Genomic DNA, 132,738 nt, shown 5'->3' with positions numbered 1-132,738 from the left:
GGAAAAAGTAAGTCAGCCCTTGGATTTAATAACAGGTCAGACCTCCTTTGGCAGATATGACCTCAAACTAGGGCTTCCAGTAACTGAAGATCAAACCTGCACAACGTTCAGAAGGAATGTTGGACCATTCTTCCTAACAGAGCTGCTTCAGCTCAGCCATAATGATAGGATGTCTGGTGTGAACAGCTCTCTTTAGGTCATTCCACAGCATATTTGTGGGTTAAAGTCTGGGGTCTGACTGGACCACTCCAAAAGGTGGATGTTCTTAAGTTGGAAGTCAATGTTTAGTATACTTACTTCCATGTTTAGGGACGTTGTTCTGCTGCATCACCCAACCTCCATGGAGCTTCAGCCGACAGCCAGCCACCCTGACATTATCCTGCCAGATAGCTTGATAAACCTGGGAATTCATTTTCCCCTCAATGATTGCAAACTTTCCAGGCCCAGAGGCAGCAAAGCAGCTCCAAATCATGACACTCCCTACACCTTACTTCACTGTTGGGATGATGTCATCTTAGCTGAGCGCCCACTTCCTGGGAGAGTAGCCACAGCAATAAATTGTCTCCATTTATAGACAGTTTGTCTAACTGTGAACTGATGAACATCTAAACTCTTTGACATAACTTTGTAACCCTTTCCAGCCTGATGCAAATCAATAATTCTGGATTCTAAGTCTTCTGAGATCTCTTTTGCGAGGCATGGTTCATATCAAAAGATGCTTCTTGCGAATAGTAAAATCAAAATGTTTGAGTGTTTTTAATAAGTCAAAGTAGTTATACCCACACCTCCAATCAGGTATTACTGACTGGACTCCAGTTTTACTAACTCTTGGCTCTAAATAGCTTTTGTTAATGTCATTAGCCGAGGCGTTCACATATTTATTCCAACCTACACTGCAAATATTTGAATAATGTGTTCAATATGGACAATAACAACTGAATGATTTGTGTGATAGTAGTTAAAGTAGATTGTGTTTGCTCATAATTGTAGAGTAGATGAAGATCTGAACATATTTTAAGAAAAATGTATACATAAATGCAGGTATTCCAAAGGGTTCATTTACTTTTTCTTGCCACTGTATTTATGTACATATACCGGAAACATAACTATACACTTGCACATCATTTAAATCTGAAGACAATTGTGCATCCAAGTGCTTAAAAGGCTTCAAATTGATAAATAAATGCCAGAAAACCGATTGGTGACATACTACAGAATCTTCAGCTTTAAGACTTATGTGAGGCATAAGGCTGAAAGAGACACATCCCAAACCCTCAGTGTTCAAGTAAGCAGGGATAATCCAGTATGTAAAACTACAGTCCACATACTGCTGCCAAGGTGTATTTGCACATAACCACATAATCAGTATGTCCCATTACTGTCACTCATATAAAAAACATCTGGCCTGCAACCATCTCATCTCCTCTGGCTTCTCTTCCAGGAAATAAGAATTATAAAAAAAGTCTTTCTCTCCCATAATAGCTGTTAACTTTCTTCCACAAAATTTTGAAATCGTCTTTACCACAATGGAATCACAATGTACATCATGTACATTTCTTCAAAATTGTGCAAGGTCCTGCTGAACTGAAGTGGAACAGAAGACACTCTTTCTCTCAAAACTGATCGGTACTGTACTTGGTACGCCTATAGCATTAGATGTCATGTCGCAGAAACAGAGATTTCATAGGGGCACGTTAATCTAGCCCAAAGGCCAACAAATCTTTAATTCTTGCCATTCAATTCTTTGAGGTATCCTCATACATAATTACATCTACTTGCAGCAGGTGTGGTGCTACAACATGCACTGGTACGCTACTTCTCAATTCCCTGTGGGCATCTCATCAAATAAGGCAGACAGGCCTACTCAGATAAATGAGAATGTAATCATCATCCAAAACAGCCTGATTTTTACAAGTACAAACATTTAACCTTTTTACTGAAGATAAGAAAAATGTTTTCACTTTTTATATGCTTATTTCAAAACTCGTGTCCTATGTTTTGCTCAATTTCCTCTGCTGTGTAACCCACTTTTTGGAAAGAATTTAGGTACATGGAAGTGTCGAGGTTTTCAAGCGAACAAATTAATTTGCTTCATTCATAAGCAAAGAACTAAATGAGAAAGAGACAAAATAGGCATATTATTCTTTTCCTATTTTTTTTGTATGTACTTCCAAAATGCTGTAAATTTGTGAATTGACCCTGCGTGTTTAAAGCACCATGTAAAAAAAAAAAAAAAAAAAAAGGGTTTTAATTCTTTGTGTACTAATTTCCTTAATGGAGAGGGTTAAACAAACAAACAAATGAAACCAGGAAGAGATAAATTATCACGCGTGTTGCTTTTGTTGGGGGTCATTTCTCTCCTACAGTATAACTCTCTTTCTCAAGCTGTGGTCTTCCACATGAAAGTAGTTTATGTTTTTCTTCTATACTTATTAACTTAACATATGGAAACAAATGCATCCAACACCTGCCTTCAAACCAGCACGCAATCTTCTTTGAAAACAACTGGAAACTTGACCTGAATGGGTAACTACACCCTGTGCTGTACACATGATCACATAGAGTTTTTTTGGCATATGTTGGTGATACAGGCAATTTTCCAACAAAAGTCATATTATGTGCAAAAGTGTTTTTTTCCTCTAACTGTCAAATAAAAGGCAAGAAATCAGAAAAATCTGTTTTGTAAATAAACCCCCCGATTGTGCGCTAAGTATAAAAAACAGACAGCTGGCTAACATCAAGAGCCTCAGTTTGTGCCTCTCACACAGAGCTGCTGGTTATATTGCATATGAATAAGATGTATTTCTCTGCAGTAGCATTAAATGCATAGGCCCACCGATAACTGTCCTATATTCAGATCGTAACCAGATGTTTAGGGTTGATGAATGGTAATGATGACCGTGATAAACAGCGGGGCTGTGGTTATGTACTGACACTTCCCCACGGAAACAAACACCAGAGCCTCACATAGCAGAGCCGCTAGCTCAGCTGCAATACAGTTACCCGCACAACTACTCACTCAAAGGGCCATAAAATATGCTTTTAGTGTCAAAGCTCCGCCAGACTCCCTGTCTTTCCATCAGAGAAAAGGAAAGCCTGAAAGAGGCAAGATTTTAAGAGCGTAGTTGCACTTTAAGAGTAGTACTTTTTAAATTGTTTCTTTAACATTAAATATTCATGACTAAATAAGCAGCAAGCGACGCTTAGAAAATACCTTTAAGTGTTATTTATTATTTTTAGATTTGATTAACATTCAAAGTAACAACCAATCAATCGTCAACAGATTCTGATTCGAATAATGCTTTGCAAGTGTCCCTCCAATTTGATGTCAAAGAGTTTTCTCCATTTTTAAAGCATATAGATACAAGATACAATTAGCTCATAAGGTATATATTGAAACACATGACGCTTTGTTTGTTAACGATAATCTTGATAAACTACTAGTTGACTGTTGAGGTCACTGAGTGTGAACAACAGTTTGAAAAGGAAAATACCTCACATTCCACACTTGAATGAACCAGTGTTTGCATGTTACTCTGTTCCTTGATGTGAGTTTCAACTCTCAGTTGCCTAAGAAATTAAATGTTACAAAAGACTGTTCACTGTATGATTTACCTTTGTGGTAAAGAATTCTACAGATACATGCCTCGGGGCAGCAACATATCTTTCATCAACTCTCAGAAACTAACTTCCTCATTCTGAAAGGCCAGGAATTTTGCGCTCGAGTACGTGTCCTGTGGATGCAGTATTGGTTCTTTATAAGTAGATATTGTGTTGCAAATGCCCAGTGCAGGTTGTTGTTACTTACCTGTAGTCACAGGCCTTTAATTTTCTCAGTCACGTCTAGATCTGCATCTGTCCCATCTCTACTTAGATCTAGTAGCTTTGACAGCTGGTAATCATCAACCCTCGGTGTTGGAGTCCTGCAATAAGAAAACAAGATCTGTGCTGCTGCTCTTAAACCAAAGAGGCCAGAACTAACATTTTCAACACCTGTATAGTTGTTAAGTTTCAGACTACAAGACAACTCTAAGAATTAATGGTGGGGTCGTCCTTTTTATGAGCTGCCCTTGTAGAACAAAAGTGAAGACCTTTCTTTTTTTCCTCAATGGTCATCGTTAGTCAGGCGGGAGAGACACGATATGACATTTGTTCACCCAGGGAAAGCAAGAGACAGAAGATTTTTTTATGGACATGTCAATTTTATGTGAATAATTTGTGCCCTTGTATTAACTCTGTAGTGTCTGCAACAGTCTCACCCATCTTCAAATCTATGAAACAGTGAAAAACAAACAGGCAGACAGAGAAAATGAGCTGTGAACAATGAGACAGTCTCTATAAAGCTCCTTACAAGTAGTCCGGTGATAGCTCTCTGTTGATTCATCACTATTAGTCACCCCTTTCAAATACAAGTAGTCATGTGATCCATGTTAATGTAAATATATTAATAATATCTGCTTTAAAGGCACTGTGTGTACATTTTTTATGGGATTAAAGCAACTCTTAAAGTATATTGATGGTATAAGTTTTGTTTGTAGTTCTTTGCCGAACCTGGTTTAAGTCCATGTGTTGTGTTACACCGGAAAAGCAACTCCAAATGAATGCTATATTGCTGTGTCCCGATGTGTAAATAGGCAATTTTTTTGCTAAAATGTTCCGCATAAAAATTTTATCATGTGATAATATGTGAAAAATGTGGGTCTATTGCCTGTTTTGGAGTTGCTCTGCCTCGAACTGGTCATAAATTGATTAATGTTGCTTTAAATCAAAGAAAGATAATTTTGGGCTATTCTTGTAGCGAATGTGAAGGAAGTATTTTAAGTGCTTTTAGATCCTAATTTTGTCTGATTTTGCCAGTTACACAGGTAATGAATGACATAAGATGGCTGTCAGTGGAGTGTTCCCTAGACAGATATCCAGCTGTTTTGTATATCTATGCATTATTTCAAGTCCTAATATAAACCTTTGTTGAAAGGCCCTCTATGTAAATAACATTTAACCTAAACCATTTAGGGGCAGAACATTTCTTAGGTAGTTGAATTGTTTCACTGTTTCACAATGCTTTTTTCTGAGATTTTTTTCCCCTTTTATTAAGAACTCAAAAGGAACCCAAATGGAGACACAGAGAGGTTGGTTAGAAACAGGTTTATTGAATGGGAGTTCACTGGTCTTGGAGTTAATGGCATGGAATGGGGATCCGGTGGAAGCAGGGGCGAGGATGGGTAATGGAGAAGCGTGGCTGGCATGAGCCGGGAGTGAGGGGGAAACATACCTGGCAGGGGAGGTTTGGATCTTTGAGGCAGCTGGCAGGCAGGCAGGCAGAGAAGCAGGCTGGGAGACAGGCAGGTGATTGATGGTCCTAGACACAAGAGAGACAGGTTAGTAAATGAAACAGTGAAGCAAAATAGTTCACTCGGAGCAACAAAGTTGGCCTGGAATGTCATATACCACTATGCTTGAAACAACAATCTGGCAAAAAATGGATGGAGAGCCGGGGCAGTTGTACTGCAGGCGATGAATTGATTAAAGCAGATGTGAAGATGATCAATGAGCCAGGAGCCAGGGGGCGTCCAAACACACAGACACAGAGACAGACAGGGGAACACAGGAAAGGGAAAAACACCAGGACACACCGGGAATCTGTGAGGGGTACAGCCACAGCTGTAAAAGCTTTTATTGTGTGTGTTTTTTTTTTTTTTTTATATATATACATAGTGTGTATAGTATACATTAGAGAATGGCATGTTATGCAACAACAAGTGTTGGATGAGTCAGGCATCCAACACCTGTATCTGCAGATCAAATGGCTGTTTCAACATACAACAATTACATAGATTAAATATTTTCTCCAAATTCAGGGTACAGAAAAATTGTCTTGTGTGTCTTGAAAGAGAATTCAAGACACATTTCAACCTTTTAAAGGGACTAGACAAAATAATGTTAACACTTCATGATAAAGGTTTTAAACTTCACTTATAAAGTGGTGCAAAACGGGTGGGTCATATTAGCATACCATGGCATACCATAGCTAGTGGTTCGGCTTTTTCAAAGCATGTGTTTGGCATATGTCCATCTGATTTTTGACTTTTTCAAATGATTCACCTGCATTTTACAAACTGAAGATCTGCTCATTTGAAAACTGTCTAATCTGAGTCCCACATATCAAAGTGCTAATTGCTAAATCTGTTTGTAGCTGAAAAATACTGCTAGGTGGTTTTCAATGCACTATACCTCAACTTTGGAGCACTTAACAATGGTGATTTATATACTTTACTTTAACAGTTTCCCTGTGGAGCAATATATTACAAACATCACTCAAAACATTTTTGAGGTTGTTTGAAAAACAATTCAGCAGGCGTTTTTAATTATCCATATCAGCCACAATTCAGAAGCCCAGCATGTCATAAATTACAGTTGACAGGTTTTATTACCACTGGGCTATACTTGGGTGCAAACTTGCCGTCTCTTTGAGGTTGGTTAAGCATGTGGCGCAGGCTTTTTCTGTTTACCAACATGAGGTTGGAGTTTGAGTGGCCAACTAAGGTATTTATTACAAAATTAGAAAAAGAAAACTGTTAAAGGAAAAATACCACCTTAATGGTAAATCATAGGAAAGGATGTAGTTTTACACTTGTTCTAGAAAAGCAAAGAAACAGGACTCCAAGGTAGATATTAAGGGTTGCACACTGCATATATTATCAATATGCAAACTCAACATAATTGTTTCTTATGCGTATAGTTGTTTTTTTTTAAAGAAAAGCTCAGATACTGGTTATGTTCTAACCAAATGATAAGAAACTTTAATGATCTTCACATCCTCATTACATTTATCTCTGTATGCATTGTTAACAAAAACATTACTGCAAAATTATTACAAAAATTATGATGAAAGCTGAATCAATATTCGAATCAGAGACAATTATCAGGTGTTTGAGCATCATAACTTTATATTTAGCATTGATTTTTTTTTATTTTCAAATAATTGGCATCTCTTTTATGTACCAAATAGAGATATAATGTACTACAAGCCAAGCATAATACAATACCTTTAGAATGGATTAGTGTAAATGTTATATGTTTAATATCCCAAATCAAAAGCAGAATACACAGTATACAAAACTTCAACATGTTATCATTGTGTCCGGTAATGCTTGTTTGGTCAGAGTAGTCATTATTGTCAGTAACCAGCAAAAGTTCACTGCATGGGACAAAAGGTCTATTCATTATATGAACCTGAACACAAACAACATACTATAAGCTATGGTAGGGGCCCTGAGCCTACTGTTGCATGGTCAGGCTGTCTGCACAGGAATATTTCCCAGGGTACGCTGTGGGAATAAGGCCTTGCTAACTGAGTGATATTGTTGGTGCTCAGTGCAGAAAGTTTATACTTAGACTCCAGGGTAGGTTTATTTGGGGTAGACTTAGCATGACATTCCAGGATGATAGGTGGTATTGGGGCTACAAAGGGTCCAGTTGGTCTAATGAGGGGAAAGATATTCATATGACAGATATTTATTCTCTGATTACCAACAAAATAACTTGTGTATAATTTATAAAGAACAACAATAAAGAAAAAAAAAGTTAGTTACAGTTGCAATTTTTAAAAATCTTGTTATCTCCAGTTAAATTATCTCATGATCTCAGGATAAGTCCGTTTCTTGTTGTAATGGGATAATGTCCTCCTTATCTTGAGAAAACAAAAACAAATTTTCTCCATTTAATGAGAAAATTAATCCATTAGCACAAGAAATTATATTTTGTTTTCTATACATGACGAGAAAATGATCTTATCAAGAAAAAACTTTAAAACTTTATCTCAAGATAACAAGATAATTAACATGTGATATCATGATAACAAGAAAATCATCATCCACAGCCATGGCTGCTCTCAGTTTCTATAAATATCTGTTGTATACTTTTGTACAGAGTTATGCCAGTTTCTGGCAGTTACTTTGAGTAATCCTCACCTGTAGCAAGATTTTAAAAAAATCATCATCATGGTAATTATTTAGCAACAGCAGAATATGCAAGTACTGTTGCTCATTTTAATTTTGGTGTACAATTTACAAGATAACATCCAAAATTTATTAGAAACTGTACAATGCACTGTCCTACTTTGAGAGATAACATATGAAATAACACCAGAGGTAGCCTTGAGAATTGAAAGCAAGCTTATAACTGGATATGGTGGCATTTCATAGTTCAGTAGAGGAATGTGGGGTACTGTTCTGAACCGTTGACGTTCATAAATTTAACTCGACACACATGAATGCTACTCAGATGGCCGTGAGCAAACAATTTAGGGAAAATTAGGGTTAAAGCACTGCAGTTGACCTTGTACACGCAGACTGACTATAAAACCCAAGGCTACCCGGCTGGGCAGTACACACTATATCCCCACATTAGACCACTTTTTTTTCCCCAGATCAAGGAAGCTCAAATATCTCCATGAAAGAATTTTACTCCACATGGTCTAGGTGCTTATTTTCATGGTATGTAGTCTGGTGGAGATTACTTTGCATCAGAGGGCTGTAAATTGTAGCCAAATATGTTCTACACAAAAGGAAAGAATAAATATTTTCATATTATCAATGTAAAGAGCATTGTACAAATACAGAGTGACAATTGGCATTGAAAAGTAAGATTCAATTTATGTTTAGAAAACAGAAAAGTAACCACTTGTGGTGCCTGAAACCCCAGTGATTGGTGTAGAGTGGCCGTTATTTCCAGGTTATGGAATAGAGCTCATGTATAAGAGTGAAATTATTTGTATTTACATGTAGGAGATGTAGACTGGTTAATGCTCCCCAGGAAGAATCAATCTAGTCACAACCTTTGTCATGAAACAAAATCAGTGCCTGATAGTGACAAAAAAGGTTCCAATCGTAAACATAAAATTACAAGTTAAAGGCAGAGAAGTTATCTCTCTTAAAACTAGAATCCATAGCAACAGTAAAACCACTATTACTAGATGGTAACGGGCAGGAAAGTGACTATTAACAAATTATAAATACTAGTGGTTAATACTGACCGATTAGAGCTTTACAGTGTATTTTCTGACGGCATGTTTTTTCATACAGTTAAAAAATTGTGTTCTCCACTCCCAATTCCGTATCTATTATTTTATATTATCCCATTATATGTGTTGATGTAAAGATATAGCTATGTGACATGTATAAATGTACATATATACATACAGTACATACTACATACTGTACAAAATGAGGATGCAACTATTTGTTGAAATGGTATATGTCATTTGTAACCATACTTTTTTTCCCATGTATCCTATATGTCCGATCATAGTTATGATCATTGTCCTATTTGAGCTTGTGGAGAAGGGCTTTGCTACTGTAACAAAACTATGAATATAGTGAATATTCAGTAAATCAGAAACTTCAACAACATAGATTTTGTTGAGAAATAGATTTTAGAAAGTATATGAGATTCCTGTCCATCTATTCTAATGCAACATTAGAATCAATGCAAAGTAACACATTCTTTACTTGTCAGAGTGGAAATACATTTTTGATGTCCAATTTTTGATCCAAGCTGTAGCATGCAAAAAAAGGCAACAACAGCCAGCTAAATTTCTCTTTGCGGTACTTTTGTTTAACTGTTGAATGCTTTTACTAAACAAGTGGTGATGCATTCTTGGCAAGACATTGGGCAAATTATTATAAGTACAGAAAAAAAAACTGAAGTTCTAGCACAAGCTTCAGGGCCCAATGAAAAGGTTGTGCAAATCTCAGTGTTTTGTCTTGTAATGCCATCTCATATTAAGCTCACATTTCATGAAATGCTATCAGTGTACTGTCACCACATGAAACACAAACCAACAGGCAATAACAAATACTTATCTACTTAAGTCATTGTCCCTTTTTCAGTTTTAGAGTAGACCACATAATTTGATCATTTTGGTAACAATTTGGTTTGATGGGACACACTACAGCCCGACAAAAAAAGAGAGACAATACAAAATACAAAAGCTTGGCTGTATTATACACCAATCAGCATCCATATTAAAACCAGTTACCGGTTGTTATGTTGTGGCATTTGTGCTATTAATGGAAAAGAATACAAGGAGCAAATATTTTAATAGGATAAATAAGTAAATATTGTTTTCTCTGCATCAGTCAAAAGAAATATTTAATAATGTGGATGGAGACAAAGCAGTGGAGGCAAAGGAGAGAGAAACTGGAAGGACTCAGTTATTGGTCATTGGGAGGGCACGTGGCCTCGGAAGCAAGGAACAAAATTACGAGACTATGGAGGAGAACTGCATGTTATTTTATCATATTCAGCTAAGTACTTTCCTGAAACAGCCGGGCACTACTCAAAGATGAGTAAATAGCACATTTGTTAGGGACTCATTTCAGTTGCGGATTAACATATATTAGCATTCATTAGTATTATTTCTGGCAGTGGGACAACGTATGTAGGAATGACCCAAAATTAACTATGGTTAACATGTTCATTGTGATGGAGGAACATATCACCCAGTGCAGGGATATGGCTAATTAATTTGTTTGTGCTATATGTGGGTTTTTGCTATCACTACATAGGCAACGTTAGCATTTTCAGCTGTTTACTTACCAGTCCAGAAGAAATTTTGCGAGTTCAGCATCAAACTTCATTCCTTTACTCGCCAAGAGCTGTGTCCAGCGGTGAAAAGCAACGCCAAAGTAACTCTTGTTTTGCTTCTATTTCTATCACTTGCCTTGTAAATGCAACAATGGCTAAGGGTCTTGGTAAGTAAACAGTTAACATTAATGCTAACATTGGCTATGTGGTGATAGCAAGAACTTACATGTAGCACCTTTTAATAGATGCTAGACTTAGCAGTAGATGGTTAAATATAAATTTCACCCCAGCTAAATGTTGTCAGCTGAATGTCAGTGTTAGCCAGGGGATGGTAAAAGCACCACGAATATCCCTGATATTACAGCTGCACAGAACAAAGATGATATATTATTGCTGAAAAAACTGATATGAACAAAACATGCATATCATAAACCAAAACTCAATAGTACACGCCTGAACGCAGGTGGTCTAAAGCTGTTCCCTTTTTTTGTACGCATGTTTTTATATTTTTAAAGACAAGATATCACAAAAGCATGCCCTGTCTCTACTTTCCTTGGCTTCTCATGGCACTTTTTGCTTTCAAACATTTTTGCAGAAGTAGTACGTGTCTCTTATAGGTTGATACAAGCTTATCTCATTGTTTTGAAACAGATTTATAGAGTCAAGTGTAGTCCACAACAGGTGTGAATACAAAGGGTTTGTCTGATCAAACTTGACAGAAGCCGGATCATTGGCTTTTGTATTATGTTGCGTTATGATGCAAGTAATCCTCATACTGCTCTCGGGAGGGAACAAAAAGGGGATAGCCATCAGGGATCTCTACTGAATATGCTGAAGAGTTCTTGAAACCACTCGGTCTAATGGAAATTGCCCCAAACTTCTTTCCTTGACTGTCAGTGTACATGTGGCGGCAAAAGTGTCAAATGGAGAGTGAAGTGGCCGAACAGGAGTCAAGGGTCCATTCTACCAAGAAGAAGAGCAGAAGATGGAGAGGCGTCAAACTGTCATCCAGGGCCAGGGATTCTGTGGAGACTCTTGGAAGGCACTGTCTGCAGAGGGCTTTGAAGAGAAAATTTCACATTAAATTAGTCATATTAAAGGGCTAATCCAGTGATTTAGGATGAACGTCCATAATGTTTAGAGAATCACAAGAGACAGGTTAAAAATGGTCAAAATGAAAGCAGCAGAGACCAAAATATCCTGATTTCTTAGTGCCTAGTATGGGTCAAGCTCCAAAAACACTGGATCCTACATTTCCCATAATGCAACAATAGCACCTCCTTGTTAGCCTCTACCTGCCTGATAGATACTCACAACTTTCAAAATTAACAGGCCCAGTTTGTAACAAAGGCATTCTGTTATAAATTTGTAGTCTCAAGCCCCAAGCAGAAATAATCCTAATGACATCACTATAGCTTAATAGTACCCCCCATGACAAGTAAATTGAACTCCATGTGTAAAATTGCTGGAACGCCCCTTTAAACATCATCTTCCCCACCTTTTGTCTGTAGATTAATACCATGCAGACAAAATGATGTCATGTGTGACATTTTTAATGAATATGTCACAAGCAAGCAAGATGTTGAGAAGTTCAAATACATTTTTGATTAAATTCTTCTAAATTGTCTTTGAATGGAAGACCGTGGAGATGATTCACTCACACCTCAATACATCTTGTTGTTTTTAATACCCTCTTTTGACTCCTAAGATTAAGACTGCTTAAAAATATTGCTTTTCCATGAAAGTGGATGCAACAAATTTGGAATTTAATCGAATATAAACTGCAATATTCGTCTATATTCATACCTGATATTAAACAAAAAGAAAATATTTTCTATTGTTTGATACAAGAGCATCCAAATTCCCACTAGTAAAATTTGATAGAGCAGAGCAGTCCAAAACTGGTCATGCTTGGTGTTTAGTTACTATCAGAAGCCTTTCAATCAGCTTCAGTCAAACCAATTCATTGCACTCTTCACTTACTCTATATGGCTTGACGAGTTGATGTAAATATAACTAATGAGAACCGAGACTGAAAAGGTGCGATGTCACTTTTACAGAAAGAATCAGACTGACCTTGACAGACAAAAAACATGGCACTCAGGGTCTGTGTCAAGCACAGCACAGATGCAGCGCTGAGTCTTTGCCTCCTCAGGGTCAGTTGGTTGTCCAACAACAGCACGTCTGATTCGCTGAGGGCCTCGGTAGCTCGACATTCCATAGGGCACAGTGCGTCTAAGACCAGATACACAGACAGAGGCAATTTTTTTCAGTAACAGTAAAACTGTGTGTTAAATCATATTCTTGAAGACACAGAGAAAAATAACATAACAATAAATACCATATATTTTTATATTTAGCATGGACATATTTTCTAATAGCCCTCAAGCAAGCTGTAGTACTGTGTATATACTCCTTTTTGACACCATAGAGTGAGAGATCTGACTGGATCACACGTCCTAGAAGTTTAGATTTGAATGAAGAGCATGCACATGAATGCAAAGTGACACATACTTCACAATCTGTGCAAAAGGTGAAATAAAGTTTCTGAAAAGCTGCATATTCGGCGCAATTTTAACTTTAACTGAGTCTGCCTCGTGTTTTACATGTTGTTGTAGATAAAACGTTTTGCCTGTGAACATTTGTTTTTAGTTAAATTATAACTGGAACTGGTAATGAAAAAACAAAGGCGGCCAGAAAGATCTGTGAAATTGAATAATAAACTTGAAATATAACTTCCATAGATCAAAGTTACAAAGTCAGACAGTCAATCACTGTATGCTTGACTGTTCTAACCCTAATCCTCCCATCTGGATGGCACTGTTTATGCTTCTCAGGTTGGCATCACTTGTGCTCTCTCCATTTTTCCCTCTTTCCACTCATCTATTTTTGAAAATTTGAGATGGATTTAAAAAAAAAAAAAATTACAAAGGCGTTTGAGGCTTTCGGAGCTGTAAGGTCATAAGGGACAAAGAGGAATGAGAATCTTTTCTCAAACTAATTTGAGCACCCTTATGGGATTTGTACACAGCTTGAGAGGAAGGTCTGCCTACATTTATACACATATATATATATATATACACACACACACACACACACACACACACACACACACACACACACACACACACACACACACACACACACACACACACACACACACACACATATATAGTGTGGACCAAAAGTCTGAGACCACTGGTCAAGATACTTCTATTTTGCATTTTTTTTCAAATGTAATACTCTTTTTTTTCATTGCACATGATAATATCAGATTAATAATTTGAGTGAGAAGTTGAATCTTTGAAAAATCAGAGTATCTTAGTATTTGGTGTATCCCAGTCTTGCTTTAATGACAGCATGTAATTTGAGCTGGCATTGACTCAACAAGTTTGTACAAAATTTGATGACCCACGTTATACCAGCCTATTTGACCATGTTCCAGAGAGCTTTTTACAGAATGCTTGTCTTTCTCAGTCTTCAATTGCCCCCTACATGTTTATTGGGGTTGAGTACAGGTGACTGTGGAGGAAAGTGTTCTTTAATTAGTTTAAGTAGGTCTTTAAGTAGTTCTTGCAAAGCTTTGACGTGTGTCTGGGCTCATTATCCTTCTGCAGTATGAATCCATCTCCACAAACATACAAACCAGAGGGTATAGCATGTCTGTGATGAATGGAGTTGTACTTTTCCTTGGTGTAGTCAGTTTGATGCAGGTGTCCCGGTAGGTAGGATATACACACCCAGACTTGAATATTTCCAACCCCATGTTTCACTGTCGGTTTGATACACTGGTGTATCTTTCTCCCACCTGTTTGTCTCCTGACATACACCCTTCTGTTACAGCCATAAATCTCAAACTTGGATTCAGCAGTAAATAGGACTTTAATTTAGTCATCCACTGTGAAATGCTGATATTCCGTAGCCCACCAAAAAGCATTTGGCATCGTTTCCTCGCCTGAGAAGTGATTTAAAAACTGCAGCTCATCCTCTGAGACCATTACAGGAGACCAGTTACACAGTTTCGTTTGAAAGTACTTTTGACAATTAGTCTTGCGTTCTTTATTTAGCAAATTCTGTTTTTAAGTTGCTAGTCTTGCTTAAGTTGCTTTATTTCCGGGTTTACGTCAGAATGAATCATTAGCCTGTTGTAGAAGCCATCCTCTTTTCATCTTCAGCTTTTTTACAGATGATGTGATGACTCTGCTGGTATTTAATTGAGCCCATGCTTCCCTATATCAGTAAAATGCTCCCCGTGCCACTGGCTGTAACACAAGCCCAAAGCATGATCGATCCACCCCCTTCTGTTCCTTCTGTTCTACTGTGCAGGTGTCGCTGCACAGTAGATTGATGGGACAAGGTTATAAGAGTCAGAGTATTTATGGAACTTTGAAATTTACATCACTTGGCCTTTTCTAACATTGACTGTGAAGAACCCATAGCCCTAACAAGCTAATTAAGGTCTGAGACCTCGGTAAAAAGTTATCTGAGAGCTCAAATCTCTTGGGATGCCCAAATTTTTGTATGGTGCTCCTTTCTTTTTTCTCTCTAAAATTATACAATACAAAATAATACACCAATCTTGCTTAAAATGTTGAAAAGAATGTTTCGCCTTTAACTTTATGCCTTTTGGAGATCAGTTCATCTAATACTCTGTTAACTATTCACAGTAACAGAAATTTTGACCATGGTTGCTCAAACTTTTACATTCCACTGTACATACAAAAACCGATAACTGGTATTTCACTTTAATGCTGTTGTTGTTTTTTGTCAGATTATGTCAGACTGCCTGCTGTCTGTATCTGACTGAATAGCTGTAGTCTTGCTGACATCCTGGCTGCCAATTCCACTATGTTGGCCTGATCCTGCAGCCTGTTTGAGACTGTAAACCTGATTTTCCTAAGGGTAAATAAAAGACCTTCTACCCTTTTACCTGTTCAGTGTAAGGTGGCTGCTGTGTCTAAATGTATCAGAAAATGGTCTGAGACTGCTGATGTCAGCTGGAGGCTATTATCTAATGGTAGAAGAAGGGATTTGAAGAATCCTGCCTTTTAAACAATATGGCAAGCTGAGTAAAAGCACTTTAATCATAATTGTAGTGTAGGGGAGAATTCACAATAGAAGAAGTGAAGAAGAAGAAGTGTCATACATACACACACTGACACTTGAAAGCTACCTATAGCCACAGTCTTGTAAGCAAGAGGCAGTGAGTGACTGGTTAGGGTAAGGGTGTTTTCAGTATGGGAGGGGGGTGCTCCCCTCTTGTTTACTTACTATACTGACATTATGTGAACCTTTCGCTTGAAGCAACCAAATCATTCTTTTGGATTTTATCTTCTATCAGAGTGCAATGCTCCCCACAATGTGAGCGCACGTATTTGAAAAAAAAACTTGCTGCTTTTATATTAATTTTGTGGTATATGTCAACATTCCACTACATCAATTTGTCCCAACTTGCTAAGCAGTAATTAAGTGAGCTCTTTACCTGAAATGCCACAAGCAGTCTTGGCACAAGAAGAAAGAGGAAGAAAGAATGCTTTTCCACTGTCCTGCCAAGGCTGTTAATATGCAACCTGGAGGTGGTAGAACAAAGCACCATTCCTCACAACCCGATGGCGTTGGAAATTAAATTTTAAGGTATTGTTACTAATCTGCATTATTGGTAGGACATGTTTAACATACATTGTGTAAGCGCAAACTGTGAGAAACTGCCACTAACTGTGAATATGCCAGATGTTAATGTTCACTTTTCATGGTTCCTGCAGAGCCAACATAACTCCTAAGGTGCACTTAGCAGAACACGAGTGTGTTGGTGGTCCCAGGACCAATCTGCCAAATTACTTCCACCATTCATTTGAAGGCAATAATGCCTTCATTGCGGTGCCTTCCCGAGTGTTTGTCCATACATGAGAGCATAAGATGTTTATGCCACAGGCCAGGTCTGCATCCACTAAAGGAAATGTTAATGAAACTAAATTGTGGGAAATTTAGACTCATTTTTTTTATGAATTAATTTGCTTCTGATTGAAAGCAGACCAAAGGCTACAAAAACAACTCTCTGGGGACACATTGTGACCTTCCAGAGCGAGTTACTCTCTGTTGGACTTGCCGTCACTTGATCCACGATTGCCTCTGGCGCCTCTCGGGAGAAGTTTCCGGGCGTGACTTGCTACAGTATCTTGGCTTCAGCGTTCCCACTGAGTTTCAAAAACCACATGCCAATCTGATTTTTGAAAAGCCTAGTCTTAATTGCCGCCTATCCCCGCTGACAAAAGAGGAGATATTGTGCAAGCCCGGAGATGTTTGCACAAGAGAAGCACGTCCGGGTGGATTAAAGGAAAGTTATAGAAAATGTCATAGTATTCAATCAAGCAGCTCTTACTCGGGAGTATTGATCCAGATGATATCCAGGTGGCAGTAGTAGACGCACTCTTTATCCTTGTAGGTGTAACAGGTGCAGCGCTTGGGTCTGGACTTTGACTTCGCTGCCTCAGACGAGCGTACACCCCCGGATCTCCCAGGACCAAAGACCCGGCTGGAGCCCGAGAGACTTCCAGGGCCGCCCTCTGATTTGACCAAGGCATCGGACGTCAAGACACCTTGTATTGTAACAGAAATATGTTGGAAATAAACTAGAGTAAATAAACACATAAATGAGCGAATAAATAAATAAGTAAGCAAATACTGAAGAAGAAAAAAAAAAGATTTTTGTGTAAGTCTGTTGCAGCTTGCAAACTTACCTTGTAAGAGAATTAATACCAGTATTGTAAGAAGCATGATTTTCGCGAGGATGAATAGTATCCTTGCCATGTCAGATATTCCCAAAAATAATCATAGCCTGACGAGGATGGTACGCATTTGTCAAATTAATCTCCCACCGGCATTGAGTTAAAATCCAATAACTTTAGTGTAGATCCACGTGCGTTTCATCTCATATGGTCCAGACGTCAAATAACGGATCGGAGGATGTGTGTCGCGCGGTTCCTTTCATATTTATGGCTTCATGTCATAAATCCTACCTGTAACTTGCGCGTCAAAGTGAGAGGGAAGTGCGGTTTCCTTCATACAAATTTCTCTCCTAGTCGCAAAGCAAAGGTGATCTCTGGGAGCAAAGAGGACTATGCTCCTTGAAGTCAAAGATACAGGTCTTTGGAGAGTATCCGGTACACGCCCACACCTCCTCCAACACCCCCTCTGTGTGTCAGATTCAGCAACACTAGGCTACAGTGTGTGTGTGTGTGTGTGTGTGTGTGTGTGTGTGTGTGTGTGTGTGTGTGCACCTACTCGACTTGTGTTCCTGTTGATGCATGACAAGAACACATCATTCAGCAACACTGAACAGCATGGGCTCTTGAAACTTTAATTAACGGATTCAAACACCTGCATGTCAGTCCAACTTTATGATGAGGGTGTTTTCCTTCTTGCTGTTGTAATTTACTCACAAAAAAAGAACCACACACAAACACAACTCACAATACTGTCATGGCACGTCTTCTTTTTCGTCTTCTTTCGGCACCTCCTCTTTGCTTGCTCCCTACCTGCTTATCCATCAGTCTGTCTGTCTGTAAGCCCGGTCCTCTTCACTTGATCTGTTAAAGTTCCTTCACTGCACCTGCCTGCCTGTGTGTCTGCGCTCGGGTCCTTCCTGCCTGGGCTGCTACCACCAGCTCTGTAACAGTACGGTCTGACAAGCCAGTGACCCACCAGATGTTTTATTCAGAGATGAACTGTATGAGTTGTACACTCTCCTGTGCATCCAAGGTTGTTGGAAAACCTAGCCTTCAGCCTGTTAGCCTCCAGTATGCTGGCCACCGGCATGCTAGCCTTCAGCCTGCATCCCAGCCGCCGCTCCAGTCGATTAGGCTCGGGTTTGTGAGCCGGCAGTCCTGGCCTTTTCATGGGGTTCCGCGGAGGCCACAGAAGAAGCCGTGGTCGTCATGACTCTCAATGCCACAGGACTTCAGCTGCCCAGTGCCATAGAGCCTCAGCTGCACAGCAACCCCGAATCTCAGCTTCCCTGTGACCCAGAGCCTCAGTTGCCCAGCGACCAAGAGCTCCAGCTGCCCAGCTACCCAGGGAAAAGTCTCCGTTGCCCAGCACCACGACTGACGAACCAGACAGACCGTGTGGGTCCTGGCCGAGGTCTAACCTATTCCTTAGTTGGGGGTCCCTGCTTACATCTGTTCCTGAGTCAGCCCTCCTGTTTGTTTCTGAGGCTGTTCCTGAGTCGGCCCCCATCAAGCCTGTTCCTTAGTCTGTTCCTGTGGGGGCTTAAGTCAAGCCTTTTCCTGTGTCTTTTTTTGAGCTGGCTGTCAAGCCTACTCCTGGTCCCTGGTCGGCCATCCCTGCAGACGCCTGACCTGAAACCCTGTTGACCGCTCCAGCCGACCCCATGCCCAAACCCCAGTTGGCAGCCCCTGCCAATGCCCAGCCAGACCTCCCAGATCATCAGTCTGCTGTCTTCGCCGACACCCAGGCTAAACTCCAGCTGCCCACCATCTGAGGCCTGTACTACTTAGTTCAACATACCGGCTTCACTGAGCCTAACACTGGTCATCCTGGATAACCCGTCTCACGAAGCTGGTTATAAACTGGCTCAGTTAACTCTGGGTTTTCCTATCCAGTTACGAGCACGTTCGTGTGAAAGAGGTTGAGTTTTTAACTACAAGCAATATCGTCAGAACTAGGAATAAAGTATTTAATATGATATGTGAAGAAGCGGTAACACCTGTACATAAATTCAGTTGAAGTGACAGCCAAAAGTGACAGTCAGCCAAGTGAAATGTAAACAATATGACCACATAACTAGAATAGAAGAGACACGCTAGAAAAAAATGTCCAATTATTAGAGTCAGGCTAATGATATACTGTAAATAAGTACAGGAATTATTATTATTAAGTTTCTCAATGAGTCAGTATTTCTGGTCTTTTGTCTGGTGACGAACAAACTATTAAAGTGTTAAAAGTAGATGTTAAAGTAATGTCAGAATGTTTCTGATGCCAAAGCAAGAAGCAAGAGAGGAGAAGAGAGAAAAGAACAAAAATGTCTGACGAGGTCAATCTGACTGGCATGTTCGTTTATAATTATGGAAAATATTTAACAGTGTGTGGATAATTTTCTAATAAAAGACATCAGAGGGTTTAGTTTTTATTTCCAATTATCCTCACAGAGTCTCCTCATATTATTCTGAGCTGCAGTGATAGAATAAATCATTGATACTGTCTGGAATCCTATCGGAAATGAAAGAATCTTTGTGAAATTAAAATGAAGCTGTAATAGTTTTTTCTTTAGTCATGTAGTTTGATCGCCTTCCTTTTTTTAGAAACTCGCATGATTCATGTAACTGTTTCCAGGCCCAGAGGACCAATCCAATCCATTATTCCTCTTGGGCTTGAGAGTAACCATTTTAAAGTTCATAATCCAACTCACCTTGGAAAACCTCACCTTGGGGCCGTCTACACACAGTGCTGCTGCCACGAACAAGTTTTGTTTCCCCTCTAGAATCCATCTGCAGCATAACTTTATCTGTTTTGGGGTAAGCAATGTCAAGTGCCAGAGTTTTCATAAATATGTTTCAAGTCAGTGCTTTGATTTTTGCATGTTAGACTAATTGTAAGCAATTACAGCTAATTATTTTAGTTATTATGTGTAGTTTTAGTAATTGTGTGCATTATTGCGGATATATTTCTGCCCATACTATTTTGGTTTCAAAAGGTACCATAAACAGACACAAAATAAATGTGGCAGAAAAAGCTATAGTTTTTAGTATTTTGCAATTTGAGGTATATTTTGTCATTTTTGTGAACTGTATATAAAGTCTTCCCAGTTTATTGATAGTTATAGTTATTAAGTAGCATTTTGATGAAGAACTATATTCAATATCACCACATTTACTCTTCAGTCTAAATGTGGGTTGTAACGTTATATTAGCAAACTAATGTTACTTTTCTCAGCTACTGTAGTTACATAAAAATTACGGCTGCAGTTCTGGCCTGGCAGGGCATCACCAAAACAAGTGTCTAGTGATGTTAGTGACTGATCTGCAACCAGGTATAAAATGCTGATGCCAATCAGATTTCATCGAGGAGGACCATGCCCTGCCCTGCTCCTCGCGCTGAAGCCACTGTAAGTTAAATTCTCAAGGGGTATTTACAGTACAGTGCCATGAAAACTGAGAGGATCAGATACGATCGGATTATTGGTCAAATTAAACTGAATCTTGCTAAAAATTCAATGTAATTTCATTCAGCAGAGTTTAATTAATCTATTCTGTCTGTCAATCAAACCACCGTAGGGCGTGGGACTGCATGAAGTAGTCATGGAAGTGAAATAGGATCACCTTCAGGAATTTTCCCTCTCACCTTCAGGAGTTGTGTGCACATGAGAAAAATGAAAAAACAGAGCCAGCAGGAGATTTTATCAGGGTGCACCTACAGTTCTGCCCAGATCACTGTTATGAAAACAAACTCAAATCACTGAGCCTCCAACTCCAACTTCCTTTCACTTTCGTGTTGCCTCCTAGGGCGATCATTACTCTCAAATACCAGAATACCATAAAAAAAACATAGAGGAACACAGAGGAAACCTGTTAATAACTGTCCAAAGATGAACCACTAGATTTATACTGAACAGCAATTCACCATAAGTATTTGAAATGAAGGATTAAGTCTCTCCCTCTGCGCATGAGGCATGGACACTCGCACATGTGCAGAGAAACTAACATACAGTATTTAAACTTAGAAAAAGAAAATGCACTTACATGAAACAAATATGTACCTTCAGCTTAGGACTTTTATTTAGATGCTTTGGGATGATGATCCGAAGTCTCCCATACTACTTACCTTTTCCCTGCCTGGGTTACATACAGTAAGTGTGCTAGATTTTTGCTTTCCTACAAAGGCATCCAGTAAACCTAAATCTGTCTGACTCATGACTGCCCTCTGGTTCCTTCCCAAATTCCCTTGGGCTTGGGTTCTATGTTGGACCCCACTTCTCTGGCACAATTCCCGAGATGGGAAACAGAGAATTCCAGATAAATGAAGACCATATTCTGTTCTTTTTTCTCCAAACCAGAGTTATGCTATCAGAAAGTAGACTGCATGTGGTTTTAGCAGTCACATGATGCATCCATGTTTTCAAGGTATCGTTTTGGGTTTTTCTGTGAAGACCTTCAGACAACCTGGTCTGTGAGTTCATATGATCATGGATGGTTATTTACACTTAAATGTGGTTAGAACTATAAATGCACAGTAACATTTGCTTGGATACCTTGGTTTGTCATAGCTCATCAAGGTAATTAAAATGGAGTGAGGGTATGAAACCTAATAGTAGGCCTCATTTGATTAGATCTCTCTCACTTACAATAATTTTCATTGCATAATGCAACACATTTCAGTACTTAAATTATTTACCCCCTGTTCAGTATAATTGTCGTTGTAAAAATCCATCTTGGATCTACCAAGTATTCCCAACAGGAAATGTCGATCAGGAAATAATTCTTAGATCGCTGTGATAATTCTACAAAATCCTAGTTTGGTTTCAAAGTATAACATTTGTGTTGTATGTTCATCTTCTGCCTGCCAGATCTGCTGATGAAATGTTGTTTACAGCTGCCCCTTGATCTATTCAGCAGAGGGAAACTCATTGTAAAGCATTCTAGGCTTAACTGGTAGGCATATGGGAATGTAATACATTTCAAGAGGATTCCAGCTGCCACTTTGTCGTGTTTTTGTTGGCCTCCTCTTGTGTTTTGCTAGAAAACATATTGGGTTTGCAAAGCCTGGGATTTGCAGACTCATTACCCTGGAGTGCTTTGGAGCTACTGAGGCAGGGAGTGGAGAAACACTAAATAGACAGCATTAACATCTCAGAGGCTGCAGATATGTAAGTCGTGTTGAAATGAATGTGAGGACTGGTGATGAAAAATGGTTCTGCACATCTGATAAGGGTAAGAAAATTGAACCCAGAATGGGTGTGGATTTCTACTGTGATGTAGAGCCACTGATAACAGAGAATTTTTTTTTCAGTATAGACAAAAGCCACACTACCGGCTCTTCATTACTCTATATATCAGTAGAACCATTCTAATTAGATACAGCAATAAACCTTTGCACACAGACACTTATAGAAGCCTGCCATGAAGACAATCATTTCCTGGCTGTTCATCAGTTACATTTATACTCTAAATCCTGGCAGCATTGGTGTAATATTCTTTGTAGTTACGTACATAGAGTGATGATATACAGAACAGAGAAAGTGTGTCACGTCACAATAGCAAATTCGACCTCAAACTATGTCACTTCCTGGCACATTTCAGAGCACAGACCGCACATATTGCCTGAGTCCCATTGCCTATTTTAACTTGTCATGCTTCAAAGCTTTATGCTTTCTTGTCTTTGCTTGCTTGGCCTGAATCAGTAACATACTAGATGTTTTTCCTCTGCATGTGGTGAAAGGCTGGAAGAGGGTACTAAGGCTCTCCAGAAAGAATAATTCCAACGTGAGTATTATAAAAATAAGGTCAGCAAGATGCCTCCCTTATAGGTAACAGCTGATGCACCTGGATCCCACAGATTTCCTTGCTTTGTGGTTGCTGTTGAGGGGAATACAGTTTGCCAGGACTGATGACTATCAGGCACTGGAAATTGTATGACCTGCGGGATGCTTCACAGCAAGTGGTACTACGAGATATATGCGAAACCCACACCGTGGTAAAATCTATAGTCAATTTAAGACAGTCAAAGGGGGTCTTTCAAATAAAAAAACTATAATCAAGATGGAAATCTAAATTGGAGAATTAAGTTGTAATTCAACTTAAGATCAACAGGAAATATGGGCTATATGTTTGGATGACACAAACCCACGGGTTGATCCTCAAAAATAATTTCCATTTCCATTCCAATGGTAATGGAAATGGAACTCCTGGCAAAGGGCTAACTTCGATTTTGGAAGACACAGCAACTTATGTAGGAATAATGCAATAATTTGACTACATTGTGTTTGAATATAAGGGCATTTGTGGTTGGGTGTTAGGTTCCTTTGCATCTCCGAGCTCAAATTTGATCCGTTTTATATGTACATCTACTCCGCAGCAAAAAAGAAAGTTTTCTTGTCTGAAGCTTGCCCAAGCAGATGAAAGAAAACTGATGCCATCTAATAGCCAGGTGTTTTGCATATGTAATATGATATAAACACTGCCACACTGGATTTTCTTGTCTGTTCTTTGTATCCGCTCTTGTTTAAAATAACACCTTTATGGAATCACTTAGAAGAAAATCAGTTTTTCTAACTACACATTAAGTTACATTACAAGTTATAGCTGTAATTCCCATGAAATGACATACAAATAAAGCACTCAACTGTAGAGATATTCTGCGTGGTAGGAGGTTTCGAAACTGGGTTTTGGCTCAACTGAGTGATCTTATTACACACCGCTGAGAGGCCCGGACTATGTTCTCTACTACTGTAAACATTTTGGTAGCTGTCCAAATCATATATCCATCTAGCCCGTTATGGTTATTTATGTCAGAGTCTAAAGAATAGTTGATTGTTTGATTAGTGGTGGGTGGCTGAGAAAGAAAAAGGCACAGCGAGCGGCGTAGGAGATCTATTTATGTAGCCTTTCACAGGACTCTGACTCAGGTGAGTGGTCCGTTTACAGTGCTGACAGGAGGGAGTTTAAAAAAATAAATGCAAATGTTTTTATGAATTAGATGAAGATTGAGCTGTTGTGTAATGCTATATCTATCAGAAATAGGGAATACCACGTATCCCATTCCCTGTACCACAGTCCATCATGGTTTTATCATAACAACCTTAATTGTTTAAGATATGTACCAGCTAATTTCTTTTAGGAAAGTAATGCACACTGAAACCTATACAGGTTAGATACAATCCATTAACTATTAGCTGATTTGTTAGGAGGTGAAAATGCAGGGTCTGTGTTTTGTCAGTGAGCCATATAGGATCCATCTTAAACTTGATAGCAATGGACCAAAGGTTAGGCTTTAGAAGGAGTTTAACATGTTTTATTCGAGATTTATTGTGCATGATTTTAGCAACAAAACTCCTGTTTTAAAACACAACCTACTGAACTCTAGTGAGTCTGTCTCCTCTCTTTCTGTACGCAGTGTTGCCATGGCCCCAATAACACTGGTAGACATGTGCTGTACTGCTGTGCTGATCAAATAGGCACTGTTTTTAATTATTATTTTTAATGTCATTCTGTCAGCAAAGGTTCCCCAACTATGAAAACAATCTACAATAGTTCACATTGCAAACAATAGCGATCCTAAGACTATGAATGACTACAGGCCAGTAGCACTGACCTCACTAGTTATGAAGTCTTTTGAAAAGTTGATGAAAAAAGGAAATTGTGGACAGAACGTTTGGATATCAAACCAGCAGGGGGTTCATTTATAAGCGCTTAGATGGTAGTAACATCCATGCCAGACTGTTGTTTGTGGACTTCTTATTAGCTTTTAACACCATACAGACTCACCTGCTGGTGCGTTTTGGATTGGAGACTTACACTGTTGGTTCGATCTTGGAATTCCTCACCAAGAGAGCTCAGAGAGTGACAGTGAATGGACATTTCTTTGTACTAACTTCAACATCAACCAGCTTTCACCAGGGCTGTGTTGTGTCTCTTCTCCTGTATATCCTATACAGTAACGAATGCCGTTGGAAACCGTCACATTGTGTGGTTTGCAGATGATATGAATACAGTGAGCCTACTGAAGGAGAGGGAAATGTCCCATGGTCCTTACATAGATTTTTCAGGATGGTATCAAGAAGCATTTTTGGAATTAAATGTGACAAAAACCAGGGATATGTGCATTTATTTTCGTTGTCATGACTCCAACGCTGTGAACGTTTTCTTTTATCTGTTGGTATGCAAACGAAAACAAAACTAATCAAGGCGTGTAGCAGAATCACAGGTACTCAACACAAAAGTCTGTCTAAGTTGTATAAAAAAACAGTTTTTAAAGTAAGCCATTCTGTCTGATAGCACCCATCCACGGCACCTGGAGTTTCAGACCTTGCCTTTGGGTTCCCGCTGCAAATACCCACTAACCAAAACTAACAGATACAAACACAGAAACAAACCCTCCTTTATACCCTTAACCCCATTTCACCACACTCCCATAGAAAAATCTAATATCGGCTTGATCACTCAGTCAGTCAGGCTTGGTAAACATTACTTTTAATTATAGTATTTCTTAAATATAGAGTACTTATGTTCTTTATGTTTATCAATTTATTTACCTTTTATCATTTGGTATTGATTTGCCTTCTGTGTTTTTTGACATCGTATTATTACTGCTGCACAGCCAATTGCCCCTCTGGGGACAAATAAAGTTCTACTTGACTTGACTTGATTTGAAGTATGATCCAGCTCTCTCCACTGCAGACTATTTTCTTTCATAATCTTCTTGTCATGGTAAATCACTGTGTGCAATCACTGGGCCATTTGTCCCGCGGGCATGTTTTGTCATTAAAGCAAGACACTACAGGTGAATAGGCAAACAATTTTATCTTATAAATATCACCATAAAACTTCCCCAGTTGAATACTCACATTAAGACACTTATTTTTTGTATTACAAGTTTTCTGAAATTGTATTTGTCTGCCAAGGAGGTTATGTAATCACCCGTGTCTGTTGGTTTGTGTGTTTGTTTTTGATTGATTGTCAACAGGGACGAATCCATTCAGTTTTGGGACAGAATTTGATATTTTTCCTCTGAAGTCTGGTGTATGTTGTTTGATATTGGCTTTGGCGGAAATCTGCGCTCTACTGAGCGCATTTTCTGGTTTGTTCGTTTGTTTATTTGTCAGCAAGATTTCGCAAAAAGTACAGAACCGATTTGCACCAAACTTGGTGGAGGGATGGGGCATGGGCCAGAGAAGAACCCCTTAAATTTCGGTGTGGATCCAGAAATTTTTATAGAACTTTCCTTAACATTATGTGCTTTACTGAGTGCCAATCTGGTTAAATATGTGCCAATTTGCATAAATTACAACATAAATTCGAACAGAAATCTCAGCATTGCATAAAGCCAGGTTCAAGATCCCTGTTTCAATTTGTTTTCATGTCAGAGCCAAAGTTTTTTACACAGGGAATTCGGATATCTCCTTTTATCACTCCATAAATCAGAAAATACTGTTAACAGCCATAAAAATTAAATATATACATTTTTGTCATTTAGGAATTAAATGTTATATAAATCAGGCTATGAATGATATATGAACACATCTGTCTATAAAATCCTTCATAACACAGACAGGAATGAAACTGTAAAGTTTTGTGTATGTAAGTGCTACTGAAGTGGAGATTTCTGGTATGAGAAAAAACTCATTTTGAGAAAGATATGTATTGTAATTGAAATCCACAGACGTACATAGACAAAGTGTAATAAGATGAAATGTGTATTTTTCGACGTTTTCTTTTCACTAGTCTGAAAGAAGACATGTTATCGAAGCAAAATAGTCCAAAATGTCAAAATTGACCAGTGAGTGAAAAAAAATGATGTTTTTGCCTGTAGGCTAGTGTCTCGCCTTAAAATCGTACAGAAAAGCTACCAACATCAATCCGTTAACGTTGTTGTTTTCAGAAATATGCTAATAGTGTGCATGATTTTATCAGTGGGTCACATTTGACATTTGAAATAATAATGCAAAAAAAAAAAAATTATTATTATTTTACCATAATTTGGATAATTTGCTTATGTCAGTATATCACACTGTCTATTAGATGGAGGAATAAAAAATTCCCAGAAGTGATTAAGTTGTAAATCAACCTTATCTTTACGTTTAAAAGTGAAACCTATTTTTGGCCTACCTCAAGCCTACTGAATTTAGCTTCCGTACATATATCTACTGACAGATATGTTATTAAAGATTATAGGTCTACATACAGGAAAATAATTTGACAGGTTACTTGCAGGGAATACTTAATGCTGAAAGAAAAATGTATTCCCAATAAAGGGAATGAATAAACATTTGCTGCGAGCAGAGGCATCATTCTACTCAAAGTTTTGGCGCCACCTAGTGGTGATTTGATCGAATAGTTGAGGGTCAGTGATGGACGTGAGCAAAACAGCAAAGAAAAAGAAAAGCTGAGCCCGAAATGGACTTGCAGGAAGGGTAATTTTTTAAAAACTGATATATTTATATTTTTGCGATCCATTTTTAGCCTAATAATAAACGTATATATTTTATATATTTAAAATGATGTAATTTCCCTGTAATTCCTTTGTAGCTTTCTCCGTTATCCTCATTATTTTGTCCACCCAATTAATATCAATGAGGGTAGGCCAAATAACAGAAGGAGCTCTCTGTGTAATGCAATAGAGTTCAACAGGACCAAAAACTACATCCTCCAAAATGACCAGACACGATCAACTTCTCTCTAAATCAGTTTAAACAAAAACTTAAAAAACGACAATAACCTCGCGAAAGTAGGCCGGTATTGCGGGAGTCTTTTCTGAGACCGCGTTACGTTTAGTTAGGTGCGGCCACACCCGTGGTAAAGGTTTCTAACTGCTACGGGAAAAACACGGGGACAATCTTCCCCCGTCAGTCGGTACTGCGGTTACCATAGCAGCGGCTATGTGTTGTCAAACCACCACGAAGCATCGCAGGTTCCGTCTGAACCAGCAGACTGTTGACAACGGCATTTACCCACTCATATTTTTTAATATTGCTGCAGTGACCACCATAATTTGCTACCAGTTCAAGGTGTGTGCACCCATGTCAAAGTATAAGGTAAAGAGAAAGCGTACTTTTTTTGTTGTCTTGTCGGCATCGTGTTGATGTGATAATAGATGTGGATGTGATATAGCTTAGCTTAGCTCGTGCTAGCCAAGTTCTACTTTATGAGTACATGTAAGGTAATGAAAAAGAAGACCTCTGTTCGTGGTTTCATTAAACTCTCCCCAGTAGCTGGTTGGAAGAATTAGCAAATAAGTAGGTCGTAGGGTTAGGGTTTATCCCCAGTTTGAATGTAAAGGTAAATTCATACATGAGAGGCACAAACTGAGGCTAGGTTAGAGTTAGGTTGTAAACTTAGCTAGTAATAAAGAAGCCAGAGGAGTTGCCAACTACTGCGTAGTTTTCAGTTGTAAAGTGCAAAAAGTTTTACTTTGTACATCAGGTCACTGGGATTTAGGTCTTGGTTTGCTTTCTTCGCCCTTGCAGACATCTGGATACAAAGGTTCATGTGACTGTGGCAAAAATGAGGAACGGTGGGTGTTTTTTTAAGTTGGCTGTAAACAGTTATTCACAAGTACTGGTAACATTGACTATGGTGCAATGTCTGCTCAGGGAGGGAAGAAGCTGTGTGCGTTACAAATGTGGCCTACTCAACACCATACAGGATGTCCTGCGCCAAAGACCAGGCTGGGTTGAAGCCAAAGAGTGAGTAGGACTGTCTTTTTGTCATCACACCAGCATCTTAGTTGAATTTACTGGCTTGTGTATGAAAGCTATTCTATTTCCCACAGTGATGGAGAGTGGGATTTCAACTGGTGTGATGTTGGCTGGGTCAGGGAGAATTTCGATCATACGTACATGGAGGAACATGTAAGGATAAACCACTTTCGCAACCATTATGAGGTGAGGTAGCATCAGTCTAGCATGCTATGATACTGTAAATTGGAGATTTTAGCAGTAATAAGCATATGTCATTAAAAACAAAAGTCATCTAGTATTTTTTCTGTGTTTCTTTATTTTATGTTACAGCTGACTCGCAAAAACCTCATGGTGAAAAACCTCAAAAGATACAGGAAAAACCTTGAAAGGGATATTGGTCACATTGAGGCGTCGAAATGTGATTTTTTCCCCTGCACATTTGCACTTCCCAGCGAGTATCATCTATTTGTAGAGGAGTTCAAAAGAAGCCCTGGCACCACCTGGATCATGAAGCCGGTAAGCTAAAGTGCACTACAGATGTAATCCAGTGATATAAATTGATCTTTCATTCAGTATTTAGATGATCTCAGGTATCCGAGTTACTAAGATTAAGTACAAAATTGAATTTAAGCCATGAGAATTAACTGGTATGTTTTAGGTAGCAAAATCCCAAGGGAAGGGCATTTTCCTGTTCAGGAAACTGAAAGACATCATGGATTGGAAGAAGGTAATGTGTTCTGATTTCACGAAGGATTTGGGTGTAAATGAAATGACTCAAAACAGGCATACTACATTACACACACACACACACACACACACACACACACACACACACACCTATTCAGATTGATAATACTGTTCTCGCACAGGATGGCACCCGCTCAGAGGAACATAGGGATGCAGCTCAAGTGGAAAGCTATGTGGCACAACGCTACATTGAGAATCCCTACCTAATTAATGGTAATAAAATGAATGAAAATACATTTTACTGTAAATCGGTTTTGGACAATCATCAAATGTTCTAAAAAATAATTTTACAAGACTAAAAAAGGACAAATTGGGAAAAGGAGAATTCATGACCAAATAGAAGATTTACTATTCTTGCTTCAGCTCTTTTTATGTTTGTTGTCTCCACAGGCAGGAAATTTGATCTGAGGGTCTATGTGCTGGTCACATCAGTACGTACTGAACCTTGTATAGCACAATATTTAATCCAAGATGTACATTTTGCTTTAATCAGTGCGTGTTTATGTGTGTTTCAGTATGTTCCCTTGAAGGCCTGGCTGTATCGAGATGGCTTTGCCCGCTTCTCAAGCACCCGCTTCTCCCTTAGCAGTATTGATGACAAGTGTATCCATTTTCTTTTCTTTTTTTGGTGTCATGACATTTTGTCACCATTCATCTGAAAGTCGTTCCACTTATGTGATAGTTAGTGTCTGAGTTTTTAGTACCAACAATTCCCTTAACAAGTTGATGCTTTGTGGGATGAAATATTCTAGCAAAGTCAGTTTGAAATAGCCGTTTGACCCAATTTTTGAGTCTGTTGTTCCCAATTTTGCCGCTTTCATCCACATCCCTATGGGAGGCATGATTACATCATTAAAGTTCCCAAATTCTCCTTAGTGCCTCTTTTCAGATATGCATCTCACCAATGTGGCTGTTCAAAAAACAGCACCTGACTATGATCCTGAAAAGGTGTGTAATTCAAGAACCCCAAAGAATAGGTAATAGATTGTGTTATACTTTTGTCAGTTTTTCTGAAATTTCTCCCCTTTGACTAATTCTACCTCTTCTTTTTGCTGCATTGTTCTATCCATCTCTAAATAGGGATGTAAATGGCAGATGCAGCAGCTTCGAAGATACCTGACTGCAAAACACGGTAGAGAGATGGTAGAAACCCTGTTTAAGCAGATGGATAACATCTTTGTCCGCAGTCTACTGAGTGTACAAAAGGTCATTATAAATGACAAACACTGCTTTGAGCTCTATGGTTACGACATTCTACTGGATCAGAACATCAAACCGTAAGTGCTCACACACATAGTGTGCGCACGTCATCACAGTGCATCACCAGATACACACTTTCACTTGCAAACAAGCACCACTAAGGCATGCATGCTCACAAATAAGCACAAAAAAACCCCACATGCACAGACAAGCAAAAATGGCAAACAGTTGTTATGCCACTGTGGATACTCCAAAACAAAGCAGTAAATCTGCCAGCGCTAGGCACCTGGATAGAACCGTGTAGGAATTACCTCATAATTCTCCACAGCATATCTAAAATGCTGACAGGTGTGCAATCCTGCTGTAAATAATAACACACACACACTAATAACAGTGTCTCTCCCCAGTACCATTCATTCACTTGCATATGTTTACTTAACGATCTTTATTTAACTGTTTGCTACTTCTCATCGATTGGCCTAATCAAAAGCCTATGTAAATGTTTGGTGAATGTCATCACCCTCCATCTTGTTGCAGGTGGTTAATTGAGGTGAATGCCTCTCCGTCACACACGCCTAGTAGTCAAGAGGATTACGAGATGAAGTGCAGACTGCTGGGAGACACTTTGAATGTTGTTGATATGGAGGCAAGGTGAAGGCCTCTTTCTCATCATGTGTTCAACTTATATTCAGCAAGGAACTAGGTCTTTCTGTCTCTCTATACACTATAGACATCACATTTTTTATTGATATTCATTAATCTATCAAAATTTGGAAGTATAATCTTTTGAGCATATTTTAGCACATTTGAAAGTTGAGAACATGGGTGGAAAGATACACCTTTGAAAAAAAAGGAACAGACTGTATGAGCAACAATTTTCCACGGATCACAAGGTGAATCCTTTACAACAGGCAAAAAGATGAGTTCCTTTTTCTCTTTCTGTTTTTTCTTATTAGGCTGACGGGCAAGGAAAAAAGGGTGGGTGGCTATGATCTCATGTGGAATGATGGGCCTGTCTATAGAGAAGACGTAAACCTGGAAACATTTGGCAGTTCATGTTTAACTGCCAACACACACTTAGGTAACTGAACTGTGCTGCTAATGCAAACTTGTTGAGGCAACAAGAGCCCCCATTTGCCCCAAAAAGTGCAAGTAAAGGCTCTAATAAACATGCTGAAGTTATACATGCAATGAAGACAATGGTATTGGATCACGTGGATATATGGATAAGCCCTTATCATTACTATTATTACTAATTACTGCAAATATACACTCATTCTTTGTTGCAGGGTGTGTGAATGACAGAGAGAAGCAGCTTTGCCGGCTACTAAAACCATTTCCAGGCCAGAAGAGGATGTAATCACATCATAACGTCTACATCCTAATACCATAGTAGTTGGTATGCAAGACTATCTTGTCGTGGTGGGTTCTAGGTGTGTGTGTTTGGGCATAGACATGCTAAGCAATACTTAGTTAGTTCCGTGATGATCTGTTCAGATTCCAACCTTGTTTAAAATCTGAATATGCTAACTAATGAAAAGGACATTTTCTTAAAACTACTGCAAACCTTATAAAGATTTAAATTGCAGGGTTTGAAGAGAAGTATACTGGTATAAAAATGTTCTGCTAGTGAATGCAGTAAATAGCATGATTTAATGACCATGAGCAGAGTGTGGTTATGTTTGGGATTTTAGCAGTATGTCGGTAATAAAGACAGTTGTGGATTGTGTAAAATTTATTTTGGTGCTCTTAAGAATGGCCAACAGATAATGCCCCTTGTGTGCAAAACATTTATTTCTATGTCTTACAAATACTTGCATTCAACATTGAGAAAATACATACCACAATCTTTCCGCGTGCGTGTCAACACAGTGTACACATAAATAATAACATCGCCACTCCTGGCCCCTTATCTATGGCTTTGATATTTTACATGAATATTAAGTAAAGAGGTGCAATCGGAATACATATCACATCATTTACACTGATGAAATGTTCCCATGAGTCATTTGCACATGGTAAATCACAAGTAATACGTAAGACACTCTAATGTAAAAACATAGTGTTTAAAGACTTCAAGTGTTCCTACAGCCTAACAGCTATGATGTGTTGAAATTTCACTGAATCCTCAGAATGACCAGAGGTACAGCATCAGTAGACATAAAGTTACATTCAGCTCTTTTGCTAACTAATTTTCTTTCTGTGCATGATAATGTAAACATGACAATGAGAATGATGAATACAAGTCAACCACAACACTTTTCATAAATATAACTATGGTATATAAAATTTGGAAAAATATGCATTTACATTCGTAGCAAACAATACACCATCTCCAATGATATAAAGAGCTCAGCTCTATGCAAAATACAGTTTATTATCATAGACTACAATTCAAGCTGTTCAAACATGAAAAGCCCTTGTAACCAAAATGTTAAACCATTGCACAAATATATCTGAAACAAATTACATTGCTGTAGTACACCACCACTTATTTCGCCTCCCTCTTTTCAGGCAAAGATGTTTCAACTGAACGTATGTCTTAAAATATGAGGCACCAAAAAAAAAAAAGATAAAGCAACATCATGTCAAGTAAGAGTATTGAAAATAAATACATTCCAACATCAAAAACTCCACTAGTAACGGCTACGGTTGTATTCAATGACTAAAATGTAATGATCTGTGTTAAACTTCACTATGGATTACTTATGCTGAAAGCGGTCCAACAGTACAGTAGATGCTAATTTTATGCCTATTTCAACATTAGTAGCACACTAAGAGATGACTGCAGTGCAACAGAGTTCCATTTACATAAAAGCTGTTTTTAGAATCCCAGTAGCGTTTAAGGTCATATTGAGCTTTCTGTCGAAAACACAGTCTGACTATACAATTACTGTACATTTTAAATGAAATACAGTGTTCATAATTCTGTTCTGTTTAAGTGTCATACACGTAATTTTATCTCTATTCTAGCTGCTCAATCTCTGATAGTTTTGACCTTTTGAAGGCTGTACACCACTGACTGATTTAGACTGCTGTACAACAGTTAGAACATGTTAGTATTACACAGATTACACAGAAAGCAAGCATGGGTTCAAGATCCTGTAGCAAGTAACCACTAAGTAAAGCGCTATACTGAAGATCTATAAGGGCTACTTTGCAACAAAGTGCACATTTTTTGTTTTGCCATTCTGCTTACTACTAAGCGGTGCTTTGGAGAGGGACTGTGACTCTTTAGCAGCTCTTTTCATGGCAGTTTTAGAGGTCTGACCTCCTGCCTCTGTGCTCTGCCAGTCTTTCTCCACTCTCTTTGAGGTGATGACCTCTCTCTTGCTTGCACCAAAAACACGTTTCTCTGCACCGGCTGCTTTAATGCCAACAGGCTCCTTTTTGACATCTGTCTCAGAGTTAGCTCTGACGCGGCTTTTCCTCACCTGACCTTTACAGTTTGGGTTAGTCCCAGATTCCTGGGGTTGCTTTCGGGCATTGCCTGCAGCCTGCATGTGCCTCAGATGACTCCTTCCTGCTGAGGGGCTAACCGGGGTCTGGGCTCCTCCTCCACCCCCGCCTTGTCCACCCGGGCTCCTCCCTTCCGTGGAGGGTGCTCGGGTCTCGCTGCTGCTCCGCTTCGCCGGCGCCCCAGGTCTGGCTTTGCGCTCCAGCAGTGGGCTAAGCCGCGAGTGGCGCTGGTAGGCATAGGCAGAGCAGCTTCCATTGCACATCGGATAGCGAATGTGACAGTGGGGGCAAACTGGAAAGCGGGAGAGCTGGTGCTGGGTTGAAGCAGGTGATGGGGGGTTGTTGACAGGTGCAAATGGGAAGGCTCGCTGTGTGTGCCGCAGTCCTTTAGGGGAGTTGAGTCGGGACGGTGGAGCTGTGTGAGGCCTGGGTGGGTGAGCCGTAGTGGCAGCGGGGAAGGCCTGTGGCCTTTGACGACCCCCAGGCGGACGGCTGCTCTCCGCTTGCACTGTTTGGATCTGGAGCCACTCCAGCTGCAGCAGTCTCTCTAGGTACTTCTCTAAGGGCCCTACAGGCTTGGGCCGGGGGGCACCACGGCCCTCTGTATGAAGAAACACCGCCAGCTGTCTCAGGCTCCAGCTGTTGAAGGGAGGAGGCAGAAAGTCTTGGTAACTGTAGCTGGGTTTTTCACTCTCGTCTTCGTCACCCACAGTCCCACGGGGTCCTGGGAAGTCCGGGGGAAAGTCATTAGTGTTGATGACCTCGGCCCGGAGGTTGAGGTGAGGAGGGGTGCAGGGGGTACAGGGAGAGGGCAGTACAGGAAGCCTCTCAGAGTCTGACAGATCACTGGCACTGTCAGTGTCATCATCCTTCTGGTTGTAGTGCTGCTGCAGTGCCTCTGAGGTGGGGGCTGGGGAGTGGGTTAGGGGGTGTGCTGGCATGTGTCGTAGCCCTGATATTGGGGAGAGAGGCAGGGAGAGGGCTCGCCGATTTTTCCCCATCCCCCCAGGATTCGGCCGTAGCTCATTGCTGCATTGTGACATCCGTTGATTTTCTCGTTTTTCCTCCTTCCTGTGCACAGATGATTGTTTGCGGATTTGAGGTCTCGAATCTCCTTCTTCTTCCGGGCTGTTAAGAGACAGACAAGTGGAAGGACAAGCTGTTGGGGATTTAGGGATTTACTGAAGAAGCAGAACGTGCAGTAAGACTGCACACCCTTCTCCACACATACCTGGAGAGTTTGCTTGTATTCCGTGTGGTGCCAGATTTCACCCTACCACCTTTTGACTGTGCACCCTGTATAACAATAATTGCAGAAATTGTTAGATTGTTTCAGAGTTTTATCAATAATATAGCCCAGAACACATGTTGCAACATTATCTTCCCTTAAATATTTCATATCCAAGGACAATAATGCTCGATTATCACCTCTCTGTAAATATACTAGATTGCCAACCACTCACCTTCTGCACTGTTGTCACTGTGTCCTTATCCTGACCTGGTCCTGGAAGACCATTTTTCATTTGGCCCACTGGTTTCTTCATCTTATTACCCTTCTTTGAACTGTGGAAACATGACAGGGGTTTGTCAAACTCGCCTCTAACTTACGTCCGAGACAAAACATGACAAGTATCCTTTTGTCTCAAATGTATCACTGTAAAACTCGGCCTACCTGGTTACTGGTCCGCTGTTTTCGGTATTTTTTACGCGAATCTTCTCTTTGGAGACGACACGCTTCATTGTCGTGGATGCCGTGCGTTCCTGCATGATGGGCCCCATGATGCAGGTCGCCAGGGGGGATGTTGTTCTGAGTGCAGCGCAGTTAAATGGTACAGTGGCTAAAGAACCCAACCGACATCTCGGATCAGATACTCTATTCTGAGAATGAGGCTAAAAACACCCATTTTCTCAAAAGTGCTGCAATGCATCATGCGCAGATGTCGACAGTCGGCTCTCCGCTGCAGGTGAAACTCGTCCTATTATTTGTCGTCGACACGCCTCGGTGGTCGAATGACAATTCAGCGGTTATTTTTTTAACGAATTGCTTACAGCGGACGTATCGCTTTCTCGACAGACATCTTTCTCGCCATTAAAAATGCAAGACGGTCGCATACCGCATACGCTTTGTTCGGCTCGCCGTCCCAGTCAAGATGGGTTTGTTTACCTGCCGCTGACTGGCTCGCAGCTTGTGTCGAAGTGAGCAATCAGAGATGCATCATGGGACTTGAAGTACAGGCATACCAGTCGCTCTTTCAGACGAGATATGCTAACTCCTCTCCGGGGAGTCCACTTACAGCCGATAAACAATGGACGCAACTGGGGAAAAGGCTGGCTCTGTTTTTAAAGAAATAAGTTCAAAACAATGCACACAATTGTAACTGTTAATATTACGTTACTCTATCTCCCATGTCACGTCAGTGCTATTCTGGGCCATTTGCAGCTTCCTATTAGCTGCGCGCATTCTAGCAGATCTCGATCGCGATCGCGTTAGCAACATGTACGTGTGTTGGAGCGCTGTGAAGGAGGTCACTGACTACAAATCAGATCGTGTGTCGGCGGGCCAACGGCGGAGACTCCATAACGCACGGAAACGCGCAGCTCCAGTAAATACTACTTTAAATGGAGGACCAAGCAGGCTACATCCTGCAGCTTAGACGTAGCTAACGCTTCGTAACTTTATATGGCGAGGTGATGTCAACGTCTAATTTTATTGAGGCGTATTTCAGTAATGCTACAACTCTTCAGAGAGCGAGAGAGAGAGCGAGAGAAATAAGCTGTATGCATTTATGCACTTACTCCCAGGGTGCACGCCCACTCTTTCCTGCAGTGACTGTTCCTGTCTTGTCAAACTTTCAACAGCCAAATCGCTGCTCTTTCACATTTGCAGCACACCATGCACTTTTAGGTAAAAAGAGTACACTAATGTTACAGCTGGGTCATTATGCTCTTGATTAGAGAACATTTTGGGGATGAATGCGACATAATACTGATAAATTATGCTTCACAACTCTCTTTACAGGTGAGCGGGGCACCAGTTCTTACAGAACATGGATTCAGGGTGGTTTATCGGACACGAGAGGATTGCCCCGACAAAATCTGGAGAGCAGATGTCCAGCTCTTACAGAGGGGCCGCACGGCCCTGCCTGACTATCAACTTGACTGAAATGCTTCAAGCAGACAAACCCAATGCAGTGAGAAAGCAAATTCTAATCCGCCCCCCAAGCCCCAGAGTCTCTCTGCTAAAGGACCACGAGTTCCGCCGCAGTCTCTCTTGTGAACCCACACCTAAACCTATCATCCGACCAAGGTCACTATCTCTGCCTTCCACCACGGAGAGGAAGAAAAAATGCAGAAATGCTGGTGTACGGTTTGTTGACTCTTTGGGGCTCGACCTGGAAGACGTCAGGCTTTTCAAATCTGGAGAGGATCCATTTGTACCACATCATGTTACCTTTAGATTGTTGATGGGTGCAGAGTTGGCAGATGGAAGGCATCTGGAGATTTCCTTGCCATACATGAAGCCGTTTTTTTCCCAACAACCTGGCGACCAGCCAGGATTCCTGCATCGTCTCCGTGAGCAGAAAGTGTGTCTGGAGAGAGTCTTGTGTTTTGAACTGGGTGTCATCGGAATCACCCAGGTAATCAATTTGGACTTTGAGAAAGATGTCACAGCCCGCTATTCATTTACAGAGTGGAGGAGCTGCACAGAAACTAAGGCCTCATGGGTGTCCTCCATCACCAAGAACTGGGAAGAAGGAGGGGGCCAACTCAGCTGTGATACATTTCGTTTCCACCTGCCTGTTCCTCCATTCTTGCAACCAGGAGCAGTGTTAGAGTTTGCTATTCAATACAAAGTCTGTGGGGCTGACTACTGGGACAACAATAATGGCGAAAATTATAAGTTAGTTTGCACCAACTACAAGCTCACTGTGCCCAAAGAATGTGAGGATAGCATGGTGCACTTCATTTAGGAGGCTGGATAAAGGTAGAAGAAACCTATTAGAAGCACTTTATAATGTTGTCAGCAGGACCTATTAAAAATGTATAACTGCATTGTCACATAATGTCCATTGTGTTAGACTATTGCCAACAGAGGATTTCTTTGAATCTAGTTAGATTGAAGATGAACTGTTAAAAGACTTAGGCCGAGTGAAATTAAAAAACACTAGTGCACTTACACCCGAAGCGAACTTTAGTGTTGTTTTACAGTGTTTTGCACTGTTTTACTTTTGTGATTTCTTCGATTATTTGATTTTCCTGGCTATTTAAATAAAAATTGCACTTTAATGTAGGAACATCCCAAGGAGATTACACTCACTAAGTGTTGCACAAATGTTCAGTGAAACTGAAATGAATGCACTTGACTTCACTGTTTTCTTCCAGTTAGGTGTTTGACATAGAATATAGTTTTCTACAATGCAGGAATTTGGCCTGCTGAACCTTTTGCTTGGTAATCAGAGTTTATTTTTTGGGTCAAACATTGTCAAAACAAATTTCCAAACCCAATTAATAGATACAATTTTGTCTTTTAATGAATGAGAAATGAATGCTTATTTTGTTTAACAATAAAGCACCATCACACATAATGTTCAGCTTGTATTATTAATATTTATTTGTAGTAGTACTATTCATATTCTTACAGAAAGCTGAAGTCCCACCTCCTCTTCTAGCTATCCTCTACTATCTTGCTTTCATTAGCCCTTCTGAAAAACTAACTAGTGACAACATTTAAAACATAGTTTTTTGTGTATGTTTTCAGCTAAATTGTAATACTGGGGGATTGGAGGCAAAGTGGGCCAATGTTTGGCAAATCTCTCTTTAGACTATAAAAGTTTGTCCAGTCCGACTAAATTGAAGGTATTTTCATTTAAACAGGTCCTCATAACCATGCCTACAGTGAAACCACTCCATCACAAACTCCATCTGCCATCCTCTTTTGCAGAAGTGTCTTTCTGGTCGAGTGGGCGCTTTTGTCGGTAAAGTGGGAAACTTACTTTAGCATTAAAATGTATCACATATGTGAGCGAACAGTGCAGAAATATTTATTCAGATATCTGTGTTAAATCCAATTTTATCCGTACATTTATTTAGCTGATTCGTAATATTCAGTAGGGAAGTACACTGCTGCTGAATACAAGAGAACAGGAGTCAACGTGACAGTTGGATGGAAATGGATGGTAAACCGTAAAAAGTGATTAAATTTCAGTGAATTAAAAGTGGGAATGTTGTTTGATTAAGAATAATTGATCAAACAATAACTTCAGAGCTTGTTTAAAAGGATCTTGCCTTGATAATATATCTTTGGACAGCGGATTTGGACAGTTCTTCTCTGTTTGCCTTCGTACTCTTGCAGCTTCCGTTATTGTCTTTCGTCCATGTCTTTTCCCCTCTTGCCTTCATTCTACAGTGATCAACATTTTATTTTTATTTCACCTCCCCTCTCTCCGTACCACGGTGCTTGTGATTTCCTGTAGGCTAATTAATATACAAAATGAACTGCCACGGCATTTTTTTACGTATTTGTACACAATTATATATTTACCTAACGTTTATTGTCCAGTGGATATTTAGCAACAAGAACACTTGCAGGGCTATCAACACTCACACAGTAAACAATACTTTAGCCTAAGTGTCCAACTAAACCTAAACCCACTCCAATTACAGCATGTAGCTACTGTGACCAGGACAGCTCCCAGGGCTGTCAATGCTCGTGCGAAATGAAGTAGTTTAGTACTAACAAAGTAATTGTTGTTTCATTTTGCCCTCAATGTACTATTCAGTACAGAAGCAAAAGTCTACTTAGGATAAAATACGGGCAGAACACCTGGAAAACATGTTTCACTTTCCCCCGGAAAAAGTGATGAATAAATCCTCTTTGGGGAACCCCCGGCGATTTTTAGAAAGTGGTGGGACGGAGAGGAGACTGTGGTACGTTAGGGACCCGCTCTGCGCCTGCGTGATGAACGTAGAGACTTCGCGCGTTTCGAGCTAGACCAGTTGAAAAACTGTCAGAGGAATAAGTATCATGTCGCGTTTTTGTGCGAAAATTGAATACACGGTACGTAACGGTAGAATACTAATAAAATCTGACACTGTATCCTCAAACGCTTTTGGTAAAGCGACCGCCGACCGTTATGGTCGGATATTAGTGTTAGCCAGATGAAGTAACTTTAGCTAGCATTAGCAGCGGGTATCTCAAGCTAACCCCTCCCGGATCAGCGTTAAACCACTTAGTGATGAGCTTATAAACGGAGCAAGATGTTGGACATCAGTCAGCTGGAAATCCTTTAGCTTATGTCAAACTTTACATATAACTACAGTTACATAAAAAATCTAAGGAAGGTTTGTGTTACAAATGTTGACATAATTATGATAACCTTAGCTTATCAGGGGTTAGCTAGTTAATGTACATATATCCTCTCACTAACGTTTCGAAAATCACTCCTACTCCGCCAGTCATGTAATGTAAGGCCAGCAGCTCGTGTGGTTTGATAGATCCGCCAATTAGGTTAACCAGCAATGTTATGTTGACCATCACCTACACACGAAGTTAGTAACTGTTCGACTGGCTTTAAGATTGGCAGTTTGATTGCAATTTTCCTTTACAGTCACTCTGAGGACAGCAGAGGCCAAGTGGCACTAAAGCCGTCAGAAGAATGGCACCAGGTCAAAACACACAGGTGGGAATGCAAGCCTTAACATTATTGTCATGTAATAACGTAACGTTTCTTAAGTTTCATCAACACTTTTCACGCGCAGTTGGAGAAAGTAATTGATGAGGTGTTAAAGAGTGGGGATGTCCACACACTGGATGTATTCCTGCAAAGGGACATATATGAAGGGATCCCCATGAAATGTTCCCAAAAATTCCTCACCAAATTGGACAAACTTGTCCACAGGGTAAGATGTGGCCCAACATACATACTAACATGCCGTGATGCTCTGCGGTTTGTAGATTTAATGAAACTATGACTGTACTGTTTATGTAGTGCTTGGATCAAAAAGATGCAAAATCAGCCAGCTTGGGTCTTGCTGTCATCTACAAATGTGGGGAAAACCTGAAACTACCTGGTGGTGCTCAAGGGCTGTCAGGAATAATAGGTCAAGGCCTGATCAAAAAGATAAGTATACATCTAATACATACAGGCGCACAGTGTTTGAGAACTGTATAAGTAAATGTACTCAGTCATTTGTTGATTGGACTTGGACTTATGCACATGGTGCAGTGGTTTGAGAAATGCAGGCAACTGTGGACCCAGTGTGGCCTGCAGTGGGATGAGACCTTGTTCAACCTTTCTGAGGACTTCTTTGATGCCCTGATGGTGAGCTAATGTCTAACAGTAAAACACAGTTTGTATAATAAAACGGTCATGTTAGTGTCCATAATGTAAAACTGTTTTTTTACATGTTTGTTACAGGTGGTTCATGAAGCATGCAAAGAAGGTATGCTTGTACATTTCTTTATTTGTATTCCATCCTCAGTATGTGTGTTTCATATTCAGTTAGCCTTTTTTAGGATCCAAGTGGAAATTAAAACTAACATGAATCCACGTTGAATTGTAAAATATTTAGAACTTCATTATTTAACCAACAAAATGTAATCTTAAAGTCACAGTTTTTGTTGAATCTCTTTGTTTGTTTGTTTGAGTGATATGTGTCTCCTCACACTAGTGCCTTGATTTATAATTTTGATCCCTCTATCCCACTTATTTGAAGGCAAATCAGTTGCTCTTAATATTGTTTTGAGCTAACTCTGTTTCTTATGGAAAGAAATATTGCAAGAACGTATTTAGGTGAAAGAAAATGAGCATTTAATATGCTAGACAATCTTTTTAGAACAATGTTGAAGCTTAAATTTCCACACTGTCATGATGAATCTTAGTATATAAGAAAAATCTTTGTCCCTATTCACAGTATAACCCCTAAATGTTGTTTACAGGAACATATAAAATCACAGAGTCCTTCCTGTATCCTGTCGGTCAATTAGGAGTGGACCCCAGAATCTACATCCTAATCCAGAAGGAGGTTTTAAAATAATTTTAATAACTTTTTTTTAGAGTAGCATTAAAACCTGTAAATCAGGTGTTTGTTCATACATTAAATTAACTTGCTAATAATGTTTTAACAGGCAATTCGTAAATTTAACTTAATTCTGGACAAAATCCCAGTGGATCTTAAGAAAGAGAGGAAGATCTTAACATCACAGGAAGCCTCAGATATAATGTATGTCTTGGTAGTTTCCTCATAGCAAGGATCATTATTACTCATATTTCACAATATCCACAACCTCTTCAACTTTTGCTTGTTCATCATATTCCTACAGGATCAAGCTGGCTGGTCAGATATTGGAGGGTGGTGGTAAGTGTTTTATGAATAGTACAATCCCTCTTTTTTCACCCAGAACCAAACATAGACATAAAAAATGTACAACATGGTCTGCTTGTTTCAGATTATGACTTGCAAACAGCCCTGATGGAGGCATTGTGCAGAATGGCTACTCCTGATGAGAGGAAGGAACTGGCAAATCGATGGTTCAGCATGGAGCATGTGGCCAGTGCCTTTGCCAAGATCTGTGATTCTGAATTTGAGACGGTAAAATTAGGCAATTTATCTCATTAGTATGTACATTTTATGGCACTACTGTGACAATTTATTGTAGTAATATTACAACAGGTGACACAGAATTTAATGTAAATGTGTGTGATTTCAGGATTGTCGCAAGTTTCTGAACTTGGTGAATGGGATGCAGGGAGATGGGAGAAGGTACATACCGTAGCTCACTGCTACCCAGGATATGGTCTGGGGAACTTGAGGGGTCATTAGGGTTGGCAGTCAAAAGAGGAATTTTTCAATTTAACTGTTATTTCAAACCCCTTGACTCTAGCACATAACAGAATGAATAAAAATGACTGTTTAGCTTACAGTTCTACCTATTTCCTTAGTGTTAACAAACATCCATAGAAAAAACAGTTTTGTAAAATCTGTGTGAGCTAATTTCAAACATGACCTTTTTATTAAATTCTCAAACTATATACGATATTTGACGATTCATGATAGAACAAAGGGAGGGAACACATGCATTGCTGAAGACAGATTGCACATAACTGAATATCAGTGTTCTTTCTGTACTGCAGAGTGTATTCCTACCCTTGTTTGGAAGTTTATCTGGACAAGTATGAGGTCAGTATCAACAGGATTTCAATGGTTCTAAAAATGAGAGAAAAAAAACAAAATTTAGGACTCCAATATTGAATGTCTGAAGATACATAGGAACAAGTAAAGATTCTCTCAGTCTGAGTCTGACAGCACATTCAAGACAATGAGATAGAACTTATCAAGACGCCTTTGCCTTCTTGGTTGCCTTCTCCTCAGTTAACTGTTGCATTTAAGGTGGAATGTCATAATCCAGGAAGTACTCCTAAATTTATTATTAGGTGTGTTGAAAGGATTGTGGTTATGTTGTCAGCTGCTGATGCCCGCTGATGAGAAGCTTGAAAAATTCTGGATCGACTTCAACCTTGGTAGCCACAGCATATCCTTTTACTTCTCTTTGGCTGATGAAGAGGCGCAGGTACATCATGATTAATAGTCAATTTGAAAAGTATCGTATAATTTAAAACTGTACAGTATTTACATAACCAACAGGAGACATCTCTAACAGTCTAACGTAGAGTGGTTTCCCATTCATGTAGGAGGGCCAGTGGGAAACAATATGTATCAATGAGAATGAAGTCCAAAGCTACACTGTTACAGGTAATCAAAGCACAAAAAAAACTATTCATTTCTACTCTTGCTCAGCCCTCTAGCTGGAGATTTCATCCAAACAGCCAACACAATTATACATGATGTATTACAGTATTCAACCCACCCAGAAAAAAAGCACTTACCGGTTTAACCACAGGCATTTTAATGCTCAAATGAACTTGATAGATTTATGTGTCTGTTTGTTTTAATCGGGAAAAGAGAATAAAAGATTAAACAGGAGCATTAAGCTTCAAGAAAATAAGATTCCCTTTTGATTTGTGTGTGGTTTGCCAGGTGTATCTTTTAAGTAGTTTCTCACGTGTGTGTGTGACTACTGTATAAGACAGTGTTTTTTTATCTCCAGAGGAGGGCAAGAGGAAAGTCTTGCGGTTAAAACTGTCAGAGGTGGTGGTCGTTGGTGCGGTTGAAGGATCAAGTCTTACCATCCACTTCAGCTGCTCCCTGGACATCCTGCAGGCTGCTTGTAGTGTTTATGGACACAGCAAAAACAGAGTAGGTCATTGCTTATTCACCCCATCCTTATAGGTCATAAAGGCAATAGGAATATTTATGTTTTTTTGTTACACTAAGATACATCACTAGTGAATTTTAGTGATACAATAATAACATTGAGAAGAACTTGGAATCATGTTGGAACAAATATGACACTTGGTTTACTTCATTTTTTCAGTTGTAACAATTCTTTGTGATTAAACACTCCCTGGCTTTTAAAATTTGAAAACCACAGCATTCTTGCTTTGGCTCTAAGCAGAATCTAGAGTTTGATCAATTTGACAATTTACATTCACAATCATCTCTTCCTGTCAGCACTTTGTAGGAAAGAAGGGCACATCTGTGGTGAAAACTACAGTTAAAATCATAATGGAAGAGAACAGCTCCCAGGTAAGGAATGGTCTGTTAACATAATGCTCAAGTCAGGTTTGAAATGGGGTCAGGTCAAATTGTCGGAATACAAGGTGTAAATTATGTTCAGTAACTGGGAAATGCCTACAAACGAAGAAAATTACAGTGGTTGCTAGGCCTTAGTAATGAGGTTTACATGAATGTGTTATTATAGTATCATAAATGCTTTCAACATTTTGAAAAAGCTCTCTAAGTGCAAACCAGCATTACAGGTATGAGACGTTTCTGTGTTTGTACGGCATGCCTTTCTTCATGGAGGTTGTTCCAGAGAGCCAGGTCTCCCTTGGTGAAAGTGAGAAAAATACCACCCTGGACCTTTTACCTGTCCCATCTGCACCTATACAGGTAAAAGAATTTTGCATTGTATATTAACTCAAATGTTTAGCAGTTAAGTATATTAAAGTTTAACTCCAGACATACAGTAGGTTTTTCAGTGACAATGGACTTTGTCAGTTCAGTGAGCTCATAAATATACATAACCAGGCTCCCCAGGTTTTTGGGATTTTTGGATCTGGGTTAAAGGAGTAATTCTTGCTAATTCAGTAAATGTATAGTTAGTACATTACATTTTTTCTAATTACTCGAAGGTACATTAAATGACATTTTAGACAAAACCGTGGTTCTGTCCAGTTATTACACTATTTTGTGTAATATGATTTAATGTAACAATACAGTACATAACACCATTATGCTTTATGTCTAGAAAAGATGAATCAAGAGTAAGGTGTTTGAGAGAAAGAAAATTAAGCATGGTTAAGATTAAGTAAAGCGTATAACTCGTATGATTTTAATTGACTGCACTTGAGATTGTTAACATAGTGGTTAAATAATAAATGTGTTCCTGAAAAAAATTAATACAGTATATCAAAAAGTGCAGTTGCTAGTTGCAGTTCTGCTATGAGAATGTGCATCTGGCACTTAGATCACCAAATGAAATGATGAAATGTCTTGAAAACTAACTGTCAGGGCCAGTAGGGGGCGTAGAGAGCAAGGGAACTAAACTATGTCAGGTTCAAGCGTTTAGCTGACAAGTATTCATTCATCATTCCGCAAGACACTGAATACATATTGAATGTAGAGTTTCTTTTTTTTCCATTCTGTAGGTGATCCTGTGCCCTAAACTTAATGTGAAAAGGATTACATATAAAATATTTATATGGGATATGGGATATACCATTTCTGATTATAGACCCCCCCTAAATCTTACACACTGGTCTTTTAAGGACGCCACACAAAAGGTTTACAGACACAGTCATTCTGATTTTCTATACAGATGGTGACCCCAGCCGAGATGAGGATTTCAGAGTCCACCACCATCATCAGCAATAGTGCTGGAAGAAATGTACATGGTGCCAGGTCCCTTTCTGCTGTTATGCCATCGAGTAGGTGGACACTAGAAACTAAACAATTGCTGTCACACCAGTTGCAGTATTATTGCATTATCTTCATGGTATCATCAGTCCTTAGAAGTCTAAAAACTCTAAAAAATTCATTCTTAAATGCATGTCTATTTCTAATGTAACCAGATTCTTGTCATATCCATAATCACATCCACAGTATTATAGCCCAAAGCTTTCTAGGCAGTTTGTCTTGCTTGACAGGAAGCTTCTTATCACTTTTTATTCTATCTTTCTTACGTTCTTATTGTCCGTAAAGATAATTTAAAGCAAAGGCATGTAGAATGAACTCTCAACTATAACATTGTTCTTTTCTCCCTTTTAAACACTCCAGCCAAGGGTAAAGGGAAGGCATCTCTGGAGATGGTTCGTTCATGTGATAGGAAAGGTGAATTTTACCTGGGAGAACTAAGGACGACTGCTAAGAGTCCTGGCACAACACCCTGCATCCCGATAGCAGGTGGCTTGATAGAGCAGGTATGAAACACACTGAATACCCTGCACTTAACATACTACACGTGCTGTTTAAGTGTTCAAAGTACTAAACACTGCTTTAAGCTCTGATTGGTCTCTCAACAGCAAACCAAAATGTCACGGTATGCAAAATGTGATACTGTTATGGCTTTTGGAATGAAACCTTAACTTCATGGTCTCTTCCACAGAGTGATATGTCTCTACAGAGCTCTGCTTCCAAACAGGCCAATAAGAAAAAGGTTGGAAAACACAAAAAGGTATAATCACCAAATTATTATGTTTTTAAATAAAGTTAAAGCAGTATGTGTTGTCTACTTCTGCAGAATCATTCAAAACTGTTTTCAGTATATGAGGGTATGACATGATTTACTTTCGCAGAGCAATTTTACTATTGACTCTTCTTAGTAATGACATGTATTAACTATTAAAGTTACATGTATTAAATATTATAAAATAGCCCTCCAAACAGGATTTCTTTTCCAGCTTTCAGGCAAATCTGGTGTAATTTGGCCTGACAGGCCTGTATGTATTTAACATGTTATTTCAGTGGAAGGAAAGTTGCATTTACATAAACTATATCATTCATTTAAATTTGTTGTCTCTGCCTATCCTACAGAACATCCCGGTAGCAAAAGCAGTAGATATAGTTCTAGCTGGACAGGGAGAACAACAGTCTCTGGGTATTGTATTGACTTTAGCTTAGCCCAGGAATAGAGCTATACCATTATTATTACTTCTCATGAACCCACCCTTGATCTTTTTACTTACAGAGGATAGTTTTGTGCCTGACACCCAACCCAAATCTGTGAGAAACATGTAAGCACTGTGAAGCATCACCATACTCTTTGCAGATCTACTAACATCAATTCTCTTATTGGTAATGTTGCATGTATTTGTGTTTATACAGTAGGTGTATATAGAGTGTATATCTAAACATGTTTATGTTTTCAAATTGCAGATCTTCTCACTGGAACAAACTATCAGTTTCTGAAATGCTAATGATGCCCACACAGAAAATAAATACTCTTACAAAACCTGGTAAGCAAAGAAATCATCAAATATCTTCACTAATTCTAAGATGTCGACTAAATGTTTTGCACATTAATAGCTAGTGACACACACAAAACATATCTTGGTTAAAAAATATATGTTATCAAACTTTTTTTTTTTTTTCTTTTCAAATTCAATTTTTTTTCTTTAGAGCCTCATTCAAGTTTGGCACAGCAGTGGGAACGCCCGTCCTTAGCACTGAGATTGTCAGTTCCAGGCTCAGGCCCAATCAGCCAAAAGCAGCTTCATACTGACCTCACCCAGCGCCTTCAGCAGGTCCTCAGTGAGAAGAACCAAGATTGTGTACCTCACGTCCCAGCTGCACCCCAGAGAAAAATGTCTGATATCAAAGGGGAGTCTAAAGGCAGAATCTCTGCAGGCCAATGTGTTTCCACTTTGTTTGATCCCAAAGTGCAGCAGGCCCAGAGAAATGGCCTGACCAAAGGGAATCGAAAAGGCCTGATGTCAGTGGAGGCAGATGCTGCTCCAAACAAAGCTCAAGTCAAGGCCCCTATAACGAAAGCTATGCAGGAGAGGATACCACCTGGTGTTAAGGCTGAAACTAACAGGGCCCTTTCAAAAAAAGAGAAGGTATGATATTTGTGAACTTTAAGCAGCTTAATGTCCATTCTAAGGTTCTTAATATTGTATATAATGTGATTCTCACACCTTCTGTTGTCACTACTCAGAGAGATGCAGAGGTTGCGGAAAGCATGGTGAAGCTCATCTCTAGCCATTATGAGATTAACACCCAAACCGCAGCAAAAAATACAGTAGAAAATATTCATCAGAGCTGGATTCCTCCTCTTGTTAACAGGTATGCACCTTGATGGTTGTAGGGCCACGTTATGTTGTACTGTAGTAAATGAACAAATGTCATTACTAGCATAACTGAGCCACCAAGGAACCGTTTTTGTTTTTGTAATAGGCCGATCTTCAATATGAGCTGGTTATCAACTGCTAAAGTAAGTGATCATTACTTGGTTTTATGGTTAGGATTGACTTTAAGTTACTTTTCTCCTGCTTGATTTACTAAAGATGATCTTTATGTGCTCTAGAGAGATGTATCAGGAGCTGTAAGCCTAATGAAATCCCACAGTAAAACAGCAACAAAGTCTTCAAGGCAGAGGAAGTATGGTTCAATTAAAGTACTGAGGTACATTTGAATATTTTAGTGGCTTTTAGTGCATTTTAGAATGTATGTAATTTTTTTTTTCCTGTTGAACAGAAAGGATGTTTTTGCATTCGACATTGATGCACCATTGAGTATTGGGGTAAATATTCCTAATGTTAGTTTTAGTAATTTTATAACTTCGGATATATTATACAGGAGTACTCAGTATGCCACCGTGGTGTTAAAGTCTGATTTATTGCTCTTTAGGGAAAAGACAAACCCTTCACTAACACTTCTGCCATATCGAGAAGGTAGGTCTTACTGTTGAGAAAGGCCTGTGGGCTAATTTGTCAAGAATTGCGGTCTTTAAGACAGTAACATTCTGTCAAGAGTTTATATTAAAATCTGTCTAATTTCATATTCCCCATATTGTTTGACAGTGGCAACCATGACTCTTCAGTACTTCACAGCACAACCAAGAAAGGACAACCTGTGATAAAAGTATACTTTCATTGTACTGTAGTATTTTATTATAGGTATTAAAAGTTGAAGCTGGAAGAGACTGTCTCTGTGTAGATGTGTGTATGCTTGCTGTGTGTGTACTCATGTAGTTCAGGTCTTGTCGGGAAAAAGAAGTAAAACACACAAATCTTCCCAATTAAGGAAATGTTTGACTTTTCAAAAGTTATGGCTTACATTTATTATAGGGGCAAGAGTTATGCAGCAATCATTAAAAAATTTAACTGCAAGATGTGCTGGCCAATAAAGCTTGTCTCTCTCTCTATCTCTTTTTCAATCTTTCTATCTCCCACTACCTTTGGTGTTACAGGAGAAGCGGTATCTGAAAAAGCATTTGTTCAGTGACACAGATACAGACTATGCCGTGACAGAGGTCAGCTGGCTGAGGGACTCAAGCAGAAAACCCAAACCCAAAGTTACCACATACTCAAGGCAGGCACCCAATAAGCCTAAAGCTGTGTCACCTCATACTTCATGTAAGCCCTTAATTCATGTTTTCAGTCTGAAACTCATCACATTAAGACTAGATTTTGACAGAGTTATGTAAAAACAATAGTATTTCCATAAACAGAATGTGCTTTCTGTCATTGCAGATGAATCCCCAGATTTATCACCACCCTCCCCAAAACCTGTAAAGGGCACGACCAAACCCAATAAAGTAAGGCAGTATTGTTTTTTGTAAATAATGGACTTTAATCCTGAAGTGCACTGTCACAGTAGGCCGCAGTGTGTCATTGTTGTTTAAGCAGAAGAAGAACAATGTGAAGGAGAGAGTGGAGCAGCCGAAGAAGACAGTGAAGCCAGCAGCAGCACCTGAAGCAGGCAGGAGGCCCAAAAGAGCTGCAGCCACCTCCACCAAGAACTACAGGGAGCCAGATACTGATGATAGCCAGTCAGAATCGGAGAACCCTCCGGTTCCCAAGGCAAAAGACCTCCCCTATATCTTAAGTCACTTTTGCATTTTTTTTTTTTCTCTTTTGAAACACCGCTGAACATATAATATATATTTTCTTATTCTGTATACACATGGCTCACGACTAGGTTTGTTCTGATAAGAATATTTTATTTCCTGTCTGTCTGAATTATATAGCAATAACATTACCATTTTTATATTTTGTTTAATAAAATAATACTACAGTGTGGTCAAAGTCTGCATTACAATGGAGCAGACATCTTAATTCCAAATAGTAAAACTAATAATACAATCTTTCATGAAGTCAAAGGTGTAACATACCGTGTTACACAGATGCATCACAGTGAGTACTGTAAAACAAACTGTGTCAAGGCAGCAAACTACATAACAGCTTCAAACACTCAATTAACTCAAGTCAAAAAACTGGTCAAAATCAGTCATGTCAGTGGGAGTACACCGGATATATTTATTTTATATAATATTAGAAAGAAAGCAGTTAATTATAATGGAGTTTCAAATAGACTAAAATCATACTTTCTTTGTCCCTTAATAATAGTACTCCTTGCCTGATCATCTGGAGAATACTGAGAAAACTCATGAGGCTGCTTGCATGATGAAGAAAAAGTCTGCCAGCAAGCAATCAACCAGAAGCTATATGAGGCTAGAGAGCAACTATCATAGCAGACAGTCAGAGTCGGTGTTAGAGCAGTCATCCACTTCCAAGGTAGATGTCATACAGTTTATATTTCTTGATATCCTGATTTAACAATTATCTATTCTGCATGCCACAAAGCATCTGTACGCCTGAGTTTATCAGATATCAGATGAATAACTAAAATGTTCCAAACAGACATATAATATGTTTTATCGGACTATAGTGTTCTCATTTTTAATGTTGCATCATTTTGATGAGGTAACAATTCTAGCTATGAAGAATGTATTAGGTAGCATTCATCAAAAATAAACAAAAAATCTGGGGTGGGGAAACACGGGGTGGAAATCAAATTGGAAGAAAGAAAGAAGAGGTAAGCCACAGGCAACTTTTCTCAGCTGTAAATTTGTCGATAGTCCTTAAAATATTTTGTAGACCAGCAGGGGAAGAGGATTGTGAAGACCTTTTCAGAGGTCCCAAAGCACATCTGATGATACTAGCTTTATTGTGATGACTGTCTGTTGATCACATTTGGAAAATTCTAATTAAATTCTACAAAGGGAAATATATAGGAAAAAATATCAAACACCCCACCATATTGGACAACTGATCGATTTACATTCTAGTAGATCCTGGTGGTTTATATGTTCACAAAATATAGACCAGGAGTGCTAATGAGCACCACTGGATCATTTTATGAAATATACAAATTAGATGTGTATGCATGCATGTTGACGTATTCATTCAAACAGATGCAAATGAATGTTGTCCTAATAGGATGCATAAGAAAATGTTGTCCTGGTCTGCAAAAATTTAAATATATACATATCTAGAGACAGAATACTGTATATCATGTAACATCAAAGGTGTAAAAATAGTGAGATGTTACTTTTTTATTTTATTAAGCTGGAAATGAGACGTCTTGAACGTGCATGTGCGCATTGTGAGCTTGAGTGGGTTTTGTGCTTTTTGATCATCATATATAACAGAAATACTTTTTTTTCACCAGCAGAGGCCTAAGAATGTTCTTCGAGAAACTTCAAAGTCCATTAAGAAAAATGTCTTCCCTGTCCAAGAGCAGACGAATGCATTGAAGGATTCTTGGGCTGCCCACCAGACCTCGTTCTGTCCGTCCCCTCCTTCCATCGAGAGGATGAGATGTAAGACTCTGTTGAAAGCCACTCACCAACATCAGAGTTAGTTAGAAGAGTCATTTGACTCCTTTGACATCAGCTAATGTCTATTATATGTTTCATGGTGGGTGAGATGGTTAATTAATTCCATCACAATGGCCACATTTATTACTTAATAGTCTTTTTGACACTTTGGTGGCAAAAATTGTTTCCAGTCATTTACAAACATTACTTTTGCTTGGATTCAACTGAAGTATAGTAGATTGTATAGCGAGATCATTTTTGGCTTTCACTTAGTATAGCAACTTTTGTATTTAGCTGGCTCAAGAGGGAATAAAAGCACCTGCCTTTGGATATTATTCAGTCACACGTAGAGCCTGAGTTCATCTCAGTCAATTCTGCTTGTGGCTGGTGAAGTGGGGTCCTGCCGTAAAAAATAACTTAAGTTACCACTTTTATTTTAATGGCCAGAAAGAGAATTTGAATTAGTCCAACCTGAGATGGATATGTGTACAAAAGAATATCCTTCAAAACCAAAATTGTTACACCCATTTTATGTAAAACATGTCCAGTTCAGTGTCAGTCATTAGATATTTTGTATTAACACCTGTGTAAGCATAGAGTGTTTTATTCTGTGTTTGCACTAGATGCATTTTCACTCTGACCACCTTTATGCAGAGAGTTTTAAAACTCTTATATAAATGACCCTATTGCTCTCCAACCTCTTAACTGTAAATTGATATTTATTAAAGCATGTATATATTGACCTTTTACTCTCTGTCAAACTTCTGAGGCCAGCTGTTTGAACATCTGTGCTTATTTTGGATCCTCACAGCTGCCAAGAGGTCAGACCTAACCCTGGGTTTGACCTGCTCCCCTCTCCTCACCCCGCGGGGATCCCCACTCCCTGACTCTCCTGACCCTGCCTGCCAGGACACCCCCTCGCCAATCCTGCTGCTACCCAAACCTCGCTCTACAGTCAGCAGTAAAGGAAACTTAAAGCCCTCCTCTTTCTCCAGTGCAGAAAAGAAGCACAGCAGATCCAAGCCTCAGTCCATCCAGTCTGCCACCTCTCCCCCTTCACTGGGAGGTCAAACCCCTGAACCAAATCCTCCCATTGGACCTAGTGAAACAGAGGTACAGCAGCACCTTTCTGACGTCTTATGTAGTTCTTGTGGATTCCTTGTCAAGGGTTAGAATCACATTCAGAGTTTAATGTAGCGTGTACAACAGGCTCCTTTTTACCCAGATGATATACTGTATATCTGAGCAGTGTAGTCTAGAATATGTAGGTCTGTGAGCTGAGCATTGCTATTTGAAATTCCCAGACCAGCTGGGAAAATGTGAGCAGAGAAGGTGAAGACGTGAGACGTCCCTCCTTCTGAAACCATTTTCTCAAACTGCTCCACCGTTAACTGCTAATACTTTTCAGGGTTAACATTAGACTACGGAGATTATCTCAGGGGTCAGTGTGTGGAATCATAAGTCTGAAGTGGCCATTTCAGAAATTCAACTTTCCCTAATAGATATATCATGTATTTATGTAGAAAATGTTGGAATTAAACACGATGTTCTGAACAATTAAGCAGCATGATTGAAATGGCCTATTTAACTCCAGGCAGAACAGATAATAGAGCTGCAACAGTTCATCTGTGCCTCTTAATGCATTGTTGAAAATGTCTTTATCATTTTACTGTCACTAATCCAGGACAGGCATGGTGATTAGATAACCACTAAATGAGCTGCCATACTTCCTCTTGTCCATCATTTTCTCATCACTTTCTGGCCCTCTCCATGCCTTTACTTGTTTCCAGATAAGTCAAGTTCAGGAGCGTCTATCCCCAGCACATCAGTCTCCTTTGTCTCTGTCCACTCGGCCCCTGTTGACATCCACACTCTTTGAGCTGGACAAGCCGTCCATGCCCTATCCTTCTCAGTCACCATTCCCTGAAGACACTGTCAACCATTGCCGCCTTTATGGGTTTAGTCAGGCGTCTTCAGTATCACAGGTTTCACGCAGCCAATCATCCACTAAGTCATTCACGCTCACTAGCAGAGTTAAGGACAACCCCGATGCTGCTCTGACCGTGTCTCATAGAACAGAGGTAGAGATGGCCTTACTACAGTTTATGTTTTATGATTGCATGATGATGGATGGATGGATGGATGGGAGCACTGAAAGACCAATAATCACTTACTGAGTTACAAACGACTAATGCATTTCTGTCCATCCTGACAGAAGACACCACCTTCAGACCGAGACGTAAAGCCTGCACAGCTTCATATCTCAGGTAAATGACCTTTTGTGTTCAGCTTGGTCCTTCACAGGTATAAACTGGATTTCCCAGTTTCCAAAGTCTAACCCCAGAGCTAGATTCCCTCTCTATCTGAACAAGTTCCCTGCACAAATTTCCTCAAATGGGGCTCCATTGTCAAATCATTGATATGTTTTAGAGGAAGTGCCTTTGTTAAGAAACAGTCTTATAATGGGCAATGTATTGTAACTTGTGGCTCTTGTTGCAGGACCCAGTCGCAAGCGCCAAATCTCCTCATCCAGTAGTTCCGGGGAAGATGAGAAGGAAGAGAGGAAGAAAAGCAAGATGAGAGGGCAGCATTCTCCTCGGATGAAGCCAAGGAAGTTGTTCAAGTCCTGTAAGATATGTGACGTGTTGTAGTCAGTGGTAAATTCACTCAGGAATAACATCATGTCCAGATGGAATAATATGTGGAAGTCAATGCCTTTCATGCAGAGAACCTGAAAAACATATGCATGAATCACACAACGTATTATAAAAGTCACCACATCAGTTTTTAACACCTTGGGGAATGTGTTCCATCATTTCATAAGTCAACAGAACTTTTCATTGGTTTGAATTTTCTGTGTGATCCTCTCTAATTAAGGTCAGCTGGATCCCATGAAGCATCTTGGTGATAAGTTACTTCTCAAATCATCATTCACATACTATATGCTACGTAGTTAAGACATGACAGAGGTGCAGTATTATGTACTAAAACCTGACCATTTTCAAATTTTCACCTCTAGTATTGGCAATGACTCCTGCGTGGGATAATAGGCATATTTCCTCATGGTTTCAGCAACCGAACCTCATGGTCAGGTCCAGACCTGGGGAGAACAAAGTAGTTTAGAAGAACAGGAAAACAAGGGAAGCGGGCTAAAGGATAGAACTTTCAAATTCACCAAAGAAATAATATCAGAAGAATATCAGAATACAAAGAAAAAGCCTGAAAGAGACACAACTCATGGCACAGGTACCCTTTTCCCCAGTTTTTACATGACATCACATTCAGTGTCAGGCGATTTGACAAAGCACAGATCTTGTGATCGGAACTTTTTTCTGGAACTGGTGTCTGTTTACCATAAGAAATGCCCAAAAGCATAAAGGTTAAGTTGTCCTAAAATAAAATATAATGTAATAGTTACATGTGAGATACATTTTTATGCCTCCACACCGGCGACAGCTATGGTCGGAGTATTACGTCCATCCCATTCTTGTGAACGCGGTATTCTCAGGCACGCCTGGAGGGAATTTCATTACATCTGGCACAAACGTTCACTTGGACTCAAGGATGAATTGATTAGATTTTGGTGGTCAAAAGTCAAGGTGACTTTGACCTCACAACACATGTTTTAGGCCATAATTCAAGAATTCATACACTATAGACAAATTTCACACAAATGTCTAATAGGATAAAATGATTAAATTTTATATCCAAAAGGTGAAAGGTCAACTTCACTTTGACATCATAATGTTCTGCAAATTCACTTAATACCTTTTACTAAATTCCTTCCAAGTCTTCCCCACATATATTATATGAGTCTGGAAAAAGACATTTTTTATGATAGTTCTTCTTAAAATGCAGTGAAGAAGTTTGTTTTCAATGCCTTCTTTTTTTAGTTACCATTATTCAATTTGAAACCTGTATAGTTTAAATAATAAGTTTTTTTGTGTGTGCTCACCAGCAATTTGACTCTCTGAATTAGTGTTTCTTATCACATTAGTTGATCTTTCTGTTTCCTCAGTCGCTGAGGTGTCTGCTGAAGGTGAGGTGAGCCAGGTTATGTCTTCTTTCCACACGGTGAGCTCCACTCACTGGGAGGCTGAAGTGGGGGGTGGAGCCATGGATACGGATGAGGATTTGGAGCTGCAAGGAATTGCTGTAAACCCAAGTAACCTGTGTCAACAATTCAGCTCTGAGCTAAAGAAGAAGTTCCAGGTTGGTCATGCTAACAGAGTGACACACATTTACTGTATATAGTCAGGAGAGCAAGAGAATAAGCAGTAGTACCGGCATGACTGGGACTATACATTGTGTAGTTCCCCTTTATCTGAAGCAGGTTAAAAACGGTTGTTAAAATAATACGTGTTATGATTTAGGCATTGTGCCTGTGTGTGTCTGCGAAAGCAGTCAATATATTTTTTTAGACTTAATATATTCTCGCAACCTGTCATGAACACATCACACATGTCACACACACACACGCACGCAGGCACACACACAGACACACACACACACACACACGCACGCAGGCACACACACAGACACACACACACACACACGCACGCAGGCACACACACAGACACACACACACACACACGCACGCAGGCACACACACAGACACACACACACACACGCACGCAGGCACACACACAGACACACACACACACACGCACGCAGGCACACACACAGACACACACACACACACACGCACGCAGGCACACACACAGACACACACACACACACGCACGCAGGCACACACACAGACACACACACACACACACGCACGCAGGCACACACACAGACACACACACACACACACGCACGCAGGCACACACACAGACACACACACACACACGCACGCAGGCACACACACAGACACACACACACACACACACACACACACACACGCACGCAGGCACACACACAGACACACACACACACACACACGCACGCAGGCACACACACAGACACACACACACACACGCACGCAGGCACACACACAGACACACACACACACACACACACACACACGCACGCAGGCACACACACAGACACACACACACACACACACGCACGCAGGCACACACACAGACACACACACACACACGCACGCAGGCACACACACAGACACACACACACACACACACGCACGCACACACACAGACACACACACACACGCACGCAGGCACACACACAGACACACACACACACACGCACGCACACACACAGACACACACACACACGCACGCAGGCACACACACAGACACACACACACACACAAAATATCTCACCAGGCAATATTCTGTAAGATGAGACTGTGACTAAATATTATGTGTTCTTGATGTTGATTTGACCAGTGTCTGATCAGTGTTTGTTCTGTTCGTTCACAGATTTACTGGAAAAAACAGGCTGTGGCTTTCCATTCTTACCAGGAGCAGGAAACCAGGAGGTGAAATTTAGGAGTTTGTGTTTTTGTGAGCACTGTAAAAGTTGTGTTTTTAGTTTGATGCTGTTTTCCTGCCACACTCTGATGAATGCAGCTCCCACAGGCTTAAACCCAAATACTCTATAAAAGGTTGAGTAATGCGCTTGTTTATTCTGTGGAACATGGATTAAAAGGCTTGACTGGAAAATAAGTTTTTCCTCAGGCTTATCATCATAAGTTAGATATCCATCCCTCAGCACAAATACCCTGTCAAAGTTAATGGGTATGACAAAAATATACTAAGATCACAATGGCTTTTAAAAATGAATGGACGGCCATGAAAGTAGATTTTTGTGCACCCAAATTCATCAACATGCCTCACCTCTCCTCATGCTTAATTAATGTGATTAATCCAAGCAGTGTTCTTTCATAAGTGGTTGGCAATAAAATTAGGATTTCAACATTATTTCCTCACTTGGCAAAATCAAGAGTAACCAAAAATCCCTCCTGACTTCGCTAAAAATAAGAATTGACCCCGTTGATTGTATCCTTTGTCCTTATATTTAAAAAAGCACCATGTATATTATCCTACAGCCTCCATGAATCAGAGAAGTGATCGTTTTAGATGGGTGAGCTTCCCCTGGTCACTGACAGCACTTTTTTTTTTCAGTCAGAACCCATTATCTTTTTCCTCAGCCTCCCATCCCTACTTCGAATACTCCCAATTTTGTTGCTAGTGTATGTGTTTTTTTTATTTATTTATTTGTTGTGACTTGTTTTTGGACACTCTGCTTTAAAGCAGATACTTTATGTGTCATGATTACAATAAGTGACTTTTGTCTTTCTGGTTAGACCTTTGACCATATTTTGTCAGTGGTCTTTAGTTCTTTGTAATTTTTCTGGGGAGTTCCATCTTGACCGATTCTGTGGTCACATAAACTCCCCAAAACGGGAAAATGTATTTTTCAGTCTTGATCAGATCCATGTTTTACCAGATTCCTAGACACTGTTAGAAATATGTTTGTTCCTGAATCACTGACATTCAACGAAGGGGTTCAGTAGTGGACTCCTTTAATATATATATATTTCTTATTTTTTACATGAAAAACATGTAAGCAAATCAAATACAACTTCAAATTAAGACACTTGGGTTAAACTATTATACTCACCAAGTACTGTAATTGTTTCAAGTAAACCAGAAGTGCACTTTTTAAGAAATAGTGCATTTAGTGTTTTTCTGTGTTTCCCGTGTTCCCCTTTAACACACTATATTTATATATTTTTCCTTTTCCTTTACCATGTGTGTTCTCCCACCTACTTTGGCTCTCCCTCATTTGGTTGCGTGATTGTTTGTCTCCTTCCCTCCAGAAATGATACCCTGAAAAAAGCCCTCCAGAGTCACGCGTGTCACAGCCTGGAGTACGAACAGAGAATATTCACATCCCAGGTCTGACCCTCGGGCCTAAGCTTAAAAGCTGACATCTAATATGTTCTTCACTGTGTTGCTCGAGTCTCAGACTTATAATTAGCTTCATGAATCCAGAGCTCAGGTAGCTTTGAGAGAAAAATATTCATTCACAGTGAACCTATTTTTTTACATTGAACATGTCACCTCTGCCTGTCAACCTGTCTGTCCAGTCATTTTTCGCTGAGTGGCCTTTACTATATTTTGCTTATCTCATTGTCGCATTTGTCAGCTCGTCCCCTGCTTGTACTGACTGTCATATTCTATATACCCACCCCTAAATCCCTGCTGCTCTGCCTGCTTTTTTCAGATGTGCCTGATAAGAAAAGATATGAAGTCAGTTCAGGACAGACTCCTCAGTGAGATGGTGAGGATACACGACAAAGGTTGGATGGATTAGACCTGAACCATTAGACTGGCTTTCTATCTATTTTTCATTTTGTGTCCTTAATTTTGTCAGCAGAACAATGCCCCATTGAAAGTCAGTACATAACATACAATCTTGAGAGAATTTATGACTCAGATTTTGTGTAAGGTTTGAAATCATGCGTCTTTCCTGAGTGTTTCTTTGTGCTTGTGTACCTTTTGTAGCAAAACGGGGAGATCCAGAGTGTGAAGAGAGGTCTGCATTCTTTGTTTTTCCCTGATGGAGCCAGGTTTTGAGTTGGACAAAGTCCTGTCAGATCTCTACACTATAAATAAGGTTGTGTATTTCACCACAGGATTCACAATGTGCTGTGTAGTTGAGCTGCCCTGATTTCATGTCAGACTGTTTGACTGAGGTGTTGAGTTTTCCAGGTTCTGCTTTTATTGTATGTGGATGTATTATAGTTTATTCTGACCTGGACATGTTGTTGCTATAAGGACTGTTAGGTCATTCTGATCTTTATTATTTGATGAAATTTATAGATTTGATCATTTTTAGTGTTCTTTGAAAGTAAGTACAGGTAATAAGCTTTTTCAATGTCTTTAATTTTCTTGGCTTTGTGATGTTTTAATACAAAGTCCTGATTTATTCATGTAGGTTAGTTAAGTACTGAAAAATGGCCAACTAAACATTTAAAATGTTAAATCCATCAATTATTTTCAAATACCTGTCCAACCTGATTCTTAATTGAAAATAAAAATTGTTTAAAAAATGAAATAAGCCATTTTTAAAAAAGACCTTGTATTTTGAAGACAAGTAGTGCTTACAAAGGTATTTCTCTTTTCAGTGAAGACATCGACGGTCCCATTCAGATTGACATACTGTATGTACAGTTAATATCAAATTCACCCACAATACCACCTCTCCCAGACTGCACAGTCTTTACACAGTCCAAGTGACACATTATTCATCAGTTAAGAAAAGGTGAAGCTGGTCACATGCACAACTTCTTCCCACTACACGGATTCACACCGCCTTGTCAAAGGAGTCCATGAAATAGTACAAAAAAAACCAACACTGACTGAATGACAAAATTGTTTTTTCCTCCACTCTCATCCTGAGAGTCGGAGGCTCCACCAAAGTCCTCCACCAGCCAGCGTCCATGGGGTGACGTCCAGTAGTCTCCAGGACACACTGCCGCAAACATTACCGTCATCTCCTCTCCCACACCCATGCCCTCATACTGAAGATATGATAGTCAAGGGTGCCGGAAGAATGTTGAAGACACACTGAAGACGAAAAGGCTTCAGGCTCTTTGAACTGTCACCGCTGAGCAGCTTGTAGCAGCTTCGGAAAATTTCTAAACACAGCATTTCTTCACAGAAGAAACTCCCCACTTTCACGGCCGGTGGAACCTGGAGAGACAAACGGAGCAACCGTGTGTAAAGGGGGACAGTGCAAATCGTGAGAGCAGAAGGTGCCTTTGTCATCATACCCGGCTATGATTGCAGCCATTAATCACTTCCGTGGGGTTATTTTTAGCAGAGCCGTTAAATGTGCTGAGGGGTTGGACATGTACCCTGTCCTCATCCTCCCTCTGGGTCACTCTTACAACTCAAAACAAGGAGTTGCCTTCCAAACAAGCTTAGCCAAGGACACAGTGGCATTTCATTATTTCTCTCTGCCTGACAGTATGAGCTCTCCAGAGGACAACCTCCCCTACTCCCCTGTTCAGAGGCACTCCCATCTATCTTTAGCTCCTCGACGCGCTCCGGATGAGCAAGGAGAGCTAAATTTAGACCGCTGCAGCCCAGAATAGAGCACACATGCCTTTCCCCAACAAATACTACACACATACATACACCTCAGAATACTGACCTCGTTAGGTGTTTGCTTGAGGCATGCACTTCCATCTCGGTGCTTTTGAACTCATTCAGCTCTTTTCGGATTGCAGCCTGTGGGGAAGAGGAAAAGCAGCATTAGACCATCCCTAAGTGCATCCAGAGCCATTGGGGCACTGCAACCTTCGGACCGCAAAGTGGAGGAGGAGAAAATATAATGAAACTTAAAAATAAAAAATGAAAATAAAGAGAACAGGGGATTTGGATAAGCTGATGGCAACAACATGCGATGCTGATGGTCTTGATGAGCAATAGGCATAGAACTTTGGGGAATTTTGTAATCGGACTGGCCTAAATAGTGGACTTCTTTTGGTGATAAATCCGAGTGATTACTGTTGAAAAACTCAAAAGTTTCTTCTCTTAAAGACAAATAAAACAATATTTGTCTGTCTGTGCTCCACACAAACACCCACCTTGTCTGCTGCTGAGAGCCGAGTCCAGGGCTTGTCTGCTCTCCTGTCGTAGTCCTGAGCTTTGGCAACCTCCACATAATCGCTGAAGCGGATCAGAATCTTTCTGTCTCGCAGCTCGTCTACCGTGGGCCGCTGGTTGAGCTGGAGCACACAGGAAGTGGGACAAACACTTATAGCCAGTTGCTGTTATGTTTGAATTGACCAGAGGGGCCTCCCTGTGCTTGATGCATACAGTGTTCATTTAGTTAATATTGTTAAGGTGTTTGTTATCACTCAGCCACAGAGTTGTATACCTTTCTGTTTAGCCGCTGTTTGATCTCCCTCCTCTCCTCTTGCTCTGTCTGGTCATTTCTCTCTGAAAAAAAAAGAAAACAGCAAATTATAAATCCATACTATATCAGCAAGTAACAAAAAAAAATATGAAATACAATACAGGGCATTATTTTATTTAAATGATTCATGGGCGTAGGCTCGTCACTCAGTGTGTAATTAAACCGATGTAAAAATATTGAGGCCGTTGCAAGTCTATCATGCAGGAATCTCCGTACAAATTCAGCTCCCACCACTTTCAACAGGGGTCCCAGTGAAGAGGGGATGTGCACTCATGCGTTCTTCTGCTCCTGAATAATGTACTACACTGGGTGATCTGTGCTATCATCAATACATAATTTTTGCCGTCTTTGAACCGTGCTTTTTGAATAGTAAATATTAGTAATCAGATGAAGAGAGGCACAAGTGTTTGAACTTACGTTTCAGGATGTTGCGACTCTCCAGCTCCTCCACATTTGGTCTCTGGCTGAGCCTCCTGCGGAGAAACACCAAAACCACGTTTTGAACCATTTTGACTTCAGGTGTTCCCGTCCTATCCCCTCTAAACCGGCTGTAGTTTCTTCACTGTGCGCGTTCTCGAAAGGAATCCCCTATGTCTCCATCTCGCATCCAAACCGCGGCTGTGATGCTTCGGCAGAGGCGCTCCCCACATCTGGAATAGTCAAAGAGGCGCGATTCTCCTGGTTGAGAATTCTCCACCGAATTATTTTTCGATTTCAAGAAGCTGCATTTCAGGCGCAGCCTTCGTATTGCGTTTACTGTACCGCGCAACGGTAGCGCTGGCACTCCTCTTTCCCATCCGCCACTGAGTACAAGCGCTTTTGAACTGGGTCGTGATGGGCTTCTGGGGCGCGACTCCCCCAGTCTCCCTGGTTACTACATGCATAATTTGTGGGAGGCGGAGCCTAACAAGCTCCCACTCACGGCATCCCCAACCACCTCCTAATCTGCACTGGGCTACTGGAACAGTCACATTACCCATTTTGTTGCATCAGTTCATTTTCTTTCTAGTCACGTAAAAGAGGCCTTTTTTATTTTTTTTTTTAAAGGAATGAAAATAATCTGTTTCCACAGGGAATAAAATACTTGATAGGATCAAAATACTGTAGCGTATTTTATGATCTAATACAATTCCAGTCTCTTCTTTGCTATATTGACCAGGTTTAAACATTCAGATCACACTTTGTCTATTTATTTCAAGCTATCGCAATCCCTTCACCATCAAAGCATCCAAAAGGTCTCCAAAATCCAATGTTTTCCCGGAGTCTGTGCGTGTGAACTGTTCATACTTTGTATAAATAATAAATGTGAGCTGCACAACAGGGATCCGCTGCGGACAGCATGTGGCACACCTCTTGAGGTGGAAAGGACAGAGAGGGTAGAATGCCACCACGCAGCAGGACTCTCTTTATCCCCTCACCCAAGCTGATATTGAACACTTTATAGTTCTGTCCTGTAAAAGATCAAAGTTAGGTCACATGTACTGAGACCCGGGCACAAAGCAGTCCCGTTTGCTCAATGTGCACGCCTCCGATGTCAGGCACTGAATAGCTAATAAAATAGTTTTAGTCTTCTAAACCCTGTTAATACAATATAAGTAGGACTTGAACCAGTTCAAAACCACATTTATGTAACAACAGATGCTCCCAGCTACACAGAAAATTGCTCAACTGCATTATGCAATAAGCACTTATCTAAGGTTTGTCTTGTTTTGTCTTTTAATTAAGGGAAACAAAACTGGCAGAACAAAGAAAGCAGGGTTCACATAAAAGACACGACAAAAGTCCCAGAAATCATGACATGATACTTTCAACCCTTCCCAAACGCTGTCTTTCTAGTCAACACTGTGTAGAGTGAGAATGAGTACTGGCAAGCAATCAGTCTTTGTTAATTAACACGTGTGACTAGACATCCAGGAATAGCATTAGGAATAATTCAATTGTTTGACTTCCCTAGCGAATTCTCTTCTGAGAAATAAGACTAAAAATGGAACATAAACACCAAAGAAGTTGTCTGGAACAATTTCAGCATTTTACACATAATCAGTATGTAGGAATTTGATTAATTTCTTCCTAAATGCATTTTAACCTGAAAAAAAAAAACACACCTTACAAAACAGAAAATTTGTTTCTGTTCTTTTTCTGTTACCGACTGTGTGAGGTTCCCCTTTTGATCAAAGTAGTTTTTGATCAAATCAGGCATGTTTTTATGCTACTATCTCAAGATCTCATCAGGTGGGGAACAGCCCAAAAAGACAACTCTTCTGCTTCACGACCCCGTCGATAAACAAAGCGTTCCCACTGCTCAGACATTGTTACATTTTAAACAGATGAAACAGAAAATCACTTCCAAAGCCCCAGAGAATACAACCATCCACTGTATTATTGACCCGGTGGCCGAGTTGCTTAGCAACAACACTTGGTATCTTTGAGACAATAGAGTCTTCCCACAGAAATGTTCACTTCTCCCTAGCAACACACTAATGGGGATTTCACTTACACACAGAGCTCTATGTGCTTTACAGGGAATCGGTGGCTATTTTTAGATACAGACTGCTTGCTTTTCTCGTATTTGTTGACGAGCTGAATAACTCACAGATCACTTTCAATATTAATACTAATTTGGTTTAAAAAAAAAGGCAGATTTTCTTCTTCATGAGCCAAATGAATCCCGACATTTTATTATTTTGCGCTGCTCGCACGGGACAGAAAACAGTTTATTTGTGATAACTGAGAGTATTACTACATCAGACAACACACTGACTCACTGCACCAGTTTCTCACCCACTGCTTTGTACATCCGGGTTTAGGATACAATTGCATACAATTGATACATTTTGAAAGGTATCCCCAGAATGCCATGATGACGCATAAAGGCCTATTTGGCATATGGGTTTCCAAATGCCAGTTAGGATGTTCTGCAATAAAATGAGTTGGAATAGAAAATCTAACTATGCCAGCCCAGAGAGGAATGAAAAATCAAAACAAAAGAATGAAAAACCTATGAGTGGGTGGCAGAGGCTTTCAGTCTTTTATTTCAGTTGCCAACTGCGCAAGGAGACAAAATTGGCCTTTCCCAGCTCTCGTCCTTTTTCAAGTACAGTAGCAGGCACCCACCTGCTTCCCCAACCCCCATTATTTCTGCTGATATAACTCCCCAACAGCACATTTGCGGAGGGAGGGGAGTGCATGGAGAGATGCATTATTGAACATTGTCAGGCGCTAAGATTAGAAAGAGCGGAGTGTGGCTGCAGCACAAGTGCCAGGTGGGGAGTCCAAAGATAGAAAGGTCATCTATCACTGACACAATGGACAGACAAGGTGTCACTATCCACCATAAGTCCTGATGGCATTTTCTGCTTGATTGGCAGCAAATGTAACGGTAGGTTTTCATTGTGAGTTGCAGATAGGATGGAAAAAAAGAGCAGATTGAGTCTGAAATGGGAGTCACCTGGAGAAATCCAGAGGAGTGCGTGATGGATTGTTTTGTGATTCAGTATGCATGCCCCAGGGGAAATGATCTTTTTTCCTCCAGTAACTCTGCCCTCCTTTTCACCATCCTGAGCTATATTTAGCCAGGATTCCCCACAAAATGGTGCGTTATGCCTTCAATATATGCATATACTGCACTGTAGGATAATTTGGCGTTATTCTTGCATACGCTTAACACTGTAGATGAAGTAACAGTATTTTAAAAAGTTATTTAGAGCTTCAAGCTTTACAGATTACGGCGCAATAACTCCAGACCAAACAAAACAGCAGAATAGAACAGCTGCTTTTTTGTGAAGCCTTTTTACAAGTGTAAAAAATTTAAACTGCTGCTCAAAATCCTGGAGCAGTGCAAAGGTCTTGGGTTTTTTCAGCAACGTCAGCATGAGACGCACAAATAAAGCTGCTTTAAGAATTTTTGTTGATCCTCCTGAGGTCATTAATTTATTCTGTACTTGTAAAGAAATTTAAATGACTACAAATCTTGTGAACCATGTGCTGTGTAGAACTCGGTCTTTGTATAACAAGCAGCTTCTCTCACTGCTGTGCTAAAAGTGGAACCTCTGCCTTTAAAGTATTGACCCTGCTCGCTCTTATACAAGCTACAGTCGCGCTCCATCCTCACCTTTACATAATCTGTGTGCTCGCAAACCTGTGAACGCCTGTGCAATTTTTCTCAAATAACAATAAAACGTTTTCTCCCAGTCATTCTATGAATAGATCAGGGAGGCAGTATTCTTAGTTTTCTCACAGACAGACAGTAGGTCCTGTTCTCTAGAAAGTGCGGGTGGTGGTCTGTGCTTGGCTGCGAGTTATTGCACAGTAGGTTATGTAACGCTGTGGTGTGCCCCTGTTTGATGTGCTGCTGTTAAAGAACCTAGGTCTTGTGATACATTCACACACGAGACTAATGCTAATAGTCTTTGGACATTAGGTTTCTCAGTTGTGTTGGAAAAGCTAGATTTTCTATTAATCTGGCAGGGAAGCAGACCTAGGTCAGTGGTGTGTCTTGTACAAAGAAATTCTGTCATCTGTACTTGTTACACTCCAGAAACTGCGAGAACAATTGTTCTTTCAAAAACAGCTAAGAATTTACTGAACATGTGCATATTTCCTGTGCCAAAAGATTTCTGGGACTTTATTCCATTCGGTCGCTCAGTGGTTTGATTGGATGTCGGCCCATTGGCAGACATTTGGAGGCGTCTCGGTTTTAGTTAAAAATGGTTACATGCTAGGGTAGAATATAATAGAGAGACTTCCCAGTAAGGGGATTGGCCTTGAGTAACAGGCATTACATTCAAACCAATTCCTCTGAGCAGTAAGAGATCACACAACACAAATCAAGTCTGTGCAAAACAACCAGATAATACGCTTGAATCTGAATTTTATCTCACCTCCACCTACTGTTGGGTATTATGTAACTGAGACAATTAAGCATATAGGTTTTCCCTGCAAAAAGCATTTCCCAGGTCTGTCATGTGTTTGCACTGTTGCACCATGAATAGTATGGTAGTCATTAATTAACTGCAGAGCTGATTGATATTGAGGGATTGTAGCTAAAAATATATTTAAGCTAGGACAAAGAAAAATTCTGTTACTGATATCATTAAAACATTTCATATCCAATTCTGGTTATTGCCATTACTAAAGACACAGATAGCAATGTAGAGAAGATTTCATTGCTTACTTGGCAAGTTTCATCTCAATCTGCTGGCGAATTTCCTGGCGTTCCTGGTCACTCCTTGCTGGGAAAATATTCCTGTCCTCCAGCTCCTGCTTGCTGGGCCTGTTTCGTAGCTTGACAGCCAGCAACTCCTTCCTTAGCCTGCGAGGAAGTGTGCCTGCAACCACGCAGACACGCATTAACACACAGGAACCTTTTAACTTATTCGTCTTTTCTTATCCTAACAATATGCAAAGACATACTGTAAATGAATAAAGTATTCCAATCCCTGATCCCAAAAATGCCACTAGCTGCTAAATCTCAACAAATATCCTCATTAACTGAACATTATTTACGGTGCAGTTTGCAAGTATTTGGACATTTGGATGCTATTTCCATTTTTGCTCTGTACTGCAGCACATCGGAAATCAAAAGAAACAAAAATTATTAGCGGTGTTTGAGGATGTTAACATCCATGTTTCTGTATGACAAGTTGCCCTTTTTATATGTAACTGTCAACGTTGGATTACCAACTGTGCAAACCCGAGTACTTCCCCGGACCCAGATCTCCAGGGACCCCAAAAGCCCAAGGTTCACTCTGTCAGTGGGTTTGTCATAATTGCATTATTTGCAAATTACTTTGGGAATACTTACTGGTAAAGCATAAGATCAAATGTAACAATAAGGTACTTGAGGCGTTATCAGGGGGGCTTTCCTTGTAGAGGGGTCAAAATAACGTGGTGCCAAAATGTAGTTTTAAGTCCTATATTATTCAATCTGATTGTATAAATGTCTATAATTCTGCATTAATTAACTGTTTTGGCGACTTTACAAAAATGTTATGGTGAACTTATTAGCATCAGCTGTCTATTTACACACCAGGCAGCCACATGCCAACATCAGCAATTATTTGGAGTCGTGTTTCTGGCCACCTGACAAATGTAAATCCGATATTCATTCTCATTTTAGCTCCGTTATGGTCTCTACCAATGCCTGTAGGAAATATCTCTCTCTCTGTCTCTTTAGCAGCCAAATGCTCCAAGGTGTTCACCAGATAGTCGCTAGCTTTGTCTGTCTGCTCGGGGGATTTATCAGAGCTTTTCTGCTGAAAACTGCTGCCTGCTGTGGTTGGAATTGACACTGGTGACAGTGGTGAGAGTGAACCAAATTATTAAAGTTGCGCACCTCAAAACCAAAACAATGAGCTGACAGACACTAAAATACTCTGTAGAGCTGAGAAGAACTGCTGAGTTCTGTGTGGTTACATCATCACAAGCAACCCCTTTCACAGTAATAATATGAAATTAATATAAAAACATTGATTAGTGCAGCTTTCAGTTGTGCAAATTCCCAAACAAATGTTGGTTTAATTAAAGTCCACAAGCTAATTGATGCAACAGAAAACCTAGGGCCGTTGAGTATCCAGGATCGGAGCACTGGTTGGTCTCTGGGGCTCAAAGCAAACTATAAAAAAGGTGCTAGCTATGAGAGTCCCATCAGTTTTAGGACAGTGCAGTAAGACAATGACAGGACTTTATTTGTTGCAGTGTTATCTCAGAACAGATGTAACAACATTCAAATGAAAGAAAATGTCGAGTATGTTAACCTCAGAGTGACTGTTTCATTTTAGATCTAATATGTATGGTACAGAGTCTTCGACCCACCGGAGATGACGGACTCATTCCAGCCGTCCAGGTCGGTGGGGAGGCCTGAGGTATTGGAGAAGCACTGGTCCAGCCGCACGTTCTCCTTGTTCTCCTCCGCCTCCTTCTTGGGCCAGTCAGACCCTCCACCTCCCACACAGCCACCCACCAAAGATAATGTGTGTTGGTTCTCAGAGCTGCAGGAGCGAGAAAGCCGCCCATCAGAACACCACAGCCGCGGGGGTGAGCCCTGCTCACACCCTTCATGGACACTGAAGGGACACAGGGAGGAGAGCAAATGTCCAATTAATGTTGATGACAGTGGGCGGAGTTTAGGAAAACATGCAGATTTTAAATATCGTTTTTAAGATTAAGATTTAAAACAATTGATTAATTATCTATTCGAAATTCTAATTACAGTACAAATGGTTATATTGTCAGAAATGAGAGATTTCTGCGCAAACTTCATTATAGACACCCAATACCGACAGTATTATGATCATATCCTATCAAAAGATATCAAAGCCGGCATTAGCTTTAACATCAGTAAGACTGAACAAAGTAATAGATTTATTTTTACCGTCACCGTGTTTCTGAGTGTTGACGCTTATATAAACAGATATATGGGGTCAACCTGAGGACTCACCTTTCTTGCCTGTTCTTGGAAGCGAAGGCTCTCTGTAGTTCCTCCATAATGCAGCTAGGGGGCATGGGAGGATGCATCATATTGCCTAGATGTGGGGAGCCTGAGGGGTTGGCCATGGGTCCTCGTAACGGCAGGGTCATTGAAGCCAGGCTTTCTGTGGCCCTGGGTGGAGGCTCCTTGGGGAGGTAGGAGTTGGGCAGGTGAGCGGGGAGCGACACAGGACCTGAATCTGAAAGAGAGGGACGAGGAGAGAACAGGGCAGGTTAAACAGATTCTCCTTCTTTCCGCCCATTTTCTTCCCTGCATATTAGTTTGTTGGTCACAGGGGCTGGAGGTTATCTTTGGATACTGAGCTGAACTTTGGGAAACACATTTACATTTTGGCTCAAGGGAATTCAGACTCTCTGATCCACCTTACTTGCACATCTGTTTAACCTAAGAGGAAACTTGAACACATGGAAAAATACATACTTGCTAAGTTTTCTTGCAAAAAAAAAAACAACTACTTTGCCAATCTGCCATTGGCAGTGTATCTGAAGAATGTACAGTATGTTCTACTACAGTAAATTGCTGGAAAATGTGGCTCATCTTAGTTTGTGCACAGCAGTCTACTGGCTGGAATCTGAGTTAATTTAACCTTGACTATTGGTACCAACTTTAGGATTCCTCAAACTACAGACAGGTGACAAATGAAAGGGAAAAATGTCTTCGTAGTGTGTTATGTCACCGTGACCCAGCAGTGCAGCTGCAGTGCATCTTTGTGTTGACTCAGCAAGCCTGGATCTGTACTTTGGGGGATGAACACCATTCTTCTAAAAGATATTGCCTCATTTAGAGAAAGTAACTAAATACTGTACTGACGTACAATTGTGAGATTCTTGTACTTTACTTCATTTACTTTATTTCCATTTTATGCTACTTTATACTTCTAATCCACATTTCGGAGGGAAATATTGTACTTTTTTCTCCACTACACTTATTTGTTAGCTATAATAACAAGTCACTTTTTTCAGATTTAACATTAGAAATATCCTTATAAAATACAACACAAGGTTCCCAACCTTTTTGACTTGCAATCTCTTATAAACCAGGGTTTCGTAGGGGCTCATTGTCATGTTTCAGCTGTCTGAGTTGTTAGCAGTTCCACCAGGGAAATTTTTCATCTAAATTTCTCAGATGGTTTTATTTAAATAACTGCTTGAGGCCCAAAGAGGATTAATTATCCAATACTTAACACAAAAAAGGAGGTTAGGGAAAACTCCAAAAAATGACTACAAATCTGTGCAGCATAACTTTGTTTTTTATTTTTTCCTCTCCCCCTTAAACATTTCAAGATTCCTGGTCCGAACTACCAAACTGTATATAAAGTATTTAAATGTATCAGTAACACTAAAATGCTGCTTGCACTTTGATGTATCAGTATTAAAAACCTAATAAATTACAATAATAATGTATCAGTCACAGGAGTAAAAAGTGACTACTTTTACTTTTGATACTTGATATTTTGTTGATAATACTGTACTCCTAGGATTTTGAATGCAGAATTTTTACTTGTAAAATTGCATTTTTACATTGTGGTATTGGTACATTTAATTAATCAAAGGATCTAAATACTTCTAATTCTACCACTTAATTTCGATTGTGGTGGAGGACACTGTCTGGGACATAACTCATAGCTTTTTTCAGGTTTCCCCCATGTGTAGTTCAAACTGAGGGGAAACAGGTTTTATACAGCCAGCCTGTGAATTTGCATTCACTGTACATTAGATAAAAATGACATTTCCTTAACCTCTCAGCACTCACCATCTCCAGTACTCAGCTGGGGCAAAAGTTTTGGAGGTACTTGTGGTGGGGAAGTCCCTGGAGGAATCTCCTCCTCTGGTCTTTCTTCCATCTGGTCTCCCATGTCCTGCAGCCCCTCAGGTAAATCCCCGGCAGGGTGCACCTCCTCATCTCCCTCGTCCTCCGGTAGCGGTACATTCTCCTCCACTCGTTCACAGTGCTGGAGAGGGGCAGCTACTTAATGAAGGGGAACAAAAAATTTAGAAATATTAATAAAATGAGTGTTGTTGTGAAGAATACAAATAAATCTACACTATTAAACGGATGGCAGATGATGGAAACAGCTTGTATGGGAATATTTTAAAGATCAGTGAGGTTATAATTGAAATGATACTTGATTAAACTGAAATACTGTGCGTATTGATGGAAATATAAGTTGCAGCAGCTGTTTTTATTTTTTAAGTGAATAAAATTAACCTTCTCAAATGAAAACCTGTAATTGTGCTGTACTGTACTAACTTTATGCATAAAAACCATTTCCATGCTCCACTTGTTACAGCATCGCACACAAAACTATTGTGCGTTTGAGTGATAGAGGCCTAGATTTCCACCAAATACACAGGCTGTATAGTAGACATTTGTAGACCTGTCATGGCAGGTGAGTATTAAGGCAAAGAACGCCATTGAATTGTATTTGCTGCCCTCTAATGGTACACATGTAGAACACTGGTTCAAACAATGTCTCCATTATGTGAAAAATGTCAACAAAATCAACAGACAAACAGTTTGATGGAAGTCTTTTATCGCTTGAGTACTGTTTTATTTTTTTTGTTGCAAAAACAGTATGGAGGCCGTCCATCCTCATTCAGATCAATATTATCATATTGATCACAGCAATCTTATGCACTCATTGATCTACTGTAAAGCTGAGGCGAAGACACCCAGCTGCTTCACAATCCATTTTTTTTCCCTCATCTGTTGTTTTTGCAGCTCTACAGTGTCTATTGATTGGTTGACCTTGAGTAGAGTAAAGGTTTGTCCTACCTGAAGGGGGATGCTCCTCCTCAGGACCAAGGTATTCCACACTGCTGACTGTGAGGTTTGGGTTCAGAGGTCCCCCAAATCCTCCAAGCAGAACTGCACCATCTGAGCAGCAGCCCTGGGTGGGGGAGCATGGGTCATGGCATAGAAGACCGCTGGATAATGCTACATCTGTGAGAGGATACGAGGAGAGAAGTATGTGTAGCTGTCATGATTTCTGTGTTGTGGATAAAAGAGATTATGTGGCAATCATGTGAATTATCTCTGGTAATAGAGGGTCATTTCTGGTACCGATGCTGTACCTCCTGTTGCTTAATCTCTTCTTTTTTTATTTCTCTTTATTCAGACAAATCATTAAATGTAGTTACAATTAAAAAAAGGCATTTTGTGGCCATCTTATCTCCGTCATTGTGAGCATCACCTGTTAAATGTAAATAAGTAGTGAAAGGCTTATTTTATTAGGTTTATTGCTGTGAGGATGTATTTTCACTTTGTGCATTATGAAAATACACTTTTCTATGAATAGATATAATGTGAATGAAAATAAATCTTTTTGGTAAATATTTTAAATAAACATATATGATTTCATGGGAAAATTTGCCTACGAAGGGGCAGCTCCAGCATCTAACTCTTAAATGGATCAGGTGCCTAAATGATAGAGGGACGGCCTGACAGGCGCTGCAACAGACCTTTGACGTGACCAACTGTGATTACCCGAAATGACATTCACTCTTTAAGCCACCTTGATTCCATAGCACTATCCATTACAGCAAGAGCATCACATTTAGCCTTGTGTGCAACGCATTTAATCCTAGACGTACCGTAGATGCCTGCATTACAAAGCAGGAACACAAGGTGACTGTGCAATAATTCAAAATTACTGTTTATAGGCTTTCAGTGATATTTGATACAATATGGTCATATTCTTTTATAATTTCGCAAAATTCAGTTGTCCACATTAACGAAAGCAGAATAGAAGATTAACAAAATACAGTAAGTATTAGACTGTTGTTTAGCAGCTTTGTCCAATGTTCTGAAGGTATTTCAAAGATCAATTACTTCTAACCACCTGGATGAAAAAATATTCTGTTTGCTACACAATAAAAACCTTTTTAACCAAATTCCCCAAGTGGCAGCTCTGTTTCTTAATCCCAACAAAGGCGGTAGCCAGAAATGCTCAGATTGCACATCGTGAACCAAACTCAAGGCAGGTTTGTACAAAAAGTAGATGTGTCATTACCGATTTCCTGGGTAGGAAACTTAGTTGCACCTTGAAAAACAAGTCAAAATCTTTTTCATTGTGTACCAAACATAATATGATTTCTTCCAGGTGGTTAGAGGAGTCTTTGAATATTCTGGTAATACCTTCAAAACAGTGTTACGTGTTGTTAAAAGACCTCCTGACCTTTTTCTTTTTTTTTTAAAGATCACTGGGAAATTATCTACCAGAAATTCAGATGCTTAGCTCTGTGACTCAAATGTAATGATAACATGAGAGGCACAAACAAACATAGTTCATAACATTTAACTTTAATAGGGTTGTTTTTTTTAAATATCTGATTGGCCATATTGTGGTATATTTTGATAATGGTGAAATATTCTTATTGATTTTATGATTGATGTCAACCATATCCCCCAGCCCTCGTAAAAATTAATTATCTCCCAATCCAGCATCATTAAAATTAGGTATTAGGTATACCTCAGGCATAAGGTATGTGTCAGCGCTACACCAGCAAGCAGTGATTGTTTCTTCTTTGATGTAAATATGTACACAATATTGTGTTGCACATCTATGTGGACACAACAATGTGCAATGTAAAAAACACTTCCCTGGAGTCATTATAACATGATGAGGACTGACTAAATTCAAACAGTTAGAAGTCTACTTGCCACAGCTTTTCACCCGCACCCTCTCATTAACTCTCCCTAATTTAATTTATTAGAGGGGATGAGGAGAAATGTGAGTGAGTGCATCCTGGAACCTGAAAATCTACAGGCTCCATCCACCACCCTGCATTGTACCTGTGGAACTCTGCTTGAGTTTCTCATTTTTCTTTTTCCTCCACTTCCAGGGCTTGAAGATGCGCCCCAGGGTGGCCAGCTTGCTGTTACGTCGGATGGGTGGAGTGTGGACCCCGGTCACCAGGCAGCCTGTCCTCAGCACCCTCTGCTGGTCCACCACTGCTACTGAAGAGACAGTGGAGATGGTGGAGAAGCCCAGAGAGGAGCCGAGAGTTGTTACAGGAGGATGAAATAGGGTAAGGAAAGAGTGGATGGGGGTGTGGACAGGAGATGGATCAAAAGCAGGGGGAGAAGGCAAAGAGAGGGCAGAGGGGAGTGCGTTGCAGTGTGGAGGAGGGGATACAGGGATGAAGAAAAAACCACCAAACGTACAAAAGTAGGTGAAGGGAGAGAGAAAGAGGGAGAGTGAAGGCAGAACACAATTAGTATGCTCACCTTCCTGAATAAACCATGATGGACTTCAAGTGCTGTGAACAGATTGAATTAGAAAGATTAATTTGATCAAAGCACATTCCCTCACGGCTGTTATTTTCCTGTGAATCCCGTCTGTCCGAGCCATACGTCTTGTATCATAATAAATATCTCTAGTCGAAATCTGGAGGGAACATGAGAGCCCACAGACATGGAGAGGCTCATAAGACTAAGCCTTTCCCTGGACACCAACAGGTGTGCCAGCCTTGCTGCTTTCCCAGAAACAGTAAAACAGGGCTGATTGTTTTAATGTGTCAGCCTTATTTTTTACTAATATACTGCTGCACTGCTAAAGGAAATTATATTATCTGTCCCAGCTCTCACACAACATATGTCCCCATAGTGATCAGTGTTTTCAGGAGGTGCAAATATCTCTGCAGTACGTTCCAAAATGCCACAGATGCATGTATGTTTTTTTGATCCCCATTAGCCTCCACAAAGTGCTTACTGATCTTCCAGGGGTCCAAATAAAATGAAAATAAAAACACAAGGCAATTTAAAAGCACACGTAGGTACGAGGGTAGTACACACCAGACCATGAGAACATAAGTAAGCTGATACTGCAAAAGAAAGGGTTAACAATGAAAATGATACAATAAAACAAAAAGCATTGCATTAAAAAAAATACCCAAAAGAAAGTATGCAGAAAATAGTCTCAACAACAATCACTAAAACGAAACTGCATTAAGGTGAGATTAAAATCGTTTCACATACAAATTATGTTTCAGATAAAAGGAATAAAAACAAATGAAGGAGTATCCAGTATTCTATAAAGAGTACAGTGCATGATATTAATTCATCTGTTGTTATAGCCATTACATTTACTGTACTGTACAGAGAGCCCCGTTTTTCTCTTTACAGGAAACTTGTATTTCAGTGAATGATGACTGTGACTCATATCAAGCAAAGTGTGGGTCTACAGATCCATGTGCGCACATTGCTGCAGGATTGCTCACATGTAGTCACAAAGAGGGCCGAGAAAGAGGAAATGCACAATAAATGCCATGTATTTAAGAGCTACATACGTCAATGTGACAAAAACGGAGCAATATCTGCCTTAAGGAGGCTGATATCTTTGTTCAAATATTCAGCTGAGGAGGAGGCAAGGATTTGTGATGGGGGAGGTTGGAGAGAGAAAGGGGGGGATTTGCAGAGTGGCTCGAGGTGTGATGTGGAGTACAGTGATGGAGGAGGGAGGATACAGCTGACTCCTTTTCATGCTTTTTTGCAGACCCTTGCTTCTTCCCTGAAGCACATGGGTAGGGAGAAGAAAGAGGATTGTGGTAGTGATAAGGGGAGGAGAAGAGAGACAAGGAAAGAGAGGAAAGGAGAGAGGAAACAAGGAGAACAGAGGAAAAGGACAGGAAAGGTGTTGGCAAAAGGAAAAGGAAGTGAGAAACAAGGAAAGAAAAGGTGGTCGTGAGACAAAAGGGGGCTGCAAGCAGGCAAGAGGAACAGAAACAGAAAGAAAAAGAAAGGAAAAGTATGGTATGACAGAAAACAAGAGAAGTAAAGGAGAATAGACAAGATGAAAAGGGGTCATTTCCAGTTTGGAGTTTGACCCTAAAAGTTCCTGGAAACAGGTCAGTTGACCATGTGCCCCAGTCTCACTGTGTCGTCATCACTACTGTCACACATTCAGCGTGGTAGACGAGGCGCCGCACGCAGAATCCAGGTCAAGCTTGAAGGAAACGCACCCAGTCGCACAGAGAAAAAAAAAGCTTAAGAGAAGGAGAGGGGGAGTAGGAGGGGCAGAGGCGTCTGTGTGAGAGGGAGAGAGAGAGAGAGTTTGTGTGTGTGTGTGTGTGTGTGTGTGTGTGTGTGTGGAGAAGGAGAGAAAGAGAGAGAGAGGAAGTGGGGTCAGGCCCGCTGCTGTTGCCATGGCGACCATATCCAGATGCTGCCGCAGCAGTGTGAGCCAGCGGGAGGGGCGAGTCAGTCTGTAGCTTGGAGGAGAGGAGGAAAGAGGAGAGAGGAGAGGAGCCCCCTACACAGACACTGCCTGCCACATCTAAAGCCAGTGGCAGCACCCAGTGCATTGTGGGTAGGGGGTGAAGCCACATGGAGGACGAAATCTGTCTGCATTTTGAAAGAGGGAAGAAGATCAGAAGGGGGGGGGATTCCAGGGATAAGAGGCGAGAAGGAGAGATGGGAGGGGGCTGTTGCTATACGGAAGAACTTGCAGGAGAATCTGGCCTCGTCCAATCACAGAGCAGCTATTTATAATGCATATCAAGTAACTTCATTTTTCATAGAAGGGCTGGTTGGTCAGAGAAAATGACAGGAGTCTGGGTAGAAAGCAGGAATTAGGGGAAAACTCATGCATGCACATGGAGATTTCTTTTATCCGCTGGATGAGGATGTATTGAAATGTGTGTCAGATAAGCATGAATGGACTACATCGACCATGTGGCGATGATGTGCGATTCAAATTAATATGCTAATGCAAATAGGATTTGTTAAATCCATGTGTCATGCCGAAGCAGTGGAACAGTAGTTCATTGGCTGTTTGGCCATAGTTCTCTCCAACACAGGTCTACACAGACTGTAAGTCCAATGGGGTGGTGGCGTCACTGCTTCACACAAGATAAAAGATTAATTTCCCGAAAGAAAATATAATATAAATCACGAACCACCTCAGGAATTCAGGTAAATATAAACTACAACTGCTAAACTCTATACTGCACTCCTGCAGTGTGAACTCTGAAATGATTTAAGAGTGGAATAAAGTAGACAATATGATAATGTGAATTGGCAAGAAAACTACAACAGAGCACGTTTGTGTGCCACCCGGGACCACACCCCACTTAACCAGCTTGTCAGCACATTTAGGGGCATGAGATCTCTCCCCACGTGTACACACTGAGCACGCCCCCCCCAAGTCTCCAATGTGGCAACTAACCAACAGGAATATGTTTTTCTCTTAAAATGTAGGAAGTCTAAAAAATGAAAGGTAACTTTTGAAGTAGTGCTTTGTCAGTAATTAAGTGCCAAACACTCAATTTTTTGGAGTCTTTTCTGTTCTGCTGTGATACTGACAACCACAAAGGCAAAGAATGTGAGCGAGCAATGAATACAACTCTGAATCTGTTTCTGACCTTTTTTCAGATTTTGCAATGAAAGAGGTTCACACTGAGAGGAAGGATAATATCAGCGATAATATCCTGAGGTTGTAAGGGTCAAAGCCTTGGTTTGCTGAATCACCTGATAGAGTGATCTAATGAGTGAGCTTGTGTTTTTTAAGCTCTCTCTATTGTATTAAAAGATCAGCATCAGTTCAGAATATAAACAGCCTTAACTGTACTCTGTATTTAGAGTTTATTAGCAAATATTAGCATATTAGCATGCTAATATGCTAAACTAGGCTAAATGTTGCTCACAGTAAACATATCTGCTGAACATTAGTATGTTTGCAGTGTCATTGTTGGTGTGTTGCCATGCTAGCATTAGCATTTTGCTCAAACAGCCTCACACTGCTGCTAGCATGTCTGTAGACTCTTACTATAGTTTATCTGCTGCAAGCACCTCTAGACCAAACCTACAGCCAATACCAAGAAAATATATATCAATGTGCAGCCTCTCCTGCTAAACACTGCCTATGTGTGCTTAAGTGGTCTCATCACAGCTATAAATAACATTAGACGGACCCTTGACTCCCATCATCTCTGCAGTCCCCGTAGAGCCTCGGTTCCTTGCTCCAGCCGCCTGCTCCTTCCACCCTGGCAACTGACAAAGTGCCCTTGAATGGACCACCTCCTTACGCCTGCCACGCCAGCTAACTTCCTCTTTTTACCCCCCTGGCTTTACAACTGTGCTGCCATCTGTCTGTAGCCCCATTGCCTCAGGGGCCCGGCCACAGTCAGGGCACCCAGCTAACAGCTCGCATGGAGAGAGTGAGCAGCAAAAGGGCTAAAGCAACATAAAATGAAAAGAGTATGATTGAGAATGACAGGCTGAGACCAGGACTTGTAGTGGTCAGCTATAGACCAATTTATCAAAGGAAAAGTGGAGAGAATAACGAACACCTACAAAAAATGACTCTATTCAGGCTCTAAAAAGAGCAAAGTCCACCCAACCAAAGCATTAATAATTTTTGAAAGCCTTGTTTCATAAAGCATTCTTTCTTCTGACAGATTTATTTTGTCCTTGCTCTTAACCTTGCCCTGGAGAAATTTACACAATGTACAGATTTGAATATCCAATCACCAATACTCATCCCATTAAACTGTGTTTCAACAATACCATATTAATAAAATTACTGTAAACATTACAAAAATAAATTTACTGATGAGTAAACAATGGTTTTTTTCTCTCCAGCATAGTTTCATTAAAAATGCATTTTTGGACAATTCTGCAACCTTAAATTCCTTGGGTAAATGACCATAACCACCACTGTAGAAACTGAGGTCATGTCCTTGTTTTTCTGGGGTTTTTTCTCATGTTTATCCATTTACATTTTTCATACAACAATGTACTTCATTAGGAGGGGAAATGAAAACCCAATCTGGAGTACAACATTCTCATTTTACAATTGTGCTGAATTAAATTATTAACATTAAAGGGAAAAAAACACAATGTACACCCTACTGAGTGGTCCATATTAGCTATAATAAATACCTTCTGGTCTAAACAAACCAAAACTAGCTGTGTTTCCTAGGCAAATGTGTTATGATGACTCATCCTCACGTGGATGTTGTGTACTGTAATTTGTATGTGAATGAAGCTCATTTCTGAGAAGACGGGATATCATGGTGTAAGGCTGCATGACTATGCAAAGGTCAAGACTCCAGATCATCAAAGTGATTACAGCCCAAGTGTGAAACTCCAGGGTGTGGAGCTACTGGCATCAAGAGGGTGAAATGATGTCAGCGAGGCCATCAGCCAATAGGAAGTGCCTGAGGCCCTTGTTTGTTACCATATGTTGGTGTTGAGAATGGGGACTAGTGGGTGGCTTCACGTGTAAGCCTTTGCTGCAGCATCAACAAGGAGGATTACAAATCTAGTTCATTCTTAGTTTCTGATTAAAGGCTGTTTGTCTGGTTTCACTGGTGAGTTTAGATTTTCATGAAATTGGGCACGTAGATGCAGCATCGAGTACAAATTGATTTGATTTTGGTGGTGATTGCTAGAAGATTCTTTATGACTGTTTTGTCAGGACTGAAATGGTTGCATCAGCTGTCAGCGAGTACATACTGATATCTGTGTGACATAATACTACAAAACAAAAAAAGTCTTTAATATTAAAGTGGCACTCCCCTCATTTTATATAACGAGATCAGTTAGTACTACTCAGCCTGTGAAAATAGTCATATAATGTCTTCTGTGGCTTGGGGGGGCACTTGTTCATGTATGAAAAAATCTCCCGTTGTGACATTATAAGGTTTAAGTGAGTTCACCTTGGGAACAATACATTTTTTAACGAACAGTCTTACAAACTACACGGTGAAGACACAAAATGTTTTTGGAGCTTGAATCATACTAGTGAATAATAGTCAGGATATCCCATCCTCTGTTCCGTAATTGACCATTCTTTTCCTCATAAGTCTGCCAACTATAGTGCAATACTATAACACTATAATACCTCTTTAAAACAAAAAACTAAAACATCTTCATTTACCCCAAATAATTCTAAAGCTTCAAAGCTCAATATCTGAGAAATATCTCAAATGTTGATAGAATCTTACAAAAGTTCATCAATAATCCCTTTGTTTTTGTGTAAATTTTTAAAGCCCCTGAAATCTTTAATATTTATCTTTAATATTATCATCCATAACTATGTTCATGACTGAATAAGCAAGAATCAAAGTTAAAGTTTGAAAACATAAATATATAGTTATTATTTAATAACAGTTTCGCAGTCAAAAACTCAGCTAATCTGCTTCTTTAAGACCTGATGGGCTTGTTTTGATCAGATTTAATCGACAGCGCTGGAAACACAAGAAAACAAGACACGAAGAGACATCATGTTTTGACTTAAATATGACTAAACTGTGATTGGTGCAAATGATTGCATGACACCACCTTTTGGCAACTGAGCCTTGGCCACTTTAAAGCAGCAAGAAGCACATAAACAAAAACACAAATACAGAAATCTAACATGAAATAACCAAAAAGTTTCTGGGCATTTAAGTATGTAAAGTATAAGTAAGTATTTTTTTAAAATTTGTAAGTAGTTTTTGATTGTTGGGTTAAGAAACAAAATATTTCATATGAAATGTAGTAGGACTGAATAACAACAAGTTTAAGAACTGCAAAACAATGGTGAAGGTTTACGCTCTTCAAACGTTTTTATATGGTTGTTGGCCTAGACAGGAATTGACCACTAATGTTGAAAATAGGTACCACCGATTATACAGAACTATTCAAAATATGGATGATAATGCCCAGACACACACATGATGGGCTACCTTTGACCAACTGTGAAATCCTCACTGCAGCCATCCCATTCACACAGTGGGTCAAAAATTCTCCTGTTTAAACTGCTTTTCACCGACACAATAGGGCGAGCCTTGGCAAATGTCACTCCAACCTGCCCTCCTACTGTCCATTCTGGTCAAGGATCTTTTTCTTTTTTTCTGGGGTTTACCACTGGACTCTCTCTCCTGCCCGGGATTCAGCTCTCTTTGGATGCTCAGAGGACTCTTTAATTCTCCCTTCACACATTCAAACAGCTCAATTGAAGGGCATGGTACTAGAAATCAACAAACAAAAAACCGATTCTCAAGGATTAGAAGGCACCAACTCCGCCATGCTTCGGAAACTGGTTGCATGAGCTTGTTTCAGTTATCCACATGGAGAAACTGGGATCTAATAATTTAAAATATCAGCATAAATGGGAAGAATCTTGGGATCCTTTTTTTACAATATCTGGATTCAATTTGACCGCATTTGTATGGATATATTGATTTGGTCTTTTCTTTCTTTTGTTCTTGAAGAAGAAGAACCTCTCTTATTTACTTGTACCCCTCCCCCGGCTGTGTATGTATGTGTGAGTGTGCGAGGCCATGTGTTTGTATGTTTAAGTTGGGTTTTGGGCATTGATTAACCTATGGTTTATATGTTGTTTTCAAATATATGTCGATAAAAATATTATTCAACCTGCTCTCCCAACAACAACCACCAGAGGAAGAAGAAGACCCTGACTGTGTCCAGAAAGACTTCCAGTACATAGTTTAAGTTTTGGGCTACGTTCCCATTATAAGAAATCTCATCCTATTCCATTTAAAAGCTTCCTCTAATCGAGTAATGGAAGTCTTGGTTCACCCTTCATACCTAGGGCTGCTCCCGCTGCCTATCACATTAATCTAACAAACTGCAATATTAATATTGACTCATTCAGCTCCTTTTGCGTATTCAAAAGTGCCGCTTGCAAAATATTCGCCTCTTGACAGAGATGGTTTGATTATATAATTACACTTTTAGACCCTGCAGACTAAAAAGTGGCAGGCGGCCTCGTGTTTAGAAAGACTTTCCCAGGAACAAAAAGGTCATAACTTCAATCCTGCAGCAGCCAGTGTGTCTATCAACAGTTTTAAAAGTGTCCTTGAACACTATCTTGAACTCCCACTCACTCAGTCAGTCTGTTTTTTAATTACTCGAGATAAGAGCAAATGTAAATGTGAGCAGTCTCTCTCAAGGTTTCTGCACAGCTGAGCCAGCCATGGGTCTGCAACGAGGCATGGGTGTTTTCTGTCAACGAGGCTAGTTATAGACTCCAGTATCAGAGTCAGGTGGGTGAGCGATGGTGTGTAATTTATTCCTGTTATTACCTCTGATTTAGGTCAATGTCCGGCAAAATTTATATAAAGCATACTGAGCGTGTGCATGAGAGAGGGAGGGAGAGCGTATGAGACAAATACTCACTGCACCCACAAGGAATGCAAGTACATGGGTGTTTGCGTACATGTTTTTTCTGTCTACACTTCATACAGAAGCTGATGGCTCACTTCCACTCGCATGGCTCCGCAGGGAGGAGAACACATCGTGGTCTCCAGGCAGGAAAGACAGTGGGATGTGCGCAGAGGGAAGAGTACAAATCACCACTGTTAGCAATGTGATCTCCAAACAAGTTCCCACAGCAAGGTTGCCACTCATTTTTGGATTCCCTTAAGTGTGCCGCAATGCAAGCGTGGGACAGCTTGGGCCTATTAAAAACAACTTGTTGTAACAGCCTGAGTGGTAGTAGCTGGAACAGGAACAGGGAGCCCTACTGTACGGTAGCGTGTGTAAAGTTGCTACTCCTCAAGGAAAACACAAAATTGAGTTTAAAAAAAAGCATGGCATTTTTCACCATGTTATTGTCCGAAAAGCTGCCTTTATCCCATGTGCCGGAAGGATGAACAGTGGCCAACAGCTCATTTTGTGACGCCAGACTGTTCAGACACGAGTCAGTGCACTAACTGTCCAGTAACCTCATTTGTCACGGATATATGGATATACTAAAACAGGCCAGACGTTCCATGCATGGTCGTATTTGTCATTAGATCATGTAACAACAGTGTCAATAGCCATCTCATGTGTATCATGGAAGACATACTGAGGACATGAGGTCAAACAAATACACTTCCTGTTGGTTCTATAGAGAGATGGAGGTAGGAAATACTGTACGTATGTTACAATGATATTACTATTGTCCTGACAGCAGTTAAATCTATGGCCTTAGTAAGTTAAAGATAGTGTCCTGCTCCCCCTTTGATTTTAGATTTGTAATATAACTGAATGAAAACAACAAGTAGATCCAGAACATTACAAGCTAGTTTTTCCATATCTTGCCTGAAACGATATAAACAGAAAAAATGTTGCTGTTTTGAAAATTGCTTTGGTCTAATTGGATCAAAAATGAGTCAGTCGTACAGTCAAATCTTCTGTTGGAGCTGTTCGGGACTGATAGCAGACAGGAAAAGTGTCTACAAAAGATTTTGCCCAGTTAGTTAAACACATTCACTTGTGTGACCACACAAGCTGCAGTTGCGCCGTGTCAGAGGGACGCTGCCGCGGGGAAAAAGACATCATCTGGTAGTCAAACAGGTTTGAATCAGGATGAATCAGTGTTGGCGAAGAAGTTGCAAAAGCCACTAACTCATCAATAATGACCACAAACTCTGTACTACAGGCTTGGCCACAGGTCTAATAGCAGTTATAATTGGATTGGAATGGAACTTTTGGCTTACATGGATGTATGGGATGATTAAATTAAATGGAATTTATGCCTGCATCTGCACAATATGCTTTCCTCATTAATGTGTCATTGGTGCAAAAAATTGCCGGACCTCTTTCCCAGCAGATCAAGAGCCTGGGTGAGTCGAGGCATCGGGGATCCAGGACAGACTTATCAGCACACAGTACACGGCTCTGCTCGGTTCAGCAGCCTGCTGCGATGCAAAGGCTGGTGCTGTCCATGGTGCTGAGACACACTCTGCTATAATACAACAAAAACTCAAGTCCAGATTCACTCCCTATTCACACTCTAGCACAATATAGTTCCTTTTCACCATTTTATGTGTGTGTTTGAAATTCTTGTTGTAAAATTATCCATTATAGATCCCTCAAAAATCTGACATTGTAATGGAAATAGAAGGCTGTGTCTGCAATTGTCACTTGTGAACTAGATAGTGTGTTCACCACAGTAGGGCTGCAGCTAATGGTTGTTTTCGTTATCAGTTAATCTGCTGATTATTTTCTCAATTAATCAATTATTCGTTTAGTCCATGAATGTCACAAAATTCTAGACACAAGTTCCCAGAACCCAAGGTGACATCTTCAAATTGCTTGGTTTGTCTGTCCAGCAGCTCAGAGCCCAACGATACTTAATCTACAGTAACAAAGAACACAGGAAATAAAGAGATCAGCATTTTTGCCTGACAATTGACTGAAATAATTAATAGATTAGTTAAAAATAGTTATAGATTAAATTTCTATCAGTTAACTATTTGATTACAGTTAGCAAAACTATAGTTATGTGACAATTCAACAGTCAGTGGTGGAGCGAAATTATCATGAAGTTATAAATTGTAATCTACCATTACTGCAGATTTTCTCATTGTGTGACTGTGAAATGAATATTTGGGGGTTTTTGACTGTGGGTCAGACAGAATTATTTTACCCTATATAGTGAACTCAAATCATCCCATGAGGCCACATATATGCAGTATTCATTTAAGGATCATTAACCGAGATTGCCATCCTGGTAAATTTTAGCGATTTTCAGACGGGAAAAAAAGGGTACATTCAGACCGCTGGGTGGGTGACCAGCACCAGATTTATTGCTCCTTTGGACAGATGTCTTGGCGGATCAATATGTGGAACTTCTTACCCACAGAACTCAAAACAGGTTCAAGCTGAAACTGTTTGTAATTGTGATCAAGTCATGAAACTTTCAGTAGGTGTTTTTTGATGGCATTTTCATTGTATTTCAAATTTTACATTTAGTGGGGTTTTTTTGTGTATGTGTCTAACTGTATAACGTATTTGTACAAAGGCCCATCTAGGCTTTAAATGTTGTTGTATTTGGCTTTGGTTGATTCTATCCTAGAGACTCTTTTTACCTCACATGCAGTCCAGCAACACAATGAAAAGCTTCGATTCATTTCCCTTTCATGACTGTTTTCCTTCTAGTACAGTTATCTGATCTGGCTATGCATTTCATTTACCATCTCCTGAGAGGCACTGGCGGAGATGTTCAATAAGACTGTAGTGTAAGTGCCTATCAAACAGTCACTCTGTGGAAGGCCTCACCCCACTCCCCTCATCTCTGTTGTGTTTCGAAGTCTGTCAGCTTGCGGAAACATCATACCTCTCCCAACTTAGGCACACAAGCTTTACCTGCCGCAGGTTCCCTTTTCTATCTTTCTCACTCCCTCTATAATCTGTGCCTCCTTCCTGTCTGCCTGCAATGTTTCTCTGTCCCAGACAGGAGCATTTATCTGTGATGGTGCCCGGGACCCCCCTCTGCCCTCTTCATCTATCTCTGACTGAATCTGGCAGGTTGGTTAGCAGAGACGGACACTGCGGCTACAAACAGGTGTGAGGACACATTACATCGATCTATGATACTGGGAGTGCTACTGTGGATGTTACAAACTTATTGACCTTGGAGAGGTGGGAGCAAGAAGATAAATAGGACTTTCTTTACTTATAAGATATGTTTTGTTTTTTGTTATACAGCCTTACTTAAAGCGGCTGTAGTCACTATTTTGATAGTACCGATGAATCACATGACTGCTTGAGTGTGAAAAGAGCTCCATGTAATAATGAACCCACACAGAATTATCACCCCTCAGCTCGATGGAGCTTTACAGCATCTTTCAGATCCCTGTTTTGGTTCGCAATTTGACTGTTAAGAGTCAATTAATAGAAAGTTAATCTACAAACGCTGTAAAAATTGCTTGATTGTTTAAGTCGACTGACCAAAAAATAATAGAGAGATGTCAGTGTTTGCTTATTGTTTGTCTTTCATCAGGTCTAATTTTCTGACTAAATATCTTAAGGCAGATGAGTCTCGTGTAAATCTCACATGTCAGAGCTTCACTGCATGCACCGATAAGAGTTTCCAGTGGAGTACCTGTTTACAACTTATGGTACCTAGCGTACCTAATGAACCAAATGTTCCCCATGACAACTGATCCATCTCAAGCAGCTTTCAAGTCTCTGCAACTTGGTTCTCATATGTGTATTGGAACGAATGGCTGTCTGGAAGCAAGAAATTAATTTTTTTTTAAAATATATATGATTGTGTAGAAATGGGGTGAAGCACGTAAAAACGGACTGAGGCAATTAGCAAGGCGGGGAAAAGAGGAAAATCCTTGAGATTAAAAAAAAATCATAATGATCAAGCTAAAAAGAAGAATATTGTATTCTTGATTTAACTATCACTTTAAGGTCTACATAAGATCTTTGGAAAACTGTCAGAAGCTTTCCAAATGAGACCCACACAGCTACTGCCTCTTTGTTAATGGTCTCCTCTAGACAATCCATCATCTCACCGTAGCCAGTTTGCAATTATGACAACTTCTTGGCTTTCTTTAAACGAAGGCCGCTGCATCCTCATCTCTTTCTCTCCTTGCACAGTCTCCCTTTCCTCCAGCTCCTCTCTGCTTTACTAATAAGTCTCCTTTCCTTTTCTCTCCAGCTTCGTTTCTTTTCCTTTCCTCTAAAATGTGTTTCCACTGTTTCACAGACTTGATGCCCAGAGGAGTTTCCTCTCTTAGCTCTTTAACCTTCACACCATTGTGCATACAACTTCCTGAACTCCATTTAACCTTAGCCTTTGGAGGCTAAATAGCTCCATTACATAGTGCCTTTACGCTGGGATCTCTGACAGGCGTTCAGGGCTGCTCTGGTATTTGTTCTCTGTTCTCCAAGAGCTGTCTTTACAGCTGCCTGACTGTCTGGTTCTGTCATATTCCAGCAGTGATTTTGTGATTTTTTTTTTAATTGTATGAGTCTACACGGATGGGCCAGTTCTCCGGCAGATCAATCCACACATTGATGCGCATGGAAAAAACACACAGGTGTACGCACGCAGAGAAAAGCCGCAGCAACAAATGGCTCAAACACTGTCAAATTCCTAATCTGTTCCCGCAACCACAGGAAGCAGGCATGATGTAGGGCTTTTGTTGTTGTCGTCTTTTTTGTGCTCCGTTTTCATGGGCGACAGAGAAAGACAGTGAAGGCTGCCACAAAGAGCAGAGCTCAACAGGTGCAGCTTACGCCGAATCACTATTCATCGGTCAGGGATTCACAATGTGACAGTACATTTAGCACAATATCCAGTTATGTTATAGACCGACAGGAGAAAGGAAGAATTTTTTTACGTTAAAACTAACATGGCTTCTCTTTATGGCCTCTTTTGATTTAGAGTAGGGACAACTATTAGCTGATAACTAAGGGGTGTTTATGTTTATATGAATGCTGTATCATATTACAGTAATTCTCACCATCATTTATTTTATTTGGACACAAGACTCTGTGGCAAACTTCACAATTCATTACGGGCAGAGTTGGGCGATAGGAATATTTATACAACATGAGTAGAGCTGGCACGATTGACTGACAGAAAATAAATCTGGAACAATTTAAAATTGAAGTCATGTATGAAGCATAAATGCCAAATGTTCACTGATTCAAGCTAATAAAATGGGAGGATTTTCTGCTTTTCTGTTTTACTATATCATTGAAATTTAATGTTTTTTGGTTTCGGACTATTTATCTGACAAAACAAGAAATGTTAAAACTTATTTTTTTCATTATAGGCATTTTATATACTAAAACAAATGACTGATTCATTGAAAAATATAAAATCACTAAATGATAAATAGTGGAAATAATGAATGAGGAAATGAGGCAATGAAAAAGAGATTTGTCTTCTAGTAGAGATATTGCTATAACATTTCTTCAAAGGAAATTATTCTGGTGATATCTCAGGGTGAATTCGGCCATTGTGGGCAGTGTTGCAAATCAGTGAGCAGTTCTGCTTTATGGAGATAATAAACTTATTTATTTAGCATCAATGTGATGATGAGCCTTGATTTTCCAAGTGTTTCATCCACTGTATTCGCCAAAAACTGGTTATTTTAGCAGTTTAACAATAAGAACAGCTTCAATGCTTCTTGGCATAGATTCTACAAATCTAATGAACTTTTTGAGAATGATGGACACCATTATTCTAACAGATGATCCCTCACTTGTGGAGAAAGCTAATATGTCACCTTAAAATCTCCCATATACAGTAGGAGTTCGGTTTGGTTGAGAGCTCATGACTGTGAAGGCCACGTCATATTGATACCTCATCAGTCCATTCATTGGCCCCTTGTGCCGATGAATGAATTAATTCATTCAGATGTACCCACTTTTATAAATGACTATTATGATATAAAATAACATATACTGTGATAGTACATTTTTATTCATATCACCCACCCTTACCAAGTATAGTAAACTACGGTATAAAATGACTGAATGAGCCAGTGCTTGTGGCAATGGACTGAAAGATATGTATCACTAGCTCAAACTGCCAGCTTTAAAATACACAGTCATTCCTTTTGGAAGATTTGCTTCCAACAGTCTCAACTACATCAATTAATAATAAACAAGAGTAAAAATTTCATGATGGTAAGAGCAGATATTTTGTGAGGCAACCAGGAAGCTACTCTCAGACTCTAAATGGCTTAGTGTTTCTTCTTGGCCTCTGTGGGGACCCCTGCGCATCAAGGAGGAGAGAAATGAATAGCTCTCCAGTGGCTACTACTAACAGGTGTCCTTGACTGACTCACAGTCCCTTAAGGCTGACCATGACGAATGAGTCGTGACTGTGGCGTGGATTACAGCTCCGCTACTGAAAATGGGAAGTAAGGACTTAATTAGGGGGAGCTTGGTGCACTGTAGGTGCAGGTGGTTCTTCTGGAGAGCAAATCAAGCTATACAGTATATCCGAACTGTCTACCATGATACTGATGCTTTTTTGTGTGCATGTCGCCCGATGTGTTGTGTGTTATTGTTTTCTCCTAGATGACAGCTAAAAAATAATTCAAAAACAGAAAACTGACAGACATTTGCTTGTTAATACAGGTTGAGTCACACGAGTAATCGGCCAGTGAGTATAAATAGGAAGCTCCAAAATTCACTGTGAGAATTAGGGCTGCATCTAATGATTGTTTTCATTATCAATTCATCCGTTGATTATTTACTGGGAAAATAAATTGTTAGTTCTCTAAAAAAACTCATGAAATATTGATAAATGCCCATTGGAGAGTCAAAGGTGATGTCTTCATATGTCTTGTTTTGACCCTACAACAGTCCAGAACACAAATATTCTCAGTTTACAATGATGCAGAATAGTAAATCAGCAAATCCTGACAGTCAGGAAGCTGGAACCAGTGAATTTTAGGAGTTTCTGCTTGAAAAATGACTCAAGCAATTTATCAGTTATCAAATAGGTTTCAGTTAATTTTCAACTAATCAACGGACCAACTCATTGTTTCAGCTCTAATGAGAGTACATTTCATTCAAATTACAACCTAACAGTGCTATAGCCTATACATTATGGAGCCCTATTAAATATTAAAATCAGTATTTGTCCGACAATACCAATCCAAGTTCAAGCCCACCTCAATCTGTAAAGATCTGTTAACTATGCTTACTATGTTGCATGGTCTTTCCAAGGCAACATAGGAAGAATGTTATCCAAACAGAAACAAATATTAGTGTAACTTGACTTTACTGTATTTGAGAGATCCCTTTAAATAGTCCCCTTAAACTTTTTTGGTATAGTTTATTTGAATGTGTTGAGGGGAATTTATTGTGTAGTAATACTGATGACCTGGCCAAACATAGACAGTGTGATGTCATCCTGAGATCTTTACGGACTTGAACGGTAAGAGAGGAATTATTTTCTGGTGTCCGATTCTCACTTGTTCTCACTTTTCTAGACTTAAACATCTCACTTTTCAGTCATCGTGGAGCTCACTGCTGTTTTATCCACTTTACACAGCAGCATGATCCTAAGCTGAATGCAACAGGTTCGCACCGTGTCTCTGAACTCTAGAGGATGTTGAAAATCAATCAGAAAAACTGATAGCTAGCTAAATAGATAGATACATAGATAGATAGATAGCCGACATCTGCTTTTTCAGTCTGACTCTACTAGTGTGCTTTGTGCCCTAACCAGCCTGAAATCCAACAGAGCTCAAGGATAAACACTGTGATCCATCTAACCAAAACACAACAGCAGTGAAAAGCCACACCAAATACTGCACTACTTACAGCTTTTCTTTATCTCTCTCTTCCACACTGTTGAGGGTACTTGAACGCCTCGTTACAGGTGGACAAAAAACATTCTGCTAGTTCCCTGCCTGTCAGCACCAGGCTGGCATTAAGACTCTCCTTGTAAGGTTTTTTTTTTTCTTCATTTGTTCAGGTGCTGCACTACCCTCTCCCTCAACCTAAGTCTTCATATCAGACCTCTAACACCTCCATGTTGTGGCTTCTTCAACTTTAACTTTCCTTTCCTACTGAACAAAGGGACTTGCTTCACTAACTCAGATGCTCTGAGTATTAAAAGACAGGGGCTTGATGTAAGAAAAGAACGTCCAGTTTCATTAGTATAAATGTATGTACGCTTAAATGCGTACATACATTACACAACTTATACCTGCAATCCTCAGAGATTCTTCTGATGTCAGACCTGAGAGGATTATCCAGGTATCATTAAGACCGGCACAGGAGGATGAGACCAAAAAACACACTGATCGGTGGGTGCTGGTGGTTAGACACCGTTGAGTATGAGTGAACAAATTAGGTCTGACTGTTCACGGGTTCAAGGCGCCATGTGAACAAAGATCCACCATGCTGAAGTTGTCTTGAGCAAGATGACTGATTCCGTTGAGCTCTAGGGACATTGTTCTTTCATTAACCATGCTCTCTGACTTCCCAAGAGGGAGGGCAAGTGAAAAATGATGTGCTCCATGAAATATTACAGGAATTGTTATCTCCAGGAGAAGTAGTTGGTCATTTGCACCAACAGTAATGCTGAAACGATTAGTCGATTAATCCAATAGGTGATAAACAAAATTCTATTTACAACAATTTCGATCATTTGTTTTTTCAATTTGTTATTTAGCAATTCAGAATGCCAAAGATTTGATAGCTCCCACTTCTCATGGAGGAGAATCTGCTGCTTTTCTCTTTTTTAAGTCATTGCAAATCAAATATTTTCGGGTTTTGGACTGTTGGTCAGACAAAACAAGCAGTCTGAAGGCATCCACTACAGCTCTGGGAAATTGTACTGTGAATTTTTTATTATTTTGTGCCATTTTATAGACTAACATATTAATAATTCAATCAAAAAAAGTTAAACAGGTTACTTAATGATGGAAATTATATCAGTTGCAGCCGCATCTGCATTAATCTTTGTACTTACACTGAATTAGTACTGATATTCCCATTCTACTTGTCCTGATAGGTGTTTGATGTAAATCTTTCCAAACATCCAACCTAAATCTTCATTTCAAGTTCTTCTCTAGCAGTGTACATCTTTCTATAGGGCAGAAGAAATACTTTACGCCATGAAGCCATAGGGACAACCCTGTCTGGACATGCTCCCTGTTCGCAAAGCTCCAAGGTGTCCTCTCCGCACCATTACCTTGGTCGACAATCTGCAATAACTTGTTGGAAGTTTGAGTGAAAGTGACATTTTATTAGGAGAATGTAAATGATACTCTTCTAAACAAACTGTCAAGTTTTTATAATGCTGCTCCTTTTACTGGACTTATGTTCCTAAACAACTTTAATATATGCCTGTAAATCAGCAGCTCGAGGAGGATGTCTCCATTCAGTTAACACAAGACAGACTCTCAGGATAAAAAGTCATAGGAACAATAAGAAAAAACATTATCTGAGTCAAACATGAGCACTTTGAAGTGTTATTCCTTGCACTTAATAAAAAGTAGCATTGGATCATTGGACGGTTGGACTGAGACCTATACTGACTTGTCGTTCTCTGACAATCCTTGGGCTCCTTCTGAATTATTACTGCACCTTCATTCAAGAAAAAAAAACATTGCTCTGATTCTCTGAGATGGTCAGCTTTAACTGCTGTCTCTGTTGTGTCGCCTCCACAGTGTTGAGTAAGTGGATGAATAAAGCGTCAGCCTCTGCAGCTGCAAGGGCCACTCTTTTGGGGGAAAAAGACGGTCTTTGCCAAAGTAATCCTTTGGCGAACGCTGGTGTCCCAGACGCTAGCGGACTGATGATCCACACGGGGGGGGGGGGGGCTGGGGGCTGGGTTATGTTGTGTACTTTGGGTCCCCAGACACTGACATTGCCCTTGCAGTAACTGTATCCTTTCATTTGCATAGTATATTCACATCCTAGACAGTAGCGCAGTTGTGCATACTCCAGTGTTAAGGGTGATACTCAGTGTCGCCTGATAGCTTTAGCTCTCATCACTAGCATGGCTGATCTGCCAAGCGTCTGTGTTGTTTATTCAGGTGTGTCAAAGACCCAGTGTGACATTATCACTTCCAGCCATGTGTGAATTAAATCGTCCATAGGAGGGTTGAATTCAGCAAGGGTCCATTAAAAATGTGCTATGGGCGGTTGATGAGTGCAGAAAGGTGTGATTTCAGAAGTTTTGAAAAAAGGCGGGCTTCATTAGGGAACAGTTGAAAGGTGAATGACGCTTTTTTTTTCTGAATCACTCGGTCAAGCAGTCTTCATGTGCGTAAAACTCACCATGTGTGGGAGTAAGCAATGACTCTTTCCAAGCCCACACAATTTGACCATAAATAGCTTCACTTACGTAAAAATCAAACCATGTATCCTCACTGAAGGTACATTATATTGGTAATTCCTGAGTGAAAGGAATTCACAGCAAACACAACAAGGACCACATGAAGTCTATTTGCAGGAGTTCACTGGAGAAGTGCAGAACATGACTGCTCCCTGGTGTTCTCCTCTTATTAATGAAAGATCAATTCATTATTCCATATGCAGAGGGATGACAAACAGACCACAGAGATAAAGAAGAGCTCCATGTTAAAAAGCACTCATGCAAGTTCCATGATACGGTGGATCGATTTCTTGGAGTGCATGGCTGTGCTGATTGGGGGAGTGATTTCCACCTATAGCCTATATCACATGGACGGCCGGTCATTGATCACAACAGTGATCAGCTCATTGTGTGTGTGTGTGTGTGTGTGTGTGTGTGTGTGTGTGCGTGCGTGTGGATGGGGGGTGTCAGCACGCAGAGACAGAGCTGTAGGCATATACAATAAGATGTCCATGTGCCCTTTGTAAAATGCAACACACCAAAACCGAAAGCCGAAACCCATGTGTCCCCTGAATAACGAGGCTGTAATGGAGGCTAAGATAAGACAACAAATCCGTTTAAACTGGATCACACTGGAGTGCAGATTTTGTGGTGCTGAAAGGGGAAGTTGGCATCATACAGAAGGCAATAGATACTGTAAATGTTGCGCGCGTTAATATCATATAAACGGCCTGCACGCTGATTCCCAAATACTTATTGCAGCCATAACAACTCAATGGGCTACAGGCGTCTTTATAAGGCGCAAATCCGGAGGGGCATGTAGCCATTCATAGACGCTGATATGGCACATTAATTTTCAATTTGCAGCTCTACGATTCAGTGTCGGAGTCTGTATTTTACGACCAAGCTCGGAAACATACGCGCTAATTATCCCTTGGTGTTGTGATGTCCCACTGGGCAAGGATGCCTTATGGAAACCGCTGCACCGCCAAATAACCGGCAACATAAAAAAAAACACTTGTCTATATAGCAAATAAATGTCCAGACAACGACGCGTCCGTCTTACCTGTGCCATGAGCCAGATCGATGCCCGGCTCGGTGAGTATGTTCGGGTCACTTTGAGATCTGCCTCGTTGCAGACAGCCGTCTAGCCCATCCGATGTGGCCATGGGGAGATAGCACAGGAATCCCGAATAAAATATTGAGAACCCGACCAGAGGCAGGCAAGGTCAGGAGGAAAGCAGCGAGTGAGTGCAGATTTAATTTACTCTGACAACAGCCGCTTTGAGCATCTACCAGGGAGCCATGGCTGAGCAGAAATTCCGTGTGTGTATGCGTGTGTGTGTGTGTGTGTGTGTGAGAGAGAGAGAGAGAGACAGAGAGAGAGAGTGAGCGAGAGAGAGAGTGAGTGTGTCTGGGCTGTGTGCACGATGATGTGTGGATGTGGGAGGGGTGATATGCCCCCTATAATGCCCGTCCCTGTCCAGCAACACGACCAAATATTCAACACACCAACTAGCATGCTGCACACACTGATACATGTATTGGTGCTGATATTTAATATTTATGTATTTTAAGGTTTTTGGTTCGAGCGACGCGCCTATTTCCCAAAATGTCTACTACACCCCCCCGCATCGTTTATTTAGGGTCTATAAGCTTTATTGAGGGTTTAAGCAGCCAAGGTAACGCCATAAAATGCTAGATTAAGTCGAGCCAGCAGTAATGAATTCATCGAGACAGTGTGCACCAATTGGCTGCATTGGTCCACTGATGATGTGCATTAGCTGTTCTTATACATATATACAAACATATATTAAAGATGAAGACTGTATGGATCATGTAAGGGATTATGCTTCATAATTTCCGTATTTCTTCAAATTTCCAACCAGATCTGTGTAGCGCACATTATATTTAAGATTAACCCACTTTTATGTTAATGGTTTTTGATTATGATGCAGACTTATTTCGCGCAAAACGCGGCAGGTATATTATTAACAACACAATGTATATGAAAAACGCAAATCCAAAAACCATGCATTGCATGAAAAGCTTATATGCTACCGATTCCACATTAAAAATGACTTCTAACATGTATTAAAATGCCGTTATTTTTACTACAATTGCATACGATAAAGCAGATATTTCTTCCATAACATCGTTTACTCGTAAAATATGACAATAATGAGAATATTTTGCTTAAAACAAAGAAGGTTCATGTTAGTGCCACAGGACTCCATATGGAGGGAGCCCATTGGCTGGTTAAGCGTGTTACGTACTGACGCGGAAGCGCTCCACCACCGCGAGAGAAAAATGGCAGCTCACAGGTGCAGCTACTCGGCTGTGCTGTTTGTTTTTTGTGTTTTGTCAGTGTTTATCGTCACAGAGAGTCAAAAAACGACACTGACGGTTGATCATCCTCAAACAGACACCGAAACAGCGGAGCGACCGGCCCAGCGGTCGGCGGCGGGGGAGAGGCGGTGGGAAGCGACCGAGGTTGAAGAGGCGGCTTCGGATGAAGCTGCAGCCGACAAACAGGACATTTCAGCCCCTGAAACCATGGCCCCCTCCTCCGTGCCACGGCCTAGAGACGATTTTCAGGAGGAATTGGTCATCAGACCGCTGCACTCGGGAGATATTTATGCCAGCTTCCAGTTCCGCACCCTGTGGGAAACTGATTTCATGACAGGCACCAAAGGTAAGCTAAGTGCTAGCAGTGAGATTAACACATGCTGCTAAATTTGAGTCTGAACAATAATTTATGACGGTTTTTATAAACTGTAATTAATGGATTTATTAATGGCTAATACATCATTTACTAATGCTTTTATAGATCATGTATAATCCATTAATAAGAACAAGTTTTTGGTTGCCAGATTCTGGAAATTCCTCCTTCAGCAATACACTTTATTTGTTTTTGGCTCTTCAATTCATTAAGGATTGTTATGTTATTACACTGGGGAATATAATTCTGTTCTGGCATAAATTAGTCACACATTTGTTAATTTTATTAAACTGATATTGATATTCTAGTAAAGTAAAAGAGATGAGACAGAAGTACTATTCATTCATTCAGCCTTTTTTACTACTACGGTATTTTCAAACCAGTCTAACTGGTAAACTGTGAAAGAGTATAAAATAGGACTGATGCACAGCCCATAAATTCCAAAAACACCCATTATTTTGTGTTTAATTTATATACACATCATAGGACAATTATTTTGCAACCATAACCCTAAACTGTGTAATGTTATATCATATTTCTCAGTCTCCCACTACCGGTTGTTCCCCAAGTCTCTGGGCCAGGTCATCTCCAAGTTCTCAGTGCGAGAGCTGCACATCTCCTTCACGCAGGGCTACTGGCGGACCATGCAGTGGGGGCAGCCCTTTCTGCCATCCCCTCCTGGTGCCGAACTCTGGGTATGGTTCCAGGACTCTGTGACAGAGTGAGTACAGCCCTCCGGTTAATGCAGAGCATCAGAGTCGCGGAAATGTTGGGGAAAAGTTTATCTTGCAACAAACACTATTTTTCTTACTCCTTTGGATAACTGACCCACATTTATAGTGTGACATCACCATGGTTAAGTTCTTAGACCTATTCTGAAGCAAAGAGTTTTCATCTATAGCTGGTACCTTGGGTTTCGTCCAGTCCCACAGAAAGATCAAAGCCTTTCTAGACTCAGCAACTTTGAAGGAAGAAATCTAGTGTTTGACAGGAGGCTCAATAAAAACAAAGAAAGCCATATGGGATCTTTCTGCGATAACAGAGATGCTACAGTATTCATGAACTAGTTGCCTCACTTCTAATGTTCATATGCCCCTGTTTCCATCTCAACCAAAAGCAAGCTCTGTTGGGTTGTTAAACCCAAATCATGAGAACTGGGAAGCGTAGGAAATAACTATTTCAATCGGTGTGTAACTGGGCAAGCCAAAAAGTAAACAACAATGAGAATCCAAGGTTGAATTCCTTGAACAAGGCAGAAAAACACAACACAAAGTAATGTCTCTGGCTGATAAGTCACACTCTTTTATCACTTGCACTTAAGCAGAGAGTCATTTTTATTATGCAAATAATTATTGGCTTGAGGAAAAAAGTCACACTGTGGTGAATGATAATCATTATTATTTTTGGCACAGGGAAATATTAGTTTAAATGGTTTGAAATGGTAAAAGATGTTAAATATATTAAAATATTATATAAAGCAAATTAAAATTCCAAACATAAACTGCAGGAACCCAAGGGGAAGATGTAGATTTATATTTATGAGGAATATTAACAGGAATAAAAGTAAAATAAAACGACAATTTGAATTTGTATTTAAAGTATTTTGTAGGCGACAAATGGCTGTTTGAAAACATTCAAGAACCTCTATGTTTTAATTAAAAGCAGATGAAAGCTTTCGAAGCTTTATTTCTATTTTCAGTATAAATCTTACACAATATTCATATACAATTCTGATAAATTCCAGAATAAAAATCTCAGATATATATTTTTAACACAGATTCTTAATATTTCACTGCAGTCTTAAAGTTCCTAACTGTGTAGTGTGTGCTTTGTCTTTTCAACATCTTCGTACCATTTTTCTGCCCTTTTTAGTGTGGATGGCACGTGGAAGGAGCTAACGAATGTTTTGTCGGGGATTTTCTGCGCTTCACTCAACTTCATTGACTCCACCAACACTGTTCAGCCCAGCGCCTCCTTCAAACCGCTGGGTATAGGCAATGGTACAGTGCGGCCTCTTCAATCTCCCCTTGCATTTTTAAACTCTCTAGTGATGAGCCTGTGGAAAAGCTAATGGTGTGATCAGCTGCCTTAATGTCTTGCAGCATGCCAGTGCTACAGTTACTCTCAAGGATGCATTGCATTTCATACAAACTGATTTTTTTTTTTTTGTTGAACTTGAAGTGACGGACCACCGCTTCCTTCGCTATGCCACCCTCCCACGAGAAATTGTTTGCACAGAGAATCTGACACCCTGGAAGAAACTCTTGCCATGTGGATCCAAGGTGTGTGTGTGTGTGTGTGTGTGTGTGTGTGTGTGGGGGGTGTCTTAATATATGTTTTTCTTAAAAACACAGCAGAACTCAAACGTCATGTGAGCTCCTTTGTATGATGCACGTAGTGACATCCATGATCTCATATCACAAACACCTCATATGAGGCAGAAGCTCAAATGCCAGTCACTGCAGTTAACTGAGTTTCTTCTTCTCTTTCTTTATATGGCCACGTTGCACTTGAAGGCTGGTCTGGCTGTCCTGTTGAAGTCAGAGAAACTCTTCCACAGCAGTTTCCATTCCCAGGCAGTGCACATCAGACCTGTGTGTGAGGACTGGCAGTGCAAAACCACATCCTGGGAACTGCGACAGACACTGAGTGTGGTCTTTGACCTGCACACCTCTGGACAGGGCAAACGAGGTGAGCAAAAAGCACGTTCTTCCTGCATTTGTCCCACATTTAAGTGTAGAGTTTCGAAGCTAAGCTGTGTTCGGTGCAGTAGTAGGAGAAAAAAGCTTGATGACATCTTCTTGGCCTTAGTTAATTCAAGCTGCTTGTTCCTTCAGAGTGGTCTCTGTTCAAGATGTTCTCTCGGACCCTGACAGAAGCTTGTCCGCTGGCCTCCTCCAGTAAAATACACATTGACATCACAGACAACCCTCAGGTTTGATTTCCCCATAATATGCTGTCATCCACTCTAAACGATTAGTTATTTTCTTTAAAGCAAGCTTTACCGAAAACAAAAGACGGTTAGTTTTTCCCAAACTGTCAAAGCAGTACCAAGGTGGAGATATTTAAGATGATTTAAAGCTGATGTAGCAGATTATAATTTGAATCTTAACTATAAATAATAATATTTTAACAGTATGAATGGAGATCTGCAACTGTTTTGATTGAGACAAATACGATTTCATTTTGCAGGGGGAGCAGTTTGAGCTGAGCCCAGCCACGCCCCTGCTGAGCCAGGCAGTGGTGCTGGGGGACAGACGGACCTTCTCCATCTACGATCTGACCCAACAAATCACCTTTGGCACCATGCGCTCCCTCAACCTGCTGATCCGCTGGAAATCCAGTGAGGGTGAGTAAAAGCGGCAGCGCATGACACAGCTCTGTGTAACATGCTGGAAATAGTCGTAATTATGTCCAGTGCAACAAGAAAGACTATAAATGAGTTAACAAAAACGTCTCAACTGCATCTTTTTTTTTTATATCTCTTATGGTTTTAACTTGTAACTACTGTTATTTTTTTCTCAGCGTTGTCTGTGTTTGGCTTGTAATCATAAATTTAAGTTCCTCTTGACATAATTCTATGCTTTTGCATTTTTTTTTAACCTGTTAATATGCAGTCTTTTTCAGCCTGCTCTGTGACCTTTTTCACATCATTTTTCTTTTCAACCAAAAAAATCTAATGAGAAAACACAATTTGTGTCCCAGACCGTTGTGTTTTGAGCCATGGCGACATTGTTCCTATTTGTTCCTATCAGAGATACAGATTACATAATATCTCTGTTCATTTGTAATACATTAGGCTCAAACTTGTTTCTTTACAGCTGATTTTAACAAAGTCAAGAGGAAAAACAGACTGGAGTCCTATTATGCAAGTGAAGCACATTCTTGCATGATATTTTCCAACCACTCTACTAAATTTAAACATTAGCAGCGTTTTATGTCATATTTCTTGTCTCTGCTGCGATGTTTCCTGCATTTTCGACCATCGACCAAAGCACCCTGTCACATAATCCCCCCAATGCAGGTGACATGCTGCGCCCCCTGCTCCACGCTGAGCGCTACGTGGCCGGTTACGGGCTGCAGACTGGAGAGATTCACACGCTGATGTACAACAACCACCCGTACAGGTCTTTCCCTGTGCTCCTGCTTGATTCAGTACCCTGGTATCTTCGTCTCTACATCCACACCCTCACTGTGACCAGCAAGGGAAAGGAGAACAAGCCCAGTGAGTCACTTTAGAAAGGTTAATAGGAATCAAATAAGCATCATACAAAGTACATTAATGAAATGACACAATGTAAAATCTCTGTGTAAATGTAGTGAAAAAGTAAGTTAATTATATTGTTTGCACTCTAGTTATAAGTAACTCTCTTGCAATTATTTTAACTGGTGGCAAACGTAGCTTTCAAGACAGAAAGAAGAGGCTGATTCCCTGTCGCTGCATGAGTTGCACATACTGTTATACAGTATGTACAGTGCAGTTTCCTTACAAGAATCATTGTTTGAGGTAATTCCATGCAAGTGCTTCTTTTCACCACAAGGAGGAGAACACGAGTTACCTTTTGTATTACGAGAGCTGCAGGGTTTGTGTTGGTCTTTTTTTTTTTTTTCGGGTTACTCATGCTTCTCTTCCACTGCCAGGCTACATCCACTACCAGCCGTCTAAGGACCGTGTGAGGCCCCACCTGCTGGAGATGCTAGTCCAGCTTCCTCCCAACTCCGTCACTGAGGTCACAGTGCAGTTTGAGAGGGCTCTGCTCAAATGGACTGAATACACCCCTGATCCCAACCATGGCTTCTATGTTGGGTATGCATGAAGGGCTGTTAATTTCCAGATGTTTCTGAAATAAGATGCACATGTGCTGCTCATGTCACTTTAAAACTTGGGAAGTTGTTGGTGATGTAAGAGCAGATGGTTTTGTTTGGGCTTATTTTGCATTCATCGTTAGGAATTTCCTTTTTTTTTTTTTTTCTCACTTTCAAAATGACTAAAATCTGTTTCTTCAACATTTAGGTCTTCAGTAATCAGTGCTCTTGTACCAAGTATTGTCGCCATGGATACGAACAGCACTCAGGAACGCCCGCTTTTCAGCAGTTTGTAAGTATAGAGTTGTGTCTGTGTCTGTGTACTTATCCATGCGTTGTTTGAGTTCCTGTTGTGAAGCTTGTTTGTCTAGAAAGTCAAATGATCAAATTTCCCACCTCCCTCCAGTTTTCCCTGTAAAGAGGAGTCCAGCTACTTTGTGCGCGTCTACACAGAACCTCTGCTGGTCAACCTGCCAACTCCAGACTTCAGCATGCCTTATAATGTCATCTGCCTGACCTGCACTGTGGTGGCCGTGGGCTATGGCTCCCTCTACAACCTACTGACCCGGAGCTTCCAGATAGAAGAGCCCAGCCTAGGATTGGCCAAACGGATAGCCAACATCATCCGCAAGATGAGGGGCGTGCCGCCACTCTGAGGCTGCACACCAGTGCCTGACTGGCTCTGCTTTTAGAAAGGAAGCCCTCCTTTTGGTGAAACTACTGGTAAACATGTAATATTCAGGGAAAAACTGAATCTAGCACTGGTATAAATGCTGACTGTAAGAAACAGTCAAGTTGAAGGGATTGTTTCAAGTGGCGGGGGATCAATAACCTTTTTGAACATTAACATATTCAGGATCATTTCCTGCTGGCTAAGGACAAAAAAATGTGGACGTCTGTCTACTTTGAGCTTTGTTATTGTTTGACAAGAAGAAGGAACCAAAGCTGTGGAGTATGCAGCAGTGGTAACTGCATCAATGGTTTTTTTTTAATTGTTTTTGTGCCGAGGATGTTTGAAACCATAACTCCACTCCATCATAATATAGCCACACTGTCACTGAGGCATTTTGTTACTGTGAGGGGAAACTGTAGTAAAATTATTACATTACTACAAATGCACTACAAAACCTCTGAGTACAGCTAAAAAAAGGATGATCACCGTCGCATTCCTGACCTGTTAATTCCCATTTCCCTGCGAGGAAAGATAAAATAAAAAAGACCCCTTAAGTCAGAGTGACTCAGTAAGAATGTCACATTTGATCAAATCTCAGGTGTGTCATACAGACATGAAAGGACTCTGAAATACTGGGTTTCCCATGCCCAAGCATACTAAAATCAGCATTAAGGTGGAACTGTGGAACATCCAGAAGTGTTTCCTCTTCATTTAAAGTTCCTGGTGTGTTTGTATTACCTAACACGTGTTCTGTAGTAGTTTCATTGAGAAAAGAACACGTGCCTGCAAAAATACTGAAAGCGACCATTTTTTTTTCTAAGTTGGACATGTCCCTTAGCAAACACATTACTGGTCTGGAACTACTTGTTCCATAAAATAGGAACAACCCTCTTACTTTGCACTCATTATAGGATGCATGCTTGAATATTAAATACGATTGTCTGCAGGTCTTGAAAATGACTTGCCTTTAGTTTGTAACTCCTTCACTCATCGGTTAAATGTAGTTTAAATGTGTCTCATAGCGAGCATTAATTATGCTTGTCTGCCTAAAAGTCCAGTCTGTTTCACTCACAGTGAAAAAGTGCACAGAAAGTGAATGTTTGAAGCGTAACTGTGTTTGTATGTGGCAAAGCTTAAATGTTCTTTATTGCCTTTTCAATAAACTCACAAACATCTGTTTGACATTTTATTCAAATTACTGGCTGTGTAAGACTGTACACTGTTCTAAACTGCACTAGAGCCGGAGCTGTATTACTTCCCACTGAGTGCCCACATTTTTGTGTAAACAAACTCGGCCCCACTTCTGGCAGACCCAGAGAGAACAAACACAGTCGTCTCTGTATTTGGCCGGTCAGCGTTTATCACCCCTGCACGTTTGGCAACAGCATGGAACAAAAACAAAGGAAAAAGCAGCATTCCATATAAGTGATGTTCATATCTGGTCAGCTGCAAACTATGTTTTCTCTCCAAGCAAGTGGGTATAATACACAGCCAGGGAACATAGCCCTGCTGGCTCAGCCTTCCCAGTCTGTTTTTCAAGGACGAATAGACTCAGCAGTTAGTGGATTGTCAAAATTCTCAGTGACAAAGCCTCCACTTTATTTAGCACATATGTTTGGGATTTCCTACATAAGTACACTCTGTAGTCACACTTTTGTAAATCATGATGGGAAATTTGGCTGTTTATACAACCGCCACCCCCCCAATTTTAGCTGCATTTTGAGATACGTGAGATTGGGGTACAACGATGTTGGAATGTCCGTGCACCAGAAGTTCTTGGCCACCTCTTTATGTAGGCTTGTTTTCTGCCAGTAAGCACTTTCCATTCTTGGCATATTTCATCATTTGTTTTTGCAGCCAAGCTCTCGCCTAAAAGGCCCATAAAGGAGACCTGTGAAACTCGAGACCTGTAACCAGCAAGGTGATAAATGCATAACACATTTCTAGGTACTGGAAATATGTTTTTTTTATTGTAATACAAAGAAATAGAAAATGCTCCATACCTTCAAACTGCATGAGGAACAGATATAAAAGTCCTGTATAGGACATTTTTCATCCATTTAGAACATTTAGAATATACAGTGCTACTACTCATACAGAAATACTCCTACTTGACCAAAATATTATAGACATTAAAGTAAGATTACTTAAGCTGTAAACTAATCACGTTAAAATAGGATCATAATGCAGGTCTTTTGAAGACTATGAGTGGTTCCCTGACAACTAATCCCTTTACAGTTGAGGGGTGTTCTCCAAAGTGACCTCTTCTTCTTTATAACAAAGTTTCATCAGATTGGCTTATGAGGACAACAAGATTCAAAGAAAACGTTAGTGGACAATCCTTCTGACTGTGTCAGAACAACAGACCAACAGATTACTCTATAGATCTTGCTTTGCCAAGTGTAGAGTATATTACTTAATCAAGAAAGTATTCACAAAATCTTGCTGATTTTTGTATGTACTTAAAGTACCGGTACGGAAAATAACCTTATAACGATACTAAGGGAAGCACTTCACTTTATCAACCCAAAGAATCAGACTTTGTGCAGACCAGTGCTCAAATATTGTACCAAAGAGTGCTACTATGAAAAGTTAGATACAGTGAACATAATACATTTTCTGTGTTGAAACCGAACAGGTGCACCCGTGCAGCCGAGTCCAACCAGCTGTCCCATCAGCAGGGCTCACTGCAGGCGTGGCCGCAGGTTGTCCTGCAGCACTTCTGCTCTCCCGGACACTGACCGTCATGATAGCAGTACTCAGCACACATGGGGGTTCCCTGGGGCAGAGCGCAGCGCCCCGGCTTCACTGACATGCCAAAGAACAAAAAAAACACTCAGTTACAGTATTCGAGTATTCATGAGCAAATGTCAAAAACACATTAATGTGATCACACACTACAACACTAAATGAGGAGCATCTTCTGGGCTTTTGCAACTTGGTTCATCTCTAACCTGTGTACGGCGCAATGCACTCATGTCCGCATCCATTGTGGCAGCATTTCTCATTAGTGGGGCAGTCACTGTCATTAGAGCAAAATTCAGCACACAGCCCTGCGCCCCAGCGCCTGCGTGGACACACTCCTGGCTTTGCTGAAGGGAAAGAGAAATCGGTATATACAATGAGGGCTAAAACAGAAGGTCTGGAAAATACGGCTTGTGATTAGAAGGGACTTTCTGTTGCCCTATGAACAGTCCATGCTTGATTTCCGCGTCAGTTCAGTCAGTGAGAAGATTTAACTAAAGATTTAACAGCTGCCCACTTGAGAAAAGGTAAACATTGTGGCTCGTACTGAAAGCTGGAGGGACACAGACAGCTCCACAGTCAAAGACACAGCATTTGTGGTCTGCAGGACAGTCTTCATCACACACACACCCCTTATGTGATGGGACAACATTAAGGCGACGTGGGCAGTGGCCTGGTTTTGGAAGAATCACTGAGAGAAAGAGGCAGTGAAGCAGAAAAGGAAAAAGGATCAGCTCTCAGAACTGGTGGGTCTGGTGTCCAAACAACTCGGTTTTGTAATGAAACAGGCAAACATGAACTTTTCAGAAGGAAACAGTACATAGGCAGATCACACATTAAACACATATTACCGTCTGAGTCAAAACAAACTTACCTGTTAAATTGCGATCAGCTTCTGCAGCAAAAACTGTGTTAAAGTGCACATATGCACCAAGGGCTAAAATCAATGCACAAACTGCAGACCAGTGTCTCTCCATGTTAACTTCTTGCACACAAGAATGTGCTCCTGTTTGGACAAATATCCCAGTACACAACCTGCAGGCTGAGCAGCCCAGTCAGAAGATGCTGGGTCCTTGTGCCTGTTGAGTTCCCTCCCCATCGCTGCATTTCAGGGGTCCTGAGATCCTTGATGAGATGTGGCAGCAGCCACACTTTTCCCAGCAGCTGCTAATAATTGAATTTATGTGGGACTTAAGGGTAGAGGGTGTATTATTTTCTGTATTTACATTGTGTTTATCGTTAGCCCAAATACTATTTGTGTATTTTGTTTTTATGTGTAATGAAACTAAAAAGTGGAAATATAATAAAAATAATTTTGCCATAGAAAAAGCTCAGGTTGACTTAAATGCTGCAAACTTACTGTACAGTGTGTCTATTGCTCCACTTTTTTGAGGCTTGTGGACACAATTCAGGGACTACTAAGACGTAGCGGTGTTTGTGTTTGTGAACACATTGTGCCCAATAAAGTTGATGACCAATTTATGAATAAATGATCAATAATAGCTGTATTGATCATTTTCTGTACTTCACTTTAGTGCTGCTATTAATTATCTTTGAAGATTAGAACTTTCCTTTGTTACACTGGGCTTGGTTGCATCCACTGCATTATAACAGCATTCAGTTGTTCCCTTAATGCCAAACATCTCGTCAATTTACACCTTGATTTAGGGCTTTTAGTTAACTCCATGTGGCAAACTAATCACACATTTCTCCCCTGGGAATATTGTGTATCTGACAAAGGTGAAACATTGTAAGTTTTCCTTTCAAACCGTCCTCCACGGCATGGCGTGTTCTCAGTCTCACCCTGTATTGCCATCTATTGGTGTTATCGGGACTTACATGTAAGCTGTTACATGAGAGGGGGTCTAGTCGTGTGCTCACTGACGGTTAAATTGCTATTAATGCTTTGTGGTTAGCTGCAGCTAATTAACCAGCTGACTGTGTCAATAGCCACTTAACAAAGGCTAATGTTATGTAGTTACATAAAAATCTCAAAGGGTCATATAAGAAGCAAAATATTAAGGATTTGATGTATACAATGGTAGATTTTTTTCAAGTCACGCCTTTATAAAGTGACTGCATGTGAGTTTTGTAAGTTGTAAGTAATGAGTTTGTAAAGACTAAGCCGAGGCTGATAATATCCACAGATAATCAAAGGAAAGTTTAGTTTCCGAAAATACATGGTTGTATTTTTCATTTATTTACTACACTTACATATCTTTACGGTCTTTTTCAAATAATAAGGCTTCTGTATCCTCTGTATCCAAGCCAGCCTCTGATGCACCAGCATCTGTAATAGATAGGTCTTTTCATGGATTTCCTTCATTAGTCTTTCTTCAAATGTGGGGTTTATATGCTTAATGGCTATCTCTACTGTACAGGACTGTAATAGCTAAAACGCCCTGTAATCCTCTCTCAAAAAAGTGCCATCTCTTCGAATTGACTCCACTACAACATAGTGAGCTGGTGTCCACACTCAAATGTGTTTTCATTTCCAGTCTGTGTTTGTTGCTGCTCAGTCTTTTCTTCTTCTCTTTGTTGTAGATGAAATCCGATGTCAGTTCTTGTGAGCATGAGCAGCAAACAACCCTGCATCCATAAGCCATGCTAGTAGCGTTAAGGGAAAATGATTGAGATAGTCTGCACAATTACATTGAGCTTCTGCATGAGACAGCATGATGCTTTGCATTTATTAGATTTCCGTCTGGCCAAGCTCCTCTCTTGAGAGACTGGACTGTCTGTCTGATTCAGTCCCCTGATACAGATAAGGTCGCGCCAACGCATGCAATCAACTGTGCTGTGTAGTAGTGTACCAGCCAAAAACATAATATGTCAGCATTACATTTGTGGGTAAGCATACAGGATAAAGCAACAGATTCATGAAAGGGTCGCCTGGTTTTCATAATTACTGTTTCTTCAGGAAAAAGTAGTTCGAATGAAAACTGTTCGCAGTGAGCTCTGTGGATTATTCTGAGTAACAGGGACACTAATGCTCAGAAAGACTTGCTGTAGATTTTTCTTTCTAAATGTAATCTTTGAATGGTGTGAACACCACAAACCTTTAACCACCACTGTTTTGCAGAGGAGGCAAAACCTCCTAAGTAAACGTAGTAATACCACAAATTTACAGATGGAATATATGCTGCAGAATCCCCCTGTAAATGATTATTTTATAAGATTATTATTACTGATGCATCAACATGGAAGCAGCACTGTAATGTTGTAGCTGGTCGAAAGGAAGCTAATTTAAACTACTTTATAAACTTAAAGTAGTTTAATCTGTACCAATGCATCTTACTGTAGAAGGTGATCATATGTTTTGCATGTAAAATCCTAATATACGAAGCAACTAATAACTATAGCTGTTAAATAAATGGAGGGGAGTGCAAAGTACAATATTTGTCTCTGAAATGTACTACAACTTGAAAAGAGCAGAAAATGGAAATACTTAAGTAAAGTATACCTTCCTCAAAATTTACTTAAGTACAGTACTTGAGGAAATGTACTTGGCAGATATCTCAGGGATGGATATCTCGAAACCTCGCCACATAAACAAAACCGTGGTTTCTGCATGGCTAGATACCTTTAGAGGAAAGTACAATAATGTTTTTTGTTTTGTTTCTGTAGTTGAGGGTGAAGCATTCCTCTGAATTGATAGGCTATATTGAGAGACGCAGGATTCTGGAGAGAAACCCACTGAGGCCTTGTGATGAAGCCTGAGAGAGGCCTACACATTAATTATGTGGTTTGTTTTGGACTCAAACTATAAGAAGTTGTTTTCATGTGAGACGTCAGTGTGGTCATTGTTTCAAGACCGCTGTAACCATGCACTTCAACCATAATGTCTTTATACTTTAGGTTGTTATGAAAACAACTTAATCCTCTGCTTCAGGTGCAGTGCCATTCCCAACCTCTGGGTGGGTGTCTCCCCTTGAAGATCGCAGCGGCCTGGGCTTGTTTTTTTACTCTTTCACCAATCTGTACATCGTTGCTCAAGTCAAAGAAGTTTTATAATGTAAAATGTAAGTTTTTTAATATTTTTTGGTCGAAATGATCAAATCTGACGATATCATATACATTTCTGGTCAAATCTCTTTTGTGAAATACGTCTTTCCAGTGTGTCCCAGATGTTGCAAAGTAGTGTAACTATGTAAATGTATTCTGTCTGGCTTTGATTTGATTGACAGGTCTCCCCCAAACCCTCAAACAAGGAGAATCCACAGGGTTATTATACAGGGTGCAGTGAGCAGTGAGGAGTAATTTTACCCCAAGGAGTAGAAAGGCCATGCAATTTACATGTCCAACCACATTGCTTATAGCAAGCTCGGTAGCCAGTGGGATCTCAGCTGTGGGCTTTTTAAGATCTAAGATCTGTTGTTTTTTCTCAGTTACTTTCACAGACTATCTGACATATCTGACACTCGCAGGGGTTTTTGTTGCATATGTTCGGATCCACATGTATGCTCAGAACATATGTGCACATAAAACAAGGTTATGGTATTTTCATAATTTTGTATTTTTATGTTTCATTCTCACCACACCAAACCTTAAAAACACCTTGTTTCTGCTACCCCACCCCCCCGTTTCATTTCCACAATGTTTTCTTTTTTCCTCTTGTCCTTGGGAATTCAATCATGGAATAATGTTGCTGGAAACCTTTCCTCTATGTATTCATGTAACAAGGCTTGGCTAGTGGGGGTTATTGTATGTCCTTGAAATGATGTAGATGCTATCAGTTTCACTAGTGGCTGTAAATGTTGAACATGAGAATGAGGTGGAAAAAAGATGGTTCAGTATGACTGGAAGTGAACATTGGAGCAGGTCTGGTTAGGGCTGGAGTTGTGGGAAATGTTAGGAGTTTAAAATTAGGTAATCTGCCGATTTTTATGGCCTCCTTGTGCCGTTTCCATTGTCACCAAGGACGGGCTTGTAATTGGAGGTGAACAATTGCAAATTGATATGCTCGCATAATGGAACCAAGGAAAGGAAAAATATGGCTGACTTAAAGTAAAATGGAGACATTTCAGCAAGTATTAACAGTCAGCATAACCGACTCTAAAATAAAAAAAAAAGCAAAACGTTGGTTTCCTTTTTCAAAAATGGATATAGGAAAGAAATAATACTTTGTGTAGGATCCATGTGCTGCTATAGCAGTAATCTTTCAGGCCAAAGTCACATGGCAAACGTGATAAATGGGCATAATTCCCCTCCTTGTGCTCATATTGTTTCCAGACTGACCCAAAACAAGTCTGAACACCACCCCCTGACCCCAGTGCCCCTCCCCCCTGGACTCCAATAGTCAGTCATGTATTACATTGTGCATTAACCTGCCATTGACCTCTGTATGCTAAACCCAATTGCCATATTATCTCTACCATAATGTTCTACTCTTAGTTATCTTGCTAGGCCTGAATGAGATTTTGTGTCCCACTTTACCCTCAGGCATTAAAAAAAATGTCTAAAATGACTGCCAGGTACAGTGGAGGGTTGTGGGGGTGGGGGGTTGACTAATCTAAATCACCAAAAATGGGATCTGAGGTAGAAGCTGCATCAGAAGGCAAAGGCTGCTGGAAAGGAAAAGAAAGGAAAGTTTCCTGTTTGGGTGTAAGACTGAGTCATTATTATTATTTTTACATCAGAAATAGTGTATTTTTTAAAAATGACACGTTTAATGTCTCTAAATATCACTTACCGGTTCAGGCAATTATTACTTTTGTTATTCCAACCAATATGCTTGACCAATGCTCCCACAAATGTGTCTACTTATCCTGCTAATACTGAGAATAATGATAATCCTGTGATAATGTTTTGAAGTCAAAATAATGCTGATGCCTCTAATGATGAAGCATGCTCAGAAATCCCTCCCCATCATCCCATTGTCTCCTGCGGCGGAGGAGCTGGCCCCAGGGCCCCCTGGGAAATCTGTAATGTATTCAGCAAGGCCTTGGGAGTAAAATGAAAACAAATGTGGTGTAATAAAGGAGAGAAGATGAAGCGATTCTGTGATGATGCTCTCCACCAGCCTTATAAATCAAAATAAAAGTAGAGCAGGTCATATGTGCCCCCACCTTCACTGGATATACGCACACACACACACACACACACACACACACACACACACACACACACACACACACACAAACGCATGCATGCATACAAATATAAAGAAGAGGAAGACTGTGGAAACTATAGGAGGCAAACCTGTATACCATCTATTTGTAGTTAACATAACATTTTTGTTTCTTCAAATGAACACTGCTTCATGTTACAGTGTGTCATGTACATGTTTGTATATTTCCATGCATCCATCAGTCATTTCTCTGCATGTAATTGCAAAAACAATGTGTTTATTCTCTATGCAAGTGCAAAATTTAGCCCAATTATAAAACGTAACCCTGGACTAACCTGACGCTACAAATTATCTAAATGTTATTGCAGCTCCAAAAACAGACATTTTCCCTGCCTTTTCACTTTGTAACCCCTTAAACTGAAGTAATTTCTACTTGTGACCCTTTGTCATGGTTGCATATGTCTATTGGTTATGACCAGGTAAAACACAAAATAATTTTTTTTGTATGAGTGTGTGTTGCCCTCTTTTATCTGAATATTTTTTAGAGGCCTGGAGAGGTAATGTTATCTAGCACTTGACAAGAAAAGCGAAGATTAAAAGGAACATCTGAAGAAATGAATATAATTTTTTGCAGTGTAAAGGTTTTATCTGCTTTTCTATCCTTTTAATCGCTGCATGACCCCTCAGATTTATCTTGCGACCTGCTGAGCGTTCCTCGACCCCGAGTTTGGCAACCACTATTACTGTAATTAAACAAGATTGAAGCTGATGCCAGTGGTAGTACTGCCGTGTACCTGTAGGGGCTACTGTGGTGTCAATGTACTTACTGTCTGAAGCCAGTGGTCCCAAACAGAGAAGCTGGAGGCTCAATGATACTACACTAGTGGCAGCACTCATTATACAAAAAATCCTCCCAAAATTAAAATGGAAACAAACCTTGCACACAGCTGGTTATCTTGGCCCAGATTTTAAGCAGGCAACCGAAGACTCATTCAATGAATCTGTGCTGATTTGAAAATTGTCAGCCTTGCATATTTTTGGTTCTGTGTGCTAGGTTTTAGGGTCAATAACAAGAGAGACCAGTCTTTTTCTTTAGGGTACTTATGCATTAGCATCTAGCTGCGAAATACACCAGAAGCCCCTTTGGTCCCTCTCAAACCTGCAAACTTTGAAGATGGATTTGAGACTTTCTTTGACAAGGTGGCTGTTTATTACACAGATAAAGAATAGTAAACAGAGAGTATGATAAATAATTGATGCTTAATAAGTTGAGGGAGAGCATGCCAGGGCTCCTTTTTTTTATTTTCGGGCCAAGAATAGAGAAAGCCTCCTGAGTTGTTTATTTCTTCCCTCCTTTCTTTCTTTTCATGTCCTTCTCATTTTACGAGCCATGAGTCAACACAGCACACGTAAATGATATTTTGACACAGAGATCCATGAATAATGCATTTGAATTTACTTTTATGCCAGAGTTAGAACCCTCTCAGCACCCTTTCTCCCCCTCCTTCTTCTCTTCTTTGCACCCCCCCCCGTCCCTACCCCCCGTCCTCTTTACTCCACCCTCCTCCTCTTTTCCTCTTCCTATCTTCACTATTCATCCTCATCAGAGCTCAACCTCATTTCTCCTTTCTGTGCTCCTTCCTCTTTTTCTCCTCTCCTTCCTGCTCTCTCCTCCTATAACTCCATTACACAGCAGAGAGAAAACGGTCCGGGATCAGACACCAGCTTTCAGAACTGAAGTTCTACTGTATCTGTGTTTCTCATTCAGGTCTTGCTCAGGTGGCTGCTCACTGGTATATTTTTATAATCATGAGATCAAGAATTGGGACAGATACAGACAGGCTATTTTTTGCAAAAGTTACTGAGTACGCAGATTGATGTACTACTGATAAATGAGCTGAAATAAGGTAAATAAAGCAAAAGTTAAAAAAAGGGAGAAATGGGAAGGAAGACTTGATTTTAAGTAATCAACCATTTCAAATGCAGGTAAGCCTTCCACATATGTTGCTTACACTTCCTAATGAAGGCCTGTAAAATCAGCCAACAGAACAGCGTGCATTGATTCAGTGTCTAAATTAATCATCTATTATTTGATCTGTGAGGATAGAGTCATCAGCTGCCAGCATACTGCATGATCTGCAGCAATCATTCTTCCCTGCCACGTCACTGATGTTTAGCCCGGGGCCCACAAACTGCCAGACACAGCCGGGTTTAAAAGTAAATTCAAAAACATTTATTCTGATGCTAAGTAGTTTGCTTGTAGTCGTGGCGAACTGGGGAAGTGAGGACGAACTCCAAGGTGCTCTGACCATCTCATCGTCATCTCTGACATCATCATTTCCATGCTTTTTCTGCGCCTCCACTTACACTTCATCAGCATCCTCGTCATCCATAGGCTCATTTTTTAGATCTGGGCCCATATTACCTTCCTTAATGGTTTATTGTGTTCTAGAGGGTCCCCAAAAAACCAGAAATAGCTTGATTTTATTATTCTTTTCACTTTCTGGGGGTTTGCACAACTAAACATGTTGTTATCAACCAACTGACAGAATTGACCTCTCATCACTTACCATTGTATTTTGCCCTTTTTGTTCTTTTTTTTTGTGTTAATCCATACTGTCTTGTTATATTATTTTGTGTTCTATTGGTTTTGTACTGTATTTTCTATTTTGTATTCACTGTAAACTGTGCTACCATTTTCTTTCTAGGATTCTCAAGAAATACCCTGATCTCAAGACCATCTGGAGACTATCTTGATAAAATACAAGTTGAGATTAAAAAGTATTTTTAAAATGACAGATACAGCAACAGTGATATTCCATTATGATCCAAACCTACCACAAGAAACTCAGCAAGCTCCCCAGGAAATGAGGAATAGCTTGATTTTATTTTATGTTTTCACTTTCTGGGAGTTCCTACAGCTAAACCATGATGCTGACAGTATTGACCTCTCATTATCAGCCATTTTGTCCTTTTTTTCATTTTATTTTGTTAGTCCACACAGTCCAGTTACATTATATTGCATCTTTTTCTGTTTTCAATTGCACAGTTTTTTTTCATTTTCTGGAAATCGTAGTTATATTGCTCAGGACTCTCAAAATATCCTGATCTCTGATAATATCCTGGTAAAATAAATATTACATTTAAATTACAGACACAGTGATACAACATCGACACCAACTGCAAAACAAACAAACAAACAAACAACAACAACAACAACAAAATTAAAAGGTTGGTAGCCCCTGATCCAGACCCTAATCCATATGGTGATACCAGTCACGGCTGTGGCCCGTAATCGACTTAGTTTGCACTTTTGAGTAATACACTCCTCATCCCTCTGGTGTGAAATGAATCTACTGAAAAGGGGCATCGAAGGAAGCAGGGATGAATAATCTGCATCATCCTCATCGTCCACAGAGTGGTTCTTCATTCATAATTTACAGTTTCCCCCTTACATCTGATGAAAGCCACTGACCTGAAAATACAGGGCGAATGAGCTCCTTCAAGTATTGCGTTAACATTGTCTGCGTCTGTCCTCTACATCTTGTCAGCAAACATCAATAAATGAGTCCAGTGTCAACACTGGGATCGGATGTCATTTCTGTTCGTGTACATGGTAATATGACACTGTCCGGGTTTCCACACAGATATCTTATATTTGAATGAAGCACTGTAACATCAGCTCAAATATATTATGTTTATACTGTAGTTCCCCTTAAAGAGATACAAAGTGTAATTGGATGTTTCACAATAGGATACACAATTACTAAACTATGAGATTTGATCACATGTTTTAATAATCCAATAAATTTAGACCAAAGACCACATGCACAGTGGTTTTATAAGTGAGAGGATATCAAACGGTGCTTTCCATTTAAAAACTTCTTTTTTTTTTTACATCATCCTGCATCATACTGTATATGCAATATTACAGTATGCAAGTGTCTATGCAGTACTGGAAAGTCAAATGTATTAAATGCATTTCTCTAAGGCTCTTTTCTCCCCTGCTATAACCCAGTGTCTGTGTGTGTGTGTGTGTGTGTGTGTGTGTGTGTGTGTGTGTGTGTGTGTGTGTGTGTGTGTGTGTGTGTGTGTGTGTGTGTGTGTGTGTGGGTGTGTTTGCATGTGTGTATGACTGCAGCACACACTAATGGTATGTTTCTTTCTGGCCATACATTTTCCTGAGTACAAGCCTCTTTCAGTCGGCATCCTTTTGTTCTCCTGTAGGATTGGATTGTTACAAACACTTGAAAAAGCTTACCCCAAAATAACAAGTAAAGAGTAAAGTACTGCATCTTCCTTTTCCCACAATGCAGTGCCCAGCAATGAAAACACAAGGAAACGCTCTATTTGTCTGTAAGTATTATGTGTTATTTATTAGGCTTTAAAGTCTAAGATTTCTGAAGATATTTTGGCTTGAATTTGCTAAAACAAACTTGTATAACTAGTATTTCGGCCAACAAGTTTGATACTCGATAAAACATGACCAGTTTTCACATTGAATATACAGCCTGTTTAATCGCAGCTAAATGCATTAGTCACCGTGTTGGCCTGAGGCAGGAACTGTGTTCGCAGCGCATCATTTGCTGTGATATCTAAAGCTACCATATCCCTTTAAGCTAGTTTCACTGAGTGTATTTCTCGTCGCAGTTAAGTGTATATTTAACAGACTTTCTAGTTTCTCCCACATAGTTATTCATATCAGTTTTAGAGATAAGCCAGTCTCAGAGCACAGAGCGCCCCCCCCCCCAAAAAAAGAAGTTGAAAAGTAGAACAAAAAGAGGTGGCTTCAACCTTGTCATCACTGTGCCCATCCTGTGTCAGCATGAAAATTAAGGTATTTTGAGAATCTCAGTGTGACTTCAGTGCACCACATGAGTCATCCGGGATTATGAGTCATATTCTACCTCAATACAAGGGCCCCAGCTTTACCACACACCTACAGACAGGGAAACTTTTCACAGACTGACGTTACCACCTCAGCATGCCTGCGATTGTTGGCTGCACTAAAACTGGGACAATCTTTTTTTTTTTTTTTTTCAACGTTCAATATTCAAACATTCTGAGGATGGGATTAGTAAATGTCTTTAGAAGTTTAACAATCTCAACAGAGGTGAGGAACTGGTGACTGATATGTAGCCTTTGACATTTCAAATTCCGCAGTGCTTTTAAAATTTAATTTTAGATTTTTTGGAATTAATTTAAAGCTTCTAGGGCTGGCCTCAAGATACATCGGCACAAGAAAGATAGATGAAGAGCCGGAATGGAATTGTTCTTAGAAAACAGCATATAAATTAATTCAATCTTAATCGTTGCAAGAACAGCCATAATAGCACAAAAACTCAAATGTAAACATGCAGGAACAAACATCCTCGATTCAGGCTTAATCAGGTAAACTTCATCTGAAGGTGCAGCCTCTCTTTGAAATGGATGCATCTGTGCCATTAAAGGGGAATAATTGTTGCCACTTTGCGGCATCCCCCGCGCAATTAGTCTCTCCTCTGTGAAGTCGTCAGTCAGATAAAGGACAAGAGCAGACAGAACCTTTGTCACTTTAATCATTCCTCCATTTTTTTTTTCTTCACACAGGAATGGAATGAGTTCCCTACGGCTGAATGTCAACAACCCAACGTGTCCTTTAGGCCTATTTCACATCATTAGTGATCTTCTTTGAGCTGATACTGATGCACTACCAACCTGTGCTGTTTGTTAGGTCCATTAGAAGCAATGTGTAGTATGTTTATGTTATTTTCAGCACAGATCCTGCTTCCGGCAGCGGCTACATTTCCACACAATGTTCAACATTTCGTGTTACAGTTAGCAGAATCATAATTACTGATATCATTGTGGTTGTGTGCAGAATGTAATTAGAGTTAAATATATGAGTCATAACAAGAATGTCACCTACAAAATGTCACCCTCAAATTATTCTATAAAGTGACAGAATAATCTGTGCTTTTAAAATATCGACATAATGCATTTAACTGTGTATTTATTTATTCATAATAGTAGCACAAGCATACTGCAAAAATCATGGACAAAGATGGATTTCTAGGGAGATAACACATCAGTTGTATGAAATTTGTCTACTTTGGCAGTCACATAGAGAAAGGTAAAGATGCTTTCAAGTACAATGATGTAATATTTTTATTTATCAAGACTGTGGATGCTTGATTACACAGATAATGTGGTAAGTTGCATAATATACTGTGTTTAATGGACAGTGTATGCTGTTTTGTTGTTTCACACACACACACACACACACACACACACACACACACACACACACACACACACACACACACACACACACACACACACACTTGGGCTTTAGTTTCATAAATTTGACATTTAGTGGTGTGACACATCACATAACTTAGTGCTGAATCTTCTCTATACAAGTTTGTCTATTTCTTCGGTGGTTCACACACACACACACACACACACACACACACACACACACACACACACACACACACACACACACACACACACACACACACACACACACACACACACACACACACGAATATATAAGCAATGCTCCACAATTTTTTATCATTGTATAACAGTATGCAAAGTAAGAAAAAATTGCTAACTTAAAAATAATAAATAAAGTAGTGCCACCTTAACCAGCAACAACATTAAAATGCTCGTTTTTAAATGCATCAGTAGTAATACAAGAGTAAAATATATTAAATAATCTCTGAAAAGGGCTTTGTATTTAGAAGAACTTTGAATACTTTAAAAGATTTTGCTAATAATACCACTGTACTTAAGTAAAAGTTTGATTGAAGTACTTTTACTGGTAAAGTAGTGTTTTAATATTATCATATTGCTGCCTGTACTTATGTTAAATACCTGACTCCACCAGCTCCCTCACTTTTCACTCTTTGCTCTGCTTCTAATCACAGATAAAAGTGACTTATTGTCTTGTTGTGGAGCAGTTAATCTTTGGTGTGCACAGTCACCCTCCGTAGCACTGCGGTGAAGCCTAGTGAACCAAAGCTACAGTTTGAAACCCCCACCCACAGCTCCCAATAAAACTGATTTGCTCTGGCATGTATTGTTTTGGAAAATAAATCAGTCGACTCTTTCCACTTCATGCACTCGTGACATCATTTGTTTCCCCTCTTAACTCAATTATTGTCACTTAGTTCATCTGTAGGGCAACAATGACCTGTAGCTACAGTATACAGGGCCCTTCCTGCTCTCTGCAGCATGACAGAAAGGACTAGGAAACGGTTACGCCTTGAGCCTGTAAGTTTGTCAAAGTTAAATACAAGAGAGAATATTATCCGCCTTATTTTTCTGTCACCCAATCCTCTTTTTCCCGCCTTGAAAATAAGCTTTAAGGTAATTGTGTCATTGTGTCATAAGGCACAGGAAAAATGGTAATCCATTAAATTGTATTCCATGTTCTCTGTTGCTTTTGTAGTACAGAGCGACACCACAGGATTTTGGAAAGGTGAATTATGAATAATTGCCTTTGATCCAGGAAGCCTGACGAGTAATAACATTTAATGCTATAGCTGATCAATGAAACTTAGGCTTCATGTTTTTCATGTCAGAAAAATCAGTTTGTCAGGAGGTGTCAGCTTTTTCATTGTCACATTCACAAGGAGAAATTGTGATTTACACCAGCTATAATGCCACAAAATTGTTCAGTTTACTTTAGCTTACTTCACTCAACCTTCAATCTTTGCAGCCTGTTCATCAGCAGCCGAAAGTTTGGAAGTAACAAGTACTTCATGGTGAATAATTTACTATTAAACATAAGAGTGGCCAGGTGTCATTGAAAGCATACATTTGAAAAGGTCTTTGTTGTGTCAGTTAGTTGATCAAGCACCATCTACTCCCGTGTTGCCGCCGGAATCCCGATCTGTTTTTAAATGGATTCAAATTACAGGGGCAATGGAGAGCAAGAGAAAGGGGACATTTTGAATTACATGTCAGCATATATGACTGACAGTCAGCCACCATGTGATCAGGCTTTTACTTTAATTGCTTGCATTTCATTAAGTATAATCATTTATGGAGGAATTTAATCAGTGAGGATTCAGCGACGCACTGCATGGACTGCAAACAGACAGCAGAATACATTCAATTAAACTATGAGAGGTTGTAGACAGCCTCATCATCAGGCTTAATTTAACTCTAAAATTAACAATATGTTGGTGTTTAATTAGGTTTATACCACTCAATTTAACATTTTTAGATTTCGTTCATGCAGGTCAAAGCCATCAGCTCAGTGAGTGGACAAACAGCTGTGTAATAAACACTTGCCAGTGCCAAATTACTGACTGAAAAAATCTTTAGCCCTTAACAATGAAAACTTAAACACTGAAAATGAACAACACGGCTCTCACGTTGAACATTTTAAAGGTTTTAAAAGACACTTGAAATCCTTTCAGAAAACTGAGACCCTTTGTTTTTAAAAACTATTTCTTCCCACACTGAATATCACACCAAATACTTTCTTCCCACACAACATCTCTGGGATGCCTACTGTAGATACAATCATTTGCAGAAAAGCGGACGACAGCAGCAAAATACAAAGACACAAAGAAAACAGAGAGTGAGCATGCAAGCATGAGTGGGTATGAGGAAAGAGAAAGGGAGTGAGATCCAGACTGAAAAATGGAGAAAGACACAGAGAAGAAGCCCTGGGCTGAGCCTCATGACGAGACTTTCAGCGCAGCAGGAAGTCTTCATCCTCCTAAATATTTAGCAAGCACCTGATTCTCAGCTGATGGTTCAGAGCTGGCCATATTAGGTCAGGAACATCACAAGACCTGATCCTCCACCACCTGCCAGAAGAACACACTTCAACAGCTTGACTTTCTCCCTGTCAGACTCTCTGGTTCACCTGCAAGGAGGAACTCATTTTGCAGAGAAACAGATTATCCCTGCAACTGATGGAAGATATGTCACTTGTGGATTTGGAAGAAATCTTTGCTTTGCTGATAAAACAAATTTTTAATCCAAAATATGAGTACAGATAAAAACTGTAATGGAGAATTTCTGTCTGTCAGCAAAGAAGTGAAGCACTTGGACTTAATTGCTTGCACACAGCAGTTAATAAACCTCGTTTTGTTTTGAAAATAAGCAGATAGATCGAAAAGGCAGTCATATGACAAATGATAATTGGATTTTAAAGGTGCTATATGTACGTTTTCTCTGCCGTCGAACGTGGTTTCTTGCCAGTAGTGGGAAGGGATAATGGTTGCTTGTTATTGTTATATTTACAAGATAAGAGGTTAGAATATGCCCTCTGGACAGCGCTACTTCTTAATCCTCTCATGTTGGACTGAGGGCAGACTGGATGCTACAGTGACTCACTATTGCAAAGTGCTATTACGAGACGGGATGGGCCAGGGCTAGCTGGTTAGCATGCGAACTTCAGTAGAAGAAAAGAAGCGATGGAAATAGAAGCAAAAAAAAGAGTTAACATTGGTGTTCCTTTTCACCACTGGAGACAGCCCCTGGCGAGTAAAGGAATGAAGATGGATGCTGAACTCATAACATTTCTTCTAGCCAGGTAAGTAAAATGCTGTTAATGCCAATGTTAGCTACGTAGTGACAGCAATAACATATATATAGCACCTTTAAAAGGTGCTATACATACCCAGATTACCAAAAACATACTTTCTTTCTTAACCCTAGTGATTTTAACCAATGGAGATAGTTTTGGTTTAATTCAATTGAGGTTTTGAGATTTATGTCTCAGTTTTAAGCAACATATCTTTCCAAACAGAGCAGCCTGCAAACACGCTGAACAGTTTTGTTCTGAACTTCTTTCTACTGAAGAAAATAGTCCCTATAAAAACTGCTGAGAATGTGTTCAGATTATCTGAAGAAACTGGGACAAAGTTTCTGGAAAGACATATTGCTGTTGATTTGTTTAAAATGGAAAATTTTCATGGTTTTAAAAACACCACAATGAAAATTCCATTCACCTCCATTGTACTGGGATGGAGGGAAAAATCTCAGAGACTCAGAACCGGGGAAAATTAAACCCGAGTGATATGCATGGCTCAATGGCATTAAGGGGTACCTGAGAAGATAAACCAACCCTTTAATCAGTAGATCCATACCAGACAGATTTGCTTTAACCATGCTAGTGGCTCTGGGGATGGCAGTGTTGGTGTGTTGGTCAGGTAGTCCATCACTTTGGCCCAGAATTAAATATTTTGACAATTGTTGGATTAATAGCCTTGATATTTTATACAGACCTTCCGGATCCCCAGGGGATGAATCCTACTGGCTTTGGTGATCCCCTGGCTTTTCTTCTAGCAGCACCATGAGGTTGATACTTCCACTTTTAAATGCAATGTCTCAACAAATTGGCTAGATTGCAATGACATTTGGTGCTGACATTCCCTCAGGATGAATTGTAATGACTCTGGTAATCCCTTAACTTTCCGTCTAGTGGCATCATCAGGTCAAAATTTTAATCTGTCCTTAATTACATACCTTTAAAACAAATGATGTTCCAATTATCCTTAGTTGTGCTTTGTGTGTTGTGCTAATTAGCAAATGCTGGCGTGCAAACAAGATGGTGAACGTAGTATAAACATGCTTTACCTGCTTCACATCAGCATGTTAGAATGCTGATGTTAGTATTTAACTCAGAGCACCACTATCCCCAAGTACAGTTTCACAGAGCTGTTGACATGGCTGCAGTTTCTTAGTCTTGGTTTCATTGTGGTTAAATTTATTATAGCCCAAAGTCACACTGACCTTCAGTTAAATGTCCTGTGTTCATCTCCAAAAAATCCAGTACGAGATGTTGGTTTCACCATCAGAACCAAACTGGATTTGGTTTATTAACGTTTGCTCACTCTGAGGCTATATTTTACAGGTCTGTGCTATTCCCACCCCATGTCATCTCAAATCCAGACTTGGTTGAAATGCCACAAAGGAACAGAAATATAAGGAAAAACAGCAGGACGCAGGCGTGAACGAAACCTTCTCTTTGACTGCCATTTCTGACATTGTTTTTCAGTAAGAACTGGAGAAAACCATGTGGCTGTTTCAGTCATCCTATATACACGGCGCAGTGCGTGGGTTTTCACCCAACAGATGGACAGCCTGATCTAAATTATAATCAGGTTATCCAGTGAGAAGAAGGACAGCTCATCATTGATGGGCATATAATTTGCATAAAAGTGCACACCCCCATTGCCTGTGACATATGCCTTAGTTCACTCTATCTAGGAATGCGCAGTGCCAAAATCAAAAGAAATTCATGAGCATTGTAGAGTTCTCTCCTCTTGTGCCATTTTTTAAAATACTGCAGCTTGGAGTGCTGTTAATACTTTGTGTATCAGTTTGTTCTTGTTTCCCAGACAGCATTCAATGGCAGCCTCTGGGGCTTGTCTACAGTCAAACAGTCTTCCTCCTCTCTTTCTCTGTTTTCTGTCAGTTTTAAGTGATAGAAGATAAGGATGAGGGATGTCAGCAACAAGCAGCTGTACAGGAGGGTGTCGTGTGTTGACGCTGGTCTCTCCTGGCACATGTAACAGCTGTCACTTTTCCTCTCAATCAAGTGTGAAATAGGCAGAAATGATATTTAAAATCTTTGACCACAATCTTCACAAATTTCAATTTGTGAATATTCTTTCAATTCAGAAAAAATAAAGAAAAAAATAATTCTATAATGTATTTGTAACATGTATTTCATTAAAGCATGTATCAGAATTAAAATGTTAAATTAGAGTAAAAAAAATCTTGCTGTGTTTATTTTCTCAGTTTCCTGTGCTTACTCTTTTCTATCGTAGTGGCAATATTTTCACAATGTTACCCACCATCTGTGGGAATGTGATACCTTTCTATGGCTGAGTGAAAGGGGGGTGGGGGGAGAAAGTGGTGTTCTCTAATCCCAGAATCCCTCACATCGAATCATGCAAATTTGGTGCACTTTGAAGCGAATCCAGCTCCTACCATATGCAGAGTGAAAACAACAATCTATTATGCATGCATTGCACCAAGCTTATGGTAATGTTATTTCACTGCTATTCCTATAAAGTCAAATTTGCAGATGCACAACATATCTAAAGTTTCTTTTAAAATAATATTTGTCTCATTGTGGTGTGTTTTTGTGAATAACAAGCAAAGCGTTTGGAGGTAGCTGAGAGATCTGTTTGTGTCGCGCCATGGAGGTGATGCTTGAAAAACTGGATGGGTGATTTTTTTCTTCTTCCAATCCCCGTTTGAGAGGTTGTATTTTTCCCGTATTCAAACTGAGTACATTCTCATGATTCAAGTTCTGCTCTTCAAAGACAACAACCCAACTGAAAACTTCCTGATACAATGCTATTTGTTTTTCATGGTGTTTGGCACTCCTCAGCACCAAGGAGATTAGCGTTCAAGATGTCTTTGTCATATTATTCATCAGTAACAGACTGTGTTATCCTGCCAGAACAGCATGATGAAGTTAGAGATCTGCTTCAGCCACAAATAAACTTTTAATGACCAGGTATGTGTTTAAGCACTCAGGCTGCTCATCACAACAAACTGCTGGGCACTCTCACATCACATTTCACAAGCCAAAAAACTGTCAGTGCGCTTTGTTGCTCTCTGTCTATGGGTGGATTAAGAACACAACATCAATGATATTTCCATTTGTTCAACGGATAATTAGGGCCCACGACATGCCAAGAATCATTTTCCATCTTGGCTCATCCTAATTTGGGGGAGGAATCATGCAAAGTGTAATTGGCAAGACAAGATGTGACTGGTGTCTCCCAAGCGGATCTGCGCTTTTGTTACACCATGCAGTTCTTAATGAAAAGATGGTCGGCTCACTTGATAATGTGGTGTTGTAATAAGAATCATATGCTTAAGCCTACCAACACTGCACAAGTAAACTAAATTAAAACTTATGTCATTAGCTGACATCTTTATCTATCTATCTATCTGCCTATCTATCTATCTATCCCATATCTTCAGGATTCAAGTTGTGTTTCATCTTTTCTCCCCCTCAGACCACATCTTAAAAATTTTTTTTACAGAAAGCAACATTAGCGGGTTTGAAATTGTCTGGGTCAGTGTGGGTGGTGTTGAAGTAGGGATGTCATACCATTGAAAGAACGCAAACACACACACAAACGCACACACACACACACACACACACACACACACACACACACACACACACACACACACACACACACACACACACAAACACACACATACAAATGCAAACAAGCACGCTTTGTGGTGTACCTGTGACAATACTGTTATGAAAGATGACAGTGTGTCAACCAGTTTCTTGTTGATTATGAAACTTATTTCACATACTGAAGTACTGTTTTCCTGCAATGTTGCATGTGCCCAAACCTTGTACATACACATTACTTACAGTGTCTCGGTATAAGTCTATACTCCTGATGATGGATTCAGAGGTGGTTAGAAATGTATTTCTTCCAGTTAAATACATTGTGAATCCTTTAAAAGACCTTTTAATCCCCTGAACACACAGTTTCCCCCTTTATTTTCCCTTGGGTTTGTTTAAGATTGAAAATGTTCTTCCTTTGCCACACTTTGTGACAGTACTGGCTTGTTTCAGCTCTTCATTTTCATATACACTGAGCTAAATATTCAACCCAAAAACCTGGGTTTTGGGTTTTGGGTGCAGCCTTAAAAATGTTTTGAGTTTTCCTCAAAAGCCTGACCTATTTGGCATCTTTGGAAACTACAATTTAAAATAAAGCTGTGTTGAACAATGTTTGGCTGCACAGCATGACTTTGTAATGACTGGGTTACCAACAGGTCAGAGTAGTTTACATGTTAGAGGCACCCTTTGGTGCATGCATACAGTATCGTACGTATGTAATACTGATACATGCACAAACATGCATACAGCAGACACAGTCACACTCGTGCACCCATTATGCACATGAAGCCTCATAGCATGAGCATACAACTTATAAATCCATGGTATATGGGGAATTCAACTGTTCACCTACTGTTGAGAGTGAATGTGTCACCGTAGGGGCAGCCGTATATCATGCAGGATGAGAGATGGGACATGGGGTGGCTTTATCACAAAAACTGGCCTCATGGAGCCCAGTGCTCTCTGCCAGCCAGACTCCAAGTTATTCTATGCCAGTGGAGCATTGATTTTCCACACTGTTAGCTCACATTATTCCCCCTTTCCTCAGAGGAAAATTGCTGGGATGAAAAAAAAAAAGGACTCCCTGTGATCGATTGGTCCACTGCACTACTGAATTCAGGTTACTGAGGGAGATGAGGAGAGAGGGAGAGCAGTGAGAGAGGGAGAGTGAGGATGAAGACGGGGGGGGGCATGTTAGTCTCAATGAGGTAAATATGGACTTGTAAAACTAGGGCTGAGGAGGAATAGGCAGAGTTGTAAAGCAACAGCAATACAGCAGTCCGCAGGTACTTGTTTTACACTTCTTTAACATTTACTATCAGAGAAAAAATTACCATTTTGCACTTTTGAACGTGATAATTAAATTCTTGCTAAGTGTTTTGTCACAGCTCTTGCAGAGGCCTCACAAAAGAGTAGAAATTTAGTTAGGGCCTATCAACTTTGTAGAGTCCTTTATTTGCTGCTCTCTTTTGAATATTGTTAATCTTTCCAAAAATAAAAATGTGGGCTGGCTACTCACCCAAAGATCCTAAAATACCTGTGATATCTGTGAATCTGTAATTGAAGCTGCTCATTGCTTTTGGTCGTACACTTTTGTTTATGTAAGAGCATTCTGTTTCAATTTTTCAAATTAAATTTTTCACAAACTAAGTAATCTTTGATAAAGTGCTGGATAGAAAGCCGACAACTCCAATAGCAACAGAACACAGTATTGTATATACCACTTCCTTTCCTGAGAAAAAAAAGACAACAAAGAGAGAACATCAAGTGTGTGTATGAAGATGGTATGAAAACAGCCCGTGCCATCAACAGCCAGTCACTTAGCCATTTACTATCAATAAATAATGCTCCATCTTCCTCTCAGCCATTGCTTCTACTAGTTTTAAATGGTATACATTTTCATTGATGTCAGTGGGTTCTTCTTTATTGTGCCATCCGGCTTGTTAGGTGAGCCTTTCCCTCAGCCTCTTAAGACCATTATGTTAGCAGGGATGCATATGAACTCATTTCCACATGATGGATGTGAAGGACAGAGAGAGGCACAATGGCCTTTACAGCAGCTCATCTGTGAGTGGGAAAACAGTAACTTCCTGTGTGTTTCACCATGAAACATCAATTCATCACCCATATTGTATTGGATATAAAGGGTATGATTTTTAGCCATGCTGGCTGTATAGCTCTAGGGATGCCAGTGATGGTTTATCGGTTGGTCCACCACTTTGGTCCGGACTGAAATGTCTCAACAGCTACTGTATTTGATGGATGGCAGATGAATTTTTGTACCGACATCCATGGTGCCCGGGGAATGACACTGTTCACCAAAAACGGGACAGTGATTCTGCAAAGAGATTTTGCTGTTTAATATTTTTAAACATAATCTATGAATGCACCACAAACAAAACCCTAATCACTTCCATTGTACTGGGTTGGAGGCGGAAATCTCAAAGACAGATATATGAGTAAAATATCTTCGTCTCGTTGTTTTTTTTTTTTTTAAATGTAATCTGGGTGAGTCAACTCTTTAATAGGCAACCTGAATTTTAGCTCCGCATCAGTCATTTGAAAAATTGTGTATAAATAAGGGGCATGGAAGACTATTTCCATGCACTGGAGACTTGAGTAGCCCAGCAGGTAAAAATTATTCCTGCTCCCATGACAGAAACCCTTTGCTAAAGTGTACACTTTCCTACAACAGAAAAGGCTTTTTAATGAAAATGTGTCCACCAGATTTCTTATTTTAATACCATGATACTTCCTGCATTTGCATATGTAGAGATGAACCGGCCATACACTGCCAGGGGTCTTGTTTGGGTAAAAGAGACTTACATCAACCTGTGATGTTGATTGATTGAGTTTCCCTGTTGCCATGAATAAATCAAATCACATTGTTGTCAATGACGAGGTAGCTCCTCCATTTGTGACTGAGCAGGAGGTCATGGTGATTACAGTTATAATATTAAATACTGCTTTTATTCGGTTCATGTCAGAAAATATACGTTGTTGCATGATGGAGATAAATGAAAGGCTCTCTCTGTACTTTTTTTTACCTTATACATAGCATTTATATTTCCTATAGTATCAAAGAATTTGACAATATAATAGCCATTTTGTGTTTTTCCACAGATCACTGAAGATGTGGTTTAATCAAGGTTTTACAAATATTGCTGATGTAAACAAGCCTTGAAGTGCACAAGAAAAACTTGAAAAGTTAAGTTAGAGCATTGTTTATCATTAGTGTGTTTATTACAAGGAGTTATAGCAGTGTTTCCATTCCTTTTGGAAATGAGCCTTTTCTTCATCTTTGGATTACAGATTGTACCTTTAAAGGAAAAAGATGTTCATGTGCCGCAGAGAACTGTAAATACTTCAAATATTTCTCATAATTACGGGGCGATCAGACAGGGTGCAAAAATAAAAAAAATAATTAATTATTCTAAGTTACATTAAACCTATCATCGGAAAATCAGGTTAAGTACTTAGGTTCGTAAACTTTTTGTTTCCTTTATCTCTGTCAGTAACTTTAGCTCTGTCTGTGTATGCAATTATTCATAAAAGTTCAAAATGAGCACTTATCATAGCACTATTCCAATTATCCCCTGACACAACAAACACTAAATTTACATCTCACCTTGACCTAAAAGGCCAACATAATTGTTTTAATATTTATCTAAACAGGGCAATTCCTTTTTTGGGGGGCCAGAATGGATGATAAGCGTTGTCACTTTAATTACATCAAAGTAAATATTTCGTATTGGCCAAATCAGATCTTGTGGCTGCAACATTCTTGTAAATGGAATTTTATCTGTAGCTTGGGACCATTAGTAGCACTGAGTTCTGTGGCAGCCTAGAGGATGGTAATTAAGTCCACTCAGCCGTGACTAAACATTTTTGACATTTTTCCTAGTCTGGAATGAACTGTCAGTGTGCAGAAAGAGTAACCATCTTGTCACTTTGTGTTTGTATAAGAATAGCAGGAAGCTGGGTGCTGGGCTGCAAGTCCAGAGTTTCATATCAGACATTTTTCATTATCCAAAAAAAAGAAAATGCAGAAAAAGAGAAATTGGTGGTAGCTTAAACATGTTTTTTTCTGTTTATCTGTACAGCACGATGTGTGTGTGTAAAACGTTGTGTGTGTGTGTGTGTGTGTGTGTGTGTGTGTGTGTGTGTGTGTGTGTGTGTGTGTGTGTGTGTGTGTGTGTAACTGAGATAGAGAGCGAGCAAGAAAGGCACAGACTGTAACCCATTTCTAATTCTAAGTTATTTCATTTCACAACAGTATACTGAGAGAGGAGCGGCCTAAAATACTGTATGTGTAAAAATTCAGAAAACGTTTCGAGCTCAGTTAATGCAAAGAAAAGTAGGACACATTTGACTTTGCTCTGCATTATGGTTTGCTGATGGATCAAAGCTGTCAGAATAGCCCAGTTTCTCATGGGTGTTTTGTTACATTCTCTCTATATTTGTTTAGACCTTCAACCAAGGTGTGTGCATCTGTGAAAATGCTGCATATGTGTCTGTGTGTGTGTGTGTGTTTATGCAAGCACATTCGTAAGCAAAAACTATGGTCCGTTTCAACAAAGTTGCTGCATATTGTGATACATTTTGCATCTCATTTCATTGAGGCACCAGGATACTAATATGTTTCTCCTCTTGTACGTGCTGATATAACGAGTTACAATGGTATTGAAGACAAAATCCAGAGATAACAAGGTGACTTTGAATTTGCCTCTGAAGATATTCCAATGGCATCCTTATGAGAAGAAAACAACCAATGCTTAAATAGCCAATACAAGCATTCCATCAACTTTGGTATGCTTGAGTAAATTGAATACCCCTGCTTTGCCTTTTGTTCTAGAGAATGCATCAAATTGATTGAAAGAAGCAATTACGGTACCAGGGAGCAATATTGATTTTATGAAAGTGTGCAATTACTTTAATTGGAATAACCGAGTCTCGATTAGATGTTCGTAGTCGGCTATGCTCAAAAAATGCCTGGATTTTACATAGTTGTTTTGATTTTGCGCAAATTCCATTTCCAGTGCAGCCCAACCTATCTGCCTGATTAGCCTGTTAATTTTCTTCTGTAACCACTTTCTCTTGGGATTCAAAAAACATTCTATCAACATGGGTTCATAAGTAATGAAAAATGAAATGAAAAAAGTCAATGGGAACATTAGTGAAAATTCTTTACAGTGTCACGTGTTTGAACAGTTCTTGTGCACAATACTGGATTTGATTTGTGCATCCCAGCAGAAGTACACAGCGCTGTGAAAGCCCCATTACGAGCAAATAAGAACTCTGTGTTATCCCTGAATGTGTTGGTTGCCAGGTACGATTGAAATGCATCTCTAGAACCACTATTTAAAAAAAAAAAAGGGAGGGGGGGGTTGAACAGTGAGGTCAAGCTTTAAATCTGGCTGCATACCATGTGACTTGACATGGAGCAACCGAATGAAAGAGAGAGAGAAAGTGAGAGAGAGGGAGAGAGAGAGAGAGAGCAATACCCCCATAAAACCATCTCTGCTTTCAGTTCAAATAGGTCCTATCATCTCCATGACAACAGTCGTAATGGTAACATGGAAATATATTAATGTAAAACCATGGCAACGTTCTCCAATTGAATTAAGCAGCACCTGTGCACATTACAGAAGAAGATAAAAGACAAAAGGAGCCAGCTTCTGCTTGCCAAGCAGCTGTGGCTTTCAGACCTTAAAAACCCATCTACATTTCCTGAACACATTTGTTTTCCAATGGCGTTGAGCAGTTTTTGAGGGGGTTTCTGTCGTATTTGTGCAAACAGATGAGAAACTGGTTAATTATGTTCTTTTTTTTTCTGTCGAATATAAGGCCAGCTTGTAGCAGGATTAAGAGTATGTGTGTTTTACCATTAAATCACATAATGGTGGGGCAATCATTCTGATAGTTAGAAGGGCACAGTGTTTGTGCACAAAGACACATGTTAGACACACAAACCCAGTACATTGTGCTCCCTTTCATTCAAAACAGAGGATACGAGAGAGTGAAAGTGGTTATGTTCTGCCTTCTTTTCTCTGAGCTGAGCTGGAAAGAGAAAACATTATCTACATCACCATGCCATCAAATCTGATGGATTTTATCCCATCCCTCTCCCCTCCCTCTTTCTTCTCTCTCTCAGACTGTGTTCACTGGTAATGGCAATGTAGCATTCTTTCACCCTTGAAAATGTGAGTCTGTGTATTTGTTTGTGTCTGTAAAAGAGAAAGAAAGAAGGGTTGCGGCTGGCGAGGACATGCAGCCTAAGTGAAATTACTCTTAAAAGGATATTGTTGTTCCCAAAGAGTGTTGAACAGCATGTTCAACTGCCATATTTTATTCATGCAGGCAGTCATGTCCAACACAGAGACCCATACAGTACATGTACTTTGGCTCAACTCAGTCTGTCTCTGGGAGAAAATCCTCATCCTGTTGCAAGAGGGTGTCGATAAAACTCCAGAAGAGAAACTATTTTTCTCCATCCTGCTTTCCATTGTGCAACAATGCCCCTTCTTCCAGGCCGAGAGAGGTTCAAACCGTCAGTGCTAGACGGTTTCTCTACAATGGGTCAAAATTTCCCAAAAATTGCATCTCTTTCAAATCCTCTTGCTTTTTAATGCCAGGAAAGAGGGGAGGTGGAGATTAACAAGAAATCAACACTGAGGGAAAATATAGAGTCTAGACTGGCGCTCTATCAAACATACTGTAGGCATCAGTGTGCTGCACCAGAAAAGTGTGCACTGCACCGGATCTTGGATTGTTTGATTCAACTTGGTGTACAATGACACCGATGCTGACTTGGTGGAAAAATGCAATAATTTGTCCTATATATTACAAGCTTGAGAATGAGCAGTTACATCTTCAAAAGAACTTGACCATGAAACAAATTTTTCCACAGATCTCATTTCTCAGACATTTCTCACCACATGAATCCACTTGTAGAGTGAGACTATAATATGATTTGTCCAGTTATAAAGCCCAGGTGAGAAGGCATTGGGAACATAGCCTTGAATTGTGAGTTTATTCATACTAAATTTGTTCTGTATTCAACTGCCTGTTGGAAAAAAGTTTTATTTTAGTTACTCTGATTCAAATCTCAGTAAAAAATCTGAAATATTCACAATGGCATTTTAGTTGTGGGGTCTTTTACTGGGTTTTTGACAGACTAACCTTACCTTTCCCAAGAACTAGGAGTTGCATATGATGTTTAATCTTTCGGACTAAAGGAAAAAATTACAGAATTTATATCAATTACTCACTACTTAGACATCCAGGCATCTTAACATCCAGTATATCCACTTTAATAATTGATAATATTTGGTTGAAATATTCAATTTTTGCCAACTAAGTTATATGATTTGGGGGGACATTCAGTATGTCTGATAGCTGAAATGACAATTGGCAGATTTTATTATCTGTAACTGGCTATCTTATTAGGCCAACATTACCTCGAGTAGTTGGTTTAAACACCATCTCCAGCTGACATTTAAATATTTCCCACTCACTTGTTTCAAAATTAGAACCCTGTAAAACATGTATCAAATATGACTATACATATTCTCTACATACAGGATATGATTTTGTGCTAAAGGACCGAGGCTTGTTGATATTCCATGTAGAAGACATGGAGATAAAGAAAAAATATGTTCTTGTACTGCATTCTAGAGCTAATTAGGCGTCTGATCTTACTTTTTTCCATATTTCATTAACATAGGCTAACCGTGTTTGGATGCTTAGCTTACATACGCTACGTGGACAAGCAAGACAGAGGCCACATTCATGCTTTCAGATTTCAGACAGTATGTTTAACTATTAACATTACAAGAGAAAATGCTTTAAGGAGGATGACTAACCAATGTGTTTGGTGAACATAACACTATCTTGGATTAGATGGCTGGGATTGTGTAAACGTCCCCGGATCCAACAAAGAGCAGGACAGAGCTGCCTGCCAAGCTGTGATTGGACAATCCCTGTTTAGCAAACAATCAACAGATAATATTTGTGAGATATCAACATTCATTATGTTTGATAATGGATCATATTTGGGTGAAATATTCCTTTATCACCAAGTAATAATATATATTTTTGAGGTGAGATATCAACATCCTGTATGCTTGATAACAGATAATATTTGGGTGAAATACTCCTTAATAGCCCAATAAATATATACATATATATTTAAGCTCAGATTTAACATCCAGTATGTTTGGATTAAATAAAACTTTCAGACTTCAACTACAGATTTGAGGCCATACAAATCATTGCTATGTCTCCAATAAATTCATCATGTTTGTCTTCTTACTTCACAGCCTACAGGACCTGGATAGAGGCCAGTGCAGGAATCATCCTTCAACCCAGATAAAGATCAAGTATGCTTCATTTAATCAGTGGATGGAACATGAGAAGCAAAAGCATTGTTTCACCACCATGTATGATAGAGATTACATAGAATCTGCATGCCTTGACTTTAGCGGAGAGTGAAAATAGAAGGGTTTTTACAGAAAATGATGCTCGTATCATATCTAAAGATCTGCATAAACAGAGGATTTTAGCATCAGTTTACTGCAAGGCAGTGAAGGTTAAGAGCTCCTGAGAAGCATGATAAAAAGAATAAAAATGTTTACTTTTGACCAAATAAATTCCAAAAATATGCAGACGTTGGAAAATAAAAAGTATTTAATGGTTGTTATTGCTGTTAGGTCTGCCTGCATCTGAATTGACCTAATTTTTTTTTCTTTTTTCTTGTCTTTTTTTCCTCACTGTAAAAACATCTATAATTTGAGCTATTCAAAAAGAATCCTAATTGCCCATCTGAAAGGGACCATGATTGGATGCTTAAATTTCTCTATATAGGGATGACTCCTCTGCTTGAATGACAATTTTCACCGACAAATGATGCCATGTGCCTAACTGAGTAGAAATAAAAAATGGTCCTGTTTTCCTACATGTGCACAAAACATGCTCTCAGTCATATGAATGAGACAAACTGTGTCCAAAATTAAAAAAACAAACAAACAAAAACCCCCCCTAAAAACCTGAGCAAATGTCACCGACTTGTTTTGATCACACCTAGCAAACACTGCCATCCGAACAACAGTCTCTTTCTCTGGTTTTCGTAGAAAACAATGTTTGAAAACCGAAACTTGAACTCACTTGACATTATCACCATTTGCAAATGTTGGCCTTTTTAATGATATGAAAACACTGAGCGAAGCTCCTGAAGGGCTGCAATACATTCCTTCCCAAATGAGAGCTGAAATGCTATAGGCAATTAGAAGAGTCTCTTGAATTTCCTTGAAATGAAGTGTAAATGAAACGTGGTCAG

The 132,738-nt window shown here is 39.9% G+C and overlaps 8 protein-coding genes across 14 annotated transcripts; 4 read left to right on the top strand and 4 right to left on the bottom strand.

Annotated features, from left to right (window-relative positions):
- Positions 1–10,809: 10,809 nt before the first annotated feature.
- On the bottom strand, positions 10,810–17,394 carry edn3b (endothelin 3b). The gene is made up of 4 exons (XM_040153170.1): positions 17,325–17,394; positions 16,967–17,183; positions 12,664–12,822; positions 10,810–11,646 (listed from the first exon to the last, which is right to left on the bottom strand). The coding sequence occupies exons 1-4, from the start codon at positions 17,392–17,394 to the stop codon at positions 11,592–11,594; spliced, it is 501 nt and encodes a 166-aa protein (XP_040009104.1). The 3' UTR covers positions 10,810–11,591.
- A 10,314-nt stretch (positions 17,395–27,708) lies between these two features.
- ttll9 (tubulin tyrosine ligase-like family, member 9) lies at positions 27,709–32,625 on the top strand. Of its 5 annotated transcripts, none has more exons than XM_040153165.1 (14): positions 28,174–28,324; positions 28,784–28,830; positions 28,910–29,002; positions 29,089–29,200; positions 29,327–29,512; positions 29,655–29,723; positions 29,866–29,956; positions 30,134–30,174; positions 30,259–30,346; positions 30,633–30,691; positions 30,824–31,020; positions 31,481–31,594; positions 31,900–32,024; positions 32,233–32,625. In XM_040153165.1, the coding sequence occupies exons 1-14, from the start codon at positions 28,196–28,198 to the stop codon at positions 32,301–32,303; spliced, it is 1,422 nt and encodes a 473-aa protein (XP_040009099.1). In that variant the 5' UTR covers positions 28,174–28,195; the 3' UTR covers positions 32,304–32,625. The 5 variants fall into 5 exon arrangements, with proteins under 5 accessions (XP_040009101.1, XP_040009099.1, XP_040009098.1 ...); XM_040153164.1 differs by having other exon boundaries at positions 28,174–28,351; XM_040153167.1 differs by lacking the exons at positions 28,174–28,324; positions 28,784–28,830 and adding an exon at positions 27,709–27,730.
- An 883-nt stretch (positions 32,626–33,508) lies between these two features.
- Positions 33,509–36,668, bottom strand: fam217ba (family with sequence similarity 217 member Ba). The gene is made up of 4 exons (XM_040153310.1): positions 36,075–36,668; positions 35,866–35,965; positions 35,634–35,698; positions 33,509–35,530 (listed from the first exon to the last, which is right to left on the bottom strand). The coding sequence occupies exons 1-4, from the start codon at positions 36,179–36,181 to the stop codon at positions 34,096–34,098; spliced, it is 1,707 nt and encodes a 568-aa protein (XP_040009244.1). The 5' UTR covers positions 36,182–36,668; the 3' UTR covers positions 33,509–34,095.
- Positions 36,669–37,179: 511 nt separating this feature from the next.
- On the top strand, positions 37,180–38,978 carry ppp1r3da (protein phosphatase 1, regulatory subunit 3Da). 2 transcript variants are annotated; one of them, XM_040153313.1, is made up of 3 exons: positions 37,180–37,307; positions 37,422–38,081; positions 38,208–38,978. In XM_040153313.1, the coding sequence occupies exons 2-3, from the start codon at positions 37,450–37,452 to the stop codon at positions 38,371–38,373; spliced, it is 798 nt and encodes a 265-aa protein (XP_040009247.1). In that variant the 5' UTR covers positions 37,180–37,307; positions 37,422–37,449; the 3' UTR covers positions 38,374–38,978. The 2 variants fall into 2 exon arrangements, with proteins under 2 accessions (XP_040009247.1, XP_040009245.1); XM_040153311.1 differs by having other exon boundaries at positions 37,422–38,978.
- Positions 38,979–40,361: 1,383 nt separating this feature from the next.
- LOC120804560 (synaptonemal complex protein 2-like) lies at positions 40,362–60,330 on the top strand. Its single transcript, XM_040154069.1, has 44 exons — positions 40,362–40,460; positions 41,011–41,082; positions 41,162–41,302; positions 41,392–41,523; positions 41,620–41,724; positions 41,821–41,845; positions 42,342–42,427; positions 42,531–42,625; positions 42,726–42,760; positions 42,852–42,994; positions 43,113–43,165; positions 43,537–43,582; positions 43,869–43,973; positions 44,095–44,155; positions 44,511–44,659; positions 44,975–45,049; positions 45,329–45,415; positions 46,344–46,452; positions 46,802–46,944; positions 47,130–47,198; positions 47,558–47,621; positions 47,712–47,757; positions 47,900–47,979; positions 48,143–48,582; positions 48,681–48,808; positions 48,920–48,956; positions 49,050–49,123; positions 49,220–49,265; positions 49,373–49,416; positions 49,546–49,606; positions 49,935–50,100; positions 50,218–50,282; positions 50,374–50,547; positions 51,094–51,261; positions 52,199–52,349; positions 53,158–53,459; positions 54,137–54,427; positions 54,562–54,613; positions 54,846–54,974; positions 56,365–56,558; positions 57,734–57,792; positions 59,137–59,215; positions 59,544–59,600; positions 59,825–60,330. The coding sequence occupies exons 2-44, from the start codon at positions 41,059–41,061 to the stop codon at positions 59,894–59,896; spliced, it is 4,662 nt and encodes a 1,553-aa protein (XP_040010003.1). The 5' UTR covers positions 40,362–40,460; positions 41,011–41,058; the 3' UTR covers positions 59,897–60,330.
- Positions 60,331–60,341: 11 nt separating this feature from the next.
- Positions 60,342–94,434, bottom strand: phactr3a (phosphatase and actin regulator 3a). The gene is made up of 12 exons (XM_040151661.1): positions 94,332–94,434; positions 74,530–74,694; positions 72,511–72,678; positions 71,488–71,703; positions 69,685–69,913; positions 69,060–69,310; positions 67,420–67,573; positions 62,664–62,719; positions 62,208–62,269; positions 61,915–62,055; positions 61,479–61,555; positions 60,342–61,015 (listed from the first exon to the last, which is right to left on the bottom strand). Exons 1-12 carry the CDS (start codon positions 94,432–94,434, stop codon positions 61,000–61,002), a joined length of 1,638 nt encoding a protein of 545 aa, XP_040007595.1. The 3' UTR covers positions 60,342–60,999.
- Positions 94,435–95,510: 1,076 nt separating this feature from the next.
- pigt (phosphatidylinositol glycan anchor biosynthesis, class T) lies at positions 95,511–102,679 on the top strand. The gene is made up of 11 exons (XM_040153350.1): positions 95,511–95,960; positions 96,531–96,708; positions 97,860–97,987; positions 98,169–98,269; positions 98,504–98,678; positions 98,825–98,922; positions 99,180–99,336; positions 100,012–100,212; positions 100,629–100,794; positions 101,002–101,085; positions 101,200–102,679. Exons 1-11 carry the CDS (start codon positions 95,576–95,578, stop codon positions 101,447–101,449), a joined length of 1,923 nt encoding a protein of 640 aa, XP_040009284.1. The 5' UTR covers positions 95,511–95,575; the 3' UTR covers positions 101,450–102,679.
- A 735-nt stretch (positions 102,680–103,414) lies between these two features.
- Positions 103,415–105,242, bottom strand: wfdc2 (WAP four-disulfide core domain 2). 2 transcript variants are annotated; one of them, XM_040153352.1, is made up of 4 exons: positions 105,086–105,242; positions 104,759–104,902; positions 104,421–104,558; positions 103,415–104,274 (listed from the first exon to the last, which is right to left on the bottom strand). In XM_040153352.1, exons 1-4 carry the CDS (start codon positions 105,186–105,188, stop codon positions 104,141–104,143), a joined length of 519 nt encoding a protein of 172 aa, XP_040009286.1. In that variant the 5' UTR covers positions 105,189–105,242; the 3' UTR covers positions 103,415–104,140. The 2 variants fall into 2 exon arrangements, with proteins under 2 accessions (XP_040009286.1, XP_040009285.1); XM_040153351.1 differs by lacking the exon at positions 104,759–104,902 and having other exon boundaries at positions 105,086–105,224.
- Positions 105,243–132,738: the final 27,496 nt, after the last annotated feature.

Source organism: Xiphias gladius, chromosome 18, assembly GCF_016859285.1.
Source record: "Xiphias gladius isolate SHS-SW01 ecotype Sanya breed wild chromosome 18, ASM1685928v1, whole genome shotgun sequence".
In the NCBI taxonomy this organism is placed as follows: domain Eukaryota; kingdom Metazoa; phylum Chordata; class Actinopteri; order Istiophoriformes; family Xiphiidae; genus Xiphias; species Xiphias gladius.
The sequence above is the reverse complement of the archived record's forward strand: the minus strand, read 5'-3'. Positions and strand labels throughout refer to the sequence as shown.

Excerpts from the sequence above, each read along its gene's own strand:
- edn3b (XM_040153170.1), bottom strand. The coding sequence starts at position 17,394 with ATGGCAAGGATACTATTCATCCTCGCGAAAATCATGCTTCTTACAATA. Across the intron at positions 17,184-17,324 it reads GGTATTAATTCTCTTACAAG|GTGTCTTGACGTCCGATGCC; the intron begins GTAAGTTTGCAA and ends TTACAATACAAG. Across the intron at positions 12,823-16,966 it reads ATCTGGATCAATACTCCCGA|ACGCACTGTGCCCTATGGAA; the intron begins GTAAGAGCTGCT and ends ATCTGGTCTTAG.
- wfdc2 (XM_040153352.1), bottom strand. The coding sequence starts at position 105,188 with ATGGAGAGACACTGGTCTGCAGTTTGTGCATTGATTTTAGCCCTTGGT. Across the intron at positions 104,903-105,085 it reads AGCTGATCGCAATTTAACAG|TGATTCTTCCAAAACCAGGC; the intron begins GTAAGTTTGTTT and ends TCTTTCTCTCAG. Across the intron at positions 104,275-104,420 it reads GTGCATTGCGCCGTACACAG|TGAAGCCGGGGCGCTGCGCT; the intron begins GTTAGAGATGAA and ends TTGGCATGTCAG.
- ppp1r3da (XM_040153311.1), top strand. The coding sequence starts at position 37,450 with ATGGATTCAGGGTGGTTTATCGGACACGAGAGGATTGCCCCGACAAAA.
- ttll9 (XM_040153164.1), top strand. The coding sequence starts at position 28,196 with ATGTGTTGTCAAACCACCACGAAGCATCGCAGGTTCCGTCTGAACCAG. Across the intron at positions 29,724-29,865 it reads ACATCATGGATTGGAAGAAG|GATGGCACCCGCTCAGAGGA; the intron begins GTAATGTGTTCT and ends GTTCTCGCACAG. Across the intron at positions 31,595-31,899 it reads GTTGTTGATATGGAGGCAAG|GCTGACGGGCAAGGAAAAAA; the intron begins GTGAAGGCCTCT and ends TTTTCTTATTAG.
- LOC120804560 (XM_040154069.1), top strand. The coding sequence starts at position 41,059 with ATGGCACCAGGTCAAAACACACAG. Across the intron at positions 44,660-44,974 it reads ATGGACACAGCAAAAACAGA|CACTTTGTAGGAAAGAAGGG; the intron begins GTAGGTCATTGC and ends TCTTCCTGTCAG. Across the intron at positions 45,050-45,328 it reads TGGAAGAGAACAGCTCCCAG|GTTGTTCCAGAGAGCCAGGT; the intron begins GTAAGGAATGGT and ends TTCTTCATGGAG.
- fam217ba (XM_040153310.1), bottom strand. The coding sequence starts at position 36,181 with ATGGGGCCCATCATGCAGGAACGCACGGCATCCACGACAATGAAGCGT. Across the intron at positions 35,966-36,074 it reads AACAGCGGACCAGTAACCAG|TTCAAAGAAGGGTAATAAGA; the intron begins GTAGGCCGAGTT and ends ATGTTTCCACAG. Across the intron at positions 35,531-35,633 it reads AATACAAGCAAACTCTCCAG|CCCGGAAGAAGAAGGAGATT; the intron begins GTATGTGTGGAG and ends GTCTCTTAACAG.
- pigt (XM_040153350.1), top strand. The coding sequence starts at position 95,576 with ATGGCAGCTCACAGGTGCAGCTACTCGGCTGTGCTGTTTGTTTTTTGT. Across the intron at positions 95,961-96,530 it reads TTTCATGACAGGCACCAAAG|TCTCCCACTACCGGTTGTTC; the intron begins GTAAGCTAAGTG and ends CATATTTCTCAG. Across the intron at positions 100,213-100,628 it reads GGGAAAGGAGAACAAGCCCA|GCTACATCCACTACCAGCCG; the intron begins GTGAGTCACTTT and ends TTCCACTGCCAG.
- phactr3a (XM_040151661.1), bottom strand. The coding sequence starts at position 94,434 with ATGGCCACATCGGATGGGCTAGACGGCTGTCTGCAACGAGGCAGATCT. Across the intron at positions 72,679-74,529 it reads ACTCAAGCAGAGTTCCACAG|ATGTAGCATTATCCAGCGGT; the intron begins GTACAATGCAGG and ends ATCCTCTCACAG. Across the intron at positions 62,270-62,663 it reads GAGTCGCAACATCCTGAAAC|AGAGAAATGACCAGACAGAG; the intron begins GTAAGTTCAAAC and ends TTTTTTTTTCAG.